The sequence below is a fragment of the Hyperoodon ampullatus genome (assembly GCF_949752795.1).
Source record: "Hyperoodon ampullatus genome assembly, chromosome: 6".
In the NCBI taxonomy this organism is placed as follows: Eukaryota; Metazoa; Chordata; class Mammalia; order Artiodactyla; family Ziphiidae; genus Hyperoodon; species Hyperoodon ampullatus.
Genome location: NC_136919.1, coordinates 118,411,804 through 118,555,982, shown reverse-complemented (window position 1 = coordinate 118,555,982; position 144,179 = coordinate 118,411,804). Strand labels below are relative to the sequence as shown.

Below are 144,179 nucleotides of genomic sequence, written 5' to 3'. Positions count from 1 at the left end.
TCTTAACAGTCACCCCTGGGCCATCTGGCTTACACTGAGGTTAGCTGAGCTTCTCCCCTGGAGTTGCCCCTGGAGGTCTTGCTCTAGATCAGGGGTCAGCAAGTGCTTTCTGTAAAGGGCCACGTGGTAAATATTTTAGGCTTTGGGGGTCATATGTATTTCTGTCACAACTACTCAACTCTGATGCTGCAACATGAAAGCAGCCATAGGCCATGTATAAACCAAAGGGCATGGCTGTGTTCCAATAAAACTTTATTTATGGATGTTGAAATTTGACTTTTATGTCATTTTAATTTATCATGAAATATTCTTATTTTGATTTTTTTCAACCATTTAGGTATGTAAAAACCATTCTTAATCCACCAACTATATAAAAACAGGAGATGGGCCAGATTTGCCCTGTAGATTATAGGCACTGATTCCCAGGGCAAAGACAGCCTCTTTTCTTTTATGTCATCAGTTTATTATTATAACTGATACTAATAATACTAATAGATAACATTCAGTGAGCACCCACTACGTGCCAGGTGGTATGCACCATACAGAGTTGATTTGAAGACTAAATAATGTCTTTAGCGCACTTAGCATAAAGCTTGCTCTGAGGTAAGCATGATAATTGTCAGCTGCCACAGACAAGCAGCACCTCTGCTGAAAGTCTGGGGAAGTGGCAGCCATTATTTGAATGAATTGGAAAAACCTGAGTGATATTAGAGATTTAAGTTGGAATAAACATGATGTCAGATATCTTACATAATAAACTTAATAATAACTGACCAAAAACTGCTAGCTACTATTACCATTGCTTATTATTATTTAATAATAATTTTTTTATTTACTGATCTCTGATCAGTAAGATGACTCATACAAGGTAGATATTAATATCCCACTGAAGATCAGAAAAATTAAGTAATTTGTGAAACCACATAGCTAGTAAGTAGCAAGCAGACCTAGGATGTGAAGCAGACTTATCTGACTTAAAAGACCATACCCATCCACCACATCACAACCTCCTGTTTATGTGAAGTAAAACTACTGATTTGGTCATTAACCAGCAGCAGGAATTACCGTCCCCGGAGTCTGCCACCTTGTGTCAAGATCAGCACAGGCCTTATTCTATTCTTGCTTCAAAGCTTAAACGCCTGTTGGACCACTTAGCTCTGGTTTTCTGCCAAGGGATTCTCTACGCCATGAGAACAATGCAAATGACCGAGCTCAACTGAGGGTTAGAGGTTTTCCTACTCAGGTGTCCAATTCAGCCCACTTCTCCAGATTCTGCTAATGACTCATCCTTAGGTAACTTCCTGAAAGTGACTGTCCGGAATCCCACCACCACAGCATTCTTTTTTTAAAAAATAAATTTATTTTATTTATTTATTTTTGGCTGCATTGGGTCTTCGTTGCTGTGCGCGGGCTTTCTCTATTTGTGGCGAGCAGGGGCTACTCTTCATTGCAGTGCTCAGGTTTATTGTGGTGGCTTCTGTTGTTGTGGAGTATGGGCTCTAGGCATGCAGGCTCAGTAGTTGTGACTCGCAGGCTCTAGAGCGCAGGCTCAGTAGTTGTGGCGCATGGGCTTAGTTGCTCTGCAGCATGTGGGATCTTCTCGGACCAGGGCTCAAACCTGTGTCCCTTGCACTGGCAGGCGGATGCTTAACCACTGCACCACCAGGGAAGCCCCGCTACAGCATTCTAACAAAAAATACTTCACATGTTCAGTTTTGCCTCCAGATGGTTTCCACCAAAGGTAAAACCCATTCATCTGCATGACGTCTTCAGAGCTGACCTATAAAACGTTATCGAAGATATTGTCCACAGCTTCAAAATTGTATTCAACGGAGCCCGTGTGGTAAATCCTCCCCTAAGTTTAGTTCCAGGAAAAAAACTGTCTCCTCTAGAGTTGAATTTGTATACTTTATCTTGCCAGAGTAAGAAAATGATGTAACCCAACCTGTTTCCTTTTATACCATGGCTTCCAAGAAATTTAAAACCAAATCCTATGCCAAAATGTCTCATCTCAGATGCCTAGTAGGACCTACTTCCACTTCACTGCTACGACCATTTTTGTCTTATATTTTGAAAATAGCTAGAATAGACTGTGCGTCTCTTATATGCCAAGAACGCTGCTTCTCCCGATGTGCCCTTCCTCCTCACGTCATTTCAAATCTAGTGCTTGTTTTACTAAACTACCCTAGTGCCTTATTTTTAAAGTTATGCTTTACCTCGTATCCTATACTTCATATCTCCTAGAAGCAGACAGGTCCAAATATTGTGGATTTTTTAAAAGACTCTATGCACATTTATGCACATAGTTGTGAACAGCCAACCAGGCTTTATCCTTAGAGGCACAAGATGGGGATGTCATTCCATAAAAGTTGGGCTTTTTCCAGATTGCACTGTCTTCCACATCACTCTCTTTTTTTGTACCACTGCTTGTCTCCATGTATTGCTCTTTTTGTCTGCCTTTTGGGGTTTCTGCTGTGGGTATCACCCTGATCCTCCATGCAGGCGTTAAGACTCCAGGCAGTACCATACTATACAAAGAAGACCCTAAAGACTCCATACAAAAACTACTAGATCTAATAAATGAATTCAGCAAAGTAGCAGGATACGAGGTTAACATTCAGAAATCGGTTGCATTTCTTTACACTAACAATGAAATATCAAAAAGGGAATGTAAAAAAACAATCTTTTAAAATCACACCAAAAAAAAAAAAAAAACCTAGGAATAAACCTGACCAAGGAGGTTAAAGACATATATGCTGAGAACTATAAAACATTAATAAAGGAAATTAAAGAGGATTTAAAGAAATGGAAAGAAATACCATGCTCTTGGGTTGGAAGAATATTGTTAAAATGGCAACACTACCCAAAGCAATCTACCGATTTAATGTGACCCCTATCAAATTACCCATGACATTTTTCACAGAATTAGAACAAATAATCCAAAAATTTATATGGAACCATAAAAGACCCAGAATTGCCAAAGCAATCCTGAGGGAAAAAAACAAAGCAAGAGGCATAACTCTCCCAGACTTCAGACAAGTGACAGTAATCAAAACAGTGTGGTATTAGTATAAAAACAGACACATGGATCAACGGAACAGAATAGAGAGCCCAGAAATAAACCCACACAACAACAGTCAATTAATCTTCGACAAAGAAGGCAAGAATATAAAATGGGAAAAAGACAGTCTTTTCAGCAAGTGGTGCTGGGAAAGTTTGACAGCTGCATGTAAATCAATGATGTTAGAACACACCCTCACACCATACACAAAAATAAACTAAAATGGCTTAAAGACTTAAACATAAGACATGACACCATAAAGTTCTTAGAAGAGAACATAGGCAAAATATTTTCTGACATAAATAGTACCAATGTTTTCTTAGGTCAGTCTCTCAAGGCAATAGAAATAAAAACAAAAATAAACAAATGGGACCTAATCAAACTTACAAGCTTTTGCACAGCAAAGGAAAACATAAAAAAAAAAAACCCAAAAAACAAAAAAACACAAAAAGACAACCTACAGAATGGGAGAAAATATTTGCAAATAATGTGACCGACAAGGGCTTTATTTCCAAAATATACTAACAGCTCATACAACTCAACAACAAAACAACAAACAACCCAATCGAAAAATGGGCAGAAGACTTTAACAGACGTATCTCCAAAGAAGACATATAGATGGCCAGTAGGCACATGAAAAGATGCTCAACATCACTAATTATTAGAGAAATGCAAATCAAAACTACCATGAGGTACCACCTCACACTGGTCAGAATGGCCATCATTAAAAAGCCTACAAATAACAAATGCTGGAGAGGATGTGGAGAGAAGGGAACCCCTACACTGCTGGTGGGAGTGCAAGCTGATGCAACCACTATGGAAAACAGTATGGAGGTTCCTCAGAAAACTAAAAATAGAATTACCATATGATCCAGCAATCCCACTCCTGGGCATATACCTAGACAAAATTATAATTCAAAAAGATACATGGGGCTTCCCTGGTGGCACAGTGGTTAAGAATCCACCTGCCAATGCAGGGAACATGGGTTCAATCCCTAGTCCAGGAAGATCCCCCATGCCATGGAGCAACTAAGCCTATGCACGACAACTACTGAGCCTGCGCTCTAGAGCCCGCAAGCCACAACTACTGAGCCCAGGTGCCACAACTACTGAAGCCCGTGTGCCTAGAGCCCGTGCTCCGCAACAAGAGAAGCCACCACAATGAGAAGCCCGCACACCGCAACAAAGAGTAGCCCCCGCTCGCCGCAACTAAAGAAAGCCCGCAAGCAGTAATGAAGGCCCAATGCAGCCAAAAATAAATAAATAAAATAAATTTACTTTTAAAAATTAAAAAAAAAAAGATACATGGACCCCAATGTTCACAGCAGCACTATTCACAATAGCCAAGACATGGAAACAACCTAAATGTCCATAAACAGATGAATGGATAAAGAAGATGTGGTACATATATACAATGGAATACTACTCAGCCATAAAAAAGAATGAAATAATGCCATTTGCAGCAACATGGATGGACCTAGAGATTATCATACTAAATGAAGTAAGCCAGAAAGAGAAAGACAAATACCATATGATATCACTTATATGTGGAATCTGAAATATGGCAAAAATGAACCTATCTATGAAACAGAAACAGACTCACAGACATAGAGATCAGACTTGTGGTTGCCAGCGGGAAGGCGGGGCAGGAGAGGGATGGAGTGGGAATTTGGGGTCAGTAGATGCAAACTATTACATTTAGAATGGATAAACAACAAGGTCCTACTGTATGGCACAGGGAACTAGGTCCAATCTCCTGGGATAAACCATAATGGAAAAGAATATGAAAAAAGAATGCATGTGTATAACTGAGTCACTTTGCTGTACAGCAGAGATTAGCACAACATTGTAAATCAACTATACTTCAATTTAAAAAAAAAAAAGACTCCAGGCAGTGCCCACACTTGGTCTATGCCAGGGGTGAGGTACATGAGCTGCACTCAATACTTCTGCACCTGCAGCCCCTGGACACACCTCATGGGACTCCTGTAGCGCTTAGCAGCTTCTTCATTGGAATCGCAACTCTCTTAGGCATTTGGCACCTCCCACTTCACCTCGTATCACCTCCCTTCAACCCTACCCGTTCCCCCTATTGACTTTCCCAGGAATCAAGGAAGGTTTATATAACTTAGGACTTTATGTCCAAGGGAAACTGGCAGAGCATCTAGGATAAAGCTGGCAGATGGCTGTAACTAGACAGAAAAGTTGGAAACTGGAGAGGATATTTGGTACAACATAGGCCCTCAAATATCTGGTAATGAATGAATGAACAAATGAATGAATGAATGAATGAATGAACAAAATCCAACTTATCACCAGTTTCCCACCTTGATTACCTAGACAAAGCCAGCAACCAAACACCAGGTTCTAAGCACCCATGTTTCTTCAGTTGGAATCCTATGAGTTTGCTGCAGTAAGGCTGATAACAATGGAAAACTTGGTTTCTCTTTCTGCTTAGAAAGAAAGCCAGAGCACACCTCCGTCCGCCCAAAGAGCTTCCTTGTCACTACCAGGTGTGACTGTCTGGCAGAGGCCATGTTTTTCCTTTGAATTCTCCTTTTGCCTGAACTTGCTCAGTGACCCTGGGTAAGTCACTTGCTCAATGGAACTTTTTTTTTTGGCAAAATACACATAAAATTTACCATGTTAGCCTTTTTAAAATGTACAGTTCAGAGTCATTAAGTACATTCATCTTGTCGTGCAACCATCACCACTGTCCATCCCCAGAACTCTTTTCATCTTCCCAAACTGAAACTCTCTACCCATTAAACAGCAACTTCCCATCCCCCTCTCCACCTGTCCTGGCAGCCACCATTCTACTTTCCAGCTCTGTGAATTTGACTCTAAGTGGAATCGTAAAGCATCTGCCCTTTTGTGACTGGCCTATTGCACTGAGCATTATGTCCTCAAAGTTCATCCATGTTGTAGCCTGTGTCAGAATTTCCTTCATTTTAAGGCTGAATAATACTTCATTGTATGTACAGACCACATTTTGTTTATCCATTCTTCTATCAGTGGACACCTGCGCTGTTTCCACCTTTTGACTATTGTGAATAATGCTACGAACACAAGCGTACAAGTATCTGAGTCCCGGCGTTCACTTTTTTGGGGTGTACACCCAGAAGTGGAATTGCAGGCTCAGGCAGTAATTCTATGTTTGCTAGTTTGAGGAACTGCCACACTATATTGTTTTGTTTTGTTTTTTTGCGGTAGGCAGGCCTCTCACTGCTGTGGCCTCTCCCGTTGCGGAGCACAGGCTCCGGATGCGCAGGCTCCGCGCCATATGGGATCTTCCCAGACCAGGGCACGAACGCGTGTCCCCTGCATCAGCAGGCGGACTCTCAACCACTGCGCCACCAGGGAAGCCCTGCCACACTGTTTTGTTCCATGGGACTTTTAAATGCAGAGACAGAACCGCTTAAAGAGCTGGCCACTGCAGTCGTGTTGTCATGCTGACTCCTGAGAGATGTTTCCCGGGTGTAGATTTGCCCAGAAGGGTTGTCTTGCCTCATTCTCTAGAGGAGCAGGATCCACCTGCTGTTTAGAATAAGTCCTGCTTTAGACACAGGACCTGGGTCTGAGCCTGACCCTGCCTCAGGATCCACTTCTGTAAAGTAGGTCAAGAATACTTAATTTTCAGGGTTTTTATAAAGGTCAGGGGTCATGTACACAAAGCACCAGGTAAGCACTTAGAAAATGAAGCTGTGAGTATCACCCTACTGACTGCAAAGGGTGGTTATGAAAAACAAACCACGTAGCAGATGAGAGAGCTGGAAAGGGTCATGCTTCCTACAAACGCTAAGCCCTCCTCATTTCCTTCCGAATCTCTGCTATGGTCTCCTAGCAGTTCTTCCTGCCTCCTGGCCTCTTAAGTCTCTCCTCCACTCCAGCTTCAGAGTGTGCTCCCTAAAGCAGATAGGATCCTGTCCCCCTGATAAGGTTTTCGGGGGTCCCCTCACCCTCCCCAGGCCTTCCTGTGTTCAGTCTACTTCTCAGATCTTGCCACTGTACCCCCAAGATCTTCTTAATGCTTGTCCCCTCCACCTGGAGCACTCTTCCCCCAGTGTTGGCTAAACGTGAGTCATCCTAGAATTACTAATTTCCGACATTTCCGGGCCTTTCTTGACTCCACCAGACTAGACTCGAGGCCCACGGCACCAGGAGCGATTATCTATCGCCGTCCCAAGCACACGCTTCATTACAACCATCTGTGGGTTGATTTCCCCAACGCGATCAGCTTCTTAATGTCAAGGGTTAGATGATTCATCTCTGCATTTCCGGCCTTGGCACAGTGCTAGGATGTTTATTGAACAAATATATATATATATATGAATAACAGGGTGGTGCTTTTATTATTTGAAAGTTGGAATAGTTCACAAAGTTAACTCCTGAGTTCATCAGGATAACTGTTTCTAAAGTCTCATATTACATGACTAGTATTAGAATAATTAGTATCATTATATAATGAAGAGTTTTTTTTGAAAAACTCACACCACAAAGGATGGAAGCCAAAAGGGAAATATTTCAAGGTAACTTCTCTATCCCCTTCTCCTTCTAAAATAAGTGGGATGTTTTTCACTTAAGCTCCTCGGGTCTTCATGGTTCTTCTGAGATACTTTTGCTTCCTTGGCATCTGAGAAATAGCCTGACCTCTACGTGCATGGCCCTGATGACACGACTCCTGATAAGAGATCACCCCTGAAGCTATTTTTCATGAGTGGGCTAAAGTAATGAGTGCAGTCTTGCACTTAGTAGGTGCTTGATAAATATCTGCCCAAGAACTGAGTTCCTCATGAGTTGCTTGTTTGTGCTAAATCCTGTGAACTCTGGTCTGCGGCTGGAGGTCAGTTTCTTAATTTACCCCCTTCAGAAGCAAGAACAGTGCCAGCTGTTCCAGTTTTGAAGTAATCAAGGCATTTGAAGGTTGTAAAAGCAATGGGACAATTATTTAAATTAACCTAAAGTGCATATACAGTATTTACAGTTGATGTGGGAATCACCTGATCTGCTTATTTTTAGTGAGCCCATGAATTGGTATTTAAGTTTCATTATATGGGTGTCAGTGTCTTTCCATATGAATCTCTTCAAGCTAAAGCCTTAACTGATGCTTGCAATCTACTGTGCAAGGTTATTTTTTTTATTTTTTATTTTTTGGCTGCATTGGGTTTTCCTTGCTGTGCATGGGCTTTCCCTAGTTGCGAGCGGGGGCCACTCTTCGTTGTGGCGCATGGGCTTCTCATTGTGGTGGCCTCTCTTGTTGCAGAGCACTGGCTCCAGGAGCGCAGGCTTCAGTAGTTGTGGCACATGGGCTCAGTAGTTGTGGCGCATGGGCCTAGCTGCCCTGTGGCATGTGGGATCTTCCTGGACCAGGGCTCAAACCCATGTTCCCCTGCATTGGCAGGTGGGTTCCCAACTACTGTGCCACCAGGGAAGCCCCGTTCAAGGTTATCTTTAACATGTCCTTAAACGGCTCCTTTTAAGCTTCAAACGGTGTCCTCTAGTTCTTATGCGTGCTAGTGATTATTAATGACTTTCTAGATTGTGGTTTTATCTTTGGGGTTTATTGCCACTAACTGAGTACCTTATGGTGGGAATCACTGATGAATACTAGCTAAGAAAATTTTTTTTCTTGCTTTTAATCTTTTAAAGATTTGTATCATTTTATGCACAAATACACAATGCTTTTAAATGAATATTAATGTTAGATGTAGAAAATACAAATATTTTCCAAATATACGAAGTAATATACATAATGAGAAATTCATAATTTCATATTTGACGGAGAACAGACACTTCAGGGGGAAAGTACCCAGAGATGGGCTTAAGGATCATTAAGAATTTCTGCTTAACAAAGATTTAGAATCCTAACAACACTTAGACTTACCTTCTTTCCTTGGGCATAGGTGAGATGATAACTGTTTGAAAGAATTTTCTTGCTTCTGATTGTTATCTCAAATCGAGAGGTGTGTCTAGCAAAAAAGGAAGCTGTGCTCACAGCATTTTACATTTTGAAGGAAAAATAAAGGCAATTTAGTTGTCCAGACTTCTCAGAGGCAGAAATGTTTTAGAACCAAGCTTCCCTGATTTCCCATCTTCTGCCTTGCACTATCGGCTAATTTGTTAATTAGGATCATGTTCACCTGAAGAATATATCGTTTAGATGGTCTTCCTAGTTACAATCTTTATTACTAAACAACAGATGAAACTGCTTGGATTTCACAAGTAAAAGCAATCAACTGATATTTATTGGGTGAGGGTTTTAAAGAAAAATAAACCTTTAAAACTATAACTTATTTTACATCAGAGCTAGGGATCAAAGGACTGAAGTGCTTTTCTGAGCCTTTAGAAGTGGGCAAAGGTGGAGTCACTTTAGAATCACAGGTTTCAGATGGGAATTATTTCAGATTGGCGTTTTTACCAAGGGGAGCACTGGGGTAACAGGAAGTGAGACCGAATGGATGGAACCATGCAGTGTGACCCAGAAAACAGGCTGAGGAGGACAGACCCCAAAAAGCTTAAGCTATCCCAGGTGCCCGCATATTCCAGTGCCTTCTATCTGCCTAACTTTATTTTTTGAAAAGCTCGAACTGTGGGATCCCCAAACTAGGGTCAGCTGGGTTGAGGCGCTCTGGGGTGTGGCGCACAGGGACTGTTGGGAAGCAGTGTCCTGGAGAGTAGTTCTGGGGTGTAGAACTTGAGGGCACCCACTGGCTTAGATCACAGGACAGCAACCTCCTGACGGCTATAGGGTGGCGGAGGCAGGCACGTGACAGACGCCACTCACTAAGTACCTGAAACAGCGGGGACTCAGGACCCACACCCACCCCGAGAATTAGACCCCTATGGACATCTAATTTTTCACGAGTTTTCACAAAGGCACACATTCTGAAGACACGCAGCCCACACCCACACAAGTTCTCACGCATTCTAACCCCACCCCGGAGTTTTTGCATCCCTACACAAGACAGGAGGGATGAACCAAAAGCTTGAAATTACCCTGGCACAGACTCGCCAAATCAGGTTTCCCAAAGTCCAGCAGAGTCAGGGAGGGGCGGGCGGGACGGGGAGGATAGGACGGAAACAGAAGACTTTTGAAATAGATTCCTCCGAGCGAAACTGGTAGCTCCATCTCTAAATGTTAGCAACGTTAAGACTTCTCCTGTTGGCACAACTAGGGAAAAAAAGACTTCACACCCCGCAAAAGGGATGGTCCGGGAGAGCACCCCTTACCTTGCTTCGGCGCCAGGTGGACAGGTCTCCGAGGCCAGGGAAGATACAACCTGAGCCCGAGCGGCCGGCCGCAGGAGGGGCGCAGCTTCGAGTGACGGCTGCCGGAGCTGCGGCCCTGGCCCCGCCCCTCGGACGCCCCGCCCCCGGGACGCCCCGCCCCGCCCCGCCCCGCCCCTCGGACGCCCGTAAACCCTCGGGGCTCGGCCGCCTTAGCCGCAGCTCGGTCACCTCCGGACCCGAGCGCCCGGTGCATTGTGGGACGCCGGAGCCCGCCGCTGAGGCTGCGCTGACCCCTGGCGGGCGCGTCCAAAAAGCAGCCCGGGCTGGCGGGGTGCGTCTGCGGGGACCCGCCGAGGGAGAGGCGGGGCCGGGCACTTCGAGAGCAGCTGCGAGCTATTGTGGGTTACGTATTGCTCACATCTCAAAGTTAGAAATAAACGATGTTTTCAAAGTGCCTGGGCCCTCCTCTCCCGGGTAGTGACATAAGTAAAAAAAAAAAACAAGCAACTTTCAGTCTCGGAAAAGCTCTTTAAAAGCTAGGAAAAGTCATTTTAAAATCATAAAACTAAATGGCATCAAGATTATGGGAAAACCTGAACACTTAGTTTTTAGTTCTGGTGAAACCACAGATCGGCTCAATCTGTCTAGAGAATAAAATAATATGGAACAGAAACTATGAACGTGTGTAATCCAGGACTTTCTCTTCCTCAAGGAAATAGTTCAAGTGGAGTAAAAATACATTACACAAATATATTCACAGTGAAAAATGAGAGTAACAAACAACTAAAATACGAGAAAGGCACAAAGATAAAATATCGCTGTTTAAATAAGAATATGAACATCATCACTAAGTAGAAATATTTCTATCAAATAATGTGAAAAACAGAACCCAGGAAAGCACATGGCCAATGATTCTGTGTGAAAATATGTGTTGACAAATGTAAAAAGAATCTTTGGAGCAATGTAAATAGTTTTATATGTCTTACGGTTGTTTTATTTTTATTAAATAACTTTTTAAACGTTTCTAACTTGTAGGTACTAGTTCTGATTTTGGATGGCTTTGCAATATTTCAGTTTCCCCTCATTCTACATGATAAAGAAAAAATTCTGAGGTTTTAACAAAGATAAGACATTAAAGAGTTTTGCTTATCTGCAAACCCTGATGGGGCACAAAAGAAAAGTAAATTTACTGGGGCGTGTATTAGTTTGCTAGAGCTACAAACTACCACAGACTGGGTGGTTTAAGCCACAGAAATATATTGTCTCACAGTTCTGGAGGCTCAAAGTCTGAGATCAAGGAAGTCCCATTCTGAGGTGCTGGGGACTAGGACTTCAATGTATGAATTAGGAGGGATGGGACACAATTTAGCCCATAACAGGGAGCAAGAGCTTGAGATTCAAAGTGTAACCTTACGAAAAGGGCACTCACCCAATGACAAAAATAATAGTAATAATGTATACAGTCTCAAATGTATCCAAACCCTGACAACTTAGAATAAAACCAAACTGATTACAACATTCTTCTTTCTGTCCTCTAACACATTTCAGGCCTTTCCAGTGGAACCAGAGATGTTCATGGAATAAGGTAGCCTCCAGCTTCACAGAGAGTAGATCTGATGTGTCTGGCCTCCTGCAGGAGGGCTTGGAGAAGGGTGTGTCCAAGGGCCCAGAAGAAGGGCGGCATCTCTTACATTTGAGCCTCGAGAACAAGGCAGAGAGGCCATGGGTGGAGAATTATAGGAAGCAGGATCCGTCATTGGACAGCACACGCAGACATCCTCCTGGGAAGAACTCAGCTTTAGTTCAAGAAGCCGATAAGAGCCTCAGCTTGGGGAGGGTGCCCTGCGAAGGTGGAATCCAGGCTCCCTGAGCCGAGCCAGCCTCTCCCAAGTAACCTCACCACATGGGTGGGAAGAGAAGCTTTAAATCTGAGCCCTGCCCTCTGAGGTGATGGGGACCCAGAGGATCTCTTGAGAGAAGGAAGTCCTGCCTAATACTTCCAGATCCGTTTGTTTGTTTGTTAATTCTTCTGAAAGAACCAGAAGCCCAATTAGAGGTGTACTCATAAAAATAACTGGCTCTCCAGAAAGAAAAGCTCTGATTCGTGGTGTTTGCAGATTTCTGTGGTGTAAATAAAACTGAGCAGAACCCTGTGGGGCTCCTGGGCATGGAAGCCTTTCTGTGTCCCCCATTTCTTGTTTGTAGGGGATAGGCTTCATTCAGCCTCCATGACCTTCCCTGAGTTCCAAAGGGCAGGTTCAAACAGTTGCTCATCAGGGAAGGGAGGGGATGCAGTGATAAGGGAGGAGCAGCCAAGAAACAATAGTGCAGCCTTGGGGCAGGGTCCTGGTGCCCCCTCAAGGGATACACATGCAATATCTTTGAGCTCTTCTGCCAAACTAAAACCCCCACCAAATGGAAGATGTTTACTACTTGAAGCATTCTTCATTTCAGAGAGAAGGTCACAAAAACAAATGCTTGAGAACAAAAAGCTCATCAGGAGACCAGCTGAGGCCAGATTAAAGGAATACAGGCCCTGCTCACAACCTGATCCTTAACAGCAACCCTGCCCTTGAACTATAGCTATAAAACTCCTCACCAAATCCTCCCGGGTTTGGACACACAGTTTTTCAAGGCACAAGCCTGCTGTGTCCCCCTCTGCCTGGCAAAGCAATAAAGCTATTCTTTGCTACTTCACCAAAAACTCTGTCTCTGAGATTCGATTTGGCTCTGGCCCAGACAGGCCGAGTTTTCAGCATCATAAATACTTCCACCGTGGCTGATTTCAAGCTACCAACATAAGGTCTCTGAACACAGAGTTGGAATGCCAGCATGCCACCAAGCCCCGGTAATTGGCTTCAGAGTCTCAAAGCCAGGAGGTGGCCAGGGAGCCGTTTCTGGGAGCACCCCAGTGAAGAGCAGAGAGAAGGGAAGCTCTTGTGGGTGTGGAGCAGAGCCTCCAGCTGGGCAGCCGTGCTAGCAGGGAGCCACGGGCAGTGGGGAGGCCCAGTGAGAATCGGGGACCACACACAGCCTCCAGGGCAGCGGGGATGGGGATCGGGTGAGGAGACCAAACACAGCAGGAGGAAGTGCACTCAGAGTGAAGGAAGTCAGAAAGAGAAAAACAAATACCGTATGTTTACACATATACATGGAATCTAAGAGGAAAAAAAAATGGTTCTGATGAACCTAGGGGCAGGACAGGAATAAAGACGCAGACATAGAGAATGGACTTGAGGACACGGGGAGGGGGAAGGGTAAGCTGGGACGAAGTGAGAGAGTGGCATGGACATATATACACTACCAAATGTAAAATAGATAGCTAGTGGGAAGCAGCTGCATCGCACAGGGAGATCAGCTCAGTGCTTTGTGACCACCTAGAGGGGTGGGATAGGGAGGGTGGGAGGGAGACGGAAGAGGGAAGGGATATGGGGATATATGTATGCATATAGCTGATTCACTTTGTTATATATCAGAAACTAACACACCATTGTAAAGCAATTATACTCCAATAAAGATGTTAAAAAAATAAAATAGATAATTAATAAGGACCTACTGTATAGCACAGGGAACTCTACTCAGTGCTCTCTAATGACCTATATGGGGAAAGAATCTAAAAAAAGGAGTTGCTATATGTGTATGTATAACTGATTCACTTTGCTGTACAGCAGAAACTAACACAACATTGTAAATCAACTATACTCCAATAAAAAATTTTTTTAAAAGTCACTTTATGACCCTAAACATGGGCCACTGCCAGGCAAAATGAGGAAGTAAACAGCCAGCATCTTCTTTTTGTGTCTTTCCCTTCCAGGCACCAGGTGTTGATAACTGGTATGAATCATTAAGGGTAGAATTTTAGGCATGAGTGGGAAAGAAATTTTTCGGATGTGACAACCCTGCAGGCGCTCCTCATATCACACCATCGCACACACCACATACTCAGCTTGGCTGAAAGGCCAGTCCTATCTGGACAGATCCTCTCAAGACTGAGACACTCTGACAGGAAGTGGGCTTTGAAAGAACATCCTGCTTCCTGGAGTTGAGCATAACCGGGAACACTGGGCTACCTTGATGTAGTCTGAGTAAAAAGGGCTTGAGATGATAAAAGAGGACGTGGCTAAAAGAAGGAAGCAAAAAGAACCTTGGGGAATAAGCCCTGTAAATCAATTTTGTTTCCCTTCCATTTCCTAAGCCTGGAGACAGAAACCACAGCAAGTTCTAAGACAGCCTATGCAGAGCCACTAGGTACTGTGGTCACCAGGGTGCTCCTGGGAGCCTTCGTGTGTTCCCAGCTCCTGCTCCATATCCAAGTCCACACTCAGTACACAACTGCTAATGAATTCACTTAGAAAGGAAAGCTCCTAAGCATTCAAGCAATATCAGCCTTGTACAAAAATCTTAAGGAGCACAAGATTTGCCTTTTACATCTGACTATCTCTCTCTCTGTGGGGCTTCCATCTCACTGTCTCCATTACTGACTCTTCATCTCTTACAGCTTCCCCATTTCCTTCCACATAAAATTATCTTGACCTGTTTATTGAAAGGATCTTATATACTAATTCATACTAAGGTATGAATGACTGAAAATAGCCTACTATACTGCCTTTTGCAAGAGTAGTCACATTTTTCAAAGTAATAATTTCATCAGTGATAGATTGGATATAAATTTTTTTTAATCCAAGAAATGAAGATATACCACACTAACACTAATCAAAAGAAGACTAGAGTAGCTATATTACTTTCAGACAAAGTGGGCTTCAGAGCAAGGAAAATTACCAGGGATAAAGAAGGGCATTATCTAGTGATAAAGGGGTCAATTCTTCAAGAAGACATAATAATACTTAACATGTATGCACCTAACAACAGAGCATCAAAATACATGGGGCAAAAACTGATAGAACTGCAAGGAGAAATAGATGAATCCACTATTATAGTTGGACACTTCAAGAGCCCTCTATCAGAAATGGACACATCCAGCAGGCAGAAAATCAGTAAGGATATAGTTGAACTCAACACCACCAATCAACTGGATATAATTGACATCTACTGTCAATTCACTTAACAACAACAGAATACCTATTCTTCTCAAGTGCACATGGAACATTCACCAAGACCACATTCTGGGCCATAAACACACCTTAACAAATTTTTTTCCTTTTTTAAAAATTGAAATACAGTTGATTTACAATGTTGTGTTAGTTTCAGGTACACAACAAAGTGATTCGGTTCTATACATATACACACACACATATATATACATATATATATATTCTTTTTTAGATTCTTTTTCCATTATAGGTTATTACAAGATATTGAGTATAGTTCCCTGTGCTATACAGTAGGTCCTTGTTGGTTATCTATTTTATATACAGTAGTTTGTATATGTTCATTCCAAACTCCCAATTTATCCCTCCTCCTCTTTTCCCCTTTGGTACCATAAGTTTGTTTTCCATGTCTGTGAGTCTATTTATGTTCTGTAAATAAGTTCATTTGTATCATTTTTTAGAGTCCATATATAAGCAGTATCATATTATATTTGTCTTTCTCTGACTTACTTCACTTAGTATGATAATCTCTAGGTCCATCCATGTTGTTGCAAATGGCATTATTTTATTCTTGTTTATGGCTGAGTAATATTCTATTGTGTATATATACCACATCTTCTTTATCCATTCATCTATTGATGGACACTTAGGTTGCTTCCATGTCACACCGCAACAAATTTTAAAAAAAAAAACTACATACAGAGTATGCCCTCAAACCACAGTGGAATTAAACTAGAAATCAATAACAAAAAGATCATCAAAAAATTCTAAAATATTTGGAGTTTAAACAACACACTTCAAAATAACACATGGTCAAAAAAGTCTCAAGAGAAGTTTTTAAAAATGTAAATTAATGAAAGTACAACTATCAAAATTTGTCAGATACAGTGAAAGCAGTTCCTAAAGGGAAATTTATAGCATTGAATACATTTATTACAAAAGAAGAAATATCTAAAACCAGTAATCTAAGCTTATACTATAGGAAACTCATAAAGAAGATCAAATTAAATCCAAAGTAAGCAGAAGAAAAGAAATAACAGACATTAGAATAGAAACTAATGAAATCGAAAACAAGAAATCAATAGAGAAAATCAGCAAAACCAAAAGCTGATTCTTTGAAAAGATCGATAAAATGTATAAACTTCTGGCCAAGCTAATCAAGAGGAAAAGAGAGAAAATACAAATGACTAATATCAGAAATGAAAGAGAGGCTTTCATAACAGATCCCATGGACATTAAAAGGATAATAAAGTAATATTATGAACAAATCTATGCCTACAAATTTGATAACTTAGATGAAATGGGTCAATTCCTTGAAGATGCAGGGATTTTTCCAAACTCTCTTCTACCAAAACTCACACAAAGAGAAATATATAATCTGAATAGGCTTTTCTCTATTAAAGAGAGTGGATTGATAATCAATAAACTTCTAAAACTGAAAGCACCAGGTCCAGATGGTTTCACCGATGACTTTTAACAAACATTTAAGGAAGAAATTATATCGATTCCCTACTATCTCTTCCAGAAAATAGAGGCACAGGGAACATTTCTTAACTCATTCTATGATGACAGCATTATCTTAATACCAAAACCAGAAAAAGACATTACAAGAAAAGAAAACTACAAACTAATATCTCTCATGAACATAGGTGCAAAGACCCTTAACAAATTATAAGCAAATTGAATCCAACATTATATAAAAAGAATTTTATACCATGACCAGGTGGAATTTATCCTGGGTATGCAAGGCTAGCTCAACATTTAAAAATCAATTAATGAGGGACTTCCCTGGTGGCACAGTGGATAAGAATCTGCCTGCCAATGCAGGGGACACGGGTTCAATCCCTGGTCCAGGATGATCCCACACGCCACAGAGCAATTAAGCCCGTGCACCACAACTACTGAACCTGTGCTCTGGAGCCCATGAGGCACAACTACTGAAGCCCACGTGCCTAGAGCCCATGCTCCACAATGAGAGAAGCCACCGCAATGAGAAGCCTGCACACCGCAACTAAGAGTAGCCCCCGCTCGCCGCAACTAGAGAAAGCTCGCATGCAGCAACGAAGACCCAACGCAGCCAAAAATAAATACAATTAAATCTTTTAAAAAAAATCAATTAATGGAACCCAGCATATCAGGCTTGAAAAGAAAAATCATATGATCATATCAATAGATGCAGCAAAAGTACTTCACAAAATTCAACACCGATTCATGATAATAGCTTTTGTACAAAATTAATAAGATAATAACAATTTTTAATGAATAAATTATCATCAAGAATGCTAAGAGAGAGAACACTCGTTTTGCTAGGATTTTAAAACATGTTATAAATGGACAACCATCAAAAGGGATGAGATTAAGATGCCAAGATAACTTTTGCAATGAAGACAGGTTTTGACCAAAACATCATGCTGCCAGACTGGTGATGCCTTTCCTTTCTCCCATCAGAATGCTCTTCTGGACCTAGACAGTCAAACATCAATTAAGGAAGAGCCCTTTGCCCTTTGCTGTTGGCAAAGGAAGTGATGATCCCAGAATGCCAAGCCTCTGCTCTCACAATGATGACAAGGTCTGGGGTGACAGTGTGTCTGGGGCTTCTGCAGCTAGGAGTGAACAGAATCAATTCTGTATTTAACCCCGTGTCTCCTTTGACATTTCTCTGGCAATCTTGGTCTTCAAAGCACAAGGATTTAGAAAATGAGAAGTATTTTCCAGACATAAAGAAAGAAAAGAAGAAACCAAGAGCTGTAAACAAGGGCAACAAAGAAGCTATGTCAGTATCCTTTCTGTGTCTAAGTGGCCTTTCACTCCTGGGTGTCAGGGTAACAACTCCACTCCAAAGGCGAGGTCAATTACCCTCTCTTGCAGTGAAAGGGTGGAAATCATACTCTGGCTAAAGCATTTCAGTTATGGTACGAGTCAAAACTCTTGCTGAGAAAACTGAAAAAGTAAACATTGAAATGCATTTAAAATCCAGAATATTACAGCTGGATGAGACCATATAAATTAAAATTTTAATGTCCCATTTAATAAATGAAGAAACCCCAGTCAAGAGAGGTTAAAAGTCTGGCCCTTGGACACATGACAAGGAGAAGCAATATAGGACAATCGCCTCCAACAGATCTGGGCGTGATTCCCAAATGCGAAGTCATTGCACCCATCTGAGCCCCTGTTTCTTCAACTGTAAAATGGGCATAACAGGAATCATTTCACAGGATTGGTGTGAAAATTAAGATAGAAACCTGCAGAGCACTGGCATAGTTTTTGCCACATAAAAGTCCTCAATAATTATTTTCCTTTCTTTTGGTTCCCAGGGTCAGAGCCAGAACTCAATGCCTGGGCTCTGGAATCACAGTTCATTCCTCTTTCCTCTGGTCCAAATGACAGCAACAGGTAGAGTATTTGCAGGTATCAGGTCGAGATGGGGATGAAAGGGATCCCTGGGTGTGTTCCAGTGGCTCTGTAGCTCTGCTCTCCAGCAAATGAGATACTGAATGGGGCTTAGTTTCTGCCTCTGCCCCGATAAGCTATACATGAAAACCTAGGTCCACCTGCAGTTCAATTTTTCATCTGAGAAATAGGGCAAAGGTCATTAAAAATTGATATTATCTGATATTTTGGAAGCCTTCCCAACTGCTCAATTCAATGAGCTTTTTTTAATCTGTATTTACATCTGTATTTGCTGCAAGAACCAGAAGTGTGTGTGTGTGTGTGTGTGTGTGTGTGTGTGTGTGTGTGTGTATGACTGTATGACCATCCGTAGAGGGTGATGGGAATAGACGGAAAGGTGGTCCTATTCTAAATGGAAAAATGATCGGGGTCAGTAAGGACTTTGGTCAGTCCAGGTCCTCATACATACAAAGAGAAAGAGCCAGTCGGCCAAGAAAACCAGGCTGCATGGTCTTGGGAGAGTGAAGTTCTAGGGATGTGGAAAGAGAAGTGAATGTTGGCACAGGAAGACAAACACAATAGCAATTTAACAAAGAGCGCTAGGGGATTCTTCCTATAGCCTCGTGGCTCCCCAGATCTACATTTTCAGCCCTGACCTCTGCCCAGAACTCTAGACGAACACTTGAATGGTTTCACAGGCTTTAGAATGAGCTTGCTCAGAAGAGAACTCTTGATTCTCCCACATTCAAACCAGCTCCTCTGTCAACCATCCCTGCCTCAGAAAAAGGCAACACAATCCACTCAGTTGCTTAAGCCAAAAATCTAGGGATTTTCCTGGGTGTCTTTCTTTCATCTTCCTCAGCGCCGTAGAACCTTCGTTCACAACGCACCCGAGTCCATTCTCTTCTCTCCGTTTCTTCTGCTCTGACTCCACCACCATCAAGTCCAGGCCACCATCAGTTTTTGTTTTAGCACTGCAGTATCCACCCAACCGATCTCCCTGATTCCAGACTTGCCCCCTCTTCATAAACCCACCGGAGTGACCTTCTAAAAATATAGACCAGATCAAATTATCCCAAAGCTTAAAGCTTTCCAATGATTTCCCACTGCACTTGGAAAAAAATTCCGAATTCCTTCTTCTGAGTCACAAAATCCTCAATGACCTACCTCCACCCCCTACTGCCTTTCTAACTCATCTCATGCCTGCTCTCTCTGTTCAGTCACTGGGTTCAGGACAAGTTGGCCTTGTCTCTGTTCCTCAAATGTGCCAAGCTTGGTCCTGTGCTAAGGCCTTTGCACCAGCCGTGCCTCTGCCTGGAATGTGTTTCCCTCATACCTGTGCCTGGTGGTCTGCTCTAGAACTCAGCGTGATGTCACCACCTCAGACGATCTGTGCCAGAAGCCACCCATTCACTCACTATTCTGGCACCCTATTTTATTTCTCTGTGAAGCTCATATCACTTGCTGATAGTTTTCTTGTTTATTTCTTTAGTTACTGTCTGTCTCACTCGCTCTGTGAGATAGCAGGAATCTTTCAATCCACGCTGTTTCCTGTTCTGGCACAGGGAAGGCACGCAACAAATACTTATTGTTTGAATAGAAAAAGAAAAGAACTCCAAACCACCAAAAGTGAACTGAAGAGCCTTATCTTGGAGGAGTGTTCATTTTAACTGAATCCCAAGACTGTCTCACAGAAATCTGTGGAAATGAGAAGAGAGTGGGCAAGTTCAGCACAAAACCCCAAATCCTTTTCTAGAGGATCCCAACTGTCTGGACATCTAAAGGCCTCTCCACCAGGAGACCTCTGGAAATAGAGTTCTATGTGTTTCTGTAATGAGACCAGCCCAAATATTTGTTTTCAGACAGATGAATTTTGTTACAAATGCTCTGCTATGTAAGTCCTACGGCCTCTTTCATGGGAGGCGTTTTGGAAGGGAGAGGTTATCTCGAGCCAGGGCTCAGATGTTGTTAAGAAGAACCAGTTTCTTAAAGCAAATGTGAAATTTCCTTATTTTCACCTCATGCCATGCAATTTCATACCTTTTGCTTTTCCTTCGGCTCCTTCCCATCCCCCACCTCCTGAAATCCTATTTCTTCATCTTTAAGGCACAGCTGCAGTGCTACCGCTGCTCAGAAACTCCATGATCTGCAGTTGAGATGAGCCAAGGCTTTCCCAGATTCCATTACCCTTTTGTACATAAATCCATTAGATTACTTATTTTATTTTATCTTATAATTACTTTTTACACCTAGAGTTACCCTAGAAGATTATAAGTTCCCTGAAAGAAGAATCATGTCATTCATTTTTTAAATCTCCTCTTAGCAATGATCACAGTTATTTATACAGAGGCAGTGTTCAATAAATGAGTGAAATGAACAAAGGAAATAAGAGAGGGCAGTGTGACTCCTACCCAGGTGGCTAAACCAATTTATGGCTCAGAAGAGTGAGGGGGAGTGGGGGAGGGGCGGGGTGTGGATCTTGAACTTCCAACAGCATTTACATATATTCACAGCTACCTTCTCACCTCCCAGCACAAACCCAAGCTTTGCTGTGCTTTGCTCGAGTGACCCAGAAAAGAGGAAGAGACCTCCCCAAACAGGCACCCCCAATATATGCGATATGTGATGCCGAGTCATCCTGACGGGTGAAGATTAACTGCTAAGACAGGAGTGAGTTAACAGAGTTAACAGATAAAAATTTTAGGTTAATGAAGAAAATGTCTGATTTTACTTGTGTATGTGCTTCTAAAGTTGTTCTACGATGCAATCTCTAAAATAATGAAGTTAAACTGTTTCCATAAACACATTTTTCAGTAAATAAGACACGGACAGTTCATGGTCTGTGACTGTCACGGATGTCAAACTTGATCTACATGACCAAGGCCCCCATCACACCCAGCGGACAGCCACACAATGGGACTCCAGGAGTATTTATTTTTGATTTTGTCTTCAGGAAAATGAATTCACTCGTCTTTACAGGCAAATGACATCATTCTGAACGATTTTAACTTGTTTTAAAAGCTTTGTCCTCTCCATTTGTTTCTCTTTTGTGATGAGCAAAAGAATATTCAGTGCTGAAGAGCCACCCCAAAACAGCTACAGTGTTCTCTCTGCCACCCTCACTTGTCTTGACCTCGACATCCCATGGCCAAGTTCATTCCTCAAGCTGGAGCCCCGTCTCCTTCCTCTCTTTTCTTCCCTTCTCTGTTTCTTTTCTTTTACGATCTCCTGTCAGTTTACTCCTTACATCCCTCGCTACTTCTCACTCTCTGGCGACTTACTGGGTCTTCTGAAAACCACAGATACAAATCTCCATGGAGGATTCTTCTCTTTTCAAGCACTTTGGTTAAAGTAACCCATGTTCGGTACCTGTTAAAGCTAGATGCTTTGCTAAAGGATATATTATCCTTCTGACTCAGTAATCCCACCCCTGGGTTTACAGCAGGGACATGAGTGTCTATGGCCACCAAAGACATATACAAGGATGTTCACAGCAGCTTTCTTCAAAAGTTAGAAATAACTAAAAGCCCATCAACAGCAAAATGGATAAATTGTGATATATTCACACAGTGGAATGACTCACAGCAAAGAAAAAGAATGAATTATTGCTATATATAACACCATACATGGATAAATCTCAAAGACGATGATGAGAGAAGAAGCCAAACACAAATATCTATCTATCTATCCATTGTCTATCTATCTATCTATCTATCTATCTATCTATCATCTGTCTCTCCATATGTACACATCAAACAGACAAAGCTAATGTACAGTGATAGAGACAGGAAAAGTGCTTACCTTTGGGGGGATGCTGACTAGGAGGGGGCATAGGGGATCCTACTGGAGTCCAGAAACATCCTATATCTTAATCTGGTTTGTGCTTACCTAATCCTAACATACTGGGTCAGCCAAAAAGTTTGTTCAGGTTTATCTGTGAGATATGGAAAAACACAAACTTTTTGGCCAGCCCAATACATATAAAAAGTTGTCCTGATTAATGCAATTTACTCGATATAAGTTATAGCTCACTTAAAAAGTAAGAAAATATATTAAAATAAAAAAATAATAAAGTAACCCATGAATTACCACAAATTTCAGAACAGAAAACAAGCTGTGCTCTATCCCTCTCCCCCACATTTTAATTTAGCTGCATCCTCTTGTGTTTGTGCCAGGATGGCATACGACGGGTGCTGTGGGCATATGATGTGAGAGAGATGTGCAAAGCAAGCAGACAGCCTGGCAGATGGAAGCATACACACCTTGTGAGGGGAACAGATCTGGACCTTCCTTCTGCAGTTTCCTCAGCCGTGGATATAGAAGATGAGCATATGCCCCGAGAAAAAATGTGGAATTAGCAGTTTCTCTATGACTCTTTTCCCCGAATTTCACCCTCACGCTCCACCTCATAGTCAAGGAAAACTCAAAGTGCTAACACCCGGGCTTTAATTTCTGCCTGTTTAATTCACTCTGGGCACGTGGTACAGGACCCGTCGTGCCTCTCTTCTTCCCCTTTCCTCTTCATCACCTATTTCAGCCTTTTCATCACATCATTCTCCGTGCCCTCCTGCCACTATGTCTTCTTTATCTTCCTACTTCTTTTTCTTTTTTAAAAAAAAAATTTATTTATTTTATTTATTATTTATTTTTGGCTGTATTGGGTCTTCGTTGCTGCGTGCGGTTTTCTCTAGTTGCAATGAGCGGGGGCTGGTGTTAGTTGCAGAGCGCAGGCTTCTCATTGCAGTGGATTCTCTTGTTGTGGAGCACAGGCTCTAGGCACGCGGGCTTCAGTAGTTGTGGCACTCAAGCTTAGTAGTTGTGGCACACGGGCTTAGTTACTCTGCAGCATGTGGGATCTTCCTGGATCAGGGTTCGAACCTGTGTCCCCTGCCTTGGCAGGCAGATTCTTAACCACTGCGCCACCAGGGAAGCCCCCTACTTCTTTTTCTACCCCATCCCTCTGTGTGATTCCCTCTCTCTTCCCAATCTTCCCACTCATGTCTTTCCTCTATAATGTGGGAGAAAGATCTAACAATTTTCTTTTCTATTTTTTTAGAAGATCTAACAATTTTCTACAGCATTCCGGATTATTTTATTTTAAAAAGGAATTTGGAAAAGGCTAGATTTTGTTTTATGAAACATCTTTCCTGTTAACTTAGACACACATGTACATGATCACAGAAATCTATTTAAAGTAGTTTTCATGGAATCCCCTGGTGGCGCAGTGGTTAAGCATCCCCCTGCCAATGCAGGGGACATGGGTTCAAGCCCTGGTCCGGGAAGATCCCACATGCCGTGGAGCAACTAAGCCAGTGTGCCACAAGTACTGAACCTGCTCTCTAGAGCCCGCGAGCCACAACTACTGAGCGCACACGCCACAACGACTGAAGCCCATGTGCCTAGAGCCCGTGCTCCACAACAAGAGTAGTCCCTGCTCGCTGCAACTAACGAAAGCCCACGCAGCAAAGACCCAACGCAGCCATAAATAAATAAATAAATAGATAAAAATAAAGTAGCTGTTACTCTAAAAGTTAAAAAACAAAGCTTGTTGGAATTGTCGTATGAGGGGCTTGCTGTTTTCCCCCGAGGAAAACAATTTCCAGCAACATTGTTATTAAGGACCGAAAATATTTACTCAAAGTGGAAGTCACATAGAATTTCTACATGACCTCAGTTTACAGACAAGATAATTGACAAAGTGCCTCGCGGTGGAAAAGCAGTTACGGGAGATTTGCTTCATTGCTACCTTACGATCCTCAGAGAAAAGAGTGGGAGGGTGTGTGCATGGAGGGTGGAGACTGGGGAGAAAGGAGAAGACTGGAGCAATGAAACGGATGTGGGTGGAGGCCAGGCAGGGAAGGCACACATGGAGCCAGGGCTGGACCAGCCCTTAGCCTCGCCTTTCAACCCGCAGTCGTCTTTAGCTGCCTGCTCAGTATTGGGAAGGGGAACGAGAGCTGCACGGTGGGTGTGGACACTTTGCGGTGCCGGGTAGGAGGGAAGGGCGCCCTCTAGGGGCACCGCTCCGCCTTTCCCCCCACGGTCCCAAAGCACTCAGCTCTCTCTCACCTTGCACACCACCTCGGCAAACCAGAACCCTGAGTTAGCCAGAGCCTCCTCCACGCTCTAGAAGGCCAGCTAGGAGCCAGGGGTTATAACTCCACCCCAGCCCCAGAAGCCCATCGACTATTTCTTAAAGCTTCTTACTCTACTCTCCCCAAGAGAAAGTGCTGGAAATAAAGCATTCTCCACCTCACTACATTTCCAGCAAGGTATGCGCACTCTTTAGAGATGGACGTCTGGGCAACTATAACTGGACCCACCTTTGGCTCAGCTCTGCAAGGAGTTATTGAGGGACCCTTTAGAAAATCCATGGTAGGAACATGGAAAACTCATGCCATTTAACCTGATTCTCAGCTCCTGAATCTTGAAAATTAGGGGTGATAATACCTACCACCCAGGGCTTTTTGGAGGGTTAAATGAGCGGCAGTAGCTGGCATATAGTAGGTGCTCAGTAAATGTTGGTTCCTTTCCACTCCCATCCCACTCCACCTCATCCCACAGCCCTTAAAAAAAGGTGGGGACTTCCCTGATGGCGCAGTGGTTAAGAAAATCCGCCTGCCAATGCAGGGGACACGGGTTCGAGCCCTGGTCCGGGAAGATCCCACATGCTGTGGAGCAATTGAGCCTGTGGGCCACAACTACTGAGCCCGCCTACCACAATTACTGAAGCCCGTGCGCCTAGAGCCCGTGCTCTGCAACAAGAGAAGCCACCGCAATGAGAAGCCCGCGCACCGCAACGAAGAGTAGCCCCCGCTCGCCACAACTAGAGAAAGCCCGCGGGCAGCAACAGCAACGAAGACCCAACGCAGCCAAAAAAAAAAAAAAAATGGTGAGTTGGTAAGTTCATTTCCTCTTACTACTTGGCCTGCAATCAAGATAAACTGCCTCCATATGGGCAGGGCCGATTTGGTTCTCGGCTCCCCGCCTCTTGGTAACTGCATATGTTATTAGGTTTGTGAGAGTTTGGTGCAGCTGCTTTGATGTAGGAGCATTTTGATTTGGCCTCTAATGCCATCATTGTTTTTCACCTTCAGAAACATCCTCCCTCGGTCCCTGAGACTCCCGTGGATGCCGTCCATCTCCCATCCCCGGATGGATGTCAATTTTGTACATGACATAGGAACAAAACAAACAGCAAACAACAATTTTACATTTGGACACTACTGAATGAAACAATTATGTCACAAAGTTCCTAGTCAAACAGCAGCATCAAATCAGTTGCTAAAATAGGTAGCAACCAAAGTGTTCTGCATTATGACCATCATATTCAGAAACCGGCTGTGCAGTCACTACTTCGGAAAATGTGAGTCCTGTGTAGGGTGTATTTTAAAATCATCTTACATGCAAACTATTATATATAGGATGGATAAACAGCAAGGTGCTATTGTATAGCATAGGGAACAGTATTCAATATGCTGTGATAAGCCATAATGGAGAAGAATATGAAAAAAGAATATATATAGGTATATGTACATATAACTGAGTCACTTTGCTGTACAACTGAAATTAACACAACATTGTAAATCACCTATACTTCAGTAAAATTTTAAAAATAAAATAAAATTAAAATCAATAAATAAAATAAAATCATCTTACAAACAGCCTTCAGGAACGGTGTGTCATGTTCAAAGACAGGTCTTTTGATTCTGCTGAGCTCTTTGATGGTTTTGGTCACACACAGCGGGGGGCCCAGGGCTAAGTTTACCCATTAGAGCCAGAAAGTGTTTTACAGATTTTCTTTTCTTTTTTTTAAAAATCACAACCCTTATTATTTATATTATGATTGAAACATTTCACGAAACAGTACTTATTCTTACCATGCACACATTCATATTTTCTATTCTATTTCATTTCAAAGAAAGCCTGGTGGTGACGCTCTGTATTGATTCTATTACCGTGAATGGGTTTTGACATAGATTGAAAAACAGTGGGCTAGGATGCTGAACTACTCTGTCAAATAGAGAAGAATAAATGTGTAGTTCCCACTGGTAACTGGGAAAAAGCATGTGAGGGAGAGAGAGAAGAAAGGGAAGTGAAAAGAGCTATGAAGATGTCATGAGACCAGAACAATGAGGGGAAAAAATGACCAAGAGTCACTGGCAGGCAACCTGACTAAGGGACTTTTAACAATAGATTTTTTTTTTCTTTCCAGCTTTACTGAGATATAATTGATATATAACGTGAAGTTTAAGGTGTCTGCCATGATGATGTGATATATGTGTATACTGTGAAATGATCACCACAATAAGGTTAGTTAGTACATCCTTCACCTCACAGAGTTACCTTTTTGTGTGTATGTGGTGAGATTAAGATCTACTCTTAGCAACTTTCAAATACACATACACTATCATTAAGTACAGTCACCATGCTGACATTATTCATCTTATAACCGGAAGTTTGTGCCCTTCGGCCACCTTCACCCATCTTCCCCCCACCCCTGGCAACCACCCATCCTCTCTCAAAACCAGAAATTTCCGATGGCCATTCTGAAGCTGTTTGCCTTGGAGCACTGTGACCACTCCCTACTCCTGAACATTCAGTTACGTCTGTTCCTCACACAGATGCTTCCTGTACCTCAGTTTTAGGTGGGATTGGAGGTGAGGCTCAATGTCATTTCTGGGTAGATACAGTGCAGAACACAGACAGCGCTTATGGGGTGAGAATGAGACCCATAAGCTACACTAATGGTGGAGGCAGGGCTCAGAGTCAGGAAATCACAGAAATGCAGGCAAACTTCTGGACTCCCCCTGGCTTTGCAGTAGGCATTCAAACCAATGCGACTTGGATCTTTTTTTTAAATGTTATTTATTTTTGGCTGCTTTGGGTCTTCGTTGCCGTGAGCGGGCTTTCTCTAGTTGCAGCAAGCGGGGGCTGCTCTTCGTTGCGGTGTGCGGGCTTCTCATTGCAGTGGCTTCTCTTGTTGCAGAGCATAGGCTCTAGGCGCACAGGCTGCCGTAGTTGTGGCACATGGGCTCAGTAGTTGTGGCTCGCGGGCTCTAGAACGCGGGCTCAGTAGTTGTGGCGCACGGGCTTAGTTGCTCCACAGCATGTGGGATCTTCCCGGACCAGGGTTCAAACCTGTGTCCCCTGCATTAGCAGGAGGATTCTCAGCCACTGCGCCACCAGGGAAGTCCCAGTGACTTGGATCTTAAGGGCAGGGTTATGCCAGGATTTTTAGACCAAAGATCCCAAATCCCAAGTTCTCAGGAGCAGTTTCATACCCCAGAAAGAACCCAAGAGGAGAGACGTTAGAGCCAGGCTGAGGGAAGGTGGGAGGGAGAGGCCGGGAGAAGAGAAGGGCGGACTGCGGTCAGTAGACTTGGGACCTCCAATCTGGGGAGAGGAGCGGAGGGTTGGGACGGAGGCTGGATGAAACATGTGAGGGGGGAAGAGCGTCTGTGGGATAGAGAGGCTGGGAGCAATGTAGGGAAGACGGGAAGGTTCAGAGAAACCCAGGACGGTGGATGTCACTTAGGGTGGAGGAACGGGGAGAGCGTTTGGGGCAGAGAATTGAAGGAGAAAACATGTGTTAATGCAGGGAAAACCTATCTACCCATAAAGATGGGCCTCAGACAAACAAATGAGAGGTGCCCTACCTGGGCTGTCACTCAGGCTCTGAATGTCAAGGTAGCATGTTGCCAATTGCTAAAGGTGAAGTAGGGAAAATGCTTCTCTAGAGACCAACATCAAAAGGGAGCCACCCTCCTGAGAAGTGTTTCCTCAGCAAATCATTCACCTCTGAAGGTACAAGGAAGGGACTCGTAGAGGTGAAAACGGACATTTTTGATTCAATACAAGGTCAGCTCAAAGCTGTCCAGGGGCAGCAAAGGCTGCAGAAAGACGAGCTAAGAATTCCCTCCCTTCCAGCACCCGTGGGCTCCAGAAATGGGAGCAGGAATGAAGGGAACCTCCCTTTTCTGGGGAGGGAGGAACCTCCCTTTGCACTTCTGTATAGTGTGGGCTCACGTTTAAAGGTGGGATTGCAGTCTGTACTATTGAAGATCAAAGATCTGCTCTATCCAGTGGTTGAGGAGAGTCTCGTATTGCTCAGACGACATAGAGTCTGACCCTTCCCTGCCTCCTCTGCCTCTTTCTCTCTGTAGCCACCTGTTCAGACAGACCAGCAAGCTGCTGAAAACCAGTCTTGTTCATGGATTCAAATTCTGTTAGGTTTCTTGCCTTTTGACGTACCTTCCTCATCTACCGCAGCATGCAATGTAAACATGTGACAACAGGGGGAGCGATTGTGCTCCCGACATCTGATTAGACCAAGGGCAGGAAGCTACGTTCTCATTCACAGCTGAAGGTTCATAGGGGGTAAAATTAATTGTCACAGATGAGCAAAAAAGTAGCCAACAGGGTCTTCCCTGGTGACACAGTGGTTGGGAGTCCGCCTGCTAATGCAGGGGACACGGGTTCAATCCCTGTTCCGGGAGGATCCCACGTGCCTCGGAGCAACAAAGCCCTCAAGCCACAGCTACTGAGACCTGCGCGCCTAGAGCGGGTGCTCCGCAACAAGAGAAGCCACCGCAATGAGAAGCCTGCGCGCTGCAGTGAAGAGTAGCCCCCTCTCGCGGCAACTAGAGAAAGCCCACACGCAGCAGCGAAGACCCAACACAGACAAAAGTAAATTTAAAAAAAATTTTTTTTAAAGAACTTAAAAAGGGCTTCCCTGGTGGCGCAGTGGTTGAGAGTCCTCCTGCCGATGCAGGGGACGCGGGTTCGTGCCCCGGTCCGGGAAGCTCCCACATGCCGCGGAGCGGCTGGGCCCGTGAGCCATGGCCGCTGAGCCTGCGCGTCCGGAGCCTGTGCTCCGCAACGGGAGAGGCCACAACAGGGAGAGGCCCGCGTACCAACAACTACCCCTCCTGAATTTTCTTTAGAGAAAAATATGAAAGATCCAATTCAGTGGCTTTTAAAATTAGGAACATAACTAGGGAAACTAAACCTTTATTTACTGAACACTGTTCAATACGTGACAATTATTAGTATTCACTTTTGTATTATGGCCAGTTTTCAGAAGAAAAAAAAAGATGGCATGGGGCAATAAACCAAAGATAGATGGAGAAAGAGAAAAGGCATGAGAGAAGGGACAGGAGAGACACTGTCCAGGGAGGAAGGGTGTTAACAGTACAATAGTCAGAATTCTAAGGGGGCAGCGAGAGGGTCAGAGAAAGGAAAAGGGAAAAAAGTCTAGAATAATCGTTCTTAAGTTTTTTCTCATTACAGTCCACTTTGACAATATGAAAAACTATGGGCCTTTACCCATACAATAGACTTCTTCTTGTATATTCAAGGGATCTATGAACCATAGGTTAAGAACTCCTGGTTTAAGGAAGTTCCCTGGTGAACTAGTGGTTAGGATTCTAGGCTTTCACTGCCGTGGACCGGGTGCAATCCCTGGTCGGGGAATTAAGATCCCACAAGCCGAGCAGTGCAGCCAAAAAAAAAAAAAAACCAACTCCTGGTTTAAACAGGACTACAGAGTAGCAAAAGCAAAGAGAAAGATCCAGCAAGGCAGAAAGATGGAGAGATGGGTAGAAAGAGCCCCAAGGCAAGAAAGGAAGATGAGCATTCTTCTCCCCATCCTATCTTCTCTCTCATCTAAACTTACACCCCATGTTAAAAGGGAGCACCGTGGTCGTGGCACATATATACAATGGAATATTACTCAGCCATAAAAAGAAATGAAATTGAGCTATTTGTAATGAGGTGGATGGACCTAGAGTCTGTCATACAGAGTGAAGCAAGTCAGAAAGAGAAAGACAAATACCATATGCTAACACATATATATGGAATTTAAGGGAAAAAAATGGTCATGAAGAACCTAGGGGTAAGACAGGAATAAAGACACAGACCTACTAGAGCATGGACTTGAGGATACAGGGAGGGGGAAGGGTAAGCTGTGACAAAGTGAGAGAGTGGCATGGACATATATACACTACCAAATGTAAAATAGATAGCTAGTGGGAAGCAGCCGCATAGCACAGGGAGATCAGCTAGGTGCTTTGTGACCACCTAGAGGGGTGGGATAGGGAGGGTGGGAGGGAGGGAGACACAAGAGGGAAGAGATATGGGAACATATGTATATGTATAACTGATTCACTTTGTTATAAAGCAGAAACTAATGCACCATTGTAAAGCAATTATACTCCAATAAAGATGTAAAATAATAATAATAATAATAAAAAAATAAAAGAGAGAAAAAAATACAAAACTTATTGATAGGAGTCATTCTAGAGTAACATCAAAAGGGAGCCACCCTCCTGAGCAGTGTTATCTTAGCAAATTATTCACCTCTCAAGACCCAGTGAAGGGACTCACATAGGTGTAACGGACATTTTTGACTCAATACAAGGTCAGCTCAGAAGCTGTCCAGGGGCCAGTAGGAGTCCTGGATGCCATGCATGGGCAGCAGGAGCAAAGCCTGCAGAAAGACGAGCTAAGGCTTCCCTCCCTTCCAGCACCCGTGGGCTACAGAAATGGGGGCAGGAATGAAGGGAACCTCCCTTTTCTGGGGTGGGGGAGGAGCCTCCCTTTGCGCTTCTGTATAGAGTGGGCTCATGGTCAAAGAAGGTGGCTGTCTGTGTTGAAACCATCAACCTGAAGTGTCTAAAGCTGACCTTTGCCCCAGGCTTCTTCCCTTTCCTTGGAGTGTTGGCTGGGGCTGATGACCCAGGAAAGCCACAAATTCCACCTTGTCTTCCAACTTAATTTTTAACTCCAAATAGATATCTTTGGCTCTAGGGTTTTTATTCTAGAGTTCTACCAAGAGATAAAGAGCTCTAAGAAAAAGGTACTGTAGGGGGTTTGAAGCAGGGATAATATAAGAAATGAAGTTTCTGGATTAGGCCAGCCCTTTTACAGGAAGAGGGATACTGACATGATATTCCTAACCTCATGTTGTTTTCTTAGGGGTTATATTTCCGAAGTATCTAGGGGGCTGGAGGCAGGAATTGCTCAAAAGAACAGAGGCTTTGTCTTGGATGACTTGGAGCAGACAATGTCCCTATTCAAGGGATCAAGGTGGGCTGGGCAAGGGTAATGGATGGAGGAAGAAAGGAATAGATCAAGTGTGAAAAGTCTGTGCCAAACAGCCTCATGAGCTTCCTTCCAGCTAATCTGACCCTTTTCAATGAGAAGGGTGAACTAAAGTGTTGCTTTGATGATCGTTCCACTTTTTTCCATGGAGGTGAACGTGGTGGGAGCCATATGGCCTCCATTCATTTGCAATCCTACAAGAGGAGGCTCTGGGCCAAACGTGAATAATGAGCTCCTCCCCTTCAGTGAGTCAACAAGCGATGCTCATTAGGAAAGCTGACTCAGAAGTGCCCTGCCACTCCCTGGAGCTGTACTGCGCCCACTAGGCTGGCTGGCAGGTGTCTGCCTACTTCACACATGCCCACCTCACGGCACAGGCAAGCTGCTGCAGAGAGAGGAATTCGGGGACAAAGGGAAGGGGAAAATCTCAGAAAGTATTCAGAACAACTCACCATCCCCTGCTTATTTGTCCTTCGGTGATAAAGAGGATTTACTTGTTGCCTAAGGGATTCAAGAATCCATGATGCGGGGGAGTGTTTTTCAAAGTGTGGTCCTCAGGCCACAGGCATCGGAATCATAAGTGCTTCTAGATTCAGATTCCTGGGCCCTACCTCGGACCTACTGTGTCTAAATCTCTGAGGGGCTACAGGCTGTTGGGTAGGGCCAAGTCTTGGTGAGAAAACGGCGGCCTCCAGGAGGGCTCACACCAATGAGTACTCCCCAGAACTACCGTCCCCAGTGTCCTCGTCCCCGCAGTGAGCCACAGCCATTGCCACCCCCGCCTCCACACTAGACCCTCCAATACTAGCAGATACTGCTATTCCCAACCTAGTTTTCTGGGCCAGCAAGAGCTTGCCACCTGTGCCCCAGCTGGGCCTGTGGCAGCATCCTCCCCAAAATAACATCATCAAGATGGAGACATGGCGCTTCCCTGGTGGCGCAGTGGTTGAGAGTCCACCTGCCGATGCAGGGGACGCGGGTTCGTGCCCTGGTCCGGGAAGATCCCACATGCCGCTGAGCGGCTGGGCCCGTGAGCCATGGCCGCTGAGGCTGCGTGTCCGGAGCCTGTGCTCCGCAATGGGAGAGGCCACAACAGTGAGAGGCCCGCGTACCGCCAAAAAAAAAAAAAAAAAAAAGATGGAGACATGCCTCAATCCACTTCAGTCCCCCTCACAAGAAGATCAATTAGCATCTGTCCATAAACAAGACACCACTAAGAAAATCCCAGAAAGTAGAGGTGATGCTGAAGCACCCCCCTGGACCACAGAGACTGAGAAGGACCACATTAGAAGGCAGGAGGAGAGGCTACACTCTGACCACGTTGCCCCTCCCCCAGGCCGGCACAGCACCACCTGAAGGCCCCTCGCCTACAGTTTCCTCCAGTGGGAAAAAGAGAACCCAAAGTGGACACCCAGCTTTCCCAGTATCGCGGAATGCGCTTCCAGGGAGGCGCATTCGGGTCTCGCCTCAAAGAGATCACTTGGGGAACCGGCTGGGCTCCACCACTGGAGACAGAGCGCCAGGCTTGCAGCAGCCAGCACTCAGACCTCCACAGACCGCATTACTACTTGCCGTGCGCCGGTGCAGAGATCCCAGCCAGTGGCTCTGCTTGTGGTCCTATCTGGCCAGGGAATATGGTTGTTTGGCAGTTCTGCCTGATTTGAGTCTCCAGTCAAGGGCCCCCACCAGCTCATTCTACCGCCTCACTACAGCAGGAAAGCAAATACACAGCCTCGGTTCCTGCCCATCCAGGAAACCTGGCCAGAGAACCTGGGCAGCGGCAGAGCACATCCTATAGTGCTGGTTGGTCTGGGATCTGAACTGACATATTTCCAAAGAAGATATTCAAATGGCCAACAGGTACATGAAAAGATACTCAACATCGCTAAACATCAGGGAAATGCAAATAAAGTGTCTCCTTCCATTATTTGATGCCACCATCTTCATATGTACCCTCTAGATTCCTGGCTTTTTTTTTTTTTTTTTGGCGGTACACGGGCCTCTCACTGTTGTGGCCTCTCCCGTTGCGGAGCACAGGCTCTGGACGCACAAGCTCAGCGGCCATGGCTCACGGGCCCAGCCGTTCTGCGGCATGTGGGATTCTCCCGGACCGGGGCACGAACCCGTGTCCCCTGCATCGGCAGGCAGACTCTCAACCACTGCGCCACCAGGAAAGCCCTAGATTCCTGGCTTTTTATAAAAGATATAACTCAGGAGCAGCCAGATGGAAGAGATGCACAGGGCAAAGTATGGGGAGACAGTGCAGAGTTTCCATGCTCCTCCAAGCACGCCACTCTGAGGCAGGAGATAGATGGGCCCCAGACTGAGCAGCTGGAGTCTGTCCCCTGTGGACAGATACTCCAAGATGAAGACAATAACAGGAGGGAGGAGGAGCTGAATCCTGCCCAGATAAGAGATCAAGAGACCACGTATTTCTCATTCTCGAGGTCAAGGAGAACTTCCTGACTACACATGCGCAGAAAGGCTCCTTGGGGGTCAAAAAGGGCGGGGGTGCCACCCCACAGTAGGTGATGTCAACCTACCCATAGGCCTCTGCACTAGAATCCATCTTGGCTCAGAGATGCACGTGCACACATGGGAGGATCCTGAGATGTACCAAATGTGGGCTCAGAGCCAGGCAAAGCAAGATGATTGGCCAGAGGAAACCCGGAAGAAATGCCCCATATAAGTGATTCAAGCTATCAGGAGGGCGCGACTCTCTCTCTGAGCCCGCCCACGTGAGTCTATTCACACGTACTCTTTTTCCTCCTGATCACACTTGTTTCACTACTTTCCATCTCTTTGTGGAATTTCATTTCTACAAAGCTGACAGGCCAGGGCCTTGTCACTGGCTACTGGCCCTCGTGGTCTAGTGGCTAGGATCCAGAGCTCTCACTGCCACGGCCTGACTTCAGTCTCTGGCAGGGGAATTGTGCTTCAAGCTGCCGCAGGCTGAGACCACCTGAGATCAACTCTCCCCACATCTCTATGTGTTCACCAACCCAGAAGCTTCTACTTTAACCTCATTCTTGAGATATAGTTTTGCTGGTTGATAATTCTTGGTTTACAGTTATTTTGCTCTCAGTAAATTAAGATATATTCCTGGCTTCTGACTTCCATTATTGCTATAGAGAAATCAGCTTTCAGTGTACTCGCCATTCCTTTGAGATTGATCTTTCCCCTCTGCGGCTGCTTTAAGACTTTTTCCCCTTTGGTATTCATTCAGTTTTCCTATGAGATGTCTAAGTGCCGTTAAAAAAAAAAAAAAAAAAGTATTCATCTTAGGATTCGCTGGGCTCCATGAACCTAGTGATTATTGTCTTTCAACAATTCTAGAAATTTCCTAGCAATTAACACTTCAAATATTTCTTTGTTCCCATTATTCTTTCTGGAATGTTGATTCATCTCATTTCATATTTTCTATCTCTTTCTTCCTCTGTGCTGCCTTTAGGGTAATTTCTTCAAATTAATCTTGTATTATTTACTGCTGCATGACAAATCAGCCTGAAACCTAGCAGCTTAAAGCAACAAACATTTATTACTTCACACAGTTTCTGGGGGTCAGGAATCCAGGAGTGACTTAGTTGGGTGGTTTTCAGTCAGTGTCTCTCACAAGGTGGCAGTCAAGCTGCCCCTGGGGCTGTGATCAAATGAGGGCAGTTCTATTTGTAGTTTTTTAAGGAACCTCCATACTGTTCTCCATAGTGCCTGTATCAATTTACATTCCCACCAACACTACTGGGCATATACCCTGAGAAAACCATAATTCAAAAAGAGTCATGTACCAAAATGTTCATTGCAGCTCTATTTACAATAGCCAGGACAAGGAAGCAACCTAAGTGTCCATCAACAGATGAATGGATAAAGATGTGGCACATATACACAATGGAATATTACTCAGTCATATAAAGAAACGAAATTGAGTTATTTGTAGTGAGGTGGATGGACCTAGAGTCTGTCATACAGAGTGAAGTAAGTCAGAAAGAGAAAAACGAATACCGTATGCTAACACATATATATGGAATCTAAGAAAAAAAAAGAATAAAAAAAAGGTCATGAAGAACCTAGGGGTAAGATGGGAATAAAGACACAGACCTACTAGAGCACGGACTTGAGGATATGGGGAGGGGGAAGGGTAAGCTGGGACAAAGTGAGAGAGTGGCATGGACATATATACACTACCAAACGTAAAAGAGATTGCTAGTGGGAAGCAGCCGCATAGCATAGGGAGATCAGCTAGGTGCTTTGTGACCACCTAGAGGGGTGGGGCAGGGAGGGTGGGAGGGAGACGCAAGAGGGAAGAGATATGGGAACATATGTATATGTATAACTGATTCAGTTTGTTATAAAGCAGAAACTAACACACCATTGTAAAGCAATTATACTCCAATAAAGATGTTAAAAAAAAAAAATGAGGGCGGGACTAGGGCTGGCAAGCTGCTTCCAAGATGGCTCACTCAGGAGGCCTCTGTTCCTCCCCACAGGGGTCTCTCAGCAGGCTGCCTGAGTGTTCTCATGACAGACCAGCTGGCTTCCCCAAGCCAGGGATCTAAGAGAGAGGGAAAGCAGCAGCAGGAAGGCACAGTGTCTTTTATGACCCAGTCCCCAAATCACACACCTTCACTTCTGCTTTATTCAATTTGTTAGAAGCATATCACTAAGTCCAATCTATACTTAAGGAAAGGAGAATTAAACTCCACCTCTTGAAAGGAAGAACATCAAAGAATTCTGGACATTTAAAAATCACCACAGGGCTTCCCTGGCGGTCCAGTGGTTAAGACTCTGCGCTTCCAATGCAGGGGGCACGGGTTCCATCTCTGGTCAGGGAACTAAGATCCCGCATGCCACACGGCGTGGCCAAAAATAATAATTTTAAAAATAAAAAATAAAGTTAAAAAAAATCACCACATATATTTTAGTTCAGTAGTCTTTCATCAGTTGTGCTTAATCTGTTGTTTCTAATTTTGATTATTAAGTCATCCATATTTAGAAATTCAACTAGGTCTCTTTTTTCCAATCTGCCTAGTCACTTTTCATAGTAGCGTGTTATATACCCAATACCTTCTTTAAACATGTTAAATTGTTATTTTATATTGTGTGTTGACTCTACATCTTAAGCCTTTGGAGAATAGGCTGTCACTTGTGATGTCTTGTTCTTTTTTGTGTGTTTTGCTAGTTTTGACTATGACCTGCTCCTTTCCCTTGGAAATTTCTCTGTGGAAATTCCTTGGCACCTAAATAAATTGCTTTCCTCTAAAGAAGATGTGCATTTGCTTCTGACAACTGCCTGAAGTAACAAGCAATCCAGAACCCTTTGAGTTATATTCTTGGCTTAAGTTTCAGATCACACACAGTGTACATTTGGACCAAAATATGTGCATGAGGGGGCTTCCCTGGTGGCGCAGTGGTTGAGAATCTGCCTGCCAATGCAGGGGACACGGGTTCGAGCCCTGGTCTGGGAAGATCCCACATGCCGCGGAGCAACTAGGCCCGTGAGCCACAACTACTGAGCCTGCGCATCTGGAGCTTGTGCTCCACAACAAGAGAGGCCGTGACAGTGATAGGCCCGCGCACCGCGATGAAGAGTGGCCCCCGCTCGCCGCAACTAGAGAAAGCCCACGCACAGAAACGAAGACCCAACACAGGCAAAAATAAATAAATAAATAAATAAAATTAAATTTAAAAAAAATGTGTGTGAGGCCTTTACACATTCTCAGGGGGAAATTCCACCATACTCCTGCCAATCAATGCTAAATTTGAATACAAATTTCTTTGATGTCCTGTTCTGGGTGACTTTCTTTTCTTCCTTTTCCTTTACATTGAAGGTATAACCCATTGAAGTCCCAGATTTATGCAGAGATCTATTACATTCTCCAACTGATGTTGACCTTAGGGTTAATCTCTTATCCCCCAAATATGGTGCTGTCTCCAGGGCTCAGCAAAAAAACCTCTTAGAGCAGAAGCTGGTATTGGTGCTGCTTTATCACCAATGTTTCTTGCTCTCACTTTGTTTTTGACTTTTGTTGGTAAGATCATGCCAGTTCAGCAATACAAACACAAAGGTGATTTTTATATATAATCCAGCATTTTAACTGCTTACATTGGGAGGGTCATTGAAAAGTACCTAATCTTCCAACTGCTGGAAATGTAAGTTCCCCATTTTCTCTCCAATCCACTCCATGCTGGCCCCCCTCCCACTCTATCTAAGTTGTTCTTTTCAATAACCTCCACATTGTCAAGTCAAATGATCTTCCTCAGTCATCATCTTATTATCTTTAAGCATCATTTGACTGGTTTAACGACTCCATCCTTTATAAAACATTTCTCTCCTGGCTTCTCTAACAGGTTCCCTGGATATTCTTATCTCACTGGCTTCTCCTTCTCAGTCTCCTTTCCTGACCTTTTGTCTTCTACACAACTTCTCCTCTCTATCCAGTCTTCTCCAAGGTGATCTCATATAAACTGATGGCTTTAAATCCTACCTATATCTTGATGATTCTCACATTTCTATCTCAGGCCAAAATCTCAACCTGAGCTCTAGACTTATATCCAACTGCTTACTTGGCATCTTCACTTGGATAACTAATAGTCACTTTAAACCTAACCTGTCCAAAACAGAGCTCTTGATTTTTCCCGTCAGCATCTATTCTTCCTCCAGTTTCCTCCACCTTAGGAAGTGGCCCCTACTCCACCTCACTGCTATAGCCAAAGAACCAAGAGTCATCTTTCATCGTCCCCTTTTCCTCAACTATCACATCCAATGTTTAAGACACCGTGAATCTTCCCTTTTCTGTCCATCTCTACAACTACCATCTGAGTGCTAGTCATTATTATCTCTAACCTGTACTCATGCAATTGCTTTTTTATTGGTTTCCCTGTGTGCATTCTTGATTTTCATAATCCATCTTCATAGAGCTACCAGAATAATTTTTTAAAAAGGAAAATTAGGTCGTGTTGATCACCTAATTAAAATGCTTCAATGGCACTCTTTTGCACTTTGAACAAAATCCATATTCTTTACCAAGACCTTTAAGCCTCTCCCTCCAGGACAGTCTTAGTCTTGTAACACTTATTACTATGTGAAATTAATCCGTTAATGTCTTTACTTATTTATTGTCTGCCTCCCCCCTTTAGATTCAAAATTTTGATTACAGAACTAAAACAGAACTGCCTGCTTTGTTCCCTGCCATAACCTCAGCAATTAATAGGTAATTAATAAATTCCTATCGATTGGATCTTTCATACTCTATAAAGTTCTCTGAACACCCAGTCTTCGTGGCAGAAGTAACTTCTTCCACATTTGTGCTCAAATAACACTTTGAACACATCAGTATTACGGTCCTCATGTGTTGAAAAGCTTATCTCCTTACTAGAGTGTGAACTTTACAGGAGTATAAATCATGACATTTTCTTCTTTGAATTCCTAGGGTCTTACTCACTACCTGGTAAGGAGTAGGTAGACAAATAAGTGTTTACTGAATAAATGAATGAATTAATTCATGCTAATGAATGGTCACAGAGACTTGAAAGATCATTTTCTAAAATTACTTTCATCAACAGACAAGAAAAACAATATGAATATAACCCTCGGCTCTGGAAAGACTAAAACTGTGACAGCTAAAACAAGTTTATAGTTAAATATGCCATGTCTCTGCCAAAGAACTCCTACCAATGGATAGGACAAAAGAGAGGAAGAAAAGGACTTCTGGATTAAAGGTGTAGCTTGTTCTCCTCTGAATTTGCTGACCAATTTTAGTGCTAAAGCGATGGCTCCAGAAACAAGCCAATTTCTGGCAGCCACACGGCCCACTTAATCTTTGGAATTTTTAGAAATGCTTATCATTAAGGGAATCTCTCCTTGCTTTGTGGTAAGGGTTCATTTGAAATCTACTATACTGATGGCTAAGGGCACAGGTATTACCCCTGTCCTCAGGATTCTTGCCAACAGTTCCCTTAAACTGGCTCAACCAAAGCCCAATCTGTTGCCAGAGAACAATGTCCCTTCATCTGCCCTTGCAGTCACCAGGACTTGTGGGAAACCAGAAGCTTGCATATAGATATTAGTCATGGATCTAGTCCCCATATTCAGCAAACACTTCTCTAGCAAATCTGGTGCCCAAAAATGCTTAAAATAAAACTGTACATACTTCATTGATTCACTTCATGTGAAGTGTTTAAATGCTTCTATTGTATTTATTATTGTTCAGTAGCTCACCTAATATTTTAAGTTGATGAAGACTTTCCATTAGCCCCTTAGGGGCTTTAGTTTTGCGCTAAGAGATAGTGAAAAGGGCTCAACATAATTTTTTGGCAGCAAAATAGAAGATAGTGACTAATCAGTACCTTAGCAAAAACCTTTTGTTCTTTTCAAAATACTTTTGAGTGCCTGCTTAGTTTTGTGTTGATTTCTTTTTTTTAAGTAAATGGATTTGTATATAACCCTCTTTTGTGAATGCATGTGGTGCTCTGGAGTACCCAGAGACCAGGTGGTAAAGCTATGTTCCTTACCTTTTTAATTCTTGGTACACTTGAAAATCTCGACATTCTCCCAAGGCTCCTCTCATGTTCTGCTCCTTGTCTCCTTCTGACAAATGGGTGGGTACGCTGGTGGGAGTGTGGGGCTGATAGAAACATACGCTTGATTAGCAGAGAAAAATGAAGAGCAGTGTTTAAAAGAGGAAAGTAGGATGGAAGAGAGGATAAAAGGAGAAATGGGAATAAAAAGAAAATTGGAAAATAATGGTGGAAAAAAATGAAGAATAAAATTGGAAGAAGGGCACCGGGGACTGACTGCTCTGATTAATCTCAGTACCTCCAACCTATCCCAGCCGCCTCAGCAGTCTGGTCCATGGCAACTGGCCAGCTCTCTGAAACGTTTCTGGTCCCTAATGGACTCCTTGGGCCATTTTCCATTACTCACTTGTTCATTGCTTACACTTTGCAGATGTGCAAGTGTGAGACTGAATATATGTCTTCTATTGCTGCTCTAACAAATTACCCTAAATTTAGGGGCTTAAGCAATACAAACTTATTATCTTCTGTAAGTCTGACATGGATCTCACAGGGCTAAAATGAAGATGTCAGCAGTTCCCTTAGGAAGACTTTTGGGGAGTGTTAATTTCCTTGATCATTTTGGTTGTTGGCCGACTTCAAAGTGACATGGAAGGCCTTACAGAGTAGTAAGCTTCCTGTTACTGAAATCATTCAAGCTGAGGCTTATAAAAGATGGTTCTGGGGCCTCCCTGGTGGCGCAGTGGTTGAGAGTCCGCCTGCCGATGCAGGGGATACGGGTTCGTGCCCCGGTCTGGGAGGATCCCATATGCCGCGGAGCGGCTGGGCCCGTGAGCCATGGCTGCTGAGCCTGCGCATCCGGAGCCTGTGCTCCGCAACGGGAGAGGCCACAACAGTGAGAGGCCCGCATACCACAAAAAAAAAAAAAAAAAAAAAAAAAAAAAAAAAAAAAAAAAAAAAGATGGTTCTGAAGGATTTTTGTACTGGGTTGGAAGTTGGACCTTATGATTTCTAAGGTCCCTTCCAACTAAACACTGTATGATCTAGGCAAAAAACTCTAATAGCAGTTTAAATCCTGATCTGCTGTCCTGTGTGTGAAAAAAAAAAAATCAACTGATTTGCTCACGTGGGTAGGATTTTCTATTGGGAAATTGATACAGATACTTTAATGTATTCATTTTTTTCCCTTATTATGTGCCTCGTGGCAGTATATATTGAGGATATAATAATGAACAGAGATGGGACTCATCTATATCAACAAGTGTGAAAGAGATATAATACAGAATGGTGTGTTTATATATTTCTATATTCCAGATTAGTGTGGATCCTGTTATTATGAATGAAAAAATTAGTAATTAGAAGAACATAAAATATGAAACCTAATTTAAAAACAGCAGCTTAGGGGCGGGGGCCGATGGGGCCTGGCGAACAGGCTGCGACGGGGCTGGACTCGCCTGGATGCGGGTGTACTGGGCTGTGAGGGGGTGAAGTGGGCGTTGCGACCCGCCCGGGATGGGCCAGCCCTGGTCTGGCGGGGCCGAGCCAGAGGCGAGGGCGGCACGGGGGCCAGGCCTGCCAGGCGGGCGGCCCTGGGACTGAGTCGCTTTAGGTCGTGACCAGCCTTTGAAAAAGGAGAAATCCAAATGGAAAAGCGATTATCCCATGACAGATGGACAACTGCTCAGCAAGAGAGCTGAATCTTGGGATACTGCACCAGCTTTTGAAGGCTGTAAAGAGATTTGGGATGCCTTGAAGGCTGCAGCACATGCTTCTGAAAGCAACGATCAGGACCTGGCACAGGCAATCACTGATGGTGCGAACATAACGTTACCACATGGTGCGCTTACAGAGTGCTATGATGAACTGGGGAATAGGCATCAGCTTCCGGTCTATTGCGTGGCACCACCAATCAACATGATAGAGGTAAAGAGCAACACAGAGACTCTGGATATTCCTGAACCACCACCCAATTCTGGGTATGAATCTCAGCTCCGTCTGCGCCATTCCGCGAGCAAGGACTCAACCCTGTGGTCCACGGCACAGACACACTGTACCACATGAATAGGCGGCTACATGCAAGCAGAAGGAGTGGAACCGGGCAGTCAGCGGTAGTTCTTTTCTGGCAGACCTCTCACTGACAAAATGAAGTTGGAAGACCTGAAGGTCGTAAAGGACTATGTTGTTCAGGTTATAATGAGCCAACTTTTGCAAAACCCACCCGTTGAGAACTGAACTGGTCCCGCTGGCTGTCCCCAGATCCCTCCTGCTCGTTTTTACTGCTGTTGTTATTATTTCCTTCTCTAGGGTGTGAAATTTATTTTCACTGCTCTGAATTCCATATGAATGGATTTAGTTCTGAGGAATTACCAGTGAAAAATTCCATCTGTGATGGAGACCAACAAAAATAATTAATAAAACATAAAGAGCCAGCCGTTGAGACTCATGTAATTCCAGTTTCTAATTCGAGAGGCAGTTAAGAAATAGATAACCATTTATTTGAAAATACCCAACAACTATGTAACGGCTGTAAATGATCTGGACTGTAAATAGAACACTGCATTCATGAAGCACAGCACCAAGCACCTGTAAATACAGAATTCTTAAAAAATACATCAAATTTCTGGAAATCATCAATAAGTTATAAAACTTGAGCTTTTTAAAATGGAAACTGAAAGGAGCAGTACTTGAGGTTCACTTCTTTTCTGGTCTTAATTACTTTGCTCAATTAATATTTAGCCATAAAGGAGCAGAGACCAGCAAATTGTGTTTCAGTATTGCTTTCCCCATCCCCATATGTTGAGCTCCTATTTACATTCACACTAAATTTTGGTGCCTTCCAGCACGTTGGTGGCAGGCACCTTTCTGGAACACTAGGCAATAATTTACTCAGTGCATTCAGATCTCTGACTTTCAACTGATACTTGGTTGAAAAGTCTATTTTCCTCTTGCTGCATAGGTATTTTGAAATGTCTATATAATGAAGCTGTTTCATATCCAGGCTTAGAAGGTCACTACTATGTAATACCTTCATTGATCTACCTACTCTGTTTAGAACTTTTCAGAGCTAACTGTACCCCCAGATGCATGGATATTAGGCCAGGGAATGCACAGAATCAAGTACAGCTGTTCCCACTGTAGAATAATAAAGTAATTATCTCTTCTCCCCCAATTTGCAGGAAGGAAAACCCATTCTATCTGTGCCTGGGAGAATTGTGGCTACCTTCAATCTTTTAGAAAAAATTTCAACTTATAATTTGCTAGTGTGAAAGATTTACTGACATCATTTGAACATCGGCAGTGAGACCAAATGATGATACGTTGCTTTAAACTTTAGTGCTTTCCATAGTTCACTGTTACCTACAGTTGTGATGGATGAGAATTTTCCTCTCTCATCTTTCCTAGCAAAGAGGCAAATTAAGAAGCATCTGCAGATTTTATCAGAGGACTGAAAAATTTGGTGAGATAACCTGATTTTTCTGTACTAGGACTGGAATAAAGCTGCCAAGGATTATATTTAATTTGGAGCCTTTTCAAAGCTGGTTCCATAAGTGAGAAGGGGGCTACCACATGACCTCTGAACCCTTGAGAATCCATGAGATGGAAAAGCAGAGGCAAGAAGGCACTTATGTTGTTCTCAAATGAGAAATAATCAAACCTCCACACCTCTTTTGGATGTGAAGCACCATTATTAATTTTAATGGCAAAATGAAACTGCTTTTTAGTTTAAATGTAATGTTTAAAATAGTATTACATTTCGTATAGCCTGATTACACATATTTATAATTGTAACATATCATGTTTCTGAGAGCTTTAACTACTTCTCTTTTTTATGCAATCATTTTAAAGACTGTGGCTACATTTAATTTAGGTTTACTGACAACTGAATCTAAACTCAAGAGGCGACAGCAGCATTAATTCCAAAGGAGGTAGGAGGTGGAGGTATGCGAAGGTATTTCAATATAATGCCCCATCATCAAAATGTTTCCTTATTAATTTGTGTGCCACATTGAACAGCAACATCTCTCAAAGGTTGTCAACTGGAGGAAAAAAAGTGTTCAAATCTATTTTTCTTAAGTAAATTTGGTGATATAATAAAAAAATAAAATAAAAATAGCAGTGTAATATGTTAAATAGAGTCTAGAAGATGAGGTAGAAAACTATACTCAGTCAGGTACTAATGACAAAATACAGAACAAATCATTTAATTTTATTACAAATCTCCAATTTATAACCAAAATATACAACCACTACATTTAAAATCAGTTTATACACTCACAGTTAAAGTGCTAAGTAAAAACATTTACAAAAACTGACATCAGTCTACTGTAAACAAAATAAATCTACAAGAGCAGAGTGCAAAGCACATCCAGCTAATGTGAAAGTACATTTCATGCTCTAATCAAGCGCACTTGTCCTATACAGAGCTCAACAGGAACTTCTCCACTCATTTGGAGATGAATGAGCGATTTTAAATACATAAAAAAGAAACATGAAGAACTAATGCCACAAAATACAAGTCTTTATTGGCATAAAGCTTCTAACTAGATGTTTATATGATAAAGCAAGATTAAAATTTTAGCATCGATTTTAGAATCACCTCATCAACTTAATTCAGATTAGAGTTTGAAAACTAAATTGCTAAGTGCCAGCTGTTTAAGAATAATAGTTTTTGAAAATAATGAAAAAAGAATATCCTTTCTACCTTTATATCTCTTGAAAAAAAGAGAAGGTGGTGGTCATTGTTGAGAACAGTACAATGAGGAAAGACTTTTTTTTAAAACAAGAATGGACGGTGCCCATCTGTAAATTTAATAGCAAGGAGCAGGGCTGGAAGACAGGCCTACCTGAAGGGGGCGGACAGAGCCTGAAACACAGCCAGACTTAGAAGAGCGTGGATGCAGGATATCTAGGATGTTCCAGACACAGCCTCTGAACTGAAAAACATGAGATCAGTAAGGCCCCGACTTCATGTGACGCATGAAAAACAAATGACTAGCTCCTTTCTTCAAGGTCACTGAAAATATACAGCACTTTTCCTCAGGGAAAGAGGAGCAGATTCCCAAGTTAGGTCATTTAAATGGTACCTCGTGTCTCAAAAGAGTTCCACCAACACTAAATTATTTCCACTTTTAAAGCTTAATATTCTACTAACTGATAGTAATCTGTGCTAACAACAATGTATTTGTCTGTTTTTAAGAGAGGTGAAAGGGCTAATAGTCACTAACACTTTATTCCAAACCAAGACCCCTAGATTAATACTGGAGTGCACTAGGTCAGCTCTTGTTGGCTATCTGTTACCCTTATTATTCACAAAAATATTATTTATATGAGGAGATGTAGTATGACTTTGGAACAACGCAATCTGCAACCTTTTAGAACATAGCTCTATTTAAAACTGGGGATTTCCTGTGTAGGAGCTTCTTAATTTTATATGCTTTTTTATACGCATATATTTTAATTCTTACAACCTGAAACATATGCATAAAGAAAATCTTTAAATGGCACTTTAAGGCAAATTTGTTGACTACATAACATAATAGTATTCATTATTTTAGAATGCCTATCAAGAAGATAAAATTCTGGGCCTGTGGGCCATGGCCGCTGGGCCTGCGCGTCCGGAGCCTGTGCTCTGCAGCGGGAGAGGCCACAGCAGTGAGAGGACCACATACCAAAAAAAAAAAAAAAAGATAAAATTCTATAGCTGGCAAAACTTGAGTCCATATTAGATATTGGGTGGGGAGGGGAGTTATTTTGCCTCTAAATGATATTTAGATGTATGACAATATTTCAATAATGAAAGCTTAAAAACTACACATAGATTTAATGAAAGCGTATGTAACTTATGTATTCCCCAAAGATATTTGCTTCAATTACTGAAGTCATTTTTTTTTTTTTTTTTTTTTTTTGTGGTATGCGGGCCTCTCACTGCTTGTGGCCTCTCCTGTTGCGGAGCACAGGCTCCAGACCCGCAGGCTCAGCAGCCATGGCTCACGGGCCCAGCCGCTCCGCAGCATGTGGGATCCTCCCGGACCGGGGCACGAACCCGCGTCCCCTGCATCGGCAGGCGGACTCTCAACCACTGTGCCACCAGGGAAACCCTGAAGTCATTTTGATTAAACATCTTTGAAAACTGGGCAATTTAACAGCAAAACAAAGCAGAATTTTCTTGATAGACCTATGGTTATCTGTAGTTTGAGTCTCTTTCATAAAGCCTGGTAGGTTGATTAAAAGAGTTGAAATGGGAAGTCATTACATCTGTTCTAAAGGATCTTTGTTTGGTTGTTTCTTGAATATATATTATGAAATTGTTAACACTTGATCAACAAAACCAGCAACTTCACACAGCTCAGAATAATATTATCCAACTATGACCACGTAATATGAATCTCCTTGGGCTGATTCTCAGAAAGAACAGTCCATCTATGGAAGAGTTTTCTGCTGAGATGACTGTGATAACCTAACACATACAATACTGTACAACATTAAGAAAATAAGACAAAACAAAGTATCAAAAAAAAAAGCTCACATTAAATAAATGTGAGCTTCAGGTATCGTATATTACAGAAAGTGAAATAACTATTAACTATAAAAAATTGTAGACATATATACTTACATAAATAATATCCCCAATTTACTAACAGATTAAAATACAGCAAAGTTGGTATTTTCCTAATTTAAAAAGTTTAAATTAGAAGAAACAGTTTCCATAGCTCTTTCAAATAAAAATAAGACAATTTAATAGCTTTTGAGTGTCAAATGACTTTTCTTTTGGGGACTGGGAGTAAGGGATTGTGGTATTGCTGTCTTTATCATGCCAAAGTAAATTTCTAAACTGCATCACTCCTTCACATATGCAATACGTTTAAACTGTAATGAAAAAATAAAACTCTCGAAAACAGAATTTGGCATTTCTGAAAATAAAAGCAGAAAAGTTGTTTGAAGTTGGTATTAAAGATCTGTGAAATGGGATAATTTTAGAGAAATTAACTTTTTAAAAAGATGAATGATAAAGAATTCAGATTTACTATGATAATTCACAAGCTAAGGTAAAAATAGCACCTGATGACAAGAATGTCCAGACTAATATTTTCAAATCAGAGTCCTTTTCATGATTAAAAAAATAATTTTAAGTTCACATATAAAGAAAACACAATATTTTCAAGTACATAAACACCTCAGCTCAGTGTAAAGAACTACTGTGTTGATCTTGTCTCAGAAATATAGAATTATTTCATATTAAATCTTTCTGCCAACAAGAGTAGTTCAAAGAAAAATTATCTGAGGCAGGACTAAGGGAGAGAGACAGGGAAGACATAAACTTCCTTTTCAAAACTGGGGGAGGGGATAAGTAGGTAGAGAAATAGAAAAATAGTGGATGGATAAATATAAATTAAATCACCCTAGGATTATCTGTTTTATCTTATAGAATATCCCATTATCAAAACCCAGAAAATACTCAATGAAATGTTTAAACCTCAGACTCAAGCTTAACAAATGTAATATCAAAACATGCAGAGACAGAGAACTGAAAATAAAGTGGCTGGTTTTTTTTTTTTTTTTTTGCGGTATGCGGGCCTCTCACTGTTGTGGCCTCTCCCATTGCGGAGCACAGGCTCCGGACGCGCAGGCTCAGCGGCCATGCCTCACGGGCCCAGCCGCTCCGCGGCATGTGGGATCTTCCCAGACCGGGGCACGAACCCGCATCCCCTGCATCGGCAGGCGGACTCTCAACCACTGTGCCACCAGGGAAGCCCTAAAGTGGCTGTTTTTAACAGGCAGTTAAAATAACATTGTAATACAGGCATGTCTGAATGAGAGAAGCTGGGCATCTAATTTAATTTCCGGAAGACAGGAGAGTTGTCTGATCCAGTGAACTGACCAAAGACAAGGAATCAAGTACAGCCAAAGAAATCACACCAGAAACCAGTACACCTTCCTATATCAACTTTCCATTATTCTTCTCTACCCATCAGACACCAAACCCAATACCTAGACTGTAAATCTATAGACCAAGGGTTCAAGAGATTGATATAAGCTAATGAAGACAATTAGAAGAAAGACAATGATCTTTAAAAGTAACAGGAACCTCCTTGGCCTGGTTCTCAGAGAATGTAATTAAATCTACAAGAGAACTCTGCTGAAGGATGGAACTAATGGAATCTCCACATTTTATTACAGAAGGAGGCTTTAGAGAAACATCTTCTGCAGAGCCAGAAAAAAATAAAAAATAACACACCACATTTATCTCTAACAATATTTTAAAGCAGGACATTAACTTGCCCATAGCAATCTTGCAACTGTATTTATGCAATGAATCTAAGAATACAGCTTAAGAATAATTATTGAACAGAAAAATTTCAATCCATTCCTCTTAAATTCCTTTTACATTTTATAATCATTTTAATGTCAGTAAAACCTAATAGCTTTTTAATTAGCTATATGGGCCAGTGCTATCACTGCTTTGTTTACTAATTTTAACTTGAATACATTTTGTTAAAAGTTTAGCCTAAATAGCTACATTCATATTTAAGAGAACAAAGATCACAGAATTTTACATGTTATTGTTTTCTGTATGTCAATTTTTTTTTTTTTTTTTTTTTTTTTTTGCAGTACGCGGGCCTCTCACTGTTGTGGCCTCTCCCGTTGCGGAGCACAGGCTCCCGAAGCGCAGGCTCAGCGGCCATGGCTCACGGGCCCAGCCGCTCCGCGGCATGTGGGATCTTCCCGGACCAGGGCACGAACCCGTGTCCCCTGCATCCGCAGGCGGACTCTCAACCACTGCACCACCAGGGAAGCCCTCTGTACATCAATTTTAAGGTGCTTATGCTGGTTCTTTAGGAGACTTTTCCCTTGGGAGAAAAAAAGGTCATGTCAATTATTTGTAACCTTTTACTTTTATTATCTGTAATATGATTTTCCTCCTTTAAAGTTACTTAAAATCAGGAATTTCCTGGCGGTCCAGTGGTTAGGACTTGGTGCTTTCAATGCCATGGCCCGGGTTCAATCCCTGATCGAGGAACTAAGATCCCACAAGCCACGCAGTGTGGCCGAAAAACATAAAATAAAATAAAATTACTTAAAATCAGGAATGGGAAACAAAATTAGCAACATATCTGAATCCTATTAATTTGAGTATAACTTGCATTAACAGTACAGGCTGATCTCGTAAATACAGTTCATGGGAAGAATAACAAGAATAAAAGTAAGCCTAGATAATGATTATAAAATAGTCAAGGGATAACCAAATCAGAGACAGGTAGAATTTGAGACACTACCTGCTCTAATCCCCTTGTTCCTTTCATTTACAGATGAGAAAATTGAGGTCCCAAGAGGTAAAATTCCAAAGTTACGCAGCTCATTGAAAACAGAGGCAACACTAGAAATCAGGTCTTCTGACACAAAGTTTTGTGGTATTTAAAAATAACATAATGCATTTTTACTAAGCATTAAAAAAATCTGCCAATTTAGAAAAAAAGAAATTGTTAAGCTCTCAAGTTTTTTCTTTTATGTCAGTAAGCATGTCAACACAGGTAAAGAAATACTTGCAAGTTAGCAATACAAACAAACTGACTTATATAACAAAACCCCCAGGGCAATAACAACAACAACAACAACAATAATAATAATAATGTTGTAGCTCACCCTACTTCAGGAAATATGATAAAATAACAAGCTTGAAAAATAGCACTGTCTTATAAATACTAATGTTACTAGTGAATGGTAATTACCAAAATAATGGAACACTGAATTTTCAAAACCCAAATTACTACAAGGTAAAAAACTTGTTTCTCTTGATCAGGGAAAACTGGTGACAGTGGCCAATAAAATGAGAAAAAAATTATGAACAATGCTATCATACCAATGAAAATGTCCGAGAAAGGACATAATAGATTTTCTGAGAAAAGTGATTATTAAAAAAAAGTACTCTGAAGGAAACCAACCTTCAATACATTTAAATAGACTGAATGACTCTCACTTATAGGAATAATGTTGTACTGGTATGGGATTTGACTAAAATATAAGTGAAAATTTACCTTCTTTTATCTTTATGGCAACAAAATTTTTACTTTCTAATTAGAGATCACAGAATAAGAAAGATGCTTATTAACTTATTATATTAAATCTTTATAAATCAACCAAATAGGAATGTCTGAAAAGATGGCTGGTTCTGGATAGACCTTAACATTTTCTTTCTCAGAATACTTTGGATCCTGAGAGAAAATTATAACCCGATATCAATTTGGCTGTTAAAGAAATATAGAATTTACATTAGAAAAAAACCCAGGAGACTAATTATAGTCAGATGGAAGGTAAAGGTTGCTTAGTCTTCCTACTCCTTTCTCCAAACTCAGATAATTGGAACAAAAAAGAAGGGAACTAAAATATTAAGAGATGTCAACATAATTTTTTCATATAAAATAGATTAAAATGATATAAGAATAATGTATAAAATCATACAGCTACTAAGAAACATAGCTGAATTAAATGTAAACACTTTTTCTTATTTTAATCAGTTGTAAAAAAGGAATAAAAGAAGTTTAAAAGAATCATGAGTTCCTTTGTAAATCTAGGTTCTATAAAAATGCTCTTTTGTGTGCTTATGTGTGGAAAAGAATGGAGAAATCCTTACTTTATGCAGGTTTAAAAACTATATATGCAAATATACAAACAAGATAATATTATCACTTAAAATGTAAAGTTTTGCTACGATGAAAACCAACAAGTTACAGTAATCACATTTTAAAAATTGTTGTTAATTGGAAAGAACTGGGCACATGAAAGTCCTCAAAGAAAGAAAAATAAGGCTTACACTTCTCTTTATATTTTTCTTATAAATTTCTTATAAATTTCATTGAAACCAAGCTAATGTTATATCATTCTGTATCAAAGAAAACATATAATGGAGATCCCCAAATTTCTGATGAAAGTGACCTACAAATTCAGCCATATAAAATTTGAAAGCATATTCTGGTATAACATATAATAAAGAACCAATACAATCTAAGGGCATAGCCACTCTTGAAAAAGAACCTCATTTTTAAAGGATTAATTGGATTGCTGATTTAAAGGTTATACCAAATGAATACTGATCTAATTGCCTATTCTGATGTTACTGCTAAATACCACTGAAGACCATTATTCTTGCTTTCTGTAACCCCGAAATTCTAACAAAAGCAAATACTATCAGTAGGGGAACTTACAGGTTAAAGAGCACTATAATTCCTGTTATCTCATTTGATCCTCACAATGTCCAGTGAGATAGGTTTCGGGGCCCCAGATTACCTTATCCTTATTTTATATCAAAGAAATTGAGACCAAGAGAAATTAAATGAGCTGTCTAGTTTACATCATAATTATGGGTCTTTTGATTCCAAGTATGATAATATGTAAATATACCTTTGGCATGTCAAAAGCAATATAAATATCATCATAGTGAAATTTTGGTATATTAATGTTTTCTAAGCTCAAGCCAATGATCCACTATTTTATCAAAAATTTTAAGTAGTTCCTTTTATTTCATGGGGATATAGCCTAAACCAATACAGTTACAACTTCAGTTACTGATAGCTATTATCACAAAGAAACTAATGAGGTAGGTTAAAATGTAGTAAATTTTTCTAATTAGAAGAGATTCTCAGAATTTTCATAAATCTGCTCTAAGAAACAGCTTTTAGAAAATCATCATTAATCAAGGTTTACTTGAATATTCATTTACCCAACTACTACACAAAGATCTAACTTCACATAAAACCAACAAGAACCTAAATGCCTCTAAGAATTGCTCATCACCTTTTAAAATTAATATAAAGTGAGGGCTTCCCTGGTGGCGCAGTGGTTGAGAGTCCGCCTGCCAATGCAGGGGACACGGGTTCGTGCCCTGGTCCGGGAAGATCCCACGTGCCGTGGAGCGGCTAGGCCCATAAGCCATGGCAGCTGAGCCTGCGCATCCGGAGCCTGTGCTCCGCAACAGGAGAGGCCACAACAGTGAGAGGCCCGTGTACCGCAAAAGAAAAAAATTAATATAAAGTGTTGGTACAAGTTTGTATATATATTTCTTTAATTAAAATAGTAATATGGACTGTTACTCTAGGAGAAATACACTTTATTTGGTGCAATTCACATATTACTAATTGCCGCATATTATTCCGGTAAAGCAGAGACTTCATTTCACTTAGTTTAAATTTAGACTCTTCAAATTTCTTTGAAGTGAGACTTCACTGCTAGAGTAAAAGTGAGTTGCATAACATGAGTTATTCATTCATTTAAATATTTATTGAAAACCTACTATGTACTATGCACTCTGCTAGTTGTTATTAATCAGTTGAAACTACTGTTTCGAGCTTAATATTGTCTTGAATTGTTTGCTTTAACCACTGAAAAAATTCAATACAATATTGCTGAAATCACAGTACTTCTCGAAAACCTTTCAGTTATATATTAACATTTTAGAGAGAACTATTATTTTCTCAGTTGTCAACTGAACAAATAAAATACTAAACATTATCATATGCCAATCACAACACAAATTAAACATAAGGTAAGAAAGCTGTCCAGACTTGCTCATGTTGGTTTAAGCTAGTTGAGACTTGAAATTGTTGTTTTGTTATAGATCTTCAACTGTTTCTTTTTTTTTTTTTTTTTGCGGTATGTGGGCCTCTCACTGTTGTGGCCTCTCCCGTTGCGGAGCACAGGCTCCGGTTGCGCAGGCTCAGCAGCCATGGCTCACAGGCCCAGCCGCTCCGCAGCATGTGGGATCTTCCCAGACCGGGGCACGAACCCGTGTCCCCTGCATCGGCAGGCGGACTCTCAACCACTGCGCCACCAGGGAAGCCCCAACTGTTTCTTTAAAGAAAAAAAAATCTTAATTTGGAGCGCTAGTTTGATAAATAACACAACCCAAACTAAATACGGTTTTTTAAAACAATGGATTAACAATATTAAGTAAATTTTGTGGAGCAAAACTAAGATACTGAAAGTAACTGAGAGGACAATATAGCCTTTAAAAATACATCAACAGTTTAGTAGGGAAGATACAAATTAATATATAAAAATGAGGAAGCACAAAGTTAAGATTTTCATAATGATGTTCACTTAACTGTCTATACTTGGCCCACAAAGAAACCAATTAACTTTTTTGCGGTACGCGGGCCTCTCACTGTTGTGGCCTCTCCCGTTGCGGAGCACAGGCTCCGGACGCGCAGGCTCGGCGGCCATGGCTCACGGGCCCCGCTGCCCCGCGGCATGTGGGATCCTTCTGGACCAGGGCACGAACCCGCATCCCCTGCATCGGCAGGCGGACTCGCAACCACTGCGCCACCGGGGAAGCCCCCAATTAACATTTTGGCAATTGATAATATAATGCAGATGGCGATGGATGACAACATCTTTGAGCTGAAACTGGTACCTTCTATATTATTTTTCTGTCTGAATGTTTGTTTTGGTCTCTCATGCTGTTCTCAGGGGAAATCCTCAGACAAAAGCCTCAAGAATTACTAATTTATTTATAAATGAGTTGTTATAAGTTTGGCTTTCAGAGTAAAGGGTTACTAACTGTCAGATGTGACGGAATTCAGACTCTACTTGTCTTGAGTATTAACTCCAGTTTCAAGGGAAAAGAAGATGGAGGAAAAAGTAAAGCATTTGAGCCAAATATTCAACTATATCTTAAGAAGGATTAATATTAAATATTAATACAAACTTTGAAAGAAAAAACATGATACACAGATTATTGTTATCAGAAAAGTGACTTCTGCACCTGATAAAAGCTTCTGTCAACACCTAATTTCTTGGTACTTTTTGTTTTAAAGAAGGAGAGGAAGAAGTATACACATGAATTAAACACATGTCAAGGAATGTACTATGGTAGCCCTCAAACAAATCTCTTAAATCCTCAATAATCTTAATCCCTTATAGTTCATAACACTTTAAAATTTTCAAAGAGCTTTCATATGATTTTTCATCTGATACCTATTTGACAACTTTGTGAGGTAGGTATTTATCTTCTGTCTTCATTTATAAACAAGAGAACTGAGGCTCAGAGAAATTGACCTGTTAAAGGTAAAACATTAGCATATGGCAAAGCCAGGCCTCTTTAGAGTCTAGAATATTTTTTGAAGTGTGATTCTTGGATACTTGCATAAGAATCACCTGTGTTATTTCGTTTTACAACTACAGATTTTAAAGGCCTACCATCACCTTTGACTTAATGAGTAAGAATCCTTAGAAGTGGGATCCAGAATTCCAGTTGTATATCGGGTAATGATATAAAAGCATAACACTGAATCCAGCTAGATTTTCACGTGATACAACATGATGCCATCACATCATCATCAGAGGCAAGTTAGTTTAAAACACCTTGCAGCCAGGTTGCAGATTAGAATCACCTGGAAAGCTTTTTAAAAAACTACCAGTTCTCATCTGAATGAGAGGAAGGTGTCAGGTATCAGAGGCTCCCCAAGTGATTCTTATCTGTAGTCAGGGTTGAGGATCCCTTGTTTAAATATACTTTTCTGTAAAACACATCCAGCATTTTTCTTTCCCTTCTGATCAATTTCATGCCTAATAAAGTTCACAGTTTTTATTATAAATTATTTAAATTTTACAAGACAAAATGTCAAACTTTTTTTTTTTTTTTTTTGGCTATATGCGGGCCTCTCAGTGTTGTGGCCTCTCCTGTTGTGGAGCACGGGCTCCGGACGCGCAGGCTCAGCGGCCATGGCTCACGGGCCCAGCCGCTCCACGGCACGTGGGATCTTCCCAGACCAGGGCACGAACCCGTGTCCCCTGCATCGGCAGGCGGACTCCCAACCACTGCGCCACCAGGGAAGCCCTGTCAAACATTTTTGAGTTGATATTTTTAAGGTTAAAAGATACTTCACAGCAGGACTAATCATGCTCCATTTAGCTACAATGATTTTCAAATACCCCAAATTAATCACCTCTTTGGACTTAGGTTATATATATTTCAGTTATAAACAAGAATGATCCAGGATCTGAAAATAAGGGTGTGGGGCAAAAGCTGTAGCCTGTTGGCTACTGGGCAATGCAAGTGCAGACAATCAACCCACTGACAGGAGGGGCCTGGATACCAAGATCTGGTGGCTTTGGCAAGATCACATCTCACTGTAGAAAAATACAACAACAAATACAGAGGAAACATTTTGCCATTTTGTAATTATGGTTACCACAAAAAACCTTATAATGTGTGATGCTTATTCTATTACATGCTTCCACAGAACATATCTGAACATGAAGTTCTCTATGAATCAAAACTACTACATGGGAAAACATGGCTACAAAGTAAAAATTTTCCATCATGCATATGGATAAGTTATAAAAACACAGCCAGTAAAAGTAATATTTACAAAAGTAATAAAAACAGCACAATTACTGGGGAAAATGCCCATCTCCGCTTTTACTCCGTCGCTAATCCTGCTCCTGTATTTCTCTGAATAAAGATTATTTTGATAGAATTTCAAAAGAGCCTTCAATAGATTAATCAGATTCTTCCGTTGATTTTATGTTCTATTAGCTAAAATACCCTTGCTTATTTATTAAATTCTCCTACAGTTTAAAAACACAGTTCTTTTTCACTTAGTGGAAAGGAAACTACACACTCCTACAATTCATCTGAGAAATAAACCTTGCATAGAAAATTTCTTTAATTTTGAAATTTTGTTTTATTAACAGAACTACCAGAATGTTATCTCACAACTAGTTGATATTATATGAAAGTTCACTATAAAGCAGTCACCACACATTTAGGATTTTTCTAAATATAAAACAAGTGGGTTTATAAAAATGCTTACCAGACAAATAATTATTTCTTCATAACCTAGAAATAAGAATTATTTATGCGATGATATAATTCTTAGCATTTTGGATGCCTTGATGTTACAAGTTTGTTGCAATATAAAAAGCAAAAGTTTACTTTTCAATGGACACAATCTGCACCTGACTGAAAGCATCATAACAGTGAGTTACTGCAATCAGTCATGCAAAGGCAAAGAAGAAAATCTGCTTTTTAAACAACACAAGTTTTCCACCTTAGGACAATTTAAGCACTGGTTCCATCTTCTTCAATAACCCGATTCATGCTGGTGCCATGTGTGATGTGAGTCATAGGATTATTACTGAGATCTCTGATGCTGCTATGTCGTGACTGTTCATTGAGCCGATGAGAACTACTGTGCCTGGAGTGATCCGTGAGTCGTGACATGCTGCCATGAGGTAGTCGCTCCTCCATTCCTCTGTAACTGCAGGGAGTGTACCTAATATAGGACAGTTTATTTTGAAGTAGGTAACAGAACACACTAGAAAATAACATGAAAAATTTTCATGAAAATACCTCATCAAGTGGAACAATTAGGAAACTAACAAGTGAAAAAGTAACAACCAACTTTTGATGATCTACACTCTTGAATTATTCAAGTGGCCAAACAGAAGGGAGAGAAAATCTACTAATGAGGCTCAGAATTAAGGTATGCTTTGCAAAAGGACAGAAGCTGAAGTTAAGAAGAGCTGACTGATCTGGAGCTATGCTAACTAAGTAAGGATACTTTTCTCATTCAAATAAGTTTTGGGTTATGAGGTGGGTTCCAGGAGAGGAAGAACAGCAACAGAAGAAATATGGCATTGTCCCAGGGAGTTTAGAAGAATGGTTATAATCAGTAGGGCAGCAAACTCCAATTTTACTAAAAGAGTAGCATTGGAAAAGCGAGCAAATGAAATTAGAGGAGAAATTACCGTGACCTTAAAAAAAAAAAAAAAAGTGAGGGAATTGGCAAGCAATGATGATGCTAGGTGCGGACAGCTTCTTTCCAGAGAGCCCAGTTAACAGCTGAATTAACTACCTGTAAATGGTCTTAATTACTTTTCATTAGGGCTTCAGGCTGTGAGGATGCTATTTTGTAAAAGCTACATCAACTTAAATACAGAAGTAGCAAACTCCTAAGACTTTGTAACCCATATTCCTGCAAAAGCAAATTCTCTCCTTATCCCTAGCCCAAGACACAGCTTTTGAGTATGTCAACTGGGCTACTTGGCTTATTGCAGACTGTCTTCTCCGTCATTCTACTTATCTTGAAAGGCAGCAGTGGGAGCTGTTAAATTTTCTTTTGTTGCAATTCTGACTCATTGAGCCCCCATCAGAGGTAAGAAAACTCACACTCAAACATACTATACACTTTCTGTAAAAAATATTTAATTTAGAATAACAAAGATCAAAGAAAACAACTGAAAATAATTTATAACTTTAATTAATACATTAAATTTTAAGTAGTATTTCTAAAAATAAAAAGGTAGCAGGCCATTCCTTTTTCAAATAGTCATCAAAACAACTAATCACAACCAGCTGAAGACCTACTGGCTGTCAAAAAGCATTTATCATTTCCCTCATTTAATGATTATAACAAATTTCATGACTCAATATGAATCATTTGTAAAATTTAAAGATTTTAAAGATTGATTCATATACCACTGAGGTGATCTAGTATTATAGCAGTGCTTGTCAAATAATGTTTTCATTAGATCACAGAGTTTAAAAATTAAGTCCTTGGGCTTCCCTGGTGGCGCAGTGGTTGAGAGTCTGCCTGCCGATGCAGGGGACACGGGTTCGTGCCCCGGTCCAGGAAGATCCTATATGCCGCAGAGCGGCTGGGCCCATGAGCCATGGCCGCTGAGCCTGTGCGTCTGGAGCCTGTGCTCCGCAACGGGAGACACCACAACAATGAGAGGCCCACATACTGCAAAAAAAGTCCTTTAAAATTATAAAAGAAAGCATGTCTTTTTTCCAAGTTTGCATAAAGCAAAAAAGAACATTTAAGAATAAAAAGCTACATTTAAAATATTTTTTAAATTCCTCATGTTAATGGAATGGATAAAAGAGCATTTAATTCTTATTTATTAAAATAATTCACATTCAGAATACAAAGGTTTTAACTTTGGTTTGCAAGTTTTGGTAAAATAATTACAATGTTTGCAAATGAAAATATTTCATAATAAGCCCATTATTCTAGTTAATAATTATTTTATATAATAATCATTGCCCTAAACTGAGTGAAAGATTTCTTCAAATATGATTTGCCAGCCAATATGGAGACCTTTCACCTCTCAATGACTTCATAAGTATCTACTTCAAACAAATATGGCAAATGAAAAAGAGCAAAATATGATGCAGTGTTCTAGGAATGATATCAAGGTAATTAAAAATATGTGAGTATTTTCTAAAATGAAATCTTTGAGTTTAATTTAAGGAATAAGACTAAAAGAATACTTTTTTTCATAGAAAAAATTGAGTTCTTATGTCTAATTATTTAAGTGAAATATATGGCTATCCACAAAATTCTAGAATATGAACCACCTGCCCATGGATAATTAGGACTCAACTACATAGTAAAATGTCACCTATTTACCAAACTAACCACTCTTTCTCAAACCTCCACCTACCTACTCATCCACTTCCTTTTTTTTTTTTTTTTTTTTTTGCGGTATGCGGTCCTCACTGTTGTGGCCTTTCCCGTTGCGGAGCACAGGCTCCAGACACGCAGGCTCAGCGGCCATGGCTCACGGGCCCAGCTGCTCCGCGGCATGTGGGATCTTCCCAGACCAGGGCACGAACCCGTGTCCCCTGCATCGACAGGCGGACTCTCAACCACTGCGCCACCAGGGAAGCCCTCCACTTCCTTTTTTACATCCTCTCATCTAACTACCAATTACTTATTCCTTGAAGTTGACATACATGTGAAAGTATATTTACCCAAGTCTATTTTATTTTATGTAGCACTGAGATCAGTAATTATCCATCAAGGAGTCTGGACTAGAGTGAGTACTGAGAAGCAGGAACGTGTGTATACGTGTGATCTCATAGCCAAGATACCATGAAATGATGAGAAAAACCATGGCCAAAATACAGTGTTCACGTGTAAACTTAAAAACTGATGCAGAAAGAAATCGCCATGAGATGGCATGACCACATTATTCCTAAAGTTGTTTGATAGATTTATTTGTCTCCTAATAGGCACCGGGCTAGATACTGTAGGGGAATATACAAATGTCTGTCACCAAGTTCACATCCTCCAGAAACTGCAAACTTAGCCAAGAAAAAACAACTGTATTGAAAATAGGTCACACCGAAAGAATGATTAAAATGCAATTAATTAACTGCCATGGATATGGGAATCAAGCAGGCCTTAAAGGATGGGTATGATTTTAATTAATCAGAGAGAAGAAAGGCCATTACAGGAGGTCATAGTCTATCCCCTAGTTTCCATGACACTATACTTTCATAGATTCCTTCATAAGTCTAAAAGCACTTTATCTGAATCACATGCTAGGCTATTCTTATTGTATTATTATTACTTTTTTTTAAAGGCACTTAATTTTTTTTTTAATTTTTAAAATTTTTGGCTGCTTTGGTCTTCGTTGCTGCACGTGGGCTTTCTCTAGTTGTGGTGAGTGGGGGTTACTCTTCATTGCGGTGCGCGGGCTTCTCATTGCAGTGGCTTCTCTTGTTGCGGAGCACAGGCTCTAGGCGTGCAAGCTCAGTAGTTGTGGCTCGCAGGCTCTAGAGCGCAGCCTCAGTAGTTGTGGTGCATGGGCTTAGCTGCTCTGTGGCATGTGGGATCTTCCAGGACCAGGGATCGAACCCGTGTCCCCTGCATTGGCAGGCGGATTCTTAACCACTGTGCCACCAGGGAAGTCCTTGTATTATTATGATTACTGTATTTACCAAGGTCTTGTTCTTGGTCTGTTCTTTTTTTTTTAAAGATTCAAGGAATTCTCTCTCACAATTTTAATTACCAACTACCTTATATTAAAGATTATAAACTTTCTTATCTAAACTCCCATTCCATTCAGATTACTGATGATGAAATCCCCCTATATTTAATTGCTTTCAGAAATTCTCTACTCAATATGAACTTATCTTGTATTACCATTCACTCACCCTACTTATCTCCTCTGAGATATTCTCATGGGCCAATCTGATCTTCCCCTTTTCTGAAGTTCTATAACATTGATCATCTCTAATACTCACTGTTTTAATTATATGCTGGCTTGCACTATTTTTTAGTTGGTTCTTATGTATATGTCCTATCTTTCTCATAAGGTTATATTCTTCTAGAGCACAGAAATTATACTTTAGCTTTCTTCTATATATCTCTTTATATACAGAATGCCACATGCATAGAGCTGTACTCTAACTGTTCATTCCTTATTGAAAAGGATAAGGCTAATAATGTCAAACAGCAAATAATGCTGAGAGTTCAGTTCACGGAGGGTGGTGTTGACAAAACGTACTCTGGAAGATTCTCTGATTTCCTCCCTCTTTATGAGTGTCTTAAGTTAAGACCTCTAAATTACTCTAGAAACTTCCCAACTGGGCTTACTGACAATCTCCTCTCCTATGCTGTTGTCCAAGTGATCTTCCTAAAATACAAATCTGATTTTATCACCCCAATGCTCAAAGTCTTCTAATAGTTTCTCATTGCTGTAAGGGAAAAACCCCCAAACTTCCCAGCATGTTTCATCTCCTACAGTTGCCCTGGTTGCCCATGTACTTGTACATGATTTTATCGTACCCATTAAAGTATATTACTACCGACTGTTTACTCTTCTGTCTTCCATCTCTGTGTCCCTAGCACTTAGAAGAATGCTTTTTATTTAGGAGTGCTGAATGGAAGGAAAAGGCAGGAAAGAGAAGATCTTTGAATGTGATTAAAAAACAGGTCATTGGTGATGTTAGAAGTGGTTAAGAAGGTGAAAAAGACTAGAAATACAAGGAATGAAGGATGCAATTGGTAGAACAGAAATATTCAAAATATTCATTTCAAAAATCTGGCAAGGAAAAGAAAAAGAAATGGATAAAAGACAGAAAATATATGATAGTCAAAGAAAGGCTCCTCCTTTTTAAAACATAGGTTAGCTGACCAAGTTAGAAGGCAAAAGAAAGCAAGTTGAGAGGACAAACCAGAAGGACTAAAAAGACAGTAAGTATAGGAATCATATCCTATACTAGGAGGACAGGGAACACTGAGAGAAAGGCTGGAATGAGACTGGAAGGATACAGGACAGCTGTAGAAGCAGAGATGTTTCAAAGTGAACAAAGAATTGCAGGCATTATAATTTTCATTCTTTCAGTTTCCCAAACTAGAAATATTAAAAAAAAAATCTTTGGCACATTCCTTCTCTCCAATAGCTTTTAATCCATCTCCAACTCCTATCACTTCATTTCTTCTTTTTAAATATCCTTCAGATCAGCTCTTCCTCTCTTGCCACTGCCACTGTTCTTCCATAAGCCTTCATCATCTCTCAGCTGAATTAATGCAAGGCTCCAAAGAAGTTTCTAATTCTAGTGTCTCCACCATCAAATTTAACAGGAAAGCACATCCAGCCCACTCTCAAACATTCTCTGTCAAGCTTTTTCCCATCCCCTTCCCCACCAGAATTAATCACCCCCTCGTCCAAGCTACTAAACAGGGGTTGGCCAACTATGGTCTGCCAGTCAAATGAGGCCCCTTGCTATTTTTGTAAATAGTTTTACTGGAACACAGCCATTCCCATTTTGACTACATATTGTCCATGGCTGCTTTCGTGCTACAACAGCAGAAATGAATAGTTGCCAACAAAGACCATATGACCCACAAAGACTAAAGTTATTTATTATGTGGCTCTTTATAGAAAAAGTTTGCCAACCTCTGGACTATACCATTATATTTGCATTTTACTTTAATTATTAACTTATAATAATGATAATAAAAGTTGATATCAGGCACTTACTGAGATGGACACTGTTCCAAACAATTAGGTACATTATCTCATTTATTTTTTATAACATTGCTAAAGGGGCAAATATTATTACTATTTCCATTTTACAGATGAGGAAACTGAGGCTTATCATTCCAGACTCCATGCTTTTAACCACAACACGAATAATGACTACACTATCTTTCTTGAGCTTATTAAGAACAAAGATCACGCCTAAATCATCTTTGTATTCCCAGAGCCTAGCACAATGCCTGACATGGTAGGTATTCCATAACTGTTTGCCAAATTAATCTTACTAAAATAACCACTTTTACCCTGCCTTCTCCCTGTTCAGTAATACCCGTCAATGACTCCATATTGCTTGCTGCATCAAGTCTAAACTCTAAACTCCTCTGACTGGCATTAAGTCTGACCATAATCTGGGACAACTGTACCTAGGAAAGTTCAAAAACGTTAATAATCAACTTCTTTTTCAGAATTGGCTACTCTTCCAATAGTAGTAGTCACATTGGCTACTCGCCGTGTGACTCTAATTCAGCACACGAAATAAACTAAGTTACCAATAAAACTCACCTGCCATCACGGGATCTGTGGAGGCTGCCATGGTAGCTGCTCACTTTGCTGTGGACACTCCCTGCTTTGCTTCTCTGATCATCCACCATGGCCAGCTGAGTTGAAGAAGCATGTGTGGATGTTCCTTGAGTGGAAGTTCCTCTTGATTTTCTTATAATAGGAGTATTTGGATCCCTCAGGAGGGACTGAGCAAAATCAGGTTCCTGGAGTACCTGTCGGCTCTCATTCACTATCCTAGACAACAAAATACTAAGTTTAAGATACAGACTAACATCTCTACTTTTTTGACAAACTGATGTTATTCTTGAAATTAATTCCTTCCCAAATAATGTCTTTGGGACAGATATAAGGTAACACTGTTGACCAAAGAGAGAATATAACAAAAATCTGTGTCAATCTGTTCCCAAAAGTGGTATGATAGAAAGAGGTTCGTATTAGAATAAGGAAATCAGGATTTTAGTTCCAACTCTGTCAATAAATATGTAATCTTAGGCAAGTCACTATCCCCTTTTCTTAATTTTCCTCATCTATAAAATGAAGGTATACAATTTCATCATTTCTAAAAAGTCCCTTTCAGCTAAAGAAATTTATCATTCTCAAGGACACTGAAATATTACAAAGGTACTACTATAAAGTAGAAATACTATTTTCTTGCATGGTTTATGGAAGTAGTGGAGGCCTCATCATGGCATAGACACATTTTTTAATTTGTAAGAGCAGTTGTTTTAAGGTATCAAGTTGACTTTATGACAGAGCATTTGTCTAGTGCTGGAATAAACATGAATGATCATAACTAGAACAAAACATATGAAAAATTAATTTAAGCAAACATACAATTAAGTCCCAGACCCATTAAAGGCTTAGGAAAAAAGAATTAAGGGGATGAATTATGTCCAGAGCAAAAGTTTCTAACTGCTATGAAAGGGTTAAAAGCAGACAGATATTCATGATGATGAACAAAGTGGTAATTAATAAAAGAGCCAATTAAATAGTTGCAAAGGTCAGTGTATCAGTTTGTGTAAATAATGACTATGAGAATCATACATAAAGTTAAAATTAGACAATTTCATTTAAAAAAACCCTCCAACATGTAAAGATTGGATCATAAATTGAGAAAGTGCATATATTCTAAGTTTTCAAATTAGAAAAAGATCATTGCTGTTATTGCCGTTGTTGTTTTAGTGCTGTGGTAGAAGGGCTGAAAGAAGACTAATATTTGTTGAGTACCTGCATTGTGCCAGGTATTTTACACATACTCTCCTTTAATCTTTCTTAATAATGTTTTTATTATAGAGATTAAGTCCTAAAAAGATATTAGATATCCATTAAGAATAAATATTGTGATCCCCATTTTACAGATGAAGAAACTGAGGTTCTAAAGGATTAAAGGACTTTCCAAAAGTCATAAAACAAAACAGCAGTTGGGGGTGGGAGGGAGGGAGATGCAAGAGGGAAGAGATATGGGGACATATGTATATGTATAATCATATAATTATGATTCACTTTGTTATAAAGCAGAAACTTTGACACATCACTGTAAAGCAATTATACTCTAATAAAGATGTTTAAAAAAAACAAAAAACAGCAGTTGGGGATCAAACTTAAGTTTAAATGGCTTCAAAGACAATCATAAAGTAATGATAAAACATAATGTTTATGTATATGATAAAAACAAAATGTCAAAAACTAAATAGAATAAAGAACAACTCAAAGATAGTTAAAACAACATTTGTTCTTGTGTTATCAATGGCCCTATTCATATATACATACATCCTAAGTCACTCTGGATTGCTGAATTTGTTTTCTAAACTTATTTTTAAAAATCAGTTCAAACTGACTTCCGTTCATTCCAAAAATTTAATCCACCTTCAAATGGTGAAGGTCTGCCCCCTCATTTTACAAATAAGAAAACAGAGGTCCAGAGAAATTAAGTGCTGTGACCCAGATAATTCCAAAAGAAGATTTCTAAAAATATTTCAATCAGTGTCAGAAATATTAGCATAAGCACAGTCTTAAATGTGGCTTCACTCAGAGGAAGAACACTAATTTGACTGGCATAATTTTAGAAGCCAGTCTTTTGACACAGTATAACAGAGGGGTTAAGAGCAGACTAGAGGCTAGAGTCAGACTGCTTGGGTGTGAATCTCAATTCTGCCATTCACTAGCTATTAAACCTTGGTTCTATGCCTCAGTTTCTTATCTGTAAAATGACGATCTCCCTCACAAGGTTGTTTAGAGGATTAAATGATTTAATAATATATAAAATGCTTGGGACAGTGCTTGGAGTATTAAGTGTGCTCAATTAATTGGTAATCATTATTATGATTACTCCATAGTCATTTCTCAAAGGCTCAACCAGACAAATGCTAGAAATGGCTGTAGGGTGCCCACACTCTTGAGGAGTGGTAGGTACTCTAGCCCAGAGCACAGTCCCAGCTTGGAGAGTCACAATGACTTTGTTGGGTTTTGGGGGGGGGCGGGTCCATGGTTCCAGAAAACCAAATGGAAGGGTTCTTGGGAGTTCTAACCAGTTTCAAAAGGATTCTGACCCAACCAGGATCCCCCAAATAACTAGGAAGATTCCCCAAAAGGGTAGCTTGGGCTTAGCTCCATCTGGAGTTTCTAATACCACAGAGTTGTTGTATTACAGAATTGTTTGTGTATGGTCCAGAGATGACCAGGAATGTTTAATTCAAACCCTCAGAATTATGTTTTACTGTGATTAAAACATATTTAAAATTTTAAAAAATATATACAGATAAATCCCCCAAGGAAGGATGTTCCACAAAAAGCAAGGACTTGGCCTGTTTTGTATGCTACTGAATCCTTGGCATCCCAGTATAGTTCAAAGCACACAGTAAACATTCATTAAAGACTTTCTCAAAGGATGAATTCTTAGGAAATACATTTTTGTTGTTGAATTCATCTTTCCCCTTCTTTCCTTCTCTGCCCTATGAAACTGTATTTAAAGGGGAAATGCATTATCTGATATTACTAGCAGTAGTCTCAGATATGGTAATAAGAAATGTACACTTTAAAACTGTGATTTTTAAAAATCTCAATCTAATCCATGTAACAGAAGCTGCTAATTACTGGTATTTTAGAAAATACAGATCCTGCTAATGCAGTACTTTAAGTTGTATTAAAAAAGTACATTAACCCATACAAGACACAATAACATTTTAAATATAATCTTAAGAGTTTTATAGACTATCCCACCAAATCCATTTTCCATGGAACTTAGGTTAAGTAAAATCATAAGAATATAGACTCCACTAACTTAGAATTTGTGATAATTCAAATACAGTATACATATAAGACTTATACTTAGTAAACACTTTGAAGTCATTTGTTCCTTTGTGAATACTGCAGGGTCTTTTGTTTTGTTTTGTTTTATTAATTATGGGGTCAAAAAATTCAAGATTCCTCAAATATGCCCTGAGAAGACTGCTTTGGCAAATCTTATATTTTACCATGACACTCTAATATGCAATGTGGCCAACTATGAATTAAAATAATTTCTTTAACATATTCCATTTTATCTACTAATATCATTTTACTATTTTGGTTTTAACGTGTACTGCATGAGAATGGAATAACATGCTATCTCTTTAAATAATTTATGGTACAACCTGGAAGAATGATGGACAGTTGGAAATGGAAGTCTAATCTAATACCTATGTGACTTCAGCCAAGGCACTTAACCTCTCTGTGCCTCAGTTTTCTCATCTGTAACACTGAGATGATAATACACACCTCAGAGAAGTGTCAAGAAGATCAAATAAGAATATATATAAAATCATTAATTTGTTTTTAATTTTTTTTTTTTTTTTTTTTTTTTGTGGTACGCGGGCCTCTCACTGTTGTGGCCTCTCCCGTTGCGGAGCACAGGCTCCGGATGCACAGGCTCAGCAGCCATGGCTCACTCCGTGGCATATGGGATCCTCCCAGACCGGGGCACGAACCCGTATCCCCTGCATCAGCAGGCGGACTCTCAACCACTGCGCCACCAGGGAGGCCCTGTTTTTAATTTTAAGAAGATTATAATTTGGATTTTTAAAGATAAAGATTGGTCTTCCCTCAAATATTCTGAATTAGTAAGGAATAGGCCTTAAGCCTGGTTCTACTTGGCTATCTTTTCTGAATAAGTTTTTAACTGTGATTTGAGGTTTAATCATAACTGGTGGAAGCTGAGGTTACAATCTTTTTGGAATACTTCCTCCAAATCCAAATTATTTTAACACAGGAAACACAAAAATATTGCGTAAATGTGAAGTTTGTGAACACCATGATAATTTACTTCAACTTACTCTTTTTTCCTACGACCATGAAAAAAACTGGCCCATTCAAAGCATGTCTTTTTGCTTCCAACCCAAAAAATGGAAGGAATACCAACTATGAGAGCCATCAGGTATTTCATCAGAAAGACAATCAGGTCTGGACGACTCATTTGAGTAACCTACAAGAAGGGAAAGAAAAATATCTTACACACATAAATAGAATTTTCTATTAAAGGCCATTATAAAATCTTTTAAATAAAATAAATAGTAAAATAATTCTACAAGTCTGATATTTTCACTTACACAGTTCTATAGTTAATTTTCTTGTTATATGGAAAAGACACACTACTGAAAATTTGACAACAAATTTATGTTCTATATTTTGAGTTCTATAGTCTTCTTATTAGCTCATATTGGATACCTTCTAAAGAAAAAGATTACTAATATAGAAAATAAACCATGAATAGGAATAGAGGCTCAAATAATACCTATATTCTTCTTGGCCAATTTCACTCATCCTATCATTGGTCATCACGATATACAATTAGGAAAGTGTTAATCTTTCCCCCCATTTTATTAATTTCTGTTTTTATATTTAATATGCTCTTCCTTCTACCTACTTTCATGTTTACTTTGCTGGCTGTTTTCAAGCTTCTTCTTTAACCTATGAGTGAGTTTTTTTGTTTCTATTCAGGTGAGTTTTTTTAAAAGTTCTCTTTAGTGTTGATTTCAAGTTTAGTTACTGTGGTCATAGAATGTGGTCTATTTGATTCTGGTTACCTTAAATTTTGGGGACTTCTTTTGTGATTTAGGACCCAGTCCATTTTTTAAAGTATTCCTCGTGTGCTCAAAAATAACGCTTACTCTCTATTTGTTGGGTACAAAATTTTCTATATGTATTAGATCAACTTTATTAGTTGTGTTGTTCAAATCTTCTGTACAGGCATCCTCAGAAATATTGTAAGTCTAGTTCCAGACCACCACAATAAAGCAAATACCACAATAATGTGAGTCATGGGGATAATTTTGTTTCCCAGTGCATATAAAAGTTATGTTTACACTATAATGTAGTTGAATAAGTATGTAATATTTACTCATAAGTGTCTAAATAACAATCTTCATACATTAATTAAAAAATACTTTATTGCTAAAAAATGCCAACCATCATTGAGCCTTCAACGAGTCGTACTCTTTTTGTGTGGAGAGTCTCGCCTTGATGTTGAAGGCTGCTGACTGATCAGGGTGGTGGGTGCTGAAGGCTGGGTGGCCGTGACAATTTCTTAAAATAAGACCACAGTGAAGTGTACCTCATCCATTGCCTCTTCCTTTCATGAACAATTTCTCTGTAGCAGGCAATGCTGTTTGAAAGCATTTTACCCAAAGTAGAACTTCTTTCAAAACTGGAGTCAATCCTCTCAAACCCTGCCACTTCTCTACCAACTAAGTTTATATAATATTCTAAATCCTCTGTTGTCATTTCAACAAGATCTTCACAGCATCTTCACCAGAAGTAGATTCTACCTTGAGAAATCAGTTTGTTCATGCTCACCCATAAAAAGCAACTCCTCATCCATTAAAGTTTTATCATGAGATTGTAGCAATTTAGTCACATCTTTAAGGCTGCACTTCTAACTCTAGTTCTCTTGCTACTTCCACTACATCTGCAGTTACTTCCTCCACTGAAGTCTTAAAGCCCTCCAAGTCATCCATGAGGGCTTTCAAACTGTTAATGTTGATATTTTGGCCTCTTCCCATGAATCATGGATGTTCTTAATGGCATCAAGAATGGTGAATCCTTTCCAAAAGGTTTCAATTGACTTTGCCCAGGTCCATCAGAGGAATCACTATCTATGGCAGCTATAGCCTCAAACAGTGTAATTTCTTATGGGAATTCCCTGGTGGTCCAGTGGCTAGAACTTGGTGCTTTCACCAGAGTGGCCTGGGTTCAATCCCTGGTAGGGGAACTAAGATCCCACAAGCTGAGCAACACGTGGCAAAAAAAAAAGTATTTCTTAAATAATAAAGACTTGAAAGTTGAAATTACTCCTTGATCTGTGGGCTGCAGAGTGGATGTTGGGTAGGCAGGCATGAAAATAACATTATTCTTGTACATCTCCATCAGAGTGCTTGGGTGACCAGATGCATTGTCAATAAGCAGTAACATTTTCAAAGGAATCTTTTCTTTTCTGAGCAGTAGATCTCAACAGTGGGCTTCAGTAAACCATGTTGTAAACAGTTGTGCTGTCATCCAGACTTTGTTTTTCCATTTAGAGAGCACAGGCAGAGTAGATTTAGCATAATTCAGAATGGTAAATGAACATTAGCTTCAACTTAAAACTCACCAGCAACATTAGCCCTTAACAAGAGAGTCACCCTGTCCTTTGAAGCTCTCACGCCAGGCACTGACTTCTCCCCTCTAGCTATGAAAGTCCTGGCGGCATCCTCTTCCAATATAAGACTTTCATCGACATTGAAAATCTGTTGTTCAGTGCAGCCAGACACCTTCATAAATTTTCTTAGCTAGATCTTTTGGATGACTTGCTGCAGCTTCTACATCAGCACCTGGTGCTTCACCTTGCACTTTTATGTTATAGAGAAGGCCTCTTTCCTTAAATCTCATGAATCAACATCTGCTAGCTTCAAACTTTTCTTCTGTAGCTTCCTCATCTCTCGGCCTTCATAGAATTGAAGACAGTTAGGGCCTTGCTCTGGATTAGGCTTTAGTTTAAGGGAATGTTGTGGCTGGTTTGATCTTCTATCCAGACCACTAAAACTTTCTCTATATTAGCAATAAGGCTGTTCCACTTTCTTATCATTAGTGTGTTCACTGGAATAGCACTTTTAATTTCCTTTGAGTACTTTCCCTTTGCATTCACAACTTGGCTAACTGGTTAAAGAGGCCTAACTTTTCGCCTTTTTCGACTTTCAACATGCCTTCCTCACTAAGCTTAATCATTTCTAGCTTTTCATTTCAAGTGAGAGATGTGCAACTCTCCCTTTCACTTGAACCCTTACAGACCACTGTTAAGGTTAGTTGGCCTGATTTCAATATTGTTGTGTCTAAGCTAATAGGGAGGTCCAAGGAGAGCCTTTTATATGCACATGGAAACCAAAAAATTTGTGTGACTTGCTTTATTGTGATATTTGCTTTATTGCAGTGGTCCGGAACCAAACCTGCAAAATCTCTGAGGTAAGTCTGTAATGTGAGAATTACCAAAATGTGACACAGAGACAGGAAGTGAGCAAATGCTGTTGGAAAAATGGTACCAACAGACTTGCTCAACACAGGGGTGCCACAAACTTTCAATTTGTAAAAAAATGCATTATCTGCAAAGCACAATAAAGCGAAGTGTGATAAAATGAGGTACACATGTTTTCTTGACTAGTCTTCTGTTTACCTATCCATTTTAATAGAGGTATGCTAAACTGTGGGCTCATCAGTAATCCTGTCACTTTTCACTTTCAAGCCTATGTTAGGTGTTACAGAAACGCTCTAGCTGCACAAGTTACTTTCTAGTGCTCCTCACCTGTAACAGTATTTCATGTGACATAAACATTGCCACATCAGCTTTTTACTTCATCATACCAGCACATCTTCAAGGTGTATCTTTTCCTATTTACCAATGTATTTCTTTCAAGTCTGTTTGGGTTATACTGCTGCTTTTAAACAATATACAGTTTACTCGTTCTAAAGTATAAACTCCATGAGGAGTTTTTTTTCCCCAATGGCTTTACCCCCAGAGCCTAGACCAGTGTCTGGCACATAGTTAAGTGCCCAATAAATACTCACATACATTTACAATATATACTTATACTTCGTTTTATGAGAAAAAATTACATTGAAAATTATTCAGCACTGCTAGAGACTGGTTCAAGATGGCAGAGTAGAAGGACGTGCACTCACTCCCTCTTGCGAGAGCACTGGAATCACAACTAACTGCTGAACGATCATCGACAGGAAGAAGCTGGAAATCACCAAAAAAGATACCCCACATCCAAAGACAAAGGAGAAGCCACAATGAGATGGTAGGAGGGGCGCAATCACAATAAAATCAAATCCCATAACTGCTGGGTGGGTGACTCACAAACTGGAGAACACTTATACCACAGAAGTCCACCCACTGGAGTGAAGGCTCTGAGCCCCACATCAGGCTTCCCAACCTGGGGAACTGGCAACGGGAGGAGGAATTCCTAAAGAATCAGACTTTGAAGGCTAGCAGGATTTGATTGCAGGACTGCGACAGGACTGGGACAAACAGAGACTCCACTCTTGGAGGGTACACACAAAGTGGTGTGTGCATCGGGACCCAGGGGAAGGAGCAGTGACCCCAGGGGAGACTGAACTAGACCTACCTGTTAATGTTGGAGGGTCTCCTGCAGAGGCAGGGGGTGGCTGTGTCTCGCCATGAGGACAAGGACATTGACAGCAGAAGTTCTGGGAAGTGCTCCTTGACGTGAACCCTCCCAGAGTCCGCCATTAGCCCCACCAAAGAGCCAGGTAGGCTCCAGTGTTGGGTCGCCTCAGGCGAAACAACCAACAAGGAGGGAACCCAGCCCACCCATCAGGAGACAAGAGGATTAATGTTTTACTGAGCTATGCCCACCAGAGCAACACCTAGCTCTACCCACCACCACTCCCTCCCATCAGGAAAGTTGCACAAGCCTCTTAGATACCCTCATCCACCAGAGGGCAGACAGCAGAAGCAAGAAGAATTACAATCCTGAAGCCTGTGGAACAAAAATCACATTCACAGAAAGATAGACAAGATAAAAAGGCAGAGGGCTATGTACAAGATGAAGGAACAAGATAAAACCCCAGAAACACAACTAAATGAAGTGGAGATATGAAAACTCCCAGAATAAAGAATTCAGAATAATGATACTGAAGATGATCCAGGACCTCGGAAAAAGAATTGGAGGCAAAGATCAAGAAGATGCAAGAAATGTTTAATAAAGACCTAGAAGAATGAAAGAACAAACACCTCGAAGAATTAAAAAACAAACAAACAGAGATGAACAATACAATAACTGAAATTAAAAATACACTACAAGGAATCAATAGCAGAATAACTGAGGCAGAAGAATGGATAAGTGACCTGGAAGACAAAATGGTGAAATTCACTCCTGTGGAACAGAATAAAGAAAAAAAAAAATGAAAAGAAATGAAGACAGCCTAAGACACTTCTGGGGCAACATTAAATGCAACAACATTCGCATTATAGGGGTCCCAGAAGGAGAAGAGAGAGAGAAAGGACCCGAGAAAATAGTTGAAGAGATTATAGTTGAAAACGTCCCTAACATGGGAAAGGAAATAGCCACCCAAATCCAGGAAGCACAGAGAGTACCAGGCAGGATAAACCCAAGGAGAAACACACTGAGACACACAGTAATCAAACTGATAAAAATTAAAGACAAAGAAAAATTACTGAAAGCAACAAGGGAAAAACAACAAATAACATACAAGGGAACTCCCATAAGGTTAACAGCTGATTTCTCAGCAGAAACTCTACAAGCAAGAAAGGAGTGGCATGATATACTTAAAGTGATGAAAGGGAAGAAACTACAACCAAGATTAAGCTACCCGGCAAGGATCTCATTCAGATTCAAGGGAGAAATCAAAAGCTTTACAGACAAGCAAAAGCTAAGAGAATTCAGCATCAAGACCCGTATGTATGCTGTCTACAAGAGACCCACTTCAGACCTAGGGACACATACAGACTGAAAGTGAGGGGATGGAAAAAGATATTCCATGCAAATAGAAATCAAAAGAAAGCTGGAGTAGCAGTACTCATATCAGATAAAATAGACTTTAAAACAAAGAACGTTACAAGAGACAAGGAAGGACACTACATAATGATCAAGGGATCAATCCAAGAAGAAGATATAGCAATTATAAATATATATGCACCCAACATAGGAGCAGCTCAGTACATAAGGCAACTGCTAACAGCTATAAAAGAGGAAATCAACAGTAACACAATAATAGTGGGGGACTTTAACACCTCACTTACACCAATGGACAGATCATCCAAAATGAAAATAAATAAGGAAACAGAAGCTTTAAATGACACAATAGACCAGATAGATTTAACTGATATTTATAGGACATTCCATCCAAAAACAGCAGATTACACTTTCTTCTCAAGTGCACACAGAACATTCTCCAGGGTAGATCACATCCTGGGTCATAAATCAAGCATCAGTAAATTTAAGAAAATTGAAATCATATCAAGCATCTTTTCTGACCACAATGTTATGAGATTAGAAATCAGTTACAGGGAAAAAAACATAAAAAACAGAAAAACATGGAGGCTAAACAATATGTTACTAAATAACCAAGAGATCACTGAAGAAATCAAAGAGGAAGTCAAAAAATACCTAGAGACAAATTACAACGTAAACACAATGATCCAAAACCTATGGGATGCAGCAAAAGCAGTTCTAAGAGGGAAGTTTATAGCAGTACAAGCCTACCTCAAGAAACAAGAAAAATCTCAAATAAACAATCTAAACTTACACCTAAAGGAACTAGAGAAAGAAGAACAAACAAAACCCAAGGTTAGCAGAAGGAAAGAAATCATAAAGATCAGAGCAGAAATAAATGAAATAGAAACAAAGAAAACAGTAGCAAAGATCAATAAAACTAAAAGCTGGTTCTTTGAGAAGATAAACAAAATTGATAAACCATTAGCCAGACTCATCAAGAAAAAGAGGGAGAAGACTCAAATCAATAAAATTAGAAATGAAAAAGGAGAAGTTACATCAGACACCACAGAAATACAAAGCATCCTAAGAGACTACTACAAGCAACTCTATGCCCATAAAATGGACAACCTGGAAGAAATGGACAAATTTTTAGAAAGGTATAACCTTCAAAGACTGAACCAGGAAGAAATAGAGACTATGAGCAGACCAATCACAAGTAATGAAATTGAAACTGTGATTAAAAATCTTCCAACAAACAAAAGTCCAGGACCAGATGGCTTCACAGGTGAATTCTATCAAACCTTTAGAGAAGAGCTAACACCCATCCTTCTCAAACTCTTCCAAAAAATTGCAGGGGAAGGAACACTCCCAAACTCATTCTATGAGGCCACCATCACCCTGATACCAAAACCAGACAAAGATACTACAACAAAAGAAAATTACAGACCAATATCACTGATGAATATAGATGCAAAAATCCTCAACAAAATACTAGCAAACAGAATCCAACAACACATTAAAAGGATCATACACCATGATCAGGTGGGATTTGCCCCAGGGATGCAAGGATTCTTCAATATACACAAATCAATCAATGTGATACACCATATTAACAAACTGAAGAATAAAAACCATATGATTATCTCAACAGATGCAGAAAAAGCTTTTGACAAAATTCAACACCCATTTATGATAAAAACTCTCCAGAAAGGGGGCATAGAGGGAACCTACCTCAACATAATAAGGGCCATATATGACAAGCCCACAGCAAACATCATTCTCAAAGGTGAAAAACTGAAAGCATTTCCTCTAAGATCAGGAACAAGACAAGGATGTCCACTCTTCACCACTATTATTCAACATAGTTTTGGAAGTCCTAGCCAGGGAAATCAGAGAAGAAAAAGAAATAAAAGGAATACAAATTGGAAAAGAAGAAGTAAAACTGTCACTGTTTGCAGATGACATGATACTATACATAGAGAATCCTAAAGATGCCACCAGAAAATTACTACAGCTAATCAATGAATTTGGTAAAGTTGCAGGATACAAAATTAATGCACAGAAATCTCTTGCATTCCTATACACTAATGATGAAAAACCTGAAAGAGAAAGTAAGGAAACACTCCCATTTACCACTGCAACAAAAAGAACGAAATACCTAGGAATAAACCTACCTAGGGAGACAAAAGACCTGTATGCAGAAAACTATAAGACACTGATGAAAGAAATTAAAGATGATACAAACAGATGGAGAGATATACCATATTCTTGGATTGGAAGAATCAACATTGTGAAAATGACTATATTACCCAAAGCAATCTACAGATTCAATGCAATCCCTATCAAATTAGCAATGGCATGTTTTACAGAACTAGAACAAAATATCTTAAAATTTGTAGGGAGACACAAAAGACCCCGAAGAGCCAAAGCAGTCTTGAGGGAAAAAAACGGAGCTGGAAGAATCAGACTCCCTGACTTCAAACTATACCACAAAGCTACAGTAATCAAGACAATATGGTACTGGCACAAAAATAGAAACATAGATCAAGGGAACAAGATAGAAAGCCCAGAGATAAACCCACACACCTATGGTCAGCTAATCTATGACAAAGGAGGCAAGGATATACAATAGAGAAAAGACAGTCTCTTCAATAAGTGGTGCTGGGAAAACTGGACAGCTACATGTAAAAGAATGAAATTAGAACATTCTCTAACACCATACACAAAAATAAATCAAAATGGATTAGAGACCTAAATGTAAGACTGGACACTATAAAACTCTTAGAGGAAAACATAGGAAGAACACTCTTTGACATAAATCACAGCAAGATCTTTTTTGATCCACCTCCTAATGGAAATGAAAACAAAATGGAATGGAAATAAAAACAAAAATAAACAAATGGGACCTAATGAAACTTAAAAGCTTTTGCAAAGCAAAGGAAACTACAAACAAGATGAAAAGACAACCCTCAGAATGGGAGAAAATATTTGCAAACAAATCAATGGACAAAGGATTAATCTTCAAAATATATAAACAGCTCATGCAGCTCAATATTAAAAGAAACAAACAACCCAATCCAAAAATGGGCAGAAGACCTAAACAGACATTTCTCCAAAGAAGACATACAGATGGCCAAGAAGCACATGAAAAGCTGCTCAACATCGCTAATTATTAGAGAAAAGCAAATCAAAACTACAATGAGGTATCACCTCACACCAGTTAGAATGGGCATCATCAGAAAATCTACAAACAACAAATGCTGGAGAGGGTGTGGAGAAAAGGGAACCCCTGTTGCACTGTTTGTTGGTGGGAAGGTAAATTGATACAGCCACTATGAAGAACAGTATGGAGGTTCCTTAAAAAACTAAAAACAGAATTACCATATGACCCAGCAATCCCACTACTGGGCATATACCCAGAGAAAACCATAATTCAAAAAGACACATGCACCCCAATGTTCATTGCAGCACTATTTACAGTAGCCAGGTCATGGAAACAACTTAAATGCTCATCAACAGACAAACGGATAAAGAAGATGTGGTACATATATACAATAGACTATTACTCAGCCATTAAAAGGAACGAAATTGTGTCATTTGTAGAGATGTGGATGGATCTAGAGACTGCCATACAGAGTAAAGTAAGTCAGAACGAGAAAAACAAATATTGTATATTAACGCATATATGTGGAACCTAGACAAATGGTACAGATGAACCGGTTTGCAGGGCAGAAACAGAGACACAGATATAGAGAACAAATGTATGGACACCAAGGGGGTAAAGCGGCGGGGTGGTGGTGGTGGTGTGATGAATTGGGAGACTGGTATTGGCATATACTAATATGTATAAAACGGAAAACTAATAAGAACCTGCTGTATAAAAGAAATAAAATTCTAGAATTCAAAAAAAAAACAGTCTAAATGAGCAACAACAGCAAAGGGGACAAGTAAATACAGATTATTTTGCAACCGCTAAAGATCGTAAATATGGAAACTATGTAGCAACTTGGAAAATAGCTTAGAGGGTAATGTTACTTGAAGTAACCAGGATACATAGGTATGCAACACCATGATTCAACTATTTTAAATTCTGTTTTCAAAATGAGACAAAAGGAAAACTAAAAGCAATATGGTTAGAGAGATTTTGAGGCTTTTCTTTCTTTTTAAAGTTTGCTCTAATGTACTATTTTGTTTGTGCTATAAATAAAAATCAAGGTGGAGTACAAAAAAAATTATTCAGCACCTCCATCTCCTTGAACAAGATTATGCTCCTAGCACATTTTAGCTACCTATACTTCTTGTTATTATTTTCCAGACATTCAGAACAACCTTTACAAAAAGAACTGGTTCTGTTATTATTATTGTTAATTAACTTTGCCAAAAAGTACACTCGACTCCTATCTTTGGGGTTCTCTTTTCTTCTTGCTAAAGGATGCCCTTTAGAAATTCTTACAGATAGGGTATGCCAGAGATAAATTATTTTAGTCTTTGCCCCAAAATGTCTTTATCCTGTCCTCAATCTTGAATGGTGGTTTAGATGGATAAAGTCATCATCTCTCAGCATTTTAAAGACATTAGTTCATTATCTTCTAGCTTCTATGGTTGCTGTTGAAAAGCTTGTGTAATTGATAACCTTTTGGAGATTTATTTCTTCTCTCTGGTAGCTTTTAAGTTTGTCTCTATCCTTCTGTCTTATAGTTGCAATCAATGTTTCTCATTGTGATTGGTTTTTATTTGTCCTGCTTAGTCTGCAGAGTGTACTTTTAATCTGAGAACTCAAGTTTTCAATTCTGAAAAATTCAAAGACATTAGCGCTTTAGTTATCACTTCTTAGTCATTCTTATGGCCTCCTGTTCTAGAACTCCCGTAAGATGTATATTGAAGTCCCTCAACCTAATTTTTTAAATATCTCTTAATGGCATAATTAGATAATTTTGAGTATTTTATGTCTCTCTACATTCTGCATTCTGGGTGATCTCTTCAGAACAATTTTCCATTTCACTAATTCGCTCTTCAATCATGTCTACTTTAGAGTTCATTCCATCTATTGACTTAATTCCCATAACTTCATTTCTAAGCTAATTGGTTTTTATATGTCTATTCTTATTTCATTTCTGCTAATTTATCATAATTTCTTATTCCTTTAAAGTGGTTTTTATTATTTATCTTTTGAAGAATCCTAAACATACTTATTTTAAAAATAAGTCCTTAAAAATTTTATTACTTTTATTTCATCTGGGAGTGAATCCATCTTCTGATTGTTTTTATTGGACGTCTTTCTAGGTTTAGCTTTTCTGTTTCATTGTGCTTTGGAATTTTACTTTACAGATCTTGCATGAGAGAGTTCTTCCTCTGTCTTTCTCTCTCCCTCACTCCCTCCATATATCTCACCTGTTTCATTCCTTTTTTGTCTTCACCAGTACCCATGAGGCCCTAGTTAGAAACCAAGTCTAATATTCATGACTGCACACTCCAGACATTATCAGGTACTGCAGGTTCAGGCACTGAGTCATTGCAGTTTGACCCTCCTACATCTCTAGATAAGTATTTTAAGCATTTTTATACTATATACAGCTTCAGGGAACAGTTGTACCTTTTATACAAACTTCCTTTCAGGAGCAGGAGAGTCCCATTTCTAATTCCTGCTTTTAACCAGTGCACCTAGTTCTGGCCCTGACTCCCACGTGACACTTTTACCTCCCTATATCCCATAGAAACTGAATGCCCTAGCCACCTCCAGCAACTTCAGACCTAGATTCTAGTAGCCCCTGTTTTTATCTCTAGTCATCATTTTGCATTTCTATTCTACAAATTAGTTTATTTTGCCTTTTAGGCTGACTGTTTAAAATTTTTTCATATTACATTTTATCTCTAATTGGCACATGATTATAGTTGGACTGGTAAGTTCAAAACATGGAACTTAAACCACAGTCATAACCTGCAGTTAAGGTGTAATTCCTCTAGGATTTACATAAAAGTCAAACAACAAATATTTATGGATTATCTACTACTCTAAGAATAATGTTATTCAAAAAGCCCCATGAGACTTATAAACAGAAGTAAGGTTTGACTAGTGTTCCCACCAAGCTGATAATCTAGATGAAAATACAAATTAACGAAACCATAGAATAGTTAAGAACTAAAATTAGGAAGAGTCACTAAAAGCATGATCACCTAATCCATGACAAAGAAGGCAAGAATATACAATGGAGAAAAGATAGTCCCTTCAATAAGTGGTGCTGGGAAAACTGGACAGCTACATGTAAAAGAATGAAATTAGAACATTCTCTAACACCATACACAAAAATAAATTAAAATGGATTAGAGACCTAAATGTAAGTCTGGATACTATAAAACTCTTAGAGGAAAGCACAGGCAGAACACTCTCTGACATAAATAGCAGCAAGATCTTTTTTGATCCACCTCCAAGAGTAATGAAAATAAAAACAAAAATAAACAAATGGGACCTAATTAAACTTAGAAGTGTTTGCACAGCAAAGGAAACCATCAACAAAATGAAAAGAAAACCCACAGAATGGGAGAAAATATTTTCAAACGACGTGACCGACAAGGGATTAATCTCCAAAATATACAAACAGCTCATGCAGCTCAATATAAAAAAAAAAAAACCCAATCAAAAAATGGGCAGAAGATCTAAATAGACATTTCTCCAAAGAAGACATACAGATGGCCAAGAGGCACATGAAGACATGCTCAACATCACTAACTATTAAAGAAATGAAAATCAAAACTACAAAGAAGTATCACCTCACACCAGTTAGAATGGCCATCATCAAAAAATCTACAAACAATAAATGCTGGAGAGGGTGTGGAGAAAAGGGAACCCTCCTACACTCTTGGTGGGAATGTAAACTGGTACAGCCACTATGGACAACAGTATGGAGATTCCTTAAAAAACTAAAAACAGTGCTATCATATGATCCAGCAACCTCACTCCTGGGCATATATCTGAAGAAAACCATAATTCAAAAGGATATATACACCCCAATGTTCATTGAAGCACTATTTACAATACCCAGGACATGGAAGCAACCTAAATGTCCATCGATGGAGGAGTGGATAAAGAAGATGCGGTACATACATACAACGGAATATTACTCAGCCATAAAAAAGAGCGAAATAAAGCCATTTGCAGTGACATGGAGGGACCTAGAGATTGTCATACTGAGTGAAGCAAGTCAGACAAAGACAAATATATGATACCGCTTATATGTGGAATCTAAAAAAATGGTACACAGGAACCTATTTACAAAACAGAAATTGAGTCACAGATGTAGAAAACAAACTTATGGTTACCGAGGGGGAAAGCGGGGGGAAGGATAAATTGGGAGACTAGGATTGACATCTACACACTACTATATGTAAAACAGATAACTAATAAGAACCTACTGGGCTTCCCTGGTGGCGCAGTGGTTGAGAGTCTGCCTCCTGATGCAGGGAACACAGGTTCGTGCCCCGGTCCGGAAAGATCCAACATGCCACGGAGCGGCTAGGCCCGTGAGCCATGGCTGCTGAGCCTGCGCGTCCGGAGCCTGTGCTCCGCAAGGGGAGAGGCCACAACAGTGAGAGGCCCGCATACCACACACACACACACAAAAAAGGACCTACTGTATAGCACAGGGAACTCTATTCAACACTCTGTAATGACCTATATGGGAATAGAAACTGAAAAAGAGTTGGATATATGTATAACTGACTCACTTTGCTGTACAGCAGAAACTAACATAATATTGTAAATCAACTATACTTCAATTAAAAAAATAATTAAGAAGATGGCGGAAGAGTAAGACGCGGAGATCACCTTCCTCCTCACGGATACACCAGAAATACAGCTACACGTGGAACAACTCCTACAGAACACCTACTGAACGCTGGCAGAAGACCCCAGACCTCCCAAAAGGCAAGAAACTCCCCACATACCTGGGTAGGGCAAAGCGGAGAGATTCCCGCACAGAGGATCGGTGCCGAGCGGCACTCACCAGCCCGAGAGGCTTGTCTGCTCGCCCGCCGGGGCGGGCGGCGCTGGAAGCTGAGGCTCGGGCTTCGGTCAGAGCGCAGGGAGAGGACTGGGGCTGGCGGCGAGAACTCAGCCTGAAGGGGGCTAATGTGCCACAGCTAGCCGGGAGGGAGTCCGGGAAAACTCTGGAGCTGCCGAAGAGGCAAGAGACTTTTTCTTCCCTCTTGGTTTCCTGCTGCGCGAGGAGAGGGGATTAAGAGCGCTGCTTAAAGGGGCTCCACAGACGGGCGCGAGTCGCGACTGAAAGCGCGGAGCCCAGTGACGGGCGTGGGACGCTGGGGCTGCTGCTGCCGCCGCCAAGAAGCCCGTGTGCGAGCGCAGGTCACTGTCCACACCGCCCTTCCGGGAGCCTGAGCAGCCCGCCACTGCCGGGGTCCCGGGATCCAGGGGCGGCTTCCCTGGGAGAACGCACGGCGCGCCTCGGGCTGGTGCAACGTCACGCCGACCTCTGCCGCTGCAGGCTCGCCCCGCACTCCGTGCCCCTCCCTCCCGCCCGGCCTGAGTGAGCCAGAGTTCCCGAAGAGGCTGCTCCTTTAACCCTTTCCTGTCTGAGTGAAGAACAGACGCCCTCCGGCGACCTACACGCAGAGGCGGGGCCAAATCCAAAGCTGAGACCCGGGAGCTGTGAGAACAAAGAAGAGAAAGGGAAACCTCTCCCAGCAGCCTCAGAAGCAGCGGATTAAAGCTCCACAATCAACTTGATGTACCCTGCATCTGTGGAATACATGAATAGACAACAAATCATCCCAAATTGAGGAGCCAGGAGTCAGTACTGTGCCTCTGAGGTGGGAGAGCCAACTTCAGGACACTGGTCCACAAGAGACCTCTCAGCTCCACATAATATCAAACGGCGAAAATCTTCCAGAGATCTCCATCTCAACACCAGCACCCAGCTTCACTCAACGACCAGCAAGCTACAGTGCTGGACACCCTATGCCAAACAACTAGCAAGACAGGAACACAACGCCACCCATTAGCAGAGAGGTGGCCTAAAATCATAAAAAGTCTGCAGACACCCCAAAACACACCACCAGACGTGGACCTGCCCACCAGAAAGACAAGATCCAGCCTCATCCACCAGAACACAGGCACTAGTCCCCTCGACCAGGAAACCTACACAACCCACTAAACCAACCTTAGCCACTGGGGACAGACACCAAAAACAACAGGAACTACGAACCTGCAGCCGGCAAAAAGGAGACCCCAAACACAGTAACATAAGCAAAATGAGAAGACAGAAAAACACACAGCAGGAGAAGGAGCAAGATAAAAACCCACCAGACCTAACAAATGAAGAGGTAATAGGCAGTCTATCTGAAAAAGAATTCAGAATAATGATAGTAAAGATGATCCAAAATCTTGGAAATAGAATAGACAAAATGCAAGAAACAGTTAACAAGGACCTAGTAGAACTAAAGATGAATCAAGCATCGATTAAAAACACAATAAATGAAATGAAAAATACTCTAGATGGGATCAATAGCAGAATAACTGAGGCAGAAGAACGGATAAGTGAGGTGGAAGATAAAATAGTGGAAATAACTAATGCAGAGCAAAATAAAGAGAAAAGAATGAAAAGAACAGAGGACAATATCAGAGACCTCTGGGACAACATTAAACGCACCAACATTCGAATTATAGGGGTTCCAGAAGAAGAAGAGAAAAAGAAAGGGACTGAGAAAATATTTGAAGAGATTATAGTTGAAAACTTCCCTAATATGGGAAAGGAAATAGTTAATCAAGTCCAGGAGGCACAGAGAGTCCCATACAGAATAAATCCAAGAAGAAATACGCCAAGACACATATTAATCAAACTGTCAAAAATTAAACACAAAGAAATCATATTAAAAGCAGCAAGGCAAAAACAACAAATAACACACAAGGGAATCCCCATCAGGATAACAGCTGATCTCTCAGCAGAAACTCTACAAGCCAGAAGGGAGTGGCAGGACATAATTAAAGTGATGAAGGAGAGAAACCTGCAACCAAGATTACTCTACCCAGCAAGGATCTCATTCAGATTTCATGGAGAAATTAAAACGTTTACAGACAAGCAAAAGCTGAGAGAGTTCAGCACCACCAAACCAGCTTTACAACAAATGCTAAAGGAACTTCTCTAGGCAAGAAACACAACAGAAGGAAAAGACCTACAATAACGAACCCAAAACAATTAAGAAAATGGGAATAGGAACATACATATCGATAATTACCTTAAATGTAAATGGACTAAACGCTCCCACCAAAAGACACAGATTGGCTGAATGGATACAAAAACAAGACCCATATATATGCTGTCTACAAGAGACCCACTTCAGACCTAGAGACACATACAGACTGAAAGTAAGGGGATGGAAAAAGATATTCCATGCAAATGGAAACCAAAAGAAAGCTGGAGTAGCAATTCTCATATCAGACAAAATAGACTTTAAAATAAAGACTACTAGAAGAGACAAAGAAGGACACTACATAATGATCAAGGGATCGATCCAAGAAGAAGATATAACAATTGTAAATATTTATGCACCCAACATAGGAGCACCTCAATACATAAGGCAAACACTAACAGCCATAAAAGGAGAAATCGACAGTAACACAATCATAGTAGGGGACTTTAACACCCCACTTTCACCAATGGACAGATCATCCAAAATGAAAATAAATAAGGAAACACAAGCTTTAAATGATACATTAAACAAGATGGACTTAATTGATATTTATAGGACATTCCATCCAAAAACAACAGAATACACATTTTTCTCAAGTGCTCATGGAACATTCTCCAGGATAGATCATATCTTGGGTCACAAATCAAGCCTTGGTAAATTTAAGAAAATTGAAATTGTATCAAGTATCTTTTCCGACCACAATGCTATGAGACTAGATATCAATTACAGGAAAAGAGCTATAAAAAATACAAACACATGGAGGCTAAACAATACATTACTTAATAACGAAGTGATCACTGAAGAAATCAAAGAGGAAATAAAAAAATACCTAGAAACAAATGACAATGGAGACACGACGACCCAAAACCTATGGGATGCAGCAAAAGCAGTTCTAAGAGGGAAGTTTATAGCAATACAATCCCACCTTAAGAAACAGGAAATATCTCGACTAAACAACCTAACCTTGCACCTAAAGCAATTAGAGAAAGAAGAACAAAAACATCCCAAAGTTAGCAGAAGGAAAGAAATCATAAAAATCAGATCAGAAATAAATGAAAAAGAAATGAAGGAAACAATAGCAAAGATCAATAAAACTAAAAGCTGGTTCTTTGAGAAGATAAACAAAATTGATAAACCATTAGCCAGACTCATCAAGAAAAAAAGGGAGAAGACTCAAATCAATAGAATTAGAAATGAAAAAGGAGAAGTAACAACTGACACTGCAGAAATACAAAAGATCGTGAGAGATTACTATAAGCAACTCTATGCCAATAAAATGGACAACCTGGAAGAAATGGACAAATTCTTAGAAATGCACAACCTGCCAAGACTGAATCAGGAAGAAATAGAACATATGAACAGACCAATCACAAGCACTGAAATTGAAACTGTGATAAAAAATCTTCCAACAAACAAAAGCCCAGGACCAGATGGCTTCACAGGCGAATTCTATCAAGCATTTAGAGAAGAGCTAACGCCTATCCTTCTCAAACTCTTCCAAAATATAGCAGAGGGAGGAACACTCCCAAACTCATTCTACGAGGCCACCATCACCTTGATACCAAAACCAGACAAGGATGTCACAAAGAAAGAAAACTACAGGCCAATATCACTGATGAACATAGATGCAAAAATCCTCAACAAAATACTAGCAAACAGAATCCAACAGCACATTAAAAGGATCATACACCATGATCAAGTGGGGTTTATCCCAGGAATGCAAGGATTCTTCAATATACGCAAATCAATCAACGTGATACACCATATTAACAAATTGAAGGAGAAAAACCATATGATCATCTCAATAGATGCAGAGAAAGCTTTCGACAAAATTCAACACCCATTCATGATAAAAACCCTGCAGAAAGTAGGCATAGAGGGAACTTTCCTCAACATAATAAAGGCCATATATGACAAACCCACAGCCAGCATCGTCCTCAATGGTGAAAAACTGAAACCATTTCCACTAAGATCAGGAACAAGACAAGGTTGCCCACTCTCACCACTCTTATTCAACATAGTTTTGGAAGTTTTAGCCACAGCAATCAGAGAAGAAAAGCAAATAAAAGGAATCCAAATTGGAAAAGAAGAAGTAAAGCTGTCACTGTTTGCAGATGACATGATACTATACATAGAGAATCCTAAAGATGCTACCAGAAAACTACTAGAGCTAATCAATGAATTTGGTAAAGTTGCAGGATACAAAATTAATGCACAGAAATCTCTGGCATTCCTATATACTAATGATGAAAAATCTGAAAGTGAAATCAAGGAAACACTCCCATTTACCATTGCAACAAAAAGAATAAAATATCTAGGAATAAACCTACCTAAGGAGACAAAAGACCTGTATGCAGAAAATTATAAGACACTGATGAAAGAAATTAAAGATGATACAAATAGATGGAGAGATGTACCATGTTCTTGGATTGGAAGAATCAACATTGTGAAAATGACTCTACTACCCAAAGCAATCTACAGATTCAATGCAATCCCTATCAAAATACCACTGGCATTTTTCACAGAACTAGAACAAAAAATTTCACAATTTGTATGGAAACACAAAAGACCCCGAATAGCCAAAGCAATCTTGAGAACGAAAAATGGAGCTGGAGGAATCAGGCTCCCTGACTTCAGACTATACTACAAAGCTGCAGTAATCAAGACAGTATGGTACTGGCACAGAAACAGAAAGATAGATCAATGGAACAGGATAGAAAGCCCAGAGATAAACCCACGGACATATGGTCACCTTATCTTTGATAAAGGAGGCAGGAATGTACAGTGGAGAAAGGACAGTCTCTTCAATAAGTGGTGTTGGGAAAACTGGACAGGGACATGTAAAAGTATGAGATTCGATCACTCCCTAACACCATACACAAAAATAAGCTCAAAATGGATTAAAGACCTAAATGTAAGGCCAGACACTATCAAACTCTTAGAGGACAACATAGGCAGAACACTCTATGACATAAATCACAGCAAGATCCTTTTTGACCCACCTCCTAGAGAAATGGAAATAAAGACAAAAATAAACACATGGGACCTAATGAAACTTAAAAGCTTTTGCACAGCAAAGGAAACCATAAACAAGACCAAAAGACAACCCTCAGAATGGGAGAAAATATTTGCAAATGAAGCAACTGACAAAGGATTAATCTCCAAAATTTATAAGCAGCTCATGCAGCTCAATAACAAAAAAACAAACAACCCAATCCAAAAATGGGCAGAAGACCTAAATAGACATTTCTCCACAGAAGATATACAGACTGCCAACAAACACATGAAAGGATGCTCAACATCTTTACTAATTAGAGAAATGCAAATCAAAACTACAATGAGATATCATCTCACACCAGTCAGAATGGCCATCATCAAAAAATCTAGAAACAATAAATGCTGGAGAGGGTGTGGAAAAAAGGGAACACTCTTGCACTGCTGGTGGGAATGTGAATTGGTACAGCCACTATGGAGAACGGTATGGAGGTTCCTTAAAAAACTACAAATAGAACTACCATATGACCCTGCAATCCCACTACTGGGCATATACCCTGAGAAAACCATAATTCAAAAAGAGACATGTACCAAAATGTTCATAGCAGCCCTATTTACAATAGCCCGGAGATGGAAACAACCTAAGTGTCCATCATTGGATGAATGGGTAAAGAAGATGTGGCACATACATACAATGGAATATTACTCAGCCATAAAAAGAAATGAAATTGAACTATTTGTAATGAGGTGGATGGACCTAGAGTCTGTCATACAGAGTGAAGTAAGTCAGAAAGAGAAAGACAAATACTGTATGCTGACACATATATATGGAATTTAAGAAAAAAAAAGGTCATGAAGAACATAGGGGTAAGACAGGAATAAAGACACAGACCTACTAGAGAATGGACTTGAGGATATGGGGAGGGGGAAGGGTAAGCTGTGACAAAGTGAAAGAGCGGCATGGACATATATACACTACCAAACGTAAGGTAGATAGCTAGTGGGAAGCAGCCGCATAGCACAGGGAGATCAGCTCGGTGCTTTGTGACCGCCTGGAGGGGTGGGATAGGGAGGGTGGGAGGGAGACGCAAAAGGGAGGGGATATGGGAACATATGTATACATATAACTGATTAAATTTGTGATAAAGCAAAAAATAAAAATAAAAATAAAAAAAAAAATAAAAAAAAAAAAGTTTTAAAAACTAAAAAAAAAAAAAAAAAAAAAAAAAAAAAAAAATAATTAAAAATTTAAAAAAAATAATCACTAAAGCAGATCACAAATAACCTTCTCATTAACAAATACAATGGCTTCTTGTTGGCTTGCTTTTTTTTTTTTAAACACTTCTACACAGTATCAGTTATTGATGACCATCTTATACGTTACAAAACTTTCATCTTCCCAGCTTCTACGATACTGCAGTCGGGTTTAATCTCCTAATCAGGCATTACCCTTTCTTCTTGACCTCCTACTCCTGCTCTACTACCCTTCTGTCCCCCACTACCCTCTATATAGGTGTTCTTAAAGTCGCTCCTTAATTCTCTCTCTTTATACTTTCAACTTATCATTTAGACTTAGAAGTGATCTAGTCTTACTCTCTACCTAACAAATTAATTTGCTTTTAATTTAGTTGTTCTATGAATATAATCAGTACAGTGGTTACGATAAAATACAAAGTTGTCCCTTCCATGTTCAAACAGCTCTAGCCATTCTGCCCATCTGTCCTGTCCTAGTTCTGCCCTCTGGAGCTACAGAGAATAAAACGAGTCAATTTAATAAGACACCGTTAAAAGAAAGAAAAAACAAAACAAAACACACTAGTATAATAACTGGGAACAAAGAGACAAAAAGACTATCCAGAAAATCCAAGAGAAACTGAAAAACAAAAAGAAACAATCAAAGGATTCAGTAACTAAGTTGGACAAGATTAATATGCAAAAACTGAATGTTTTCCTATATACCACCAATAACCAGAAAAGAAACATAATGAAAACAATTTCATTTATAATATCAACAAAAACTATAAAACACCTAGGAATAAACCTAACAAGAAAGAAAAAGAAAATAATAAAACGCTATCAAAGGACATAGAAAAAAACTGAAGTAAATGGATAAATACTCCATATTTCTATATGGAAATATTCAATGATTTAAAGATGTCAATCCAATTATCCCCCAAATTAATCCTATAAAGTTGATGCAATCCAAAAAGATCAGTAGGATTTTTTCACAGAACATGGAAAGTTAAGTATTTGATAAACATATTTCAAATAAATGGGGAAAAGATAGACTATTTAATAAGTGACGTTGAAATGGCTGGCAGTCTACCTGGAAACAAAACAATTTAGATGCCACCTCACACAATAAAGAAAAATAAAATCTAGACAGATAAAAGCAAATTATAGAAGTATGAAAAGAATGAAGAACATTTTTATAATGGGGGTGCAGAAGGCCCTTTTTAAAGAGTAATATGAAATAAAGAAGTTAAAAAAGGAAAAGATGGACAGTTTTGATTATTAAAAACTTAAAACTTCTGCAGAACAAAAAACCATAAGTCAAATTAATAGACTAATAGTTAACTAAGAATATTAACCATGTTATCCATCAATAAAGTAAAAAGAAATGGAAGGAATTAATGAAGATAAAAGAGGAATTAAGTAATTTCAAGACCAAAAAACAAATTAATAAACCCCAAACTTCAATATTTGAAAAAAAATTCTCTAGCCTGATCAAAACAACAAAGGGATGAAAACAGCAAATACACACACACATGCACACACATATATATGCACACACACACAGAGAAATGATAATAAGTAAAAAATTACAAAGAGAACAAAACTAAAATAATCTTAAGAGATTACTTTGCTCAATTCCATTTCAATAAACTTAAAAATTAATGAAAACAAATGACAGAAAAATATTTTAAAAACTGATTCCAGAAGCAAGAACACTGCACCTAACTCAACATATTCTATAAAACAATAAAACTATACATGTCTCATTTATGAACTTGTATGCAAACAGAATTCAACAGCAAATTCAAAGAATAAGTCATGACCAAATAAAGAAATGCAAGGACAGTTCAATATTAGGAAACTGATTTATAAATTCAACACATTGTTGGATCAACAGGAAAATATATATAATCATTTTCACGTATGCCAAAAAGGCGTTTGATAAAATTAAGAATCTATTCTTGGCTTTTAAATACTGTAATAAAATACATACAGATGATGAATAAGCCCTTAAGGTGACAAAATAATTTTATCATGCTTAAAGGGAACACCAAAGGCACTACATATTTGCATTAAAGTCAGGAATACAAGAACAGTATTTACCACCACCACTCTTTCATTTTTTTCTGGTGAGATTATTTTTTTTTCTTTTTTAAAATGTTTGTTGGAGCATAGTTACTTTACAATGTTGTATTAGTTTCTACTGCACAGCAGTCAGTCAGCCATATGTATACACATATCCCCTTTTTTGGACTTCCTTCCCATTTAGGTCACCACCACCACTCTTAACCTTGTTTCAACAGTTCTAACAGACTGCAATTAAACAAAAGAAATTAAGGGTATAAAAACTACAAAGAGGGAGATAAAATTATTATTATTATTTATAAATAATTATTTTATTGCTGGAAAAGCTGAGAATAAAGTAAAAACTATTATATATCATAAGCAAGGTCACTAGGTAAAAAGTAAAATACAGACATCATATATACGATCATATTATATATATCAGTTAGTAGGTAAAAGAAAGAAAAGTCTTCATTTGCCATTGTTACGGGTCCTCCTAAAATTCACATGTTGAAACCCTAACTCCCAGTACCTCAGAATGTGATTTATTAGAGACAGAGCCTTTAAAGAGGTAACTAAGGTTAAATGAGGTTATATGGGTGAGCCCTAAACCAATCTGATTGATGTCCTTATGAGAAGAGGAAATTTGGACACATAGATACCAGGGGTGCACCATGTGAGAAAAGATCATATGAGGAATATTGATAAATAGTTGCTGGTGCACGGCAAATTTAACTTTTGCTTTTTGAAACTTCCTGGAATTTTTTTTCCCAGATATTTTTCATCTGGGATTGGATGAATCCATGGATGCAGAACCCATGGATATGGAGGGCCAACTGTAAATATAAGTCCACCACCTAAAGAAAAATAGGCAAAAGATATCGATAGCTTGCAGAAAATGAAATCTAAATATAAGAGCTCAGTCTCACTCATAGTTTAAAAAAATTAAAATTACATGCTAATTCTATTTTTTAGCCTATCAGACAGGTAAGATCCAGAAGTCTCATAGGCCATTTTATTAGCAAATGTGTGGTAAAATATACAGTCGGCCCTTGAACAACATGGGTTTGAACTGCACAGACCACTTATACACAGATTTTTTTCAATAAATATATACTACAGTACTAAAAAGTTATACAGAGATTTTCCACTACATGGGGGGTCAGCATCCCTAACCCTTGCATTGTTCAAGGTTCAGCTGTAGTCTCATATATTGGAGATGGTAACAGAAATTCATACAACCTCTATAAAAAACAATTTAGTAATGTTTATCAAAATTATACCTCTTATGAAACTAATACATGTCAATTATATCTCAATAAAATATTACAATCATTGATAAAGCAATCCTTTTAAAAATTTATGATACAACTATATCACATATATGTAAATCTGTTCATAAATACACAGATTGTTTGCAATACTAAAATATTAGAAACAATGTGGTTTATTCAGTCAGTGGCATATTATGAGGTCATAAAAAACACTAAGGAGGCCTTTTCTCTTTAGGTATTGATCTCTAACATATATTGTTAAATGACAAAAGCAAGATGAAGTGTGTAAAGTAGTTACTACTGAGTAAAAAAGAGGGAGACAAAGAATATACTTGCTTTTCAAAAACAGAAATATAGATCAATGGAACAGGATAGAAAGCCCAGAGATAAACCCACGCACATATGGTCACCTTATCTTTGATAAAGGAGGCAAGAATATACAATGGAGAAAAGACAGCCTCTTCAATAAGTGGTGCTGGGAAAGCTGGACAGCTACATGTAAAAGAATGAAACTAGAACACTCCCTAACACCATATACAAAAATAAACTCAAAATGGATTAAAGACCTAAATGTAAGGTCAGACACTATAAAACTCTTAGAGGAAAACATAAGCAGAACACTCTATGACATAAATCACAGCAAGATCCCTTTTGACTCACCTCCTAGAGAAATCAGAAAAAAAATAAACAAATGGGACTTAATAAAACTTAAAAGCTTTTGCACAGCAAAGGAAACCATAAACAAGATGAAAAGACAATCCTCAGAATGGGAGAAAATATTTGCAAATGAAGCAACTGACAAAGGATTAATCTCCAAAATATACAAGCAGCTCATGCAGCTCAATATCAAAAAACCAAACAACCCAATCCAAAAATGGGCAGAAGACCTAAATAAACATTTCTCCAAAGAAGATATACAGATTGCCAACAAACACATGAAAGGATGCTCAACATCACTAATCATTAGAGAAATGCAAAACAAAACTACAATGAGGTTATTACCTCACACTGGTCAGAATGGCCATTATCAAAAAATCTACAAACAATACATGCTGGAGAGGGTGTGGAGAAAAGGGAACCCTCTTGCACTGTTGGTGGGAATGTAAATTGATACAGCCACTATGGAGAACAGTATGGAGGTTCCTTAACAAACTAAAAATAGAACTACCATATGACCCAGCAATCCCACTACTGGGCATATACCCTGAGAAAACCATAATTCAAAAAGAGCCATGGGAAAAAAAAAAAAAAAAAAGAGCCATGTACCACAATGCTCACTGCAGCACTATTTACAATAGCCAGGACATGGAAGCAACCTAAGTGTCCATCGACAGATGAATGGATAAAGGAGAAGTGGCACATATATACAATGGAATATTACTCAGCCATAAAAAGAAATGAAATTGAACTATTTGTAGTGAAGTGGACGGACCTAAAGTCTGTCATACAGAGTGAAGTAAGTCAGAAAGAGAAAAACAAATACCGTATGCTAACACATATATATGGAATCTAGAAAAAAAAAAAGGTTCTGACAAACCCAGGGGCAGGACAGGAATAAAAACGTAGACATAGAGAATGGACTTGAGGACGCGGGGAGGGGGAAGGGTAACCTGAGACGAAGTGAGAGAGTAGCACTGACATATATACACTACCAAACGTAAGGTAGATAGCTAGTGGGAAGCAGTCGCATAGCACAGGGAGATCAGCTCGGTGCTTTGTGACCACCTAGAGGGGTGGGCTAGGGAGGGTGGGAGGGAGGGAGACGCAAGAGGGAGGGGATATGGGGATATATGTATGCATATAGCTGATTCACTTTGTTGTACAGCAGAAACTAACACAACATTGTAAAGCCATTATACTCCAATAGAGATGTTAAAAAAAAAAGAGAAACAGAGACACAGATGTAGAGAACAAACGTATGGACACCAAAGGGGGTAGGGGGGGTGGCAATGATGGTGTTGGGATGAATTGGGAGATTGGGATCGACATATACACACTACTATGTATAAAATAGAATAAGAACCTGCTGTATAATAAATAAATAAATAAGAAAAAGATTCGACTTGCTTTTATATACATAAACATCTCTGAAATGATACACAAATTCCCTGTAACATTCAAGTTACCCTTGAAAAGGGTACTGGGAAACTGGGAGATACAGGTATAAGCAGAGGGGAGACCTTTTCCCATATATTTCTGTAACTTTGGGGTTTTAAACCACATAATATAGTATCTTTTTAAAAATTTTAAGAGAATTTTTTTTTTAAGTATGATCATTCCAAATACAAAAATAAGAGTTGGGTGGCGTATGAGGAAATACCTTCATTGTTGGGGAGGGGGAATATACATTGGTATAATCTTTCTGGCACATAATCTTGTAATACTTATCAAAAATTTAAATGTGTACACCACTTAATCCAGAAATTCTATTTCAAGAAATATACCCTAAAGAAATAATAGATTAATAATAGGGGATTACTTAAATAAAATATGGTGCATCCAAATAACCAAATTAAGTAGCCATTCAGAAATGATAATGTAAAGTGAAAAAAGGAAGTAACAGACAGTGGTGTGCTGGTAAATGTTTGTTAAACATTTACCAGCACACATTGGTAGCTTTCTAGATGAAGGGAAGCCCTGGTTTGTAGCATCTGCCACTTTCTGTGGTATAAATACGCCAACCATGGCTATTTCAAGCTACCAAAGTGATATCACTGAATGTGAAGTCATGTAGAAATGTGCACAACTGTCTCTTGTGAGCCAGCCCTAGTATGCTACTAGGTGTAGACTACTGTATCAAATATAATCACATTTTTATTTTAAGATTATACATAATATCCATAACACAACTTATTATTTATACATATATCAAATATGACTTTTTGGTGTGTTTTGTTACATACCACCATGCATTGGCCTGGTCATCTATTGCTGTGTAAGACACCACACCAAAATGGTTTTAATGGCTTAAAACAAAAATGTATTATCTCTAACAGTTCTGTGAGTTGACTGGGCTCAGCTGGGTGACTTTCACTTGGGTTCTCACATGTAGCTGCAGTCAGATGACAGCTGGGGCTAGAATCATCTGAATGTAAGACAGAGCTGGACATACATATAAAGATGACTTCTTCACTCAAACGTCTGGCATCTTAACTAGCATTGCTGGAAAGGTGGGAGCTGGCTAGTGATCTCTCTCCGTCCCTCCTTCCCTTCATGCAGCCTTTCCATATATGACTAGATTGGGAGTCCATACATCTTGTGGTTTAAGAGCAGTCTGACTTCTTACTAGAGGCTGGTTTCTCCCAGAGCAAGCATTCCAACAGACCTGGAAAAAGCCGAAGTCTTTTTATGACTTAAGTCTCAAGGTCATGCAGAATCACTTGTGCTGCATTCTACTAATCAAAAGCAAGTCACACGGCCAGCCAATTCAAGGAAAGGGACCACACAAGAGCAGGCAGGAAGTGTGGTTCACTGGCTGGAGGCAAGGGGTGGGGTGCATATGTACACAGTAGCTACCAAAATGATACAAAAATATACAGGAAAATGTAAATAGTGACGGGGAAGTGTGTTTTTCCTCTGAGCATGTTTTTACAATAACTTTTCCTGATATTTTGAAATTTTTTCAAGTGGAGAAAACCATATATATATCATCAACATTTATAAAACATATTTAACCAGGAAAACTTTTATCATATTAACAGAATGCCAAAAGCTTATGATACAATGTAAATTTGGATTAGTAGATATCAATAAATGTTCTGCAGATGAATCACCCTAAAACTATCAAAAAATTATATTGATATTTAATACACAGTATACAGTGAATATCACAAATATTTAAACTAAGCTACATAAACAGATCAATGATCAACTAGATAGAAAACATGATGAATTAACTGTAAATGAATCAACGCACAGGACTTATATTCTGCATTGACACACACACACACACACCTTCTTGCGATTTCTTGCATTCTCTGCTTTGGCACACTGCTTCTTAAAGATAGATTTTCACATAGTGTTAAGAACGAATACATATAGTATGTAAAATGGGTTAAAACATGTACTTAGAACTGTGCTTGACACCTTATAAATGCTCAAACATGTGGTACTACATGAAGCACTACTGTCCCAGAAGATACTAAAAGGTAATCCATAATAAGGTAGTCTGTGGTAAAATAAAATTTGGATATTATAACCCCCTCTTGGAGATTCACATGTACATTCATATAATATTAAAGGCTCTGAGAAGTGCTGAAGGAACTATTTATCTTTGTTTACCTTAGTGTTTCCTATGCCGCTATGCACTTAAATTTCCCCATCTGAAAATTAAGGGGTTGGAATAGGCAAAGTCATTCATCCTATTAATCTTGAAAATTTTTCTAGGGGAATTAAAGACTAGTTTTTATTATGTCCAATTTTACTACAAAAGTTATTTTCCTTCCATGATTTAAAAACCTACAGTACTAGCTAAGATGTACATGTGAACATGATTATATATATTTTTTGCTTGTAAACATTTTTTGACTCTCAAAAAAAGAAAAAGTTCCTATAAAAGTCGAGGGAGGGGGAATTCCCCAGTGGTCTAGCAGTTAAGACTCCAGGCTCCCAATGCAGGGGGCCAGGGTTCAATCCCTGGTCGGGGAGCTAGATCCCGCATGCCGCCAACTAAAGACCCAGAGCAGCCAAATAAATAAACAAATATATATTAAAAAAAAAAAAAAGTGGAGGGAGGTAAGGGGAAGAATGTGACCATTGAGAAGCATTCTTCAAATCACATCTGCTTATATTCAATGAATAGTAATAAAACAATGCATGAAGAAAAACAATTATTTGTAAATATAAAGATGTGGCTTACAGAAACAATATAATGAAAAGAAACAAGGTCAAGAATCTAAAAATTAAAGCTAGTAAAGTTGTAATCAAAGAAGTATAGAGGGAGATTTAATCAGAGTTGAATTAGAGGTATTGTGTGATGTGAAAACAGCACTGGCCAGAGCAATGTGACCTCTATATATTAAATAGGGGGCCTGAACTTAAAGACTTAGGGGTTGCCTTCAATTCCAGATGATTGATCATCTGTCGTCTAAAACACTCTTCAGAGATCTTATAGATACAGTCAAATCCCTTTGTTTTATATACGTGGAATCAAAGTCTAGGGAAGTGAACTGTTTGCTCAAGGTCATGAAGCTAATTAATTTAGTCACTTAAATACTGAGTGCCTACAATGTCCTGGTAAAGAGATGTAACTATAAATGAGTCAGAAAATTCCCTGTCCTTTAGAGTTTACATTCTAGGAAGGGATGGGGGCAGGGGAAGATGGAATGTTGTCAATAAACAAGGAAATAAAGAAATCTTTTAATTTCAGGTAGTAATAAACTCAGAACTAAAGCAGGGTAGGGAATAGCATTTGGGATGCAGTATGGTAGATGCGGCATGTATCAAAGTGGTTAGAAAGGCTTCTCCAAGGACTTCACAATTAAGCAGGGATTTGAACTATATTGTGCAGTAAGAGTATTTCAAGAAGGAACAGCAATAACAATAATCCTGAGAGAACAAATTTGTTGTCTCTGAAGAACAATAACATGGAAACCAGCGTGACTAGAGCTGAGGATGCAAGGAGGAGAACAGTAGAAAATAAGTCAAGGAAGTAGGAAGGGGCCAAATTACATATGGCCCTGCAGGCAACATTAAGAATTTTGGTTTTTATTCTAAGAGTAATAGGAAGCCCAACATTGGAGAGTTTTGTTTGAAGGTGCAACAAAATCTCATTTGTTTTTAAAAGATCGCCCTGGCTACTGTGTTGGAAAAAAATTGTAAAGGAACAAGAACAGAAGCAAGAAGATGAATTGGAAGGCCACTGTGGAAGTATCAGATAGCTTGGACTAAGGTAGAAGTGGAGGTGGTGATAAATTGATGGATTGAGTGTGATAAGGTATGTGAGAAAGGGAGGCTCAAAGATGGCTCCAAATATGAGTCTGAGCAACTCGTGAATGATAATACCATTTACTGAATGGAAAGAACTGGGGATAGGATGCAGGAAGCAGGTTTAAGGAGAAAAATTAAGAATTCTATTTTAGACATGTTAAGTTGGAAATGTCATATAAATAGATATATGTCTGGAGCTCAGAAACAAAGTTGAGCTACATAATCTAAAATATGGCACTGGATGAGTTTACCCAGAAAAGGAGGAGGGCAGAAAAAGAGAAGCTAGGGGAAAATCGCATGTTGTAACTTCTACAGTGCTTTTAAACTGCATTGTATTGTCTTACATAAATTAGAAATACTGTCCACATAACAGCAATGCTTGAATTACAGGGAAGGAGTGCTAAAAACAAAATCAGTAATAACAGCAACAACCAAAATGGTCAATTAGGCAAGACAGTACAGAGGAGAATTGGAGGACAGAGGGTTGCAGCATGGAACATTTTGTATTATAAGGTTCTGGTTAAAGCCAAACTCCTAGGGAAGACAAGTCAGTACCTGCCATGATAAGGATACAGTGAGAAAGCAACTCAAGCAACACTTATTTTGTGAATGTGCTATTGGTAAAGAGTGTTGGAGACAGAAGGCCAAGATACTGGGGAAGAAGGCAAGTTATTGCTATAAGGAGAGGAGTTTTGCCTTATAAATGAGGAAAAAGAAAGAGGAAGGAGAATGCATTATTATCTGGTTGTAAGTCACACAAGGAACACACAAAAATGCAGGCAGTAAGTATGTAAAACAGAACATGTACTAGCTAGAAAGGCAAAACCCACTAAAGAAAAATATTTAAATAAAGGAAAAGGAATACAACATTCAGTTTTTATTTTAAAATATCCCTATAATGAACTGAATGCCTATAGACCTTTTTTTTTGGGGGGGGGCGGAATCCACTAAATATCTTAGTTCCTTGTATAATTAATACGGACAAATGAAAAACTTCAAAGTATTCTTTTGTAACTGTCCTTTGAAAATACTATATTCCTATTGATGTTAAAATATACCACCTTGCACATGAAAAGATGCTCAACATCACTAATTATTATAGAAATGCAAATCAAAACTACAATGAGGTATCACCTCACACCAGTGAGAATGGCCATCATCAAAAAGTCTACAGACAACAAATGCTGGAGAGGGTGTGGAGAAAAGGGAACCCTCCTACACTCTTGGTGGGAATGTAAATTGGTACAGCCACTATGGAGAACAATATGGAAGTTCCTTAAAAAACTAAAAATAGAACTACCATATGATCCAGCAATCCCACTCCTGAGCATATATCTGGGGAAAATCAAAATTCAAAAAGATACATGCACCCTAAAGTTCATTGCAGCACTGTTTAAAATAGCCAAGACCTGGAAGCAACCTAAATGTCCATCGACAGAGGAATGGATAAAGAAGTGGTACATATATACAATGGAATATTACTCAGCCATAAAAAAGAGCAAAATAATGCCATTTGCAGCAACATGGATGAACCTAGAGATTATTATACTAACTGAAGTAAGTCAGAGAAAGACAAGTATCACATGATATCACTTATATGTGGAATCTAAAAATATGATACAAATGAACTTATTTACAAAACAAAAACAGACTCATAGACTTTGAAAATAAACATGGTTACCAAAGGGAAAAGGTGGGAAAGAGGGATAAATTGGGAGCTTGGGATTAACATATACATGCTACTATATAAAAAATAATCAACAAGGACCTACTGTATAGCACAGGGAACTCTACTCAATATTCTGTGATAACCTATATGGGAAAAGAATCTGAAAAAGAATGGGTATATGTATATGCATAACTGAATCACTTTGCTGTACACCTGAAACTAACACAACATTATAAATCAACTATACTCCAATATAAAATAAAAATTAACTTAAAAAAGTACCACCTTAACAACTGAAAAAATTCATCTGATCTATTTTTTTGCTCTATTTACTGGGAAATGAAGGAGAATCCCAGGTAGAGAAAGGAGACAATCAGCATCCACGGTAAGCCCTATACTTGATCACTGCCCTTTTTCTACAACAGCCGGGCTAGCTGTGAACAGCCTATATTCACTATCTTCTGAACAACGGATCTTCACTAACACCACTCTAATTTTAATCAACAGGATTTTGCAATATGACTTTATTTGATCACAACATGGAAAATATTTTCCTGTATTTTGTTTTCCCAGTTTAGATCCATAATCCACCAAAGACCCTGGCGCTTAAATACTTTTTAATTTAAAAAAAAGCCTTGCAGAAGAAGAAAACCACCAAGGGAATATTTACGGTTACTGTGGTGCCCCAATTATTGTTTCTGAGACTCTGGCTTTGAATCAGATCGGCAAAGTCCCTGGCTTCTTTCCCTATCAAGTGGAATCTATCCTTTACTAATGGAGACACATATTGTATTAGATTTGTTTTCATTAAAAAAAATTTTCATTACAAAATGCTGTCTTATATTGAGGCTGTGGTCATCTAAAGCCCACATAAACTATTGATCGGGCTCATGCAGCGTCTGTCATGTTGATAAGTGACAACAGTTCTGGAATGGAGGTCTTTGGATTCCAAATTTTGTGCCCTTATTACACTACATAGGCTTTATCTGCCTTTACTGTTATTCTGCTTTGAAAACGCACATACTCATCTTATCAGATATAAAGACCTATCAGAATTAAGACCTACAGTAATTAAGACAATGACAGAAGATCAAGACAAGGATAGAAAACAGACCATGGAACAGCAAAATAAGTTTCACAGATGGAAACTTGATACTGTCTGACAGAGGCAGCATTACAGATCAGTGGAGAAAGGATGGACTAGTCAATAAATAATGCTAACTAGACATCTACATATTTTAAAAATGATATTGCCTCCTCAATCCAGATCTGAAAATAAATTCTATAGACTAAAAATCCAAATCTGAGAAGAAGCAAAACTTTAAAACTGTTAAAACAAAGGAGAATTTTTTTTAACAAGGTAAGCTAACCCACCATCTATTTTTTAAATTTTATTTATTTATTTTTATTTATTTATTTGGCTGTGTTGGGTCTTCATTGCTGCATGCCGGCTTTCTCTAGTTGCAGTGAAAGGGGGCTACTCTTCGTTGCCGTGCGTGGGCTTCTCATTGCAGTGGCTTCTCTTGTTGTGGAGCACGGGCTCTAGGGGTGGGGGCTTCAGTAGCTGCAGTACGTGGGCTCAGTAGATGTGGTGCACGGGCCTAGTTGCTCTGTGGCATGTGGGATCTTCCCAGACCAGGGATCAAACCTGTGTCCCCTGCATTGGCAGGTGGATTCTGAACCACTGTGCCACCAGGGAAGTCCCAAAGGAGAATATTATTTACAACCTTTGGGTAGAGATTTCTTAAATAAGATACAATTTTAAAAAAAAGAAAGAATAAATAATATATATATTAAAATTTTAAACTTCTGCACATCAAAGGACACCATTAAAACAATGAAAAACCAAAGTTAGAAGATATCTGTAATGCATAAAACTGACTAAGAAATTATAGTCCAGAATATATGTGTGTATATACAAGCAATTCACAGAAGAGGAAATCTAAGTAGCTAATAAGTTATTTAACTTATTGTAAGTTATATAAGAAAAGAAGTTCAATCTCACTAGTAATCAGGGAAATACAAATTAAAATAGCAAAGAGGATTGCCAATAAGACTGACAAAAATTTAAAAGTCTGACAATTGGCATCAATGTGATGGTGAGGATGTAGAACAATGAGAACTCACTGTACTTTCATATGAGGTTCTAAATTGGGACAATGACTTCAGAAAACAATTTAGCAACATCTGATAATGCTGAAGATTCACAAGATCCAACAGTTCCATTTTTAGTTATACATTCTAGAGAAACTCACATGGATGAGCAATATTCACAGCAGTATTATTTATAATAGAGTAAAAACAATGTGCAACCTAAATATCCATTAAGAGTAAAATAGATAAACAAATGTGATATATTCATACAACAGAATACTGAACAGCAAAGACAGCAAATCAACACATGCTGTACATATTACCATAGATAAATCTCACAAAAAGAATGAATGATAAAAGCAAGCTGCAAAAATACATACAGTTTTGACACTGTAAAGTTTTTAAATACTTCAACTAATATATTGCTTAGGTAAATATATAAATGAGTAAATATATAAGTAAATACACAATAACACCGAATCCTGGATAATGATAGATTAGAAGAGAGATTCAATCAGGGAAGGGGACCTGGTGTTTTGTTATTGTTTTATTTATTAAATGAGTGATAAATCTATTGTTGTTCAACGTATTATTCTTTATAATATACATGTATATGACATACAAAAATACATATAAATACCTGTATGTCAGAAAGTTATAATACCTTTTAAAAATAAAGGACAAAAAGGAAGTCAAGGCTCCTATAATTTCAAAATACTTTGTTCCTTTCAGAGAGGCAATAATTTTGAAATTAAAGCGGCACTAGGTAGGGTAGAGAACTAATTAGTAATTCACCCCTTTAACTAGATCTTTTTTTTTTTTTTTTGCGGTACGTGGGCCTCTCACTGTTGTGGCCTCTCCCGTTGCGGAGCACAGGCTCCAGACGCGCAGGCTCAGCAGCCATGGCTCACTGGCCCAGCCGCTCTGCGGCATGTGGGATCTTCCCGGACTGGGGCACGAACCCGTGTCCCCTGCATCAGCAGGCAGACTCTCAACCACTACGCCACCAGGGAAGCCCCCTTAACTAGATCTTTATCTATCAATCTATCTTCCTTTTACTTCTAAGTTTATCTTCTGCCATTCTTGGCCCACTGATTTATTTGTAACTCTGTGAAAAATATGTATAGTAAGCTGGTATTTCAATTCCCAAGCTTTCCTTCAATCAATAGAGGAAATGATAAAACAAACTCCACATTTCAAATATTTCGCAAATAATCTCATTTTCTTTTCCAAACACAAAGACTACCTTAAAAGAATGCTTTCTTCTAAATTCAAGAATGGCTAATGGCAATGAGGAAAGGTAAACAATTTAGATCCTAATTAACTTTACCAATGACTGCTGTGAAACTCTGGGTGACGTCAACTTTTAGATAAATAAAAAATAAAATTTAATGATTAAAGAACAAATTTTTATCCCAATATTTAAGGGACACACAACTTTCCAAGTGACAAACTAGTCAGGGAAGAAGATGAGAAAATGGCTTCAGTAAACGGACAGAAAATAAAAGAGAGCGTGTCTGATTAGAAAGGAATTGGTACAGAGCATATATACTCAAAAGAATAACCATAGAATATTAACATCTCAAAGATTTATCATGACATCTGGATATATTGTGCCTATTATTTAATTAACCTCATGGAAAACTCACAAATTAGGTAAGAAAAGGCTTAAAGCCAAAATTCACTCAAGAACTTAAAATGAACATAGAAATAATAGTTATCTTAATTCTATTCCTTTGCTTTGATGACATTATGAAACAGAAAATTCTACTTCTTCAGAAGTTACATTTCATTAAGCAAAGGACAACATCTTGAACTTTCATCCTAATTATACTGTGGGAAAAAATGATCATTACTCTTATGTCACTTTAAGCTTAAGAACTAGAAATAGCTGGAAAATGGAACATTATTCTGCACACATATACTTTACAATAATGGATGCAATAACTGGGAAACAAATAATTTAAAACTGTAGAATTTATGCTTAATCTTGATGCACACAGAAAACTCTTAATCAGAATTCACAGGATAATGATGCTCATTCATCTGTGAAAAGCATAACCTTTTATTTTGGATTAAAGTAATAAACTATTGTTTTTTCTCAAACCAAATCAAAGGTAAATCATATTGAAAAGTTCTATTCTCTCTTCTATATATGAACTGAAGAATAACAACTAAAAATTTTTTAAATTAGTTTGTTATTAAGTATAGAATAATGAAACAGAAAACACGGCTTAGACTTTCCTAAGCATTACAACAAAAGATCAACTTCCGGGCTTCCCTGGTGGCACAGTGGTTGAGAGTCCGCCTGACGATGCAGGGGACACGGGTTCGTGCCCCGGTCTGGGAAGATCCCACATGCCACGGAGAGGCTAGGCCCGTGAGCCATGGCCGCTGAGCCTGCACGTCCGGAGCCTGTGCTCCGCAACGGGAGAGGCCACAACAGTGAGAGGCCCGCGTTCCGCAAAAAAAAAAAAAAAAGATCAACTTCCTCAGCCCGGGAAAACTATTTAGAGGATAGACCATGTTCAGAAATGAGTTCTTTGAAACTCCACAAAATTGTCCTGTAATCTCATGATTTACAACAAGAAAATAAGATATTAAAGAAAAAAATTTGAAGACAAATAAATGGGAAGATATTCCATTCTTATAGATTGGAAAAATTATTACTGTTAAAATATCCATATTGCCCAAAGCAATCTACAGATTCAGAGCAATCCTATCAAAATTCCAATGGCATTTTTTACAGAAATAGAACAAATCCTAAAATGTGTATGGGACCACGAAAGGCCCAAATAGCGAAAGTAGTCCTGAGAAAGAAGAACAAAGCTGGAGGCATCATTCATGCTGTCTGATTTCAAACTATATTACAAGCTACACCAATCAAACAATATGGTACTGGCACAAACAGACACATAGATCAATGGAACAGAATAGACTCCAAAAATGAACCAGTGCATATATGGTCAATTAATTTCTGATAAAGGAGTCAAGAATACACAATGGGGAACAACAGTCTCTTTAATAAATGGTGTTGGGAAAACTGGACAACCACATGCAAAATAATGAAACTGGACCACTATCTTACACCATACACAAAAATAAACTCAAAATGGATTAAAGACTTGAACGTAAGAGCTGAAACCATAAAACTCCCAGAAGAAAACATAGGTGGCAAGCTCCTTGACATCAGTCTCAGTAATGATTTTTTGGATCTGACACGAAAAACAAAGGTAACAAAAGCAAAAATCAACAAGTGGGATTACATCAGACTAAAAAGCTTCTGCACAGCAAAGGAAACCACCAATAAAATGAAAAGGCAACCTCCTGAATGGGAGAAAATATTTGCAAATCTTACATCTATTAAGGGGTTACTATCCAAAATATATAAAGAACTCAAACAGTTCAATAAAAAACCCCAAACAATCCAACTAAAAAATGGGCAGAAGCTCTGAAGAGACATTTTTCCAAAGAAGACATACAGATGGCCAACAGGAACTTGAAAAGATGCTCAACATCTCTAATCATCAGGGAAATGCAAATCAAAACCACAACATCACCTCACAACTGTCAGAATGGCTATTATCAAAAAGACAAGCAATAACAAGCGTTGGATGTGGAGAAAAGGGAACCCTTGTGCACTGTTGGTGGGAGTAAAGAGTGGAGCAGTAACTATGGAAAAGAGTATGGAGATTCCTCAAATAATAAAAAACAGAACCACCATATGATCCAGCAATTCCACTTCTGGGAATTTATTCGAAGAAAACAAAAACACTAACTTGAAAAGATATATGCACCTCATGTTCACTGCAGCATTAGCTGCAACAGCCAAGCCATGGAAACAAGCTAAGTGCCCACTGATGGTTGAATAGATAAAGAATATGTGGTATACATATACAATGGAATACTATTCAGCCATAAAAAAAGATGACATTTTGCCATTTGTGACAACATGGATGGACCTTGAGGGCTTATGCTAAGGGAAATTAAGTCAGACACAGAAAAACAAATACCTTATAATCTCATTTACATGTGGAATCTTAACCCCTCCCCCCAAAAAAACCCCACCAAACTTAGAACAGATTGGTGGTTGTCAGAGGCAAAGGGTGGGTGATGGATGAAATGGGTGAAGGTGGTCAAAAGGTACAAATTTCTAGTTATAAAATAAATAAGTCATGGGAATTTAATGTACAGCTTGGTGTCTGTAGTTAATAATACTATATTGCATTTCTGGGCTTCCCTGGTGGCGCAGTGGTTGAGAGTCCGCCTGCCGATGCAGGGGACACGGGTTCGTGCCCCGGTCTGGGAGGATCCCACATGCCGCGGAGCGGCTTGGCCCATGAGCCATGGCCATTGAGCCTGCGTGTCCGGAGCCTGTGCTCCGCAACGGGAGAGGCCACAACAGTGAGAGGCCCACATACCGCAAAAAAAAAAAAAAAAAAAAAAAAAAAGTTCTCATCACAAGGAAAAAAATTTTTAAACTATGTATGGTGATGGATGTTAACTAGATTTACTGTGGTGATCACTTTGCAATATATACAAATATTGAATCATGTTGTATACCTGCAACTAATGTTATATGTCAATTATACCTCAATCAAAAAAAGAAACAACTAATCTCACATTCTACAATACTTGAAATAATAAAACAATTTGCATCTTAGGAAGTACAGGCACAACCAAACTTTCTAATTTTATTTATTTATTTTTTTTTTGCGGTACGTGGGCCTCTCACTGCCGTGACCTCTCCCGTTGCGGAGCACAGGCTCTGGACGCGCAGGCCCAGCGGCCATGGCTCACGGGCCCAGCCACTCCGTGGCATGTGGGATCTTCCCAGACCGGGGCACAAACCCGTGACCCCTGCATCGGCAGGCGGACTCTCAACCACTGCACCACCAGGGAAGCCCTGGGCTCTTTTAAGTATACTGTGACTTACTTCTCAAAACCACCTGATGGAAAAACAAACTCTGGAAATACATACAAGAAACCATATATGGTGGTTACTGGTAGAGATGGAGAGGGGGCAAAAATTGAGAATATGAGGAACAAGAGTAGGAATAATGCTTTCAATATATATTTTTAACATTACAAACATTACAAGTCACCTATTCAAAAAATTAAAAAACAGAATCAGAATTTTAAAAAAACATGAAGAACAAGAGGCCTATGAGAAGAGCAATAAAAGGGGGGTGGGGAGGGCATCTGTCAGGAGTTCTAGATCATCAATTGAAATCTGATGCAGCTGATTATAGCATTAACGCAATTCTGGTCTATATATACATTTTGCTGTATTTTTTTTTCTACAGGATTTTAGACGTATTTCCAAATTACACATTGTTACTGGTATTTTATAGAAACAATATTTGTTTAGTTGTATATATATGTTCACAACTTTATCTCCTCATCATTCCTTCTTGCATCTCCTACTATCTATGAGATCATTTTCATTCTTCTTGAAATATAACCTTTAGAAGTTCTTTTAGTACAAGTCTTTTGGTGGTAAACTCACAGTTTTTGTTTATACGGAAATGGCTTTATTACATCTTTGTTTTTGAGAACAAATCTGAGTTTTCCAGAACATGCAAAGATGAAGTTTGCGGTGCAAGATCTTTATTAGGGAACAGTATCTGTGAAGGAAAGAGTGGAAGCAGGATTGGGCAGAAGAAAATGACCCGCTGTGCATTCTCAGAAAAGCCTTTTGCCAACTGGTAGGGAGTTGTGGAGTGAATAAGGACCTTCAGAGGGTCCCATGCTGGGCCAATGGCCAGGCCTTCTTAGCCCACCTAACAATCGCTGGTTGCAGGCCACCCCAGATAAGGCCGGTCCTCAGATAAAGCAGCTCTCTGCACCTGAAGGGTGTCTGCTGACCCCACTCCCTGCAGCTGAGCAGCATGCCTTTCTTTAAAGGGCATCTGGCAATGCATCCCCAGGTCTACCACAACAGTTTTACAAGGTACAAAATTCTGGTTGAAAAGTTTGTTTTTGTTTAAATATTTATTTGGTTGCACCAGGTCTTAGTTGCGGCAGGCAGGTTCCTTAGTTGTGGCATGCGAACTCTTAGTTGCGGCATGCATGTGGGATCTAGTTCCCTGACCAGGGATCGAACCCAGTCCCCCTGCATTGGGAGCGTGGGGTCTTATCCACTGAGCCACCAGGGAAGTCCCTGAAAAGTTTTTTTCTCTCAACATTTAAAAGATAATATATTGTCTTCTGGCTTTCACTGTTATTGTGAAGGACTCTGCTGTCATTCTACCTGTTGGTCTTTTTTAGATGATCTGTCCTTTTTTGAGACTGTGTTCAAGATTCCTGTCTTTGGTGTTCTACAGTTTCACGGAAGTGTGGATTTCTTTTTATTTATCCTGCTAGTGGTATACAGAACCTCCTTGGTCTGTGAATGCACAGGTTTAGCAGCTGTGGAATATTCGCAGCCATTATATTATCTCTTGCAATATTGTCTCTCCTACATTTTCTCAATTCCCTCCTCCTGGAACTCCCTCCTGGGACTCTAATTATATTCCTATTAGGCCTTCTCATTCTGTCCTGCATTTCTCTTAACATCACTTTCATATTTTCCTTGTCTCTCTTACTGCGTTCTGGATACCTTTATTTTCACCTACTACTAGTTCATTAAATTTCTCTTCAAACAGCAGTCTAAACTGCTGTTTTATATTTCAGAAATTCATCAATTGAGTATATTTCAAAAATTATCTTTCTAGATACTTAATTTTTTAAAAATCTTCTATTCCAAGTAGTTTCTGGTAGATTTGTAATCTTTGTGACTGTATCTGTTATTTCCATAAATGTTACACACTTACCTATTCTAGTATTCAGTTTTGACAATTTCAGTATCTACAGTTCTAAGCTTGATGTTGCTATATCCAATGACTCTCAGTCATAGTGGCTTGTTTTCTCATGTGTTTGGTGTCTTTATATTGTGAACTATTTGGTTAACCAGTCTGTGGGAATCCTGGAGAAAGAATTTGTTCCAGCTGATTGCCAGGAGGTACAACTAACCTGCAAACACTTCAGCCTATGACCCTGATGATTTAGACTAGCAAGGGAGGTCTGGCTCCCTTTCTCAACTTCCCAGCTGGCCCAAGTCTCAACTTCTGCCAACAGCAACCACACTTCAGTTACCTTTCCCGTCTCATCCACCTAACTGACTCCGTTTGACGAGCCCTAGCTCCTTATTGTGCTGGTTCCAATGCATAATAATTTTTGAATTGGAGGACTCTTTGGAAATCTCCCCAAAGAGTATGAAAGACCTGTGATGTCTCAAAGAGTGTGTTCTTTCCAGATTTTACTGGTTCAAACTTTAATTGTTGATGCTCCTAGTCAGACATATTGTCAGAAGTCATAATGTCTGAAGAAACCTGAGTGTATTTTATTATTTTCCTAATGTTCTACTTTAAGACAAACTTCTTAGCTCTTCCTTCAGCAAACTTACAGTATTAATGAACTCAATGACCTTAACACAGCTTAAAAAGTCACTGATAGAATGTTTGTGATTCAGTAGAGGAAATAAAATGGAAGATTTCACATTTGACATAATGAGGTAGGTGGTTAGTAGTCTCTGGAATCAGAAATACAATTCACACCCCAGCTCTAGCACTTACTGTAAGAATTTGGATAGGTTGGGGCTTCCATGGTGGTGCACTGGTTAAGAATCCGCCTGCCAATGCAGGGGACAACAGTTCGAGCCCTGGTCCGGGAAGATCCCACATGCCGTGGAGCAACTAAGCCTGTGCTCCACAACTACTGAGCTTGCGCTCTAGAGCCCACGAGCCACAACTACTGAGCCCACATGCCAAAACTATTGAGCCCATGTGCCTAGAGCCTGTGCTCCACAACAAGAGAAGCCACTGCAATGAGAAGCCCTCAAACTGCAATGAAGAGGAGCCCCCGCTCGCTGCAACTAGAGAAAGCCTGCACGCAGTAACAAAGACCCAACACAGCCAAAAAAAAAAAAAAAAAAAAAAGAATTTGGATAGGTTCTATATATTTATGAGACTCAGTTCCTCATTTATAAAACTGAATACAATCTAACTTAGTGGGCTATTGTTAAGATTAAAGGAAATAATGTGTATAAATTTGCTAAGTACAGGACCTGATACATAGTACATACTTAATAACTAGAAGCTTCTCGGATTATTGCTTCTATTTTACTATTCCCATAAACTACTCAAATTATTTCTTTAAACTGGTGTGGTGATGACTTCAAAGACAACTGGAAATAAGATTTTTTGGCATGTCTTTATTATAGTGATATACTAGAATTTATTTTATTATCATGATATAATACCAGATTTTATTGAATATTTTTTTGTGTGTGTGGTACGTGGGCCTCTCACTGCTGTGGCCTCTCCCGTCGCGGAGCACAGGCCCCAGACGCGCAGGCTCAGCGGCCACGGCTCACGGGCCCAGCCGCTCCGCGGCATGTGGGATCCTCCCGGACTGGGGCACGAACCCGTGTCCCCTGCATCGGCAGGCGGACTCTCAACCACTGCGCCACCAGGGAAGCCCCGTATTGAATATTTTTAATACCATTATGTGATACAGTAAAATGATGATCCTCAAAACTCAGTAATGAGAATGAAACAGTGACAATTTCCATGGGACAGAAAAGTGCCAGAGGTTATGAAAGAATTCTCAAAGGTAATAGAGAACCACTGTTATGAAGGAATTCTCAAAGGTGATAGAGAATAATGCTTGCTGTAGTTCACGGGTTGGCAAACTACAACCTACAAACCAAATTCGCCCCAATTACGTTACTGTAAACAAAGCTTTATTGGAATACTTCCATTTGTTTACATATTGTCTATGGCTGCTTGTGCATTACACCAGCAGAGCTGAGTAGTTCCAAAAAAAACCACATGGCTGGCAAAGCCTAAAATATTTACTATATGACCTTACAGAGGAAGTCTGCTGTGCCCTGCTGTAGACTGTAGCAAGTACATTGAATTTTTTCCTAAACATGTGTAAACTATTTTATACCAGATATATCTGCAGTTAAGACTTAAATTGAACTCATGGCTTAGGCTATTTATTCTGTTTATCAGACACCAAGATAATAGCACCTTGTATGTTTTAAAATATTAATATTTGGTCTTCCCTGGTGGCGCAGTGGTTGAGAGTCCGCCTGCTGATACAGGGGATACGGGTTAATGCCCCGGTCTGGGAAGATCCCACATGCCGCGGAGCGGCTGGGCCCATGAGCCATGGCCGCTGAGCCTGCACGTCCGGAGCCTGTGCTCCGCAACGGGAGAGACCACAACAGTGAGAGGCCCGCGTACAGCACAAAAAAAAAAAAAAAATTAATATTTATCCAAAAGTGCCATTTGACAGCATTTTACAACCTGTACATAATAGTATGAATAGTTTTTAAAATAAATTTCTTTAATATTCTATATTTCTAAAATGTAATATTTTAAAATATTTTCCTACAAGAGACTTAGAATATTTTTTCAGGAATTCTCACTCTTTCCCTCTATTACAGACACTAAAAAATTTTGAGGAAAAATTAATTTGGTGCTAGGAAGTCACAGGCAGGATATTTACCACTTTAAAGATTAGTAGCAGAAAAAAAAAGATTAGTAGTATGTACTATATATTTTATACAGAATTATTTGTTGTCAGTAATGTTGGAACTGCAAAACATACCCATTTCCTTATGGTCCTTTCATAAACAATGCTGATTCCTTTTGGAATTGTCTGGTAAAGGGAAACACTCTTATCAGAAAGTGAAGCTAAAATTGTTAAGTTAGATTTGATGTTATTCTGCTGTTTTTGTACATTTCTGAATCAAGATTAGATAAACAACAGATGGGTTGCCTTGTGTGGCTGAAAGAATACAAATAATGTTTTTTTGTTTGTTTTCTACACAAATAATTTTTTTCCAATTCTACAAATGGCTCTAATATGAATTTGACAGTTTAGCTAGGCTGCTTCTGTTATGCTAACACATTTATTTATATTTTGAAACACAGGTTCTAGTATCAAAATTCCTTGAGACATACAGCATTGGATTAGATGGATGAAAAGAGATGGAAAAAAAATGAAGGGGCACTTTAGGAAAGGAAATATGTTTTTTTGAAAATCAATGTTTAAAGAAAAAAATGATGATTCTAGTACAGAGTTTAAGAACAATCCTTTTTTAAACCTCAGGAATTATGTACTTGTAACAACAGAATACTGAAATTTTTCTTTGTGCAAGGCACTCTAGTAGGAGGTTTAAGTTTATTTTCTCATTTAATCTTCTCTGCCACCCATGAGGTAGATATTATTATATTTAACATATTATTTCCTACATTTTACACGAGGAAACTGAGGCTCAGAGTGTTAGAGACAGGACTTTAAAGCCCATGTTTTAAACCAGTATTTTACATGTGAATGGTTTTCCAGAAATATCAACAAACTTTGAAACTTGTAAACTCTTTCATAAAATGCTTTGAGCCTCTTAGAAGCCCCTGAATAAATAAAGGGAACTACTTTTAAAGAAAAAAAAGAAAAAGAAAAAAAGAACGCTAAGTACCTGGAAAATTACTAATGTGTTATTTAAATAATACATAAAAATAAATAAATAAATACATAAATAAATGATTAACACATAGGATGAAACATAGTCTAGGAATAAACTTTACTGATTTTAAACTGCAAAATATACATTATTCTGAAAACTCAAGCTATATTTCACAATTAATTCTTGATTCAGGCATTAAATATTACTTTCTCAAGTTTCATTTAATATGCACTTTTTAAATAGACTGTTCTTGAAAAAACAGTTGGTATAAAGTATTTTAAAATCCAAACAGCAACTTTCTGTTTTCAGCAAGGACACTCATTTTAAGTGTTTTAAAATACTTTACACAAGCCCATTTTTCTTCAAATTATGGACTTAAATACATGCAATTTACATTAAACCCAATTGGTATTTTGAAACAATGTGATCAACTACCTCACAAGCTGATTTTTCAAATGTTTTAAAGCTTCAGTAATATAAGAAATGACTATAAAGCAACCTCACTGATTTTCAAGTGAATATATATTCAAATATTACGTTCTCTAAGTCACCTGAGGAGGCTACCTCAAGTATAACATCATTGCTTAACACATTTTAAAAACTTCTCATTAGGAATTATCATCAGAACCTGCTAAGCATTCTTTTAGGTATGCTCAGTAATAGCAAATCTTGTTTAATTATGTATGGATATTACTTCAAATAGAAATTTAACATCTCTAATGCTCAATTCACAAGTCTATATAAGATTCCCCTAAAGTAAAATTCTGAATGAAAGTTAGTATTTAAATTCTAGTATTTGAAGGCTTCCCTGGTGGCGCAGTGGTTAAGAATCCTCCTGCCAATGCAGGAGACACGGGTTCAACCCCTGGCCCGGGAAGATTCCACATGCCGCGGAGCAACTAAGCCTGTGTGCCACAACTACTGAGCTTGTGCTCTAGAGCCCGCGAGCCACAACTACTGAGCCCACGTGACACAACTACAGAATCCCACGCTCCTAGAGCCCGTGCTCTACAACAAGAGAAGCCACGACAATGAGAAGCCCGTGCACCTCAACGAAGAGTAGCTGCCGCTCGCCACAACTAGAGAAAGCCCGCGCACAGCAACGAAGACCCAATACAGCCAAAAATAAAAACAAATAAATAAATAAATTTATTAAAAAGAAAAATTCTAGTATTTGAGTTCCACTTATATGAGGTACCCAGAGTAGTCAAATTCAGAGACATAAAGTAGAATAATGGTTGCCAAAGGCTGGGAGGCAGGGAGGAATGGGGAGTTACTGATTAATGGGTGCAGAATTTCAGTTCAGAAAGATGAAACTTCTCTCTCCTTACTTCAAAGATACCATGACAGAGGGTTTTTACAGGAGGATATACCAGCCTTTTCAAAGGGCAGACAGACCCTACTGATTGTAAAAACTGTTTCAATGAATAGAAGAAAAAAACCTCATTTTATGAAGCTGTTATAACCTTGACACCGAAAACGAAAAGGACAGGGCAAGATAAGAAAAATGATCACAATCTATCTCACTCATGAGTATAGATGGAAAAATCTTAAATTAAACATAAGAATTGGAAAGCAAACAAGATATGAATTTGTCCTTATTTGCAGACAAGAGGATTTCTACAAAGAATATCTAAGAGAACTGATATGCAGTTAGAACTAATAGAAGAGTGTAGCAGGGATGCTCAATATAAGGTCAATATGCAAAAATCAGTGGCATTCTTGTACACCAGCAGTAACTAAATGAAAAGTGTAATATAGAAAAGACCTCATTCACAATTGCAACAAAAACTGTACGGTACCTATGAACAAATGAATGAATACATACATAAAGAAAGAAATGAAAAGATACTAAAACTCAGTATTACAAAGATAGCAATTTCTCCCAGATTCATTTAAAACCTAAAACAATTTCAATAAAAATCCAGTGTTTTTCATGGATAAATTATTCTAAAATTCATATAGAAAAGTGCCAAGATGGTTAAAATAATTTTGAAGAAGAATAAGGTAGAGGAAATGTGGAATTGTTACAAGGTTATACAAACAGACCAGTGCACAAAAGAGAGAGCCTAAAAATGGAACTTGTATATTATAGCCGTTGCATTACAGTTCAGATGGGCTATTTGATAAATGGTGCAAAAAGCATACTGCTTATTCATATGAAAAAATAAAATTATGTTACTCATAACATACATAAAAATAAATTTCAAGGGATTAGAGCGATGAATCAAAACATCAAATTTTAAAAACCGCTAGAAAAAATATGGCAGACCATTTTTATGACTTTGAGAGGCAGGGAAGGATTTCTTAAAACACAAAAGGCAAAGAAAACACAAAGTGAAAAGACAAGGTACAGAGCAGAATAAGATACCTGCAAAGCAAACAAATGACAAGGAATTAAAACAACAATAACAACAAAAGGCAAATAACCTAACAGAGCAATGGACAACAGTAACAAATAGGCAAATCACAGAAGAGAAACCCCAAATAGCCAATAAAAATATGAAAACATACTGAACCTTATGAGGAATAAGGGAAATAAAAATCATGATAGACTTGAGATATTGTTTCAAAGGTTAGCAAAAACCTAAAAGCCTGAGAACACCAAGATGGGGAGAAATGGGGAATTCATACTCTATACTGGGAGTGTAAATTAAAATAACCCCTTGAGTTGAAGATGCATATATGTTACAATTCCACAATTACACTTTTGGGTATACAGCCCATGGAAATTCTTGGTCATGTACAAGGAAGACAGGTATTACAACAGCAAAACAATGATATGTCTATCCATCAACAAAATAATGAGTGAACAAACAGCAGTATATTTATACATTAGATTACTGCAGTTAAAATGGACAAGTTAGTGGTACACATATCGGCATGTATATTCTCAAAAACTTAAAACAAATATAGCATTTCCTAAAGTTTGGTATTGGATGGTTTAAAAAAACATTTATATATGTATGTATGTGTGTGTGTATACATAACAATAACAGCAGCAACAATAAGTGAAAAAAATGAATAATAGAGCTAACATTTGCGCACTTATTATGTAGAAGGCACTCTTCTAAGTGTTTGCATGTAGACTCCTAAATACAACCCTAGGAGACAGATTCTACTACTATTTGTATCTAATATGATTACTCTTTTGGAACTGAAGTAGAGAGAGATGAAGTTGATCTAAGGTTATAAAACTAGTAAATAATGAGAGTTAGATATGAAGCCAGGATTCCTAACCCAGACTTTACAGCTTAATAACTATGCTACTGTTATTATACCATTCTCTATTCTTTTTAGGATGTTGGAAATCCAACATTATTTCTGTAAGTTGGAAATAAAAAACACTTTTAACCTATGACTGTAAAGAGGTGCATACACACACGTTTTTGTGTAACTCAAGCTGGTTCTAAAGATGCTTAAAGAATTCTAGGAATGTCTTGAAAATAGTAGCAGCCCAACTACTCTAATTTACTAATTTACATGTTTGAGGTTTGGTATGTTTCAGATCATTATTTCAGAGCCAAACATTATGTTCAATAGCCCTAAGACAATATATATTTGGAATCCTAGAAACCTTATATTGAGAAGCGCACAATGTAATTCAACCATCTCTTTCTCTCTCGTTAGGGGCAAAATTTGATTACTTAGCTTCAGGTCTGAAACCTCACATTAAGAGTTTTAATAAGTAATTCTGTCAAGAAGTGTAATACAATTTCAATTATTCATTTTTTCTGGTCTTTCAATTATGAGTTGGTTTTTTTAAAAGCCAGTAGCTAATATTTATACAATAAAAATTAATTTTGTATTGGACTATTTATACCACAAAATAAAAAAGGGGGAACTGGCATTCTCAGTCATCAAATATTTATGAGCATTGATTATGTGCTAATCACACACTCCTTGTCTGCAGTACCACTGTTACCATTTCTTAAAAATGTCTTTTCGGGGCTTCCCCGGTGGCGCAGTGGTTAAGAATCTGCCCGCCAATGCAGGGGACACAGGTTCGATCCCTGGTCCGGGAAGATCCCACATGCCACAGAGCAACTAAGCCCATGCGCCACAACTACTGAGCTTGTGCTGTAGAGCCTACGAGCCACAACTACTGAGCCTATGTGCCACAACTACTGAAGCCTGCGTGTCTAGAGCCCGTGCTCTCCATGACAAGAGAAGCCGTGACAATGAGAAGCCCACGCACCACAACGAAGAGTGGCCCCCACTCGCCGCAACTAGAAAAAGCCCACGCACAGCAACAAAGACCCAACACAGCCAAAAATGAAAACAAATAAATAAATTTATAAAAATAATATATGTATTTTTTAAAAAATGTCTTTCCGAACATCCTTGGTGGCGCAGTGGTTAAGAATCTGCCCGCCAATGCAGGGGGCACGGGTTTGAACCCTGGTCCAGGGAGATCCCACATGCTGTGGAGCAACTAAGCCCATGCACCACGACTACTGAGCCTGCGGGTCTAGAGCCCGCAAGCCACAAGTACTGAGCCCATGAGCCTAGAGCCCGTGCTCTGCAACAAAAGAAGCCACCACAATGAGAAGCCCGCACACCGCAACGAAGAGTAGCCCCCGCTCGCCGCAACTAGAGAAAGCCCGCGTGCAGCAACAAAGACCCAACACAGCCAAAAATAAATAAATGAAATAAATAAATTTATTTTTAAAAAGTCTTTGCTTCTCAATCTACACATTCACATTCTCAATGCCATCATCTACTAACCTACAGAACATGCTTTCAAAAAATATGAAAAAGAAGTTCTTGCTTTCAAAGAGTTCACTGTCTAGTAGGGAAAAGAGACAAGTAAACAAAAGTTATCTATAATGCAGAAGTACTTTAATAAAGGTATTTAAAAGGTATTAGAAAAACATAAGGGTTGGGGGAGATGAAAGGGTGGCTGGTGCACTTCGAGAACAGGGAAGCTGGAGCACAACGAACATGAGACACCAAGTGGAGGTAATTCTTTCAAGAAAACTTGTCTTAAAAGAAAGAAGAGAGGGTAATAGCTAGGAGCATAGGTTCTAGAGAGGTTTTAAGATGAGAGAGATAAATACTTAGCACCAATCCCTCTAAACTGCTTTCCTTGTTCCACTCCTCTCCTAGAACTAAATCCAAGCGGAGTGTGAACAAGTCACTTAGTAATTCTAAGCCTCAAATGAGACAGATGTTTAAGAACTCTAAATTATAGAGGGAACCTGAATAAATGATCTCTAAAGTTCTCTCTAGATCTAAAATTCTATGATTACCTGATCTCTTTAAACTCAAAGGTAAAACACTTCAGTACGCAAAAAAGAAAAACCAAGACTATTTAAGAGATGAACTTGTTTGTACAACTGTGTCTTATTTTTTTTTTTTGCAAAACTGTTAAAACAATCCTTATTCTGAATATCAGTAAAAGTTCCACAGAAAGACACTGCCTTTTAATCAACAACTTCCCCTCAAACCTGCAGACTTCTAAATAATCAACAAGCAACTATTTTGTGATAACAGAAGTAAAGTGCTTAAAAGCCCACAGCTTGGACTTGTAAAAGTCATCTTTTAAAAGGAAAATGTTTATAGAAACATGTGTATGACATTCTTACTACAATCAATTTGTTCATTATCTTCACTTTAAAATTTTAATGTACAGGTCGTTCACGAAGAGTTAAAAACAAAACAAAATAACAACAACAAAAAAACAATCAGCTAAGATTAGCTCTTTTCACTGTCACATATTCTGAAATTTAGAACAAGGTTTCCCTTACCTGATATGGACATGGAATGTGATATTCTCTGCAGCGTTCTTGTATCCATGTTGTTTCCCAGATGCCACGGTAAGCTTGCTCATAAAAGTAGCATCCAATTACAACCAAGAGTGGTACAAGATAAAGAATGCTGAAAACACCAATCCGGATCATAAACTTCACCAGTTTATCTTGGTTCTCCTTTTCTAATGGAATCTCAATTCGAACTCTGTTTAGGGATATGATGCCGGCTAAGAGAAGTGAAACCCCAACTACCACATACAGGCAGAGGGGTGCAAGAACAAAATACCTCAATGAATCAACATCGTAGAGGCCAACAAAACACACGCCACTGATATTGTCACCTTCAATTTTATTCATCGCTAAAAGGATGATAGTTAGAGTTCCAGGGATGCCCCACGCGCTGGCGTGAAATAGCAATGCCTTCTTCTCAATAGCTTCACTACCCCACTTTGGCACAGCTGCCAAGAACCATGTGATGGTAAGAATTACCCACCAAACGCTGCCAGCCATAGTAAAAAAATAGAGTACCATAAAAAGCATGGTACAGGCTTTATTATGAGATCCTTGTGTCACTGTGGAAGCCTTATACTGTGCAGGGCTAGATGCATTGCAGGCTACTCGGTCCTCAAGCAAAAACCCAATAAAGAAAATTAACGATACCATCATGTAGCAGACTGCATAAAATATAATAGGTCTTTCAGGATAACGGAATCTTGTGACATCAATCAAAAAAGTTAAAAAAGTAAATAATGTGGCAGAGAGGCAAATGATTGAAATTAATCCTATGAAATATCGAGCAAATGAAAGTTCTTCTCTCCTAAAGTACATATTTGGACAAGGAGGTGAACAATCACGCACGTGCAAAAAAGAATAGCCAAGATCAGGATCAATTTTCAACTCTCGGGGACACCAAAAACCATAGTCCCTCTGCACTGCCACTGGGGCTCCTTCAGTAGGATCTCCAGCTAAATTCAGATCCACAAGTCGAGGATACGGCTCATCACAATCTGGGAACCTAAAAATACAAGACGAGAACCATTTTTACTTATTGGGAACCTAATGATTTGGATTTCCAAATTTAGCACCTGTGGTTTATTCTTATGTCCTTAGAGCACAATACAATTAAGTGGAAGAAATAATGCAAATGGTCATATTTTGTTTGTGGGTCATAAAACTAGATTTTCCACAGCTGACAAAAAAAATGAAAAATTTATACTTAATTTTGTTTTGGCTTCAAAAAGATTACTCTTCATTAAAGTAGTCAGGCATAGCCATCAATAAATAGTGTATTTATACACTATTTATTTAGGATACACAGTTTAGAGTAAGATTTCAAAATATAAATTAAAAAATATATATATAATAAATATACATTAAAAAAAAGCTCCAACAGAATAGTAGCTAAAAGTTACTTCTTTCTAAAGTTTAATTACAATATAGTCCTCAATTTACCCTAGACTCAAATAGAACTTTCTTAAAAATAAGAGTTAAAAATCTTCCCTAATTGCATGGCCCAAAGTGTTCTGAGTTAGATTAGCACTAAAAACCCTTACAAGTGGCTTAGTTTTAGATCTTTTCTTCCCATTTAAAATTCACTCTCTGCTTACCATATTGATTAATTAAAGTCCTCCTAAGGTCTCTAATGTCAACTAGTTCTTTCCTACCACTACTAATGTCTCTCCAATCCACTGCATTCTCTATTCCAGTTATTCTCAAACACTGACGTGCATGAGAAAAACTTAGGTCATTTTAAAATACAAATTCTTGGTCCTCACCACCTCAAATCCTATTTCAGTATGCCTGTGTTAGGGCCAAAGAAATCTGCATTTTGACAATTTTCCAGACTTGAGAAAGCGTGTGCTGCAGACATACACTACTGACAGTACTATTCTCATGAACTTCCTGTATCTTCAATTTTCTTGCCAGCATCAGTTTCTAAGCCTTCAGACTCCCACCAACTAGATATTTAGCAGTTATATGCATCAAATAGTTTCCAAGAAACTATCACTGATATTAAGTTTGCCATATATATGTATAACCTTACACTGAAGCTGATTAATCTTTTATTTTCTGATACAAACCATTTTCTTCACAGGGCTTGGATTATAAAGCCAAATGACAGAAACTTATTGCAGGCAGGCATTTACTGGAATTCTACAGTATGCCAGGGCTTTAACAGAAAAAGACCCCAAAACCCAGGATCTCTATCCTTGAGTCCAAAAGGAGGCAAAAACTTGTAAACACAACACAAAATACAGCAGTGTGATATACAAAGCAATCAAAACCTATATAAAATATAAAAATGGGGCTTCCCTGGTGGCGCAGTGGTTGAGAGTCCACCTGCCAATGCAGGGTACACGGGCTCGTGCCCCGGTCCGGGAAGATCCCACATGCCGTGGAGCGCCCGGGCCCGTGAGCCATGGCCGCTGAGCCTGCACGTCCGGAGCCTGTGCTCCGCAACGAGAGAGGCCACAACAGTGAGAGGCCTGCGTACCACAAAAAAAAAAAAAATATATATATATATATATATATATATATATATATATAAATGATATAAAGAAGGATTAATTATTTCAGGGGAAGAGGTTATGAAAGACTTCATAGAGTAAGTCCCTCAACACAGGATGTCTGAATCAGTATTTGCCAGTATTGGCAGTATGGCCATCAGTATTCTAGCAAGAAATGGGAACAAAGGCACAGAGGTTTGAACAGGGCGTGTTTAGCATTGCTGGGGCATGAGGAGTGCATGAATTGTGACAGGAGATAAGGTTTGGAGAGGTAAGCACATTCCAGAAATATATGTGCATGTGTGTGTATGTATGTATGTATAAACATTGATATAAATATATCAATGGCTGTATCTGTATATCCAACTGCCAATTCACCATATACACCCCCCTCACTCTTTAACGCTCCCAAAACCAAACTCTTGATTTCCACTCCTTAGTTTCTCCATTTCCACACATGGTAATCCCATTCTCCTAGTTGCTCAGGCCAAAAACCTTACTGTCCTCCTTGAAATCCCTTCTCCCTCATATCCACTTCACAACCTACCAGCACTTCCTGTCATTCTACTTTGCGATGTATCCAGAATCTGACCACTTTCCAATTCCTCTACTGCAGCCACCCAGTCTGAGCCATTAGTACCTCATCCCTGGACTTCTGGAGCGGCTTCCAGTTTATCTCCATCTCCACACAAGAGCCAGAGTGATCCTTTAAAGACATGCCACTCCTGTGTTCATGATCATGTCTCTTCTGCTCAAAAGTCTCTAGTGGCTTCCGTTCTCAGTCAGTCAAGAGCTCTAAAGACCCACTCCCAGTCCTCTTCTGATCCTGTTTCCTTCCCTTCTCCCTTACTCACTTGGCTCCAGCCTCTTTGGTGTCCTGTGAATATACCAGCATGCTTCCGCTTCAGAGCCTTCGCACTTGTTGCTCTGCTTCTTCTGCCTGGACTGCTCTTCCCTAGATACCTGTATAACCTGTTCTCTCATTTCATTCAGATTCCTGTCTCACTGGCTCCTTACTAAAAAGGACTTCCTCAACATCTCCATAGAAAATAGAGTCCTTCTGCTTCCCCATATTGTATCACTATCACCTAACTCTCTTCTTTCTTATTAACATTCATTACCATCTGACATTATCTATTTATTTATCTCCTACCACTACCACCACAACTAGAATTTTAGCTCCATAAGAACAGAGACTATATTTTGTTCACTAGTCACCTTCACTATCTAGAATAGTGTCTAGCACACAGAAGACATCCAATTAATATTTCCTGAATTGATGATAAATTGAATAAATTTATCATATAGCCCTCACATAGTTGAATGAATATATTCATATAGCCCTCACCAAGTAATTAGAAAGATGACTAGAAGGAGTGTGGAAGACACTTGAGCTGGGCAAAAATGAGAGCAGAGATATCAGTTGAGCCATAACTAAAACCAGATAAGGCAGTGAGAATGAGACAGCTATGAAATTATTTAGATAAAAGCAACAGAATTTATAACTGATTGGATGTGGGAGCTTAGGTCAATGAAGGAGGACTATGCCTTCCAGGAATAAAGAAAAGGAGCAAGGAGTAAAATCAATTGCAGACATGTTAAAATTGAGGTATTTGAGACAAATTCAGGTTACCAGTGGCTGCTGGATATGCAGATTTGGAATTTAGCAGAAAGATGCCAAGGCTACAGATTTAGATTTAGGAGCCATCAGCATATGAATAAGAATGAAAATCAGTGAGATGGGATTATCCAGGGAAAGCATGCAGAATCAAAAAAAAAAAAAAAAACAGGAACAGAACTCTAAGAAACACCAGAAAGAGGAAGAGGATGCAAGAAAAGAAATTGGAAAGGACTGGTCTGAGATGTAGCAGACCACAACAGTTCACACAAAATGGCCTAACGGAGTTTCAAGAAAGGAGGACAGGCTAAAGTTGAGGGGAATAAGGGTCAAATACAGAATAAAGGTGAAATATGGGTTTGATATGAGTGACATAGATTTGGCGTAAGTGCTGAGGAGAATGAACAGAAATTTTCCTGTTGGCCAAATTGGAAACTGACCAAAGACAAAGAGCAAATAGAGTTGCTATGGTTTAAAATGTCTATCAGTAGGAGAATGGATAAGCAAAATACAGTATATTTATACAATGGAAGACTACTCAGCAAGAAAAAGCACTACTGATGAACAAAAGAACATACTAATGAGTCTTGAAAATAGAGCAAAGAAGGGCAATCTCAACCTGAGCAAAAGAAGAGTTACACAACAAGTACATATTGTATGACTCCATTTGTATGAAGTTCTGGAATAGACAAAGTAATTATTGATACTCTGGAAGGATGTTAAACAGTAGTTCCTTCCAGAGGATGGTATAGACAAGGACTGACCATCAAGGAGCATGAGAGCATGAGGTAATGGTAATGATGACGTTCTACATCTTTCTGAGGATTTGGTTTACTCAGGTGCAGGCACTTGTCAAAACTCAGATATCTTTAGATTTGTGCATTTCCTTGTAAAGTTTTAAACTGAAAGAAAAAACTGTAGACAAATGTCGAATTCCAGTTAGTGAAAGACCTGATAAAATATTTGTGAGGGCAATAACCGTTATCTCTAATTTACTTCAAAATACACACAAAGAATAAGATAGATTAATGGATCAATAGAGGGAGGGACAAATATGAAAAGCAAACATAATAAAACAATGGTAGAAATCTGGGTGGTAGTTAAAAAAAAAGTTGCTATGGTTTAAATCATTAAATATGCAGCATAATTAATTTGTAAGAAATTAGCTGAGCTGGAGATCTGAACAAGTACAGTGGAAGGAATGAGTTGAAACTGCTAGCAAAAATATTACTTTATGTGATGGACCACAAAGCTTAACCTAAGTAAGAAAATAAATAAGATCAAGAAGGGAGCTATTAGGAGAGGCGGGGTGGGGGGCGGGAACAAAAGTCTGGGGGTGTCCATGAAGTTGAAAAACAGGTACACAGTAGGAACAAGGATATGAGAGATGTGGAAAAATGAAAGGTTATTATGAAAGATTTGTTTGCCAGAGCTTAAGATTTAAGAGTTAGACAATCCCAGGCAATACTGAGGACATAAAACAGATTTAACCCTATCAAAACAAATACAGATCATAATGACACTTCTATACTTGTATATAACCTATTAAAATAAAAAGACCAGTAAACAATAGGAGTTAGATACAAAAAACATAAAATAGGGTTCCTGCCCAGGTTAATTCATAACTGTTGCTATAAATACCAAGAAATTTACAAACTTCTAAAAGCGGGACTATAAATATTACCAGGCTTTGGGGAGAAAGTGGATGAAGGGTTTGATGGGGCTAGATAAGAGAGTATGTTAAATAGGTGGGAAATAGAGCAGACAAATATCAGAAAGCAAAATGCCACTGAATTGACTACAAGTAACTAATACATGTTTTATTAAGTTCTTCCATCTGTCAAATGAGAGTAACAACACCTGCCTTTCACCTGTCTCCAAGGGCTACTGTCATATGATAAACAAATTAATTTTAAACATGAAGGAGAAAAAAGTGTTCTGTGCAGCACTGCCCATAATAGCAAAAACCTGGAAGTAACTTAAATGACCATCAGTAGGAGATGGCTAAATAACTATAGGATGGTAATACAATTGGCCATTATATAGCAATTAAGAGGAATGAACCAGAGTTACAGATATAAACACAGATACATGTAAAAAAATTTAATGTTGTTTATGGATATGTATATATGTAGTAAGAGTATAAAAACAAAGATAGGAATGATTAACAACAAATTCAACATAATGATTATCTCATCTCTGGGGAGAAAAGAGGGAAATGAAATCAAGATGGGTACTAAGAAAGGAAACTTCAACTCTATCTGTATTGTTTTATTTCTTAAAAAAAGAAATCCGGGGACTTCCCTGGCAGTCCAGTGGTTAGAACTCGGTGCTCTCACTGACAGGGCCCTGGGTTCAATCCCTGGTTGGGGAACTAAGATCCCAAAAGTCATGTAGCGCAGCCAAAAAAAAGAAAATCTGAAGCAAACATTGCAAAATATTAAGATTGGACAAAGCTAGGTAATAAGAGTTATATAAGTGTTCATATTATTCTTTATCCTTGAAACATTAAGAATACAAAAGGCACAACATTATTATATAAGAAATATAGTATTACTACTGTATATGTTATTACTAATAATAATGTTCTCTCGTACAAATCTATAACACTGTCTGGTAAATATCCTCAAACCTGTAGGAAATGCTTACAATCTATATATTGGAAGTGATTTGAAAAGTATCTGACATTTTCTGGGTCTGGGTATGTTAATACATGACAAAAACGGAACTGACAGGACTACTTGTAGTCATTAACACATTTAAATCATAAAGATATTTGAGTCCCATTAAAATCATTAAACATTTAATAATGAGGTAACAAATGATTATGTTCTCTATATTTTCTAATTTTTAAATAAATGGCATTACTTTTATAACCAGAAAAAATCTGTAAGGGAGAGAAATCAACAATCAATATCTTGATTATGTTTTTCTTAATTTGATTATTTAAAAAATTTCTTCATAGAACGTTTTTCTTTTCCCACCTTTTTCATTTAGTGCTTCCAAATTCCTAAGGAAGTGAACAGCTCTGAGGCCATGAAACTGCTGTTCACAATTATGACTAATATATACACTTCAAAAAAGTTCTTAAAAACTGATGAACTAGAAGACAAATGATTTTAAATATACTGCAACATAAGTAATGGTCCATGAAAATCTATGATTTTCGCACCTACTGCATTCCATATCTTCAGGCCAAGGAACACCAAACATCTCCATGAGCTTCGAACACTCACTGTAAGCCCGCTGACAGAGCCTACGGCAGGGAAGTGTGACACGTCCGTATTCCATACAAATAGGAGCGTAGAGTGCACAAAGAAATGGCCGGAAATCCCGAGAACAATCCAAATTCACCATAGGGTGGAATGGCTAGGAGAAAGTTAAAATCAAATTATTAGATAAAGAGTTGCATACAAGTTAAAGTTTTCTACATATAATACGGCAATATTTTTTTTAATCTGTTTTAAAAGATTTCTGAAGGCAATTAAAATTTTCTAAAGGGGAGTTTTTGTTTTTTTCAACAAAACCCTCTTAGCCCTATCCCTGAAGATTCTGATTTGGTTAAGTATGAGGTGTATCCCAGAATCTATACATATTTTAATTGTTACAGGTGATATTAATGAAAAGGCCTGGCTGAGAACCATTAACAACAATATGATCCATTTTACATAGAAAAATCCACAAAAGATACGTGTCAAACGCTCAGAAGTGTGATTAGTGCTTGGTGATGGGATTACAAGAGATTTAAATTTTCTTCTTTTTATGTATTTCAATTTCTATATTTTCTTCAATTTACGTGTATCAATAGGAGAGAGAGGACAAGAAGTGAAAGGAAAGGGTGGGGGAGGAAGAGAAGTAGTTATACACAGTAGTACATATTTTGAGGGTGGGAGGTAGGGAAGAGATCTCACTTTGGTCTTACATTTTCTTTTTCTTTTTATATTAAAAATATTTTATTTTTAAAAACGGAGTTCTTTCAACTCTGAAATCACATGATGTAAACAGAGCTCACAATGTTAAGCTGATATTAAGGAAACAAAAAGAAAAAACAGTAGCCCCAAACATAAAACCATACTAAAATCATCATTATAACCATAGGAATAGATCAATTATCCCAAGAGATGTGCATCTGGGCTTTTGACTACCAAATATTTTTTCCACTTGTTTATATAACAGTTTCAGAGTCACTGATTTTGAACTGATAACAGATGTTCTCACCACCAGGCCTTTCCATTAAGACTCAATCAACTTATTTCTACATTGATATAAAACATTTTCCAGAGTCCTTCTATACACAACACAGTCAGAAAACCAAGTCTCTTAAAGAAACTGGTGTCAAAGAAGTTAACTATAATGGATGTGATAACTGATATATAACAATAAAATATATGTGACTATCACTTCCAAGTATGAAGAGGTAATTTGTGTTAAATCAATGTTTCCATCAAGAACAACTTCAAAATACAGGAAAGAAAGTTTTTAAAATACCTATTTAAAGCTATTAGAGAAGTAGTGAAGGAAAAGAACTAGAGAGACCAAGAATCTAGAGAGCTCTGAAGCATGGAGTGGTGGCCTGATAAATGCAGCCACTTTTCCAAGGAGGTATCTGTTGAATCTGGGTATAAGGCAAGAGGCTAAGAATCAAGATTTGCCTAGGCTGGTGCTAGAGAACCAAGAAACCAGCAGAGCTCTGGTAGTCTTGCAAGACTAGAGACAATACACGTGTATGTATAACTGAATCACTTTGCTATACACCTGAAACTAACACAACATTGTTAATCAACTATGCTCCAATTAAAAAAAAAAAAGACTACAGACAAAATTAGAAACAAAAGTAACAGATGGGTGAAAAGGGGAAGTACCTAGAATTGGGCCTGACAAAGAGCCAATTTTCCCTTCAAGATATTTGAAAATTCTGAAGCTACACAGGGAAGGAGGCTAGGAAGCTAAGAAGAAAGCCTCTGAAAAGCAGAGTGGAGATTTTGGAAGTTTTATCAGTATGAGGAAACATGAATTAGAGGTTCAAGTCTTGCCAGGGGAAATGGGAAATGAACATACCACACTCTCAGCTGGAAGCCCCTGAGTGACTACACTTCAGCAGCAGGGGCAAATGACAGGGAGGCTGAGACCTATGAAAAATGAAACCCAGCCTCAACTCAGCTCAGTCCTTCACTGAATTAAGGTGATCAGCCCCCATTTATCTGCTAAGCAGAAGAAAGGGTGAGCTTTCTCTGGAGTAGTAACATAACATCATGTAGAACCTCACCAATATTTTGTAATGTTTACTACTCAATAAAAAATACTAGGCATTCCAAGAGACAGGACCATATGACTGAAAAACAAAATAAAAAATTACAGTGTTTTGGTAATCCCAGCTATTGGACTTAGTAGACAAGACTGTATATAAGAAATACGTTCAAGAAAATAAAAGATGAAGAATTGCAGAAAATTGGAATCTATCATAAGAGGAACCAAAGAGAAATTCTATAAGTGAAATACATAAATGCTGAAATTAAGAACTTATTAGATATGTCAGAAGATAGAACTGGCAGAACAGAAAACAAGGCAATAGGAAATATCCACACAGAAGCACACAGATCAAAAAATACTGAAAAATACAGAAAAGAGCATAACAGACGTGTAAAACACATGAAAAAAATCTAAAATATGCATAACTGGACCCTCAAAAGAGGGAATGAGCAGAGGCAATATATAAAAAGACGATGGTCAAGGATTTGTCAAAACTGATTAAAGACAACCCACAGATTCAAAAAGGTCTGCAAATCCCCAGAAGAATAAATATAATTAAAAAAAACACACCTAAGCATATCTCATTTAAATTGCTGAAAACCAAAGAAAAACATCTTAAAAGCAGCCAGTGGAAAAAAAGACACCTTACCTTCAACAGAACAACTGTTGTTGTACTTTCGAATACTATAAAACAACAGAATGACTACTTAAAGAGCTGAGAGAAAACAACTGCTCACCATAACTCTATGGCCAGCAAAAATACCCTTTATAAGTGAAGGCAAAGTAAAGACATTTTCAGACAGACAAAAAACTGAGAAAACTAGTCACTAGCAAACCTGCACTAGAAGACAAAAGAAAAATAATCTAAGATGAAAATTCAAAAGGAATTAAAAGCAACAAAAGAAGTGAATATGTGGGAAAATATATTCTCTGTATAAACAAAAAATAATGGGGGTGGGCTTCCCTGGTGGCGCAGTGGTTGAGTGTCCGCCTGCCGATGAGGGGGACGCAGGTTCGTGCCCCAGTCTGGGAGGATCCCACATGCCACGGAGCGGCTGGGCCCATGAGCCATGGCCGCTGAGCCTGCACGTCCGGAGCCTGTGCTCCACAGCGGGAGAGGCCACAACAGTGAGAGGCCCACGTACCACAAAAAAAAAAAAAAAAAAAATGTCAGCAAAAGCTATATTCAGAGGAAATTTATAACCTGATATGCATATGTCAGAAAATAAGAAAGCCTGAAAAACAATCAATGGTAAGCTCCATCTCAAGAAGCTGGAAAAAGAATGGCCAATCAAACCTAGAGAAAGTAGAAAAAAGGCAATAGCAAGTAAAAGAGGAAAAAACCCACAAATTACCAATATCAGGAATGAAGGACAGAAAATTACTAGAAATATAATGAGGATACTATAAATAATAAATTCTACATGTTAGGATGAAATGAACTAATTCCTTGGAAAAATATCACAATTTACCAAAAATCATAAAAGTAGAAATATAAAATCTAGTTCTCTATCAACATTTATGAAGAAATTTAAGCCACCATTAGAAACTATCCCCCCCAAAAAACTCCAAGCCAAGATGGTTTCACTAGAAAAAATTTATCAAACGTTTAAGGAAGAAGTTATAGCAATCATATACAAACTCTTCCCCCAAAAAGGAAACTTTCTCAACTCACCTCACACCTCACAAAACCAGCATAATTTTGTGTGTGTGTGTGTGTGTGTGTGGTACGCGGGCTTCTCACTGTTGTGGCATCTCCCGTTGCGGAGCACAGGCTCCGGACACACAGGCTCAGCGGCCATGGCTCATGGGCCCAGCCGCTCCGCGGCATGTGGGATCTTCCAGGACCGGGACATGAACCTGCGTCCCCTGCATCGGCAGGCAGACTCTCAACCACTGTGCCACCAGGGAAGCCCAACCAGCATAATTTTTATAACAAAACCCAACAGGGACTATATAAGAAAGGAAAATCACATTTCATGACCATAGATGTAAAAATCATATCCCAAATTAGTAAATTAATCCAGAACAATATAAAAAAGAATAATATATCACATCAAATAAAGTTTTGTTCCAAGGATACAATGCTGGTTAACATTTGAAAAATCAGTTAATGCAATTAATGGCATTCACAGAAAAAGGGCAGGAAATCACACAATCTATTCAACAGAGGCAATAAAAGCATTTGATGAAATCCAACACCCATTTATTATGAAAACTCTTAACAGACTAAGAAGGGAATTTCCTCAATCCTATAGAAAGCATATACATCAAACCACAGCAAACCTCATACTTTGTAGTAAATGACTGAAAGCGTCCCCTGAGATCAAAGATGAGGCAAAAGTACCTGTTACCACCACCCTATTAAACACTGTATTGGAAGTCCTCACTAGGGCATCAAGAAGAAATAAAAGGTAAAGGATTAGAAGGAAAGAAATACAGAGAGCAGTTTTCCTGGGTTCCCTTACCCTGCTGTTCTCCACCCGGGAGCCCATTCCTAATAAAGTCTCTTGCTTTGTCAGGGAAAAAAAAAAAGAAAGAAAGAAGAAATAAAAGGTATATGAACTGGAAAGAAACTGTCATTATTCACAGATGACATGTGCTCCAGTTACCAAATTTGTATCTCTCAGTTCCAAACTCACCCTTCAACACATGCTCTGTGATAATGGATGGGATTCCTTTCATCATTTCTTCTTTACACTGAGCATGATTTTAAACTTTCTCAATAGAGTGTTGGAGAAATACTGCAGGATGAAGGGGGCTTCTCTTGTTGGTTGGGGCTGCTGCATAGTCAGCAGTGTAAATGTGAGGAAATCTATGCCCATGTGCCTAGAACGATCCTTCAGCAACCTCACAGTCCCAGCCCAGCCTAGTAAACACCTTCCTGTAGCCCTCCCAAAATAGACACTGTAGGCTCAAGGCCTCCTGCCTGCAGCAGTGCCCTGACTCTCTCTATTTACCCAATACTTGCCTATACCCTGAAGGGTTGCATCCTGCTTGCCTGGTAACTGTGGACCAGCTCTGGCCCAAGCAACCCTGTGATGTTCTCTGCTACCTAGTGAGCTGTAAGTATATCCTGTACAACTAAGGTCTTAGCCTTGGGGTGGGGGCCCCTTCTAAGATTGTCCCTCAGCCCTAGAGAATCCTGTAGAGCTCTCTATATATCTTATAATTATTCTTCTTTAATAGTTTATTAATTCTTCATATTACACTTCCCTTGTTTAAATCACTGAGTGGTTCTGTCTCCTAATTGAACCAGACTAACAAAACATGGTTGTTACAAAGAAAATCTAAAGTAATCTATAAACCATCAAATAAATAAATTTAGAGTCACTGGATACAAAGTCGATATAGAAAAAAAAAATCAACTGTATTTCTACAGTTGATAGAAATAGAACTGTAGTAAATATATTAAAAATAAACTTCAAAAAAAGCCAAAAGAAGAGGAAATTTAAAAATAATTCCATTTATAAGAGCATTAAAAAGAATAAATACCTAGGAATAAATTTAACCAATGTGATGCAAAACAGAAAACTACAACATACTGTTGAAAGAAATCAAAGAAGACCTACTAAACATAAGAACTTCCCATATTCATGGATTGGAAGACTTAATGTTAAAATGGCAATACTCCATAAACTGATCTACGGATTCAATGTAATCCCTTCAAAACTCCCAGTGGCCTTTTTTTGCCAAAATGGAGACGCTGATCCTGAAATTCATATGGAATGCAAGAAACTCCGAACAGCCAAAACAACCTTGAAAATAAAGAACAAAACGTTCCCATTTTAAAACTTATTACAAAGATATAGTAACCAAAACAGTATGGTACTAGCATAATGCTAGACATACAGACCAATGGAATACAACTGGGAATCCAGAAATATACCTTCAAACGTGTGTCAATTAATTTTCACAAAGGTACCAAGACCACTCAATGGGGGGAAAATAGTCTCTTCAACAAATGGTGCTGAGACAACTGAGTATTCACATGCATAAGAATAAAATTGGCTGACTGCCTCACGTCACATCCAAATTAACTCAAAATGGATCAAAGGCCTAAATGTAAGAGCAAAATCTATGAAACCTGTAGAAGAAAGCATAAGGGTAAATCTTCATGACCTTGGATTTGTCAATGGTTTCTTAAACACCAAAAACACAAGCACAAAAGAAAAAATAAATTGGACTTCATCAAAATTAAAAGCTCTTGTGTATTAAAGGACACTGTCAGAAGGAGGGTGAACAAGACAATCCACACAGTGAAAAATATTTGCAAATCATATATCTGATAAGGGTCTAGTGTCCAGAATACATAAAGAATTCCTGTAACTCAACAAAAAAAAAACCCAATTTTTTAGATGGGCAAAAACATTGAACAAACATTTCTCCAAAGGAGTCATGCAATGACCAAATAAGCACATGAAAAGATGATCAATGTCATTAGTCATTAGGAAATGCAGATCAAAACCACAATGAGATACAACATCACACCCACAACCCTATCTAAAAAACAGAAAATACCAAGTGTTGGTAAGAAATCAGAACCCCCATACATTTGCTGATGGGAATGTAAAATAATGCAACCACTTGAGAAAACAGTTTGGCGATTCCTCAAGAAGTTAAACATAAAATTACCACATGAGGGCTTCCCTGGTGGCGCAGTGGTTGCGAGTCCGCCTGCCGATGCAGGGGATGTGGGTTCGTGCCCCGGTCTGGGAGGATCCCACATGCCGCGGAGCGGCTGGGCCCGTGAGCCATGGCCGCTGAGCCTGCGCGTCCGGAGCCTGTGCTCCGCAACGGGAGAGGCCACAGCAGTGAGAAGCCCGCGTACCGCAAAAAAAAAAAAAAAAAAAAAAATTACCACATGATACAGCAATTCCACTCCTAGGAATATATCCAAAATAATTTAAAATCATGTTCAAGCAAAAATTTGTATATGAATGTTCATATCAGAGTAGCATTATTCATAATAACCAAAAAGAGCAAAATAAACCAAAAGTAAGAAAAGGGAAGGAAATAATAAAGAAGAGAAATCAATGACACTGAAAACAAAGAAGGGCAATAGGAAAAAAAAAAAATCACTCAACCCAAGAGCTGGTTCTTTGAAAATATCAGTAAAGTTGATAGGCTTCTAGTAACAATGATTTAAAAAAGAATGAGAGAAAGGAACACAACTTACCAATATCAAGAATGAAAGAGGATATCACTAGAGACTGCCAACATTAAAAATAAAATAAGGAATATTACAAACAACTCTATGCACGTAAACTAGACAATTTAGATGAAGTGGACCAATTCCTCAGAAGCCAGACTACCAAAACTCACCCAAGATGAAACTGATAATATGAATAGTCTTCTAACTATTCAAGAAATTGAATCTGTAGTTTAAAACTTCCTAAAAAAGATATCCAGGCCAGATGGTTTCACTGGTAAAATCTAACTAACAATTTTAAAAGAATACCAATTCTACACAATCTCTTCCAGAAAACAGCAGAGAACTAATCCCAACAAATTGTATGAAGTCAGGATTACTTAATATTAAAGCCAAAGATAATACAAAGGAAGAAAACTACAGACCAATACCTCCAGTGAACAAAATGCAAAAATGCTTAACAAAATAGTAGCAAATCAAGGCCAAAAATATATTAAAAGCATTATATAGCACAACCTAGTAGGGTTTGTTCCAGAAATCCAAAGCTGGGTCCATATTCAAAAATCAGTCAATGTAATCCACCAAATCAACAGGCTAATTAAATAACAAAGAAAAAAATCACATGATCATACCAAATGGTGCAGAAAAAGCATTCATGATTTTCAAGTTTCCAGCAAAGTACATACAGAAAGTAACTGCCTCAACTTGATATAGTACATATACAAAAACCCTACAGTTAACATCATACTTTGTGGTGAAACACTGGATTCCTACCTTTAAGATTGGAAACAAGGGAAGAATGCCTGCTCTCACTACTCTTACTCAGCATAGTACTGGAAGTCCTATCAGCACAATAAAACAAGAAAAGGAAATAAAAAGTGTAGAGATTGGAAAAAGAAAACTGTCCCTATTTGCAGATGACATTACTGTCTACATAGAACATCCCAAGGAATCTCAAAAAACACTTTTAAATTAGTAAAAAAAAAAAAAAAAGAAGAAGAAAAAATGTATTCGTCCTAGAATTAATAAGTTCAACAAGGTTGCAGAATACAAGAAAAACATACGTAAGAATTGTATTTCTATATACAATTGCATTTTTATATATAATGAGCATGTAGAACCTAAGTTAAAACAATATATTTATAATCACATTTATTTTTAAAAAAAGAAACACCTGGGTATATGTCCAACAAGACCTGTATAGGGCTTGTATGCTGAAAACTATAAAATGCTGATGAAATCAAGGAAGATACAAATAAATGGACAGATATACAGTTATACTGGTTTGCTAGGGCTGCTGCAACAAAGTCCCACAAACTGTGTGGCTTAAACAACAGAAATTCATTGTCTCACATTTCTGGAAGCTAAAAGTCTGAGATCAAGGTGTTGGCAGAGCCATGCTCCCTCTAAAGGTGCTAGGGAAGGATCTGTTCCAGGTATCTCTCCTAGCTTCTAGTAGTTCCTTGGCTTGTGGCAGCATAAATCCGATCTTCACACAGCATTCCCCCTGTGCCTCTTCACATATCTTCCCTCTATGTGTGCCTGTGTCCAAAATTCCCTTTTATAAGGACACCAGTCATACTGGAATAGAAGTACCTCAGTACTCCACTACTCCAGACCCTATTTCCAAACAAGGTCACATTCTGAGGTACTGGGGATTAGGGCTTATTAGGGGGACTCAAGTCAATCCATAACAACACTGTTCATGGACTGGAGATTCAACATGTAAGGGTGTCAATCTTCCCCCAAATGATCCCTAGACTTAATGAAATTTCTGTCAAAAGCCAGCATGCTTTTAGTAGCTAAAGACAAGCTTATTCTAAAATTTATATTAAAAAAACAAAAGAAGTAGAATAACTGAAACAATTTTGAAAAAGAAAGTGGGAAAAATCATGCTCTCCAATTTTAAGACTTACTATATAGCTAACAGTAATCAAGACACTGTGGTATTGGTGGTAAAACAGACACAAAGATAAAACAGGACAGAATAGAGAACACAGATATAAATTCACACAAGAATAACCAACTCATTTTTCACAAAGAAGCAAAAGCAATTCAATGGTGGAAGGATAGATAGTCTGTTCAACAAATAGTGCTAAAGCTAGTGGATGTTCACAGCCAAAAAAATGAAACTTACTTTACACAAATTAACTCAAAATTGATCATGGATTTAAACTAAGACATAAAGCTATAAAACTTAAAAGAGAGAGAGAATCTTCCAGACCCAGGCTGAAGAGTTCTTAGAAATGACACCAAAAGCACAGTCCATAGGAGGGAAAAGAAATTAGTAAATAGGACTTCATTAAAATTTAAGACTTCTGCTTTCCTAAAGACCTTGTTGAAAGGATGAAAAGGCAGGCTATAGACCAGGATAAACTATTTACAAATGATATATCAAACAAAGGATTTGTATCTAGAATTTATAAAGAACACTCAAAAGTAAAAAATAAATCAATTGAAAAATGAACTAAAGACATGAACATTTTATCAAAGAGAATATATGAATGGCACATGAAAAGATGTTCAATATCATTAGCCATGAGGGAAATACAAATTAAAACCACATGAGATACCACATCATATTATAAAAGCTGAATAAAAAATAGTGAAAATAGCAAATGGTGGTAAGAATGCTGAGAAAGTAGATCTCTCATACATTGCTGGTGGGAATGTACAATGGTATACCCGCTATGGAAAATAGCTGAGCAGTTTCTTAAAAATCCAAACATATGCTTATCATAAGATCCAGCAATCACACTCCTGGGCATTTATCCCCCCAAAAGGAAAACTTATGTCTGCACAAAAACCTGTACAGGAATATTCACAGCAGCTTTATTTGTAATAGCAAAGAGCTGGAAACAACTCAGTATCCGTCAATGGATGATTAAACAAATTTCAGAACATCTATATAATGGAATACTACTAAGCAATTAAAAACAATGACTACTGATACATGCAACAACTTGGATGGATCTCAAGGGTATTATGCTAAATGAAGAGAAGCCAGTCTCAAAAGATTATATACACTGTATGATCTATTTATATAAATTCTTGAACTGACAAAATTATAGGGCTAGAGAACTAGTGGTTACTTGGAAATAGGAAAGCGGGGAGGGAGAAAGGAAGCACAAGGGAGTTCCTCGGTGGCGCTAAAACAGTTCTGTATCTTAACCAAAGTGATGGCTACATGAATTTGTATGTGTGATAAAACTGCAAAGACAATATACACACATGTACATGTGCATTCACAGACACAAAAATGACTACATGTAAAAACTGGTGAAATATGATAAGGGCTATAGATTGTACCAATGTTAACTTCCAGGTTTTGATACTGTATAATTGTTATATATGATAGGAAGACTGGGGGAAAACTAGGTACAGTACAAAGAATCTCTCTGCACTATTTTGATGTATGTACATACATCATACATATATGCATATGTATGCCTTAAGTAAGTCTCAAACCTGCCTGGTCCTTAGCAATGCATACAATATCAACTAATCCAATATCGTGATGTTACTATGTTAGTAAAACCTCCATTTGTGAGCCCTATCATGAATTATAAACTTGACTTGACTATTTTGTGCTGCTTGCACTGAGTCTAAAGCTATAAGTTTATGCTTCTGCCACTTGTTAGCTATAAGTACCTTGTGCTGTATCTCAGCTAGCATTTACTGACACTTACTACAGGCTAGGCAGTGTTGTAAGTGCCTCACACATCTTATTTAATCTTCTCAACAATCCCATAAGGTAGGTACTAGCATTAGTCATCCCATTTTATAATACATGTGAAAACCAATGAGACACAGAAAGTTAAGTAGCTTGCCCAAGATCACATAACTACAAAGATAGTCCCAAGAGTTAAACCTCTGCATTCTTATCCAGAGCCTTGAGCTTAACCAATGTGTTCTATGTAACCTCTGTACATTTCAGGTTTCTCCTCTGTAAAATGGTCTTAATACATACAAATAAGAATAGGGACTTAGTTGGTGGTGCAGTGGTTAAGAATCCGTCTGCCAATGTAGGGGACACGGGTTCGAGCCCTGGTCCGGGAAGATCCCACATGCCGCGGAGCAACTAAGCCCGTGTGCCACTGAGCCTGTGCTCTAGAGCCCGAAAGCCACAACTACGGAGCCTCAGTGTCACAACTCCTGAATCCCACGCGCCTAGAGCCCGTGCTCTGCAACAAAGAGAAGCCACCGCAATGAGAAGCCCGTGCACCACAACAAAGAGTAGCCCCCGCTCACCGCAACTAGAGGAAGCCCGCATGCAGCAACAAAGACCAAATGCAGCCAAAAAATTTAAAAATTTTTTAAAGATTAAATTAAATTTAAAAATAGAGTACAGAACCCAGTAAATGACATTTTAAAAGGAGATTAGGAAAGAGTTGCAAATTAATAAAGCTGCAGAAGGCCTATTTGATGGGCATGAGGAACCCTGCTGATTTCCCATTCTCAACTCCCAAGTGGGAAAGTCAATTGTCAATTAGAATGGTGTTTTTAAAAAGCAAAACAAAACACGCATGAATCTCTAGATCACTATGCTGGGTGAAAGAAACCAGACATAAAAAAGTAGATACTATATTAATTACATTTATATAAAACTCAGAAAATGAAAACTAATCCATAATGACAGAAAGCAGATCAGTGGTTGCTTGGAACAGGGAGCCAACTCAGGGCGGTGGACTACAAAAGGACACAAGGAAGCTTTTGAGGTGATGGAAATGTTTTATATCTTGATAGTGGTGATGGTTTCATGGATGTATACATCTGTCAAAACTCATCAAATTGAACACTTTAAATGGGTGCAATTTATTGTATACAAATTATACCTCAATAAAGCTGTTACATAAAAACAAAAAAAATTAATATTTTTCAAATAAGCAAACTGCCTTGATTTTAACCCTAACAATTTTTAACCTCAGCAAAATCAAAATTAAATGAGCTAGGCTGAATACTGCAGAGTTGAGAATATGTTAAGATAAGGAATACTATCAAAGCTCTATAAAGGAGAAAAAAGGAACTTTAGCTGATTAAATTTTTCAAAGATTCTTACTGAGTACTTCCCTAAGCAGTAATACTTTTATTCACTAAATTAAGACCAGGGTATACAAAGTTTACAAACTGAAAAGTAACTTTCTAAAATTAAATTTCTGCTTTCTTCAACAAAGGTGTAAGACATGGAACCTTCTATTCTTTGTTCAAATTCAAATCAACCAAGCCTTTGTGCTCTCATTCTCTTTCTTCTTTGAAATTTCCATTCCTGTTACCATAGGAACCTTCTAGCTGACAAGCCCTCAAGCATAGCAACAGCCTAAGCTTAGCAAGGAGTGTGAAAAGGGGACAGAGTCAAAGGCCAAAATTTGACTCAAGAGAATCAGAATTCCAATCTTTGTCACTCTACAAAGGGTCTGATAACCATAGAAACTGTATCCTACTAGGTTTGGGAATATTATGACTAAATTCACTAAATGTGAAACCAAATGTGGAATGGCACTGAAAATTCAAAACTGGTATTCATTCTATTTCAGATCCAAATTAGAGTGAGAAATTATTAAAAAACAACTTTTTAGAATAATTTTAAGTGATTAAAAATAAGACCTTTTAAAAACTTTTTGTAACAATAAAATTCCTAATGAGAAAAGGTCTAAAACTTTAAGAATTATACTCTATATATACATATTTTAAAATTCTAGGTTTGCAATAAAATACCTTTAATCCCACAGATTTGCTTTTCTTTTACAAATCTTACTTTTTTTAAATGTCTTATGACAGCATATTAAATACTTTCCAATACTCTTTCAGTGAGTTGGTTTGCAGAAAGATAATATTATCACCGGCGTATATTTATCTTCTTAAGTCAAAGGGGAGTTTCCAGAGCAGCCCATAAAATTTGACTTTTCTTCAGGAAGTAAACTTTTTTCAAATATCATGAACAGTTGTAAATTATGGTCTGTCTCAAAAGATAAAACTTCACGGGCTTCCCTGGTGGCGCAGTGGTTGGGAGTCGGCCTGCCGATGCAGGGGACGCAGGTTCATGCCCCAGTCCGGGAAGATCCCACATGCTGCGGAGTGGCTGGGCCCGTGAGCCATGGCCGCTGAGCCTGCGCGTCCGGAGCCTGTGCTCCGCAACGGGAGAGGCCACAACAGCGAGAGGCCCGCGTACCGCAAAAAAAAAAAAAAAAAAAAAAAAAAAGATAAAACTTCACAAACCAAATTCCATCACACTTAGTAATTTAATTTAAAATAAGTATTTTAAGGCATTCCTTTAAAGTGATTTGTCACACAAGAAAATCAATTAAAATTTTAAAAGCTATTTTTTTCCTACAGTCAGAAATAACTAAATGCAATTAACTCTCCACTACTTGTGTGTACTTTTTCAATTTAGAAGTTTCTTAATTCCTGGTTGGTTTCCCTGTCACACAACAGGCTTCTCAATCCAATTCACTAGATTGTTGTTTGCTTAGGGAAAACCACCTTATTAATATTAACCTAAACAAAAGATAATAAGAGAGGTAAATCTGCTGGATAATCCATATATTCTAAAGATATAAGCAATGAATTTCAAGAATAAACATAATCAAAGAAATTTCATTTCCTAAGAAGCCTATCCACAAAATGTTAATTATTGGTACAAAGGGGTATATTATTCTCTTAAAAACAAACGAAAAATCCACCTGCCTTTCAAGGTCAATTCAAATATGATCTGCAGCTATCTCTTCCACATATGATCCTTCTCTCTTTTGAATCCTCTTAGCACTTTATGCCTACTTATGGCATTTACCAAGTTCTTCCTTAAGTTTCAGTCATTCAATCAAAATACACTTAATAAATACTGTCTTAGACGCTGCAACTGGGAGCTAGACAAAAAAGGACAGCTGAGATTTTTTTTTTTTTTTTTTTTTTTGTGGTACACGGGCCTCTCACTGTTGTGGCCTCTCCCGTTGCGGAGCACAGGCTCTGGACGTGCAGGTTCAGTGGCCATGGCTCACGGGCCCAGCCGCTCCGCGGCATGTGGGATCCTCCCGGACCGGGGCACGAACTCGTGTCCCCTGCATCGGCAGGCGGACTCTCAACCACTGCACCACCGGGGAAGCCCGACAGCTGAGATTTTTAAAAATAAAGTTTCTGTACTAATTTTACTATTTTGAAAACACAATGTGTTTCTTACAGAAAAATCAGAAAATACTGATACAAACATTAAATAAAAAACATAGAAAACAAATAAATTGTACTAATTCAGGAACAATCACTGTTGGCCTTGGCAAAAATCTCTCCAGATCACTTACTCTACATGAACATGCTTTTTTTTCTTCAACAAAAACAGGATGATACCATACGAAATGTTTTGTTATCCACTCCTTTTTTTCCTATTTATTAATGCATCAAGTACAACCATTAGAATATGACAGGCAAAGATGGAGATGAGACTATTAAGGCAGAAAGAACATGAGAGGTCTAGAGATGAGAGAGTTGGTTTGCTTTATTTTTTTCTTAATTACCCCACTTATAAGTGTAAACACAATGTTGAAAGCTTCAAGTCATTTTGATCTCCACTCCCCCCACCCCCTGCCAAAAAAGGGCAAAGTAAAATACTAGTGTTCACAGGAAAGTGGTATCTTTGGTATTGGTATGAGGATTACCATTACCACCGCCAAAAAGCCCATCACTATTTATCAATTACAACTCCAAGAGATTAAGTGCTTAGGTACAGCACTATAACCACAACCATGACTACCACCACCTCTTACGGAAGACACAGTTTATAAAGTTCATTAACTCACTCAAACATTTCTTTAGCAATTATTACGTGTCAGGCACTATGTTAGCTGCTGGCCCTACAAAGATGAATAAGGACATCAACAGCAAGCTCTGCTTTCAAAAGCAAATGTCCTTCAGTAAGAACTGAATTTAAAAAATGAGGACAGGGGCTCCCCTGGTGGCGCAGTGGTTAAGAATACACCTGCCAATGCAGGGGACACGAGTTCGATTCCCGTGAAGTAACTAAGCCCATGCACCACACTAACTGAGCCTATGCTCTAGAGCCCGCGAGCCACAACTACTGAGCCCACACACCTAGACCCCGTGCTCTGCAACAAGAGAAGCCACTGCAATAAGAAGCCCGCGTACCACAATGAAGAATAGCCCCTGCTTGCCACAAGTAAAGAAAGACTCTGTGCAGCAACGAAGACCCAATGCAGCCAAAAATAAAATAAATTTATTAAAAAAAATGAGAACAGGGCCTCCCTGGTGGCGCAGTGGTTGAGAGTCCGCCTGCCGATGCAGGGGATGCGGGTTCGTGCCCCGGTCTGGGAGGATCCCATATGCCGCGGAGCGGCTGGGCCCGTGAGCCATGGCTGCTGAGCCTGCGCGTCCGGAGCCTGTGCTCCGCAACGGGAGAGGCCACAGCAGTGAGAGGCCCGCGTACCACAAAAAAAAAAAAAAAAAAAAAAAAAAAAAATGAGAACAATCTCGTACCCATTAGAATGGCTATTATTCCAAAACAAAACAAACAAACAAACAAACAAAAAACCCAGAAAATAACTAGCACTGGTAAGGATATAGAGATATTGGAACCCTCGTGCACTGTTGGTAGAAATGTAAAATGGAGCAGCTGCTATGCAAAACTGTGGTGGTTCCTCAAAAAATTAAACACAGAATGATCATATTATCCTGAAATTTCACTTCTGGGTGTATACCCAGAAAAAGTTTAAAGCAGAGAAACAGATATTTATACATCCATATTCATAGCAGCTATATTCACAACAGCCAAAAAAGTGGAAGCAACCCAACTGTCTGATGAATTAATGGTTAAACTAAATGTTTTGTATACACATACAATGAAATATTATTTAGCCTTAAAAAGGAAGGCTGACACATGCTACAACATGGATGAATCTTGAAGACACTATGCTAAGTGAAATAAGCCAATCACAAAAGGACAAATATTGTATGATTCCACTTAAATGAGGTACTGGAGTAGTCAATTTTTTTTTGTTTTTGTCCAAGCGGCCCAGCCTGTGGGATCTTAGTTCTGCGACCAGGGACTGAACTTGGGCTCGCAGCAGTGAAAGCGCGAAGTCCTAACCACTGGACCCCTGGGGAGTTCCCTGGAGTAGTCAAATTCAGAGAGAAAGAAAAAAAGAAAGAAAGAATGGTGGTTGCCAGGGACTGGGGAATGGGAGAATGGGAAATTATTGTTTAATGGATACAGAATTTTCGTTTTGGAAGCTGAAAAAGTGCTGGAGAAGGGTAGTGTGATGACATACCAAGGCAACTGTACTTAATGCCACTGAACTGCACACTTAAAAATTGTTGGGGGCTTCCCTCATGGCGCAGTGTTTGAGAGTCTGCCTGCTGATGCAGGGGACACGGGTTCGTGCCCCGGTCCGGGAAGATCCCACATGCCGCGGAGCGGCTGGGCCCGTGAACCACGGCTGTTGAGCCTGCGCGTCCAGAGCCTGTGCTACGCAACGGGAGAGGCCGCAACAGTGAGAGGCCCGCGTACCACAAAAAAAAAAAAACTCGTTGGGATGGGGGAATTCCCTGGCAGTCCAGTGGTTAGGACTCTGTGTTTTCACTGCCAAGGGCAGGGGGTTCAATCCCTGGTCAGGGAACTAAGATCCCGCAGGCCGCACGGTGCAGCCAAAAAAACCCAAAAAAGATTGGAATGGTAAATTTTATGTTATGTATATTTTGCCATAATTAAAGAAATCTTTTTGAGGAATATCTATAAACACTACTATGAAATATCCAGGGTATATTGTTAAGTAAAAAAAGCAAGGTAGAGAAAACAAACAGTATGACACTATATCAAAGGAAAGTGAAAGAATATATAAATATAGACACTGTATAAACATTTTATATAATTGTTATATTATATTTATAATTTTTAATGGAAGGATAAACAAAAAAACTTTAAGAAAATGACTACCCCCTAGGGAAGGAAAGAATAAGGTAGAGGGGAGAGGGCCTGAAACTAGACTTCTCTGATTGCACCTTGTCCTACATATAAAGTTCTGAAACATAATTATAAAACAAACTTAAGCAAAAAAAATTTTTAAGTCATTGTTTAAAATCAAAATGAAACACAAACCTCAATTGTGTATTGAATTAAACCAAACAGAGAAGTACAGAAGTAACTTAAAACACAGTAATTTGACTGTACATCCTTGATGAAATACATCCCTAAGGACTAAAAGAAGTAGAAAGAAATCTAAAACTGCTTTCAGTAATTACATTGTTAGTAATAATATTGCTATTATTCTGAAATTATATAATGTCTTTATATAATAAGGTTTCAGTATAAGAGAAGAAACAAAAATAAAATTTTAAACCGTTAAGTAAAAACTCTGCAATATAATTTAATTGCAAGTATCAGTATAAACTCATGATGTACTTTCTTTTTAAAAAAAGTATTTCCTAGCTCTGTCTATGAAAAGGCCTAAAAATGACTAACCTAGTATCAATAAATGTAACACCTAGATAGCAGTCCATGAAAATCCTTTCCAACTAAAAGGAACCAGTGCTCCCTAAAAAAACTGATAATTCAAGGTCTAAGGCAGAATTTTATGAAATGAGCTTGGATCATACCAGAAAGCAAGGAAGCTATTAGAAACCACTAGGGTAGTCTCAAATAGACTTAGGAGCTACCTTGAAGCGGCTCCCACTACCAAAGACAGAACAATTTGAGCCCTAATAAAATAATAACTGCAATGGACTGAAACACATCAAATATGGTAAAAATCCATGAGTTCATAATGATACTTCAAAAGAAAAAAAAGACCTCATTAGTCACTTTTGAAAGATTCTTGTGAATCAATTTATGATTCTAAAAACTAATAAACAAAGGAAAACAATCAAGTATTTATCCTGTCTTTCTTATGAAAACTGAACACAAGAGTAACTTAATAGTCCAATAGTCAAAAAGAGGAAGTTTCTGTTTATAAAGTAGCCTGGCTGAGAAATGAAGAATGACAGAACTAGAATATCACCATTTTGCAAACCCCAAATAGAATTATTGACCTAAGAAATGATCGATGGCTGCTAAAATTACAAAGAGTAACAAGCAGACATGTGCCTACGAAGTATTCTTTCAAAACAAAAACAAAAACAGAGACAGAGGAACGTGGTAAGTAACATCACAGGGATGCCATCTGCAAACTAAAAACTATGAGACATAGGGCAAACAGACTACAGGAAAAAAGGGACAGGGGTTAGGGAAGGAGAAACTATCAACTGAGGCACCAACCGAATGCACTGCGCGAACTCTTTTTGAAAAGTCAGCTATAAAAACAAACTGTGACATGCTAAGAGTAATGTAAACATTAATTGTGTATTTGATGATACAGGTATGATGTTCACATATTTTGAAAGAGTCCTTACTTTACAGAGATATATATGGAAATATTTATGGATGAAATTATGGTGTTTGGGATTTGCTTTAAAGTAACCCAGGTGGGTGTGCAGTCATAAATGAAACAAGACTAGCTATGTGTTGATAATTTTTGAAGCTGGATGATGGGTATATGGTGCTCATTATATCACTCCATACATTTCTATCAATATATAACTGAAATTTTCCATAATAAAAAGTTACGGGGAGGGACTTCCCTGGTGGTCGGTCCAGTGGTTAAGAATCCGCCTTCCAATGCAGGGGACACGGGTTTAATCCCTGGTTGGGGAACTAAGATCCCACATGCAGAGGGGGCACGGTAAGACCAGGAAATCATTTTAAGTATTTAAGAAAATTCATACTGTAAACCACCAGCCTTAAGGCTGAACAAAAGAACCCATTTTCAAAGTCATGTTACCTTCAATATTTAGTAACTGAATTATGAGTACTATTAATATAGTCTGTTCTGTAAAGTTTTATTATCAAAAACAGAAAAGATGTAATCATATCATAACTTGGACAATTTTAAACTTCTGAATGGCTATTATCTCCCAAGTTCCAGTGTTTCAAATTTCTTTATAAAAGAATAATGTCTGAAAACTAAGATGAGTAACATTCCCCAAACATGAAATATTCAATCCATTAGAGTTTGAACCTAAATACATAACTTTTTAATGTACGAGATGTAGTTGAAAACAACAATATTTTCCTGTTGTCTATCAGACACATTCATTAGATTGGTTTAACAGGGCAATACAAGAATCATTTTCTACGACATGTTAGATAATAGATTAAGTCTTACCTCCATTGCTAAAGCTGCTGTCTGTTGGTCATAATGATTCAGAAGATTAGGCATGAAGGTAGTATTATAAGGCAAATCTTGGCACATCCTCAAGGTAATAGGTTCACAAGAAAACAAACTGTGCCCACCTATATGCCCCACAAACATAGTCAAGGGCCACAGAAGGAAGACGATCCAGCTCATAGCCATGCTTCCTCGACTGAATGAGACTCAGATGATCAGGCCTACTCAATATGTATTTTAGATCTTTATACACTTGCAGGTCTCAGCTTGAAAGTACTTCTTCTATCTTTCTGTTAAGTTCTTCAAACAGAAATACTCTTTGCACCGTCAGAGGTTTGTTAACTTGGTCTCACAAAAGGCATTTGTTTTTGGTTTCACAATATGGGAAAATGACATCATCTTGCCTCTTCTTTTCATTTTATTACATAGGGCACCACTTGGCCAACAGATCAAGTTGATCAACCACATTCCCAAACAACAGATTCCATCTTAGGAGAAGAGCTATTTCTTCCCTTGATTGAAATATCTGAAAAGAAATTTTTTAAAAATGGGAGAAATTAGTCATTTCCTCTCAAAATATTATGGATTTGATATTAAAATCTTTGATTAGCTCAGTAAAGTTGCAGGATACAAAATCAGTACACAAAAATCAGTTGCGTTTCTATACACTAACAATGAACTACCAGAAAGAGAAATTAAAAAAAAAAAATCTTTGATGAGAGATATAATACTGACCTAATAGATAAAATACATGGGTATTTCATAAAGATATAGTATAGTTTTTCTACTTTATCATTTATGGTATAGATATACTAACATATTACATAAACAGCACTCAAAGGCAAATTTTCTTCCCTCAGTTGCCTATCTAACATATCATTTAATTTCCCATCTATGATGGCAATTTTTCATTTGTCACAAGACATAATTGATCCATTTTCAAAAATCTGTATGCTGTAAACTTTATTTAAATATCTGCCACACTTATAACCTAAGTTATTTAATTTAAATTTTATTATATGTGTTTTAATCATTAATAGTGCAGTT

General features: G+C 38.9%; 1 protein-coding gene and 1 pseudogene across 4 annotated transcripts; one reads left to right on the top strand and one right to left on the bottom strand.

The window, feature by feature from the left end:
• The first annotated feature begins 33,266 nt into the window (after window positions 1–33,266).
• Window positions 33,267–42,576, top strand: LOC307054900 (ubiquitin domain-containing protein 2-like; annotated as a pseudogene). The gene is made up of 2 exons: window positions 33,267–33,414; window positions 41,945–42,576. The product of its transcript is annotated as a ubiquitin domain-containing protein 2-like (transcript).
• A 13,661-nt stretch (window positions 42,577–56,237) lies between these two features.
• Window positions 56,238–143,318, bottom strand: FZD3 (frizzled class receptor 3; the record flags this gene model as incomplete). Of its 3 annotated transcripts, XM_079707091.1 has the most annotated exons (7): window positions 56,238–56,615; window positions 62,683–62,916; window positions 66,993–67,141; window positions 94,394–94,432; window positions 116,400–117,417; window positions 123,700–123,896; window positions 143,130–143,318. In XM_079707091.1, 7 exons carry the CDS (start codon window positions 143,316–143,318, stop codon window positions 56,402–56,404), a joined length of 2,040 nt encoding a protein of 679 aa, XP_079563217.1. In that variant the 3' UTR covers window positions 56,238–56,401. The 3 variants fall into 3 exon arrangements, with proteins under 3 accessions (XP_079563217.1, XP_079563218.1, XP_079563219.1); XM_079707092.1 differs by lacking the exon at window positions 94,394–94,432; XM_079707093.1 differs by lacking the exon at window positions 94,394–94,432 and having other exon boundaries at window positions 116,400–116,650; window positions 123,764–123,896.
• Between the last annotated feature and the right edge of the window lie 861 nt (window positions 143,319–144,179).